General features: G+C 39.1%; 5 protein-coding genes across 10 annotated transcripts in view; 4 read left to right on the top strand and 1 right to left on the bottom strand.

The window, feature by feature from the left end:
• Nucleotides 1–41,057: 41,057 nt before the first annotated feature.
• EI24 (EI24 autophagy associated transmembrane protein) lies at nucleotides 41,058–55,337 on the top strand. The gene is made up of 11 exons (XM_069468704.1): nucleotides 41,058–41,193; nucleotides 43,767–43,879; nucleotides 47,104–47,249; nucleotides 47,795–47,855; nucleotides 49,468–49,534; nucleotides 50,063–50,187; nucleotides 50,474–50,593; nucleotides 50,952–51,063; nucleotides 51,751–51,862; nucleotides 52,284–52,358; nucleotides 54,193–55,337. The coding sequence occupies exons 2-11, from the start codon at nucleotides 43,838–43,840 to the stop codon at nucleotides 54,353–54,355; spliced, it is 1,023 nt and encodes a 340-aa protein (XP_069324805.1). The 5' UTR covers nucleotides 41,058–41,193; nucleotides 43,767–43,837; the 3' UTR covers nucleotides 54,356–55,337.
• A 2,399-nt stretch (nucleotides 55,338–57,736) lies between these two features.
• Nucleotides 57,737–87,437, top strand: STT3A (STT3 oligosaccharyltransferase complex catalytic subunit A). The gene is made up of 18 exons (XM_069470753.1): nucleotides 57,737–57,804; nucleotides 60,535–60,661; nucleotides 61,389–61,449; nucleotides 65,541–65,662; nucleotides 66,379–66,524; nucleotides 67,775–67,865; nucleotides 69,379–69,485; nucleotides 69,984–70,148; nucleotides 72,137–72,317; nucleotides 73,136–73,291; nucleotides 74,518–74,609; nucleotides 75,572–75,727; nucleotides 75,949–76,137; nucleotides 77,075–77,191; nucleotides 77,310–77,412; nucleotides 84,897–85,085; nucleotides 85,888–86,003; nucleotides 86,657–87,437. Exons 2-18 carry the CDS (start codon nucleotides 60,574–60,576, stop codon nucleotides 86,693–86,695), a joined length of 2,118 nt encoding a protein of 705 aa, XP_069326854.1. The 5' UTR covers nucleotides 57,737–57,804; nucleotides 60,535–60,573; the 3' UTR covers nucleotides 86,696–87,437.
• LOC138385080 (large ribosomal subunit protein eL39-like) lies at nucleotides 67,872–68,121 on the top strand. Its single transcript, XM_069470757.1, has one exon. The coding sequence runs from the start codon at nucleotides 67,950–67,952 to the stop codon at nucleotides 68,103–68,105; it is 156 nt and encodes a 51-aa protein (XP_069326858.1). The 5' UTR covers nucleotides 67,872–67,949; the 3' UTR covers nucleotides 68,106–68,121.
• A 2,285-nt stretch (nucleotides 87,438–89,722) lies between the features above and the next one.
• On the top strand, nucleotides 89,723–121,010 carry CHEK1 (checkpoint kinase 1). Of its 3 annotated transcripts, XM_069470754.1 has the most exons (12): nucleotides 92,993–93,082; nucleotides 93,916–94,139; nucleotides 95,396–95,460; nucleotides 95,554–95,623; nucleotides 101,324–101,512; nucleotides 102,952–103,056; nucleotides 105,514–105,609; nucleotides 110,660–110,768; nucleotides 110,947–111,124; nucleotides 111,378–111,506; nucleotides 119,440–119,541; nucleotides 120,895–121,010. In XM_069470754.1, the coding sequence occupies exons 1-12, from the start codon at nucleotides 93,018–93,020 to the stop codon at nucleotides 120,988–120,990; spliced, it is 1,428 nt and encodes a 475-aa protein (XP_069326855.1). In that variant the 5' UTR covers nucleotides 92,993–93,017; the 3' UTR covers nucleotides 120,991–121,010. The 3 variants fall into 3 exon arrangements, with proteins under 3 accessions (XP_069326857.1, XP_069326855.1, XP_069326856.1); XM_069470756.1 differs by lacking the exons at nucleotides 92,993–93,082; nucleotides 93,916–94,139 and adding an exon at nucleotides 89,723–89,729; XM_069470755.1 differs by lacking the exon at nucleotides 119,440–119,541.
• An 8,249-nt stretch (nucleotides 121,011–129,259) lies between these two features.
• ACRV1 (acrosomal vesicle protein 1) overlaps nucleotides 129,260–131,058 on the bottom strand; it is an 8,177-nt gene continuing 6,378 nt past the window's right edge. For all 4 annotated transcript variants that reach the window (XM_069468699.1, XM_069468701.1, XM_069468703.1 and 1 more), the window contains one exon: nucleotides 129,260–129,384. In XM_069468699.1, coding sequence (XP_069324800.1) covers nucleotides 129,260–129,384 — 125 coding nt within the window. The remainder of the gene's footprint in view (nucleotides 129,385–131,058) is intronic.

Below are 131,058 nucleotides of genomic sequence, written 5' to 3'. Positions count from 1 at the left end.
AGACTCTGTCTCAAAAAAAAAAAAAAAAAAAAAAAAAAAAAAAAAAGAAGAGAAAGGACAAAGAATAAGTGGTCAAAAGATCCTGAAATCTCCTTTCCTGGGATCATACCTAGTTCTGTGACCTTGGGCAAGTTAACCTTTCTGTGGCTCATTTCCTTATCTGCAAAATGAGGAAATGGTGCCCACCCAGAGGCCTGTCATGGGATTAAAGACCTGAGTATGTGTAAAGTACTTCCAGGCATGTACGAAGGCACTATAAAAGTCTTGGCTAATCAGAGGCCACCTTTTGTACAGATCTTCAGAGCATGACACACACATGCTCGAGAGGCTGTACTGAGTACTTATGAAGAAGTACTGCGTAGTGGTAAAGAGTTTGGTCTGTGAGGAAACATGAGTTCAAACCCCAGTGTTCCACTTACTAGCTGGTGACCTTGTGCAAGTTACTCACGCTCTCTGAATCTCAGTTTTCTCATCTGTAAAATGGACATTCCAATATCTAACATAAAATTGTTGTTACGCAGATTAAATAATACAATGCATGCAAAATGCTTAGCATAGTGCTTGGCATATAGTAAGCAATCAGTACGTGGATTCTGTTGTTATTATTTTTGTGAAGATAAGAAAGAATGGGAAGATGAGAAATCTAGACACCTGGGATGAGAATGCCCTGAACACGAGCTTATTTATTCTTCCAGCAAACATTTATTTTATTGTAGTTAAATATATGCAACATAAAATTTAACATTTTAACTTTTTTGTTTTGTTTTGTTTTAGGCAGAATCTCACTCTCACCCTGGCTAGAGTACATTGGTGTGATCATAGCTCACTGCAACCTCAAACTCTTGGGCTCACATGATCCTCCTGCCTTGGCCTCCTGAGTAACTGGGTCTACAGGTATGCACCACCACACCCAGCTAATTTTTCTAATTTTGGTAGAAAGAGATAGAGTCTTGCTCTTGCTCAGGCTGGTCTTGAACTCCTGACCTCAAGCAATCTTCCCACCTTGGTCTCCCAGAGTGCTAGGATTACAGGTATGAGTCACCAAGCCCAGTCCATTTTAATCATTTTTAAGTGTACAATTCAGTGGCATTAAATATATTCACACTGTTGTGCAACCATCACCACTATTCACCTACAGAACTTTTTCATCATCTCAAACAGAAATTTTGTGCCCATTAAACACTTAACTCCCCAGTACTCCCTTCTCCCAGCCTCTGGTAACCACTCTTCTCCTTTGTGTCACTATGAATTTGACTACTCTAGGTACCTCATATGAGTGGTATCATACAATATTTGCTCTTGGATATCAGACTTATTTCACTTAACATAATGTTTTCAAGGTTTATCCATGTTGTAATGGTGTCAGAATTTCCTTCCTTTCTAAGGTTGAATAATATTCCATTGTATGTATATACTACATTTTGTTTATCTTTCATCTGTCAATGGACATTTGGATTGTTTTCACCTTTTGGCTATTGTGAAAAATGCTGCTATATACATTGGTGTACAAATTCCAGCAAACATTGTTTGACTGCATCCTATGACCTGGGCTAGAAGCAGGGGAGGTAAACATGCAGGCCTGCCTTCAAGATGTACACTGTTTAGTGCATTGATTTCCAAACTCTGCTGCTAAGGACTTTTAGTGGGTTGAATATTGTTCCCCCAAAATTCATGTTCACTCAGAACCTCAGAATATTATCTTTACAGATGAAATTAGTTAAGATGAGGTCATACTGGATAAGAGTAAGTCCAAATTCCAATGACTGGTGTCCTTATAAGAAGAGGAGAGACAGCCTGGGCAACATAGCAAAGCCCCTTTCTCTACAAAAAATAAAAATATCAGCTAGGCATGGTGGCATGTGCCTGTAGTCCCAGCTACTCGGGAGGCTGAGGCAGGAGGATCACTTGGGCTGCCCATGAGTTAGAGGCTGCAGTGAGCTATGATCATGCCACTGCACTCTGGCCTGGGTGACAGAGCAAGAGCCTGTCTCAAAACAGAAGGAAGAGGAGGAAGGGGAGGGGGAGGAGGAGGAGGAGAAGAAGGAGGAAGAAGGAAGCAGGAAGAGGAAGAAGAGAGGTCACACAGGGATGAAGCCCATGTAACCATGGAGACAGAGATTGGAGTGATAGGTACAAGCCAAAGGACAGCAAGGATTGCCAGGAACCACCTGAAGTTAGGAAGAGGCAAGAGAAGATTCTTCCCTAGAGTCTTCAATAGGAAGCATGGCCTTGATGACATCTTAATTGTGGACTTCTAGCCTCCGGAACCAGGACACTATAAATTTCTGGGTTTTGTGTTTTTTTTTTTTTTTTAAGTATTTTCTTTTTTTCCTTTCTCTTCTTTTTTTTATTTTTTTTGAGACAGAGTCTCACTTTGTTGCCCGGACTAGACTGCCATGGCATCAACCTAGCTCACAGCAACCTCGAACTCCCGCGCTCAAGCAATCCTCCTGCCTCAGCCTCCCAAGTAGCTGGGACAACAGGCATATGCCAACCATGCCTGGCTAAATTTTTTTTCTACATATATTTTTAGTTGTCTATATAATTTTTTTCTATTTTTAGTAGAGACAGGGTCTCGCTCTTGCTCAGGCTGGTCTTAAACACCTGACCTTTAGCGATCCTCCCGCCTCGGCCTCCCAGAGTGCTAGGATTACAGGCGTGAGCCACCACGCCCGGCCTAAATTTCTGTTTTAAGGTCATTTGTTATGGCAGATCAAGGAAATTAATACAAACTTTGGTGCTGCAAAGTGGGGTGCTGGTGTAACAAAGACTTAAAAATGTGAACGTGGCTTTGGAATTGGGTAATGGATAGAAGCTGGAAGAATTTTCAGGCACGTGACAGAAAAACCCTGGATTACCCTGAAAAGACTTTTGTTAGAAATAAGGAAATTAAAGGCAATTCTGGTGAGGGCTCAGAAAGAAGTGAGGAGACTCTAGCGATATCTTCTATCATTATAGAGAATACATACATCATCATAACAGAATGTTGCTAGAAATATGAATGTTAAAGATGCTTCTGGGAAGGTCTCAGATAGAAATGAGTAATATGTTGTTAGAAACTAAACAAAAGGCAGTCCTTGTTATAAAGTGCAGAGAACATGGCTGAACTGTGTTCTGCTGTTGGATGGCAAGTAAAACTTGACAAGGAGATTTCCAAGTAGAGTGTGGAAGATTCAGCCTGGTTCTTCTTTTCTGCTTATAATAAAATGTGATGAGGAATGATGATGTGGGCCTCCTACACTCCTAAGTAGTGAGTTGCACAGGAGACCAACAAGGTTTCTGAAAATTTTATACCAACAGAAACACTGTCAGCCTGGACTGAAAAGGACAGAGATGGGATGAAATGAAGGACAACTCTTAGACTTCTGAAATTCCACAGGCAGAAAATAGGCTGGTATAGGTACATGGCTGCAGATGTGTTATCCTTCAAGAAAAAGAATGACTCTGAGGATGGGGCTCACTGCCCTGGGTCCAGAGGATGGAGCATCAAGCTACAGAGTCTTATTCTCAGGCCTTAAAACCTTATGAAACTTACCCTGATGGTGTTCGAGCTTGCTTTAGACCAATGACCCCTTTTTTCCTTCCATGTTTTCCCTTTTGAAAGAGGGATGTTGGCTTGGTACTGTGGCTCACACCTATAATCCTAGCACTCTGGGAGGCCAAGGCGGGAGGATTGCATGAGCTCAAGAGTTCAAGACCAGCCTAAATAAGAGCAAGACTGCATCTCTACTAAAACTAGAAAAATTAGCCAGGCATTGTGGCATTCACCTGTAGTCCCAGCTACTCAGGAGGCTGAGGCAGGAGGATCACTTGAGCCCAGGATTTTGAAGTTGCAGCGAGCTACGATGCCACTGCACTCTACCCCAGGTGACAGAGTGAGACTCTGTCTGGGGAAAAAAAGGAAATGTCTATCCTATTTCTGTCCTACCATTGTATTTTGGAAACAGATAATTTGTTTTCTCGTTTCACAAGTCCATAGAGGGAGAGGAATTTTGCCCCACAACATATCATACCTACAGTCTCACCCATACCTGATTAAGATGATGAGAGTTGGAACTTTTTGAGTTGATATTTAGATGAGATTTGGATTTAGAGTTAATGCTGAAATGGGTTAAGACTTGGGGATATTGGGAGGAGATGAAAATATTTTGCACAAGGGATGGACATGAATTTTGAGAGACCAGAGGATAACTGCAGCAGGTTAGATAGTGTTCCTCCAAAATTCATATCCAGCCCAAACTTAAGAATGGGGCTTTATTTGGAAATAGGGTCTTTGCAGATGTAGTTAGTTAAGATGAGATCATACTGGATTAGGGTGGGCCTGAAATTTAATGACTTGGTGTCATCGTTAAGGCAGCCCAAGAGACTAATCCAGAACCCTAGAAGGTGTAAATGAAGTAATTTGATATTCAACATATATTAATACCTACTGTGTGCAAAGCACTGGGCCAAAATCAAGGATGCAGCAATGAAGAAGCTAATCCACGAAAAGCACTGGCACATGACCTAGCATCATACATGTTCACTAAATGCTGGGCCCGTGTTGTTAGGAGTTTCAAGAATCCTCCTTAGAGCTGATAGATAGAGCTATTTCCACCTTCCCATTCCTTCAAGCAAGAGTTAGTCCAATTTTATTTTTATACATAGTAAGAGTTTCTAGAGCTTTAAAATGTTTCAAAACAAATGACACTGTGGGTGAAGTGATATGTGGTTTAAAGGAGATACAAAGTGTTTTAAAGAAAGCTTTATGGTCATTATGTGATGGTGGGGAAGACAGCAGGAGTTTTGCCCAAGAGGTTGCCTTCTTGCCGGGTTTCTCAGTTTAGCACTATTGATATTTTGGGCTAGACCATCCTTTGCTGTTGGAGGCTGTCCTGTGCATCCTAAGATGTTTAGCAGCACCCCGGCCATTAGATGCTAGTAGCATCCCTGCAGTTGTATCAACCCAAACTGTCTCTAGATCTCATCAAATGCCCTGCCCCCAAAGGGGGCAGTGGAAATCGAAAAATCACCTTCGTTGAGAACCACTGCCTTAGATTTAGGTTTTTAAGGGGTGGTGAGCATGCTGTTAGGGTGTGGCTGCATTTCCTACAAGAGGGGACTAGCAGGCCCAAAGCGTGGGTATGTGAAAAGGCGTGGTGTGGAGGGAGGCCCATGAAAACAGTTTTGTATGCTCAAGTCTTTATAAGCTGGTGTAGGGAGGTCAGTGAATACAAAATGATGAAAAAATAACTGATAAAGCAAGATCCCCAGGAATAGGGTAGAATGGAATTGAATTTAGCATGGTTAAGAAATAAGCTTGGAAAAAAAGGAAGTATTTCTTTTCCACAAGACAGGTAGGTAGACAATTTCTTAAGAGTTGAAACCTAAAAAAAAAAAAAAAGAAAAGAAAAAGAAAATTATAATAACAAGCCTCGGTGCCTCCATTCTAATAAGCTTAAATACCATCCCCCTGGTTAAGAGAGAATGCACACTAAGGGAAAGTGTACACATGAAGAAAAGGAAGAAAAAAATCATCCACAGAAAAGCCAATTTGATACAATGACTTAGGCATTGAAATAAAAGATAGTGGACACTCAATAAATGTTTATAAAATGAATGAACCAGAACATGCAAATGGAGATTAGGGATCTGGGGGTCTGAATAACCAGGTTTAAACCTTGATTCCACAGGTTATTAGCTATGTTTCTTACTTAACCTCTCTAATATTTTCTCCTTCTGGGGTAATTCTGTTAAAGCTCTTAACTGAGTGACTAGTATCTAGTTAATGCCCAATAATAAAACAAGCTATTGTTCGCTAAGAAAAACTGAGGCTGGGTCATAGGTACAAACTGCTTTTTGTTGGGGATATAGAATAAATAAGTACTCCTGGAATCCCACCAGTACCACTCTAGGGGCTGTTTTCAAGGAATCCTGATTTACTTGATAATAGAATCAAAGAATGCTAGAGTAATAGAGTATTTAAAGCACATCTAGCCTAACTACCCACCTGATGCAGAAATCAATATCCCTTCTAGACTATATATTACACACAGTTTCCTCCTACTTAACACATCTGTAGTCATGAGAAACTTGACCTCACAGGATTGCCCCTTCCCCCTTTTTGAAATGGCTTTCAAAGATAGAAATGCTTTTTTGTTTTTGTTTTTTTTTGAGACAGGATCTTGCTCTGTTACCCAGACTGGAGTGTAATGGCAAGGCTCATGACAACCTTTAACTCCTGGGCTCAAGCAATCCTTGTGCCTCAGCCTCCCAAGTCACTGGGATTACAAGTGTGAACCACCATTCCCAGCTAGAAATGACTTTTTAAGATGAGAAATTCAATGATAGTGTGATTATGTATTGTGCTTATCCTGTTTGATGTTCCTTAGAAAGGTCCTTCTTGAAGAAGTCAGTTTTCAATGACATTCTGGAAATGTGCTGCTGAGTCTTTATTGAAAACCTATGTCAATCACAGTGCAAAAAATAAAGATGAGTTCATACCTCCTAACATTTTAAGATTACTTGATTTTTCCATCACTGGTAGTTCTCAAACTCCAGCATTTAATCCAAGCCTATATTCATCTCCATCCTTAATCTCTAGGGTTGATTAAACCCCCAGATTTGTTTCCACAAGGGAAATAGAATATTCCCCAAGATTCAAAATCTATTCAGAGCCACCTAGGTTGAGGATGCTGTGAGCTATGATCATTATCAGCAAGTAATTACTCTCTACCACAAAGCACATGCACCAAGAGCAAGACTACATTACTTTTAAAAAGAGTAAATATTGTGCTTCTCTTTCTGGAAAAAAAGAAAAGAAAAAAGAATAGACAGTAGTGTAAAAATTGACAATAAATCAACCTCAAGAATCATTATAAATTCCAGAATAGTCACCTCTGTCACCTGATGAAAACACAAAATACATGAACTAGTTGACAAATAGAGTAAAAGTGCAAATGTGATGACAATTTTTTCTCCATCCAAGAAGGGAATTGGATATTTTAAGAAAGGAGAACCACAAATTCTAATAGGAAAAAGAAAATGAGGCCCCCATTGTAGCAAGCTTTTAGGTCTACAGTGGTCAAAAAAAAAAGGTCATTAATCTTCAGTTCTCTGTGGCTACCAAGTGATTTATCAGTAGAGATCAGCCTATGTCCTGGGTGAATGAGGGGCAGCGTAGGCTATTGTTGTCTCCTTCTCTGAATAGGAAACAGAGCCTAGTCAATAGTGTCATGGTGGGGGTGGGGATGGGAATACTCATGAGACGGGTCAGCTCTATGAGCTCTCTTTTAGGTTACATTTTTGTTCTTCTTGAGACTCTAAGATCAATCAGGGACTTTATTTGTATGAACCCCTGAAGACTGACTCCCACTCCTCTCAATCTCAGGCTAGTCTTCTCTGTTTTCTGCTGTCCCCAAGGTGCCCTGGTATTCAGAGATGTGATGATTCAGAAATGAACTTGAAGAAATGGAAATGCCAAAGAACATTAACAATTCACTGCACCAGTCTACCCATATAAAAATCACTTCACGACCAGCAAACCCCTAGAGCCCAGCATGCAATGCAAATGCTGCCCTAGGCCACCGCTGTCCTCCTTAAGGCCTCGACTCTGGCTCGTGACAGCATTTTCAACCCTGAGAAAATGATGAGCAAAGAACCTGCATTTCCCCCAAAGTTTTATTTAGCTAGGATTTAAATAAGCCAGTCTCTTCTAGTTGTCACATTCTACAAGGTGAGAGCTTATCAACGTTGAACACCAAGTCCTGAAGAAGAGGCGTGCCAGGTTGGTGATGAGCAAGGTTGCTCTGACAAAGAGTCTTTGCTTGAGCAATCTTTAGCTCTTGACCCCTTCCCTTGGCCCACCTGTGCACTTCCTGGTAAAATCCAGTTTTAGCATGAACTGCCCCCCAATATCTGATCACCCTTAATATCGGATCAGGTTTCTCATCCTCCACCATCCCCCAGGTGGTGTCTGATCACCCTGGCCTGTCTTCAGCAAGAATCCTGTTAGGTTAGTTTAGCCAGAATCCCCCTTACCCCTGATGTTTCCTCTCAGCAATTTTCTATCCACTGATCCCCCCAACCCTGCTCCTTCACTATAAATTTTTACTTGCTCATGTTGTAACAGAGTTGAGCCCGATCTTTCTCCCTCACTGCAAAATCCCATTGCAGTAGTTCCTATAATGATCACAATGGTCCTGAATACAGTCTGCTGTACCATGCTTTAACAAGTACCATTGAATAATTTTTTCTTTGACAGCTTAAAAATATGTAGAGCAAATGATACCCTACAAAATTCTTGATGTGACATGGCTTTGTGGTTTCTTTTCTTTTCTTTTTATAGCTAGAGCTAGAAAAAAAAAATCTTTATTGTTGAAACTCTTTTTTTTATATCAATAATTTTTTATTTAAGGCAACATTCACCCAAATAAAAGCCAAAATATATTAATTGTGTAAATGGTTATTTATCTATATGCTTATAATGAAGAGAAAAGAGAAAAAATAAAGGTATGAGAGACACAGAGAGAAAAAGACTAACATTTAATTTTTGATAAACATTTAGAAGTTGAAGTATCTTGGTGACGTGGAGATCAACTTTGATGGTACCTTGTACCAGTTCTTTTTTTTTTTTTTTTCCAGAATGAGGGTACAAACATTTTGGTTACATTTGATGTCTTTGCCTCACTCAAGCGAGGATTAGAAGCATGCTCTTCCCCTCTACAATGCTCATCGTGTCCGTAAGTCTCACTCTGTTGCCCAGGCTAGAACTCAGTGGCATGATCATAGCTCACTGCAGCCTCAAACTCCTGAGATGGCTTTTGTAGGGATGAGGGGAAACTTCCCCTTTCCCCCGAAAGTTCACTGAAAGGTCAACTCACAATTATATCAGATTAATAAAAGAAAGGTTTATTTACCATACACATGGGGAGAATCACAGAGTGATTACTCAGTATCTCAGTGAAGTTCAGATATTTTTGTACCTGTCCTTTTGGAGGGGAGGGGGAAATAAGGAGTACAGGTAATTCTGTTTAGGGGTGACAAATGGTGCTAGGGAGGATAAACGGATAGGGGGAACAGATTGACTTGTAAATGATTCTCTTAGCAAATTAATTTAACCTGAGAGACAGATATTATAGTTAAACGATTTGGGTCAGGTCTGGTTGCATTCTTGATCCTTTTTCCTGCAATATACTGAGATAACAGGGAGAGGAAGGGCAGTCAGTTGCCCCTTTGATCTTTTGATGGCTCAGTCCAGTTTTAGCAGATAGAGGGAAAGCCCCTTCCAAAGTTTTTTGATCTCCAAGGGCCTTTAATTCAAAATACTTTTTGTACCAGGGAGTCATATTTTGGGGCGAAATTTCTTGAGCTCCTTCACTTTGAAACTGGGTTTTGGAGAGCCGTGAGCAGAAAAATTCCTTGTTGGATATCGATCAGACGCCTGGGGCATGTGAGAAGTTGATGCCACCCCAGTACTGACTGCTTTCTTAGAAACACACAAAGCACTTGGGCAGAGAATGAATATAAACCAAAAGCTGTGAGAGGGTTGGCATCTATGATCATTCGAAATTGCTGATTTTGTAGATTTGCATATTCAAATAAATCCAGATTCTTTCCAAGGTAAGACATTGTTCATTCGGTATAATGGTTGGACAGGAACACACTGCGAGATGTATAAATCAGAGAAAGCTCACTCATTACCTATTAGAAAAGATTATCCCAAAATCTGATAGTGGCAACTTTCTTTATAGCTAAAAGAAATGAATAGAAATTATTCTTAAATCCTTTTGTAAAACTTGTTTGGAACAGAAAAAAATTAGATACATATCAAGTAATCCAGCTCTTTACTACTTGCAAAACCTGAAAGAATTCCCAGTTTCACTAAACAGCTGGTCTAATATCTAGAACACATTAAAAGAGAGGAGAGCTAAAAGGAAGGGAGGAGAGGAGAAACGTATGTGGCCTTGGAAAATGGGGAAAGCTCCAGAGGCTAGGAGTTGGGAGTTTTGGACTTAAGTGTCAACTTTACCATTAGCTTTACTATAGCTTTGTGACCAAGGGAAAGTTACTTAGATTTCCTAAACCTAAATTTTCTCATGTATAACATAAAGGGCTTAGAATAAATCCCTTTCCTGGTCTTAAATTTCATGACTTCTAAACTCTTTTCTTTTGGTGGGGCAAGCTGTCTCATGCCTATAATCCTAGCACTTTGGAAGGCTGTGGCAGGAGAATTGTTTGAGGCCAGGAGTTTGAGACCAGCCTGAGCAACATATCAAGACCCAAAGACCCTGTCTCTACAAAAAAATAGAAAAATTAGCCGGGCGTGGTGGTGCGTGCCTGTAGTCCCAGCTACCCAGGAGGCTGAGGCAAGAGGATTGCTCGAGCCTGGGGGTTTGAGTCTGCAGTGATCTACGATGACACCACTGCACTCTAGTCTGGTCAATGGATAAGACCCTGTCTCAAAAAATAAAATAAAGTAAAATAAACTCTTCTTTCAAAAACTGATCCCCGAACTGACCCCAAGTTTGTCTAAGTTGACCCTAAATTCACTGAGGGATCATGGAGTGTACTTTAATCACTTTGCCTTTCTTTCTCCATTTATAGACTCCTACATATTTCATAAGGATATTGGGAGAATGCAAGATGAAATAATACTTAGTTATACAAAACCCTAGGCAGAGAGCAAAGAAAATTAAATCTACAAATTAACTTCAAATTCCATTTTATTCAGGAATGTCCTCTAACCAAAACTCAATTGCTACTCAGTCATAAAAAAGGTCATGACTTACACCCATTGGATGCTCTTTAATTTCCCACTCTAGGGTGGCTGGATTTACCTAATAAAAATACTCAACACCCCATTAAATCTGAATTTCAGATAAGTGATGAATAATTTTTTAAGAATAAGTATCATACAAATATTGCATAGGTAGACTTGTTCTAAAAAATGTCTTCATTGCTTATATAAAATTTAAATATAGCTGGGCATACTATATCTCTGTATTATATCTGATGTAAGAGCGAAAGGAATTTTTCCCTCCCCCTCTGAAGGAGTGAGTCTTTAAGTGTACTGAAGTAAACTGACAATAGAAAGATTAACAATTTAAAAAAGGCATACAAATTTATTAACATGCAGTGTGCCTGGGAGCTGCACAAAATATGAGACTCAAAGAAGCCCCGGGTGGTTGAAGCTTAAATACCCTCTTCAGAGAAGAGAGGGAAGTGGGGGATGTAGGCAATTTTAGAGGAAGAATAAATGATTTTTAGGGAAGATGAATGGGCCCAAAGGGCAGACAGTAGCCTGGGACAAAGTTCCTCTGGGCTCTGGGGGAGGCAGAGACAAGCTTTGGAAAGGTGGGGAAAGGAGCAGTACTGTGAACAAAGGTTGTCTTACTATACAGATACAGTCTTTTAGGTAACATCCCTTAGAAATATAGTTGAAAGACTAGATAAAAAGTCTGTCTTGATAAAAAATAAAATGAAATAAAACTTGGATCAGTACATACATACAAAAATGGGCACCCTTGGGCCAGGTAATATGGTGCGCACCTGTAATCCCAGCTACTCAGGAGGCTGAGGCGGGAGGATCGCTTGAGCCCAGGAGTTTGGGACCAGCCTGGGAAAAGTTGTGATACCCTGCCTCTAGAAGAACAGAAAAGAAAAGTGTACCCAAATGTTCATAGCAGCTTTATTCATAATAGCCCAAAAAGTAGAAACAACCTGCTGGGCTCAGAAAATGATATCCCAAAGTATGGGGTGGTTTGATGTGCTGAGTGCTTTGAACTAAAGAAGCAGCCAGGGTCTCTTCGACCTACCCAGCCCCTCTACCTCTTGATCTTCTTTCCCTCTCAAAGCACAGAGAGTAACTTTCTCTGAAGTTTCCCTTATCTAACTTAGGAAAGGTCCTACGGAAGGAATGTGATTGTCATGAATCCCCTCCCTGGAATCTACATTAACCAAGGAGAGGAGACTAAACCCCAGGACACCACACACAGACTTTTCACCTATTCTTCTGAGGGGACGGCTACCTAGCGCCTTTTTCTGTATAATAAGACCACCTTTGTTTGCAGTGCAGCTCCTCCCCTCACTCTCCTATATCTTGTCACCACCACCCTCCAGGAGCCTTTAAGACCCTATTGCTTTCTGTAGCTCAAAATGTTATTTAAGCTTTAACCGTCTGGCCCTCCTTTGAGTCTCGTATTTTGTGGAACTCCCATGCATATGTATGTAATAAATTTGTATGCCTTTTATCCTGTTAATCTGCATACTGCCAAGTTTATTCCAGAGACTATCAAACCTTCAGAGAGTGCAAAAAAAGTTCCTTTTGTCCCTAAAACCAAAATGTCCATCAAGAAATGAATGGATAAACAAATTGTGGTATATCAGTACAATGGAATATTACTTAGCCATAAAAAGAAAAAGTACTGGCTGACCAGGTGGCTCAGGTTTGTAATCCTAGCATTCTGGGAGGCCAAGGCAGGAGGACGGCTTGAGGTCACGAGTTTGAAAACAGCCTGAGCAAGAGCAAGAACCCATCTCTACTAAAAATAGAAAAAAATTAGCCAGGTGTGGTGGCAAAAGGCTGTAGTCCCAACTACTTGGGTGGCTGAGGCAGGACGATCACTTGAAATAGTGGTAGACAGTAAAATTAGGTAGTTATGTGATGGATGGTTGCTCAACTCTGTGACCATGATAAAAGCCACTGAATTGTACATTTTATTTTTTATTTTTATTAATTTTTTTTTTGAGACAACAGGCTTACTGTTGCCCTGGCTAGAGTGCAGTGGCATCATCATAGCTCACTGCAACCTCAAACTCCTGGGCTCAAGCAATCCCCCTGCCTCAGCCTCCCTAGTAGCTGGGTCTATAAGTGCACACCACCACGCAGTTTCAGTTTTTCTATTTTTAGTAGAGACTGGGTCTCACTCTTGCTCAGGCTGATCTCGAACTCTTGACCTCAAGCAATCCTCCCGCCTTGACCTCCCAGAGTGCTAGGATTACAGGCGTGAGCCACCATACCCGCCCTAATAAAGGTTTTTTTTAAAAGACAATGCATTCAAACAAACAAACAAAAACTTGGTCACATCTCAAGTGATGCTACAGAACTGCCAAACAGAGCCATTTCTGAAGAGCCAGCAGAGTTACAAGAGTAGCTATTATTTATCTGCCTATTATTGAAGGAGCTTTACCTAATATTACTGTTTATCAAACTTTTTATCTCATTTAATTTGCACAATGATCTTATACCCTTTGTTTTGGAAGTGTCATCTAAAGAATGATGAGGGTCATCAGTTTGGAAAGGAGAGCTTTATTCCTCACAAGGGGTTGCAGCCTGCAGTCGGCCATTCTAACAGGCTGGGAGACGTAGCCTCTGGCCAGAAGCTGGAAGCTGGCACTTGGAGGGAATGGTAAGCGGAACAGGAATTTATGCTGAGCAGGGTGGCTGAATATACATACATTCAATAAGCTATAGGAGGAGTCATGAATATTTATGACAGGAGAAACATATACATATGTAATTGAGCTTCATGCTCCTTCACGGGACAGAAGTTTAAATAAATGGCTGTGTTAGCTTGATCCATGGAGTTTTTGACCCTCCGAGGTCAAAAGGTGAAGCAGAGGATCCACTGTGTATTCTTCGTAGTAGACTGGCCAGAACCACTCCATGGTTGGTAGTCTCTTATCAGGAGAGATAAGCTGGTCAATTGTTGTGTTGCAACTGCCAAAAGGGAGGAGCAGCATTAGGTGGTTGGTTGAAATCATTGGAGCAAATCTTTCCAAAGGGCTGGTTTCAGATTCATCCCTAAGGAAGAAAGCCTAATGGCAGTTAAAGTTAACAAGGGAGGGAATAAAACAAGGCGTGTCTGATTTCCCATCCCATCAAGGCTGGGAACTCAGTTTTAAGGTTTCTCTGGGGTCCTGTTGGCCCCCTTTAAGGACCTTTCTGTGCCCTCCTAAAAGCCCAGGATGCAGCCCACTGACCTATCCTGTCCCTCAGATGTGGGCCCAGGAGAGCAGAGAGCTGGAAGCCTGGCCTCAGGCACCAGCCCAGTTCCCAGAAGGCCTGACACTCCCTGGAGACTCAGACCCATGGCAGAGGAGACATCACCCTCCAAGTGTGTCCTTTAAGATGGTCCCCTTGGCCAGGAGGGGGTCCATTCAGTCAGTTGGGGGGCTTAGTCCCATGGCATCCATCAGAGAAACCAAGAATGACAAGGATTCTAGCTAAGCCTAGAAAAGGACTGGCAGGGTGCTGCTAACTGCCCTGTTGCTCACTCCTTCCTGTGCAGAAGTTCTTGTTCCCTAGTGGGTTTTTGTTTGTATTGGGAGAAAAACTCTTCTTCCACCAACTAAATTCTAATGATGGGGTCCTGCAAATTAACCAGTACTAGACAGATCAACAGGAGACTGGACAAGGATTAGCATTTGTGTGGGGTAGTTCTCAGTAAAGGATAATTCCTGGCAAAAATACCCAGGGATAAGGCTTATTGTGCCAGTTTAACAAAAGGGGTGGTGGTCAAGACCTCAGTGGGAAAGTATGGAAGGTCCTGTTGGACTTTTTCATTCTGATGTTAAGGGACAGTCTCCTCCCCGGCAGGAGGATCCCTGCTGGATTGGGATTTATGCCAGCTGAATTTGTACCTCTGTGCTGAGAGTCAGTCTTCTCCCAGACAGGTAGCTCCCTTGGAGGGGCGTTAATGGCAGCTGTATTTTAGGGAGCCTCTGCTTTAGTTAGATCAGGTAAGTTTTCCTTCTGCATCTGCTTATAGCTTAAATATTTTCAGTTCAAAGTAATCTTTGTATCATTCTGGTGGGTCCTTGTCCCTTTGTTGGTTTGTTTTTGCTTTTACTGCATTCTCAACCTTATTGCAAAGATTTATTTCTTGTTTTGGTGCTGCTTAGAAATTTCCTTGTCGATACATGTATTTAATAAAAGGTGCTTGGGCTCTCAGAGCCCCCAAAAGCTCTGAGTAGTATTTTGCCTGCAATGAAACTTAATGTCAAAATTTGCTCACATGTTGTAAGGTCTTTTCCTCTGTGTCTCCAACCCCTGCTCCTTTGCTGGTACTGTTGAGCCACACTTCAGAACAGAAAAACATCAACAGGTGTAGGTCTTGGTGCTCAGTTTGGCTTATAGCCCTGCTCCAAGGTCCTCCTGAACTGGATATAGGAGTACAGTTTGAACTCATCAGGGACTTCTCCTTGGCGCCAGCTGGCTGCCTTTCCTCCTCCTTTTCTCTCCTCAGCAGGAAGGAAGGCTGCTTCCCTCTCCCCTCTTCCTCAGGACTACTTCTCAGGGCCCCCCTCCCCTCCACTCCCCTGGCTGCCTTTCCGATGGCTGCCAGGTTGCCATGACAGCAAGGTTCCCATGGTTACTAGGAAGCCCTGCTGCATTCCCACAGGCTTGCCCACCTACCAAAAGAGAAAGGGAGACCACATTGCCCTGAGGGCAAAAAAGGGAATGGGGGTAGACAGACACGGTCTCAGCCCAAGAGACGGTGGAGGAGGGATCTTGCTTAGCTCTATGTCTCCAGGCTGGACCTTGGACCAAATCCTGCTGCCTTTACTCAAGTTTTCTCTCTCCTAAACCTAGGGAGAGAGGCACCTGGCACTAGTTCAAGTCCATTGTTTTGCCTAGTGTGGGATCCAAATAGACACCACATTGTGAGGCTCATGTTAATATGTAAATATATTAATACATCTGTCTTCTTTGTCTAGCAAGGAAACTGGCAAAATGCAAAGCATGCTCTGTTGTCTCCTCAGTTGGGTATCTTGTCAGAGAATCTGCTTTTCTGCTTACCGCGTTCCTCCCTGGATGGACTATCTTAGGTCATGCCATGTTTTGTGGTTTTTTTGAACTAAGTTTGTTTTTCTCAAATATAAATAAATATATTTTAAGATAAAATTTAAAAAATAAAGAAAACAAGAAAAAAATTATTCACAGTTCCAAAATCAAAATATTTATTTCTTCTTTTTAAAATATATAGTTTTCATTGTTACTGTTTTGTCTCACATAGTTGTAGAACATCATTTTTGAAACACAGTTCATTTGCAATTTTGCTATGTTGAATTTTCTCTGGGTTGTTTTTTTTTTTTTTTTTTGAGGCAGAATCCTGCTCTGTCACCCTGGATAGAGTGCCGTGGGGTCAGCCTAGCTCACAGTAACCTCAAACTCCTGGGCTCAAGCAATCCTTCTACCTCAGCCTCCTGAGTAGCTGGGACTACAGGCATGTGCCACCATGCCTAGCTAATTTTTTCTATATATTTTTAGTTGTCCAGCTAATTTCTTTCTATTTTTTAGTAGAGACGGGGTCTCGCTCTTGCTCAGGTTGGTCTCGAACTCCTGAGCTCAAATGATCCACCTGCCTCGGCCTCCCAGAGTGCTAGGATTACAGGGGTGAGCCACCGCACCCGGCCCTTCTCTCTGTTTTTAATACCTATAAAAACAAAAAATAACAATTCCACTGAGCACACTGGCTTGAACCTGTAGTCATAGCTATTGGGAGGATTACTTGAGGCCAGGAGTTCAAGCCAGCCTGGGTGATATAAAAAAAAGAGGTGGCTGGGTCAGGTGGCTCCTGCCTGTAATTCTAGCACTCTGGGAGGCCAGGTGGGAGAATCACTTGAGGTCAGGAGTTCGAGACCAGCCTGAGCAAGAGTGAGACCCCATCTCTACTAAAATGGAAAAAATTAGCGGGGCATGGTGGCCTGAGCCTGTTGTCCCAGCTACTCGGGAGGTTGAGGCAGGAGGATCACTTGAGCCCAGGAGTCTGAGGTTGCTGTGAACTAGGCTGACGCCATGGCATTCTAGCCCCGGCAACAGAGCAAGATGGTGTCTCAAAAAAAATAAATAAATAAAATTAAGTAAAATAAAACAGAGGGAACTTCATTACCATGTCTATTGAAGACCGAAACTGGCCTGTTTGGGAAGTTAGGCTGTTGTCTTTTTCTCCTGATTTCTTGGAAGACCAGATAGCAACTCAGTTTCAATCTGATGAGCATGGGTGACTCCCTTTTGATTTTTAATCTGGTCTGTTGGGGCCTAGTGCAGGAGTTTAGTCCAAGATGATAGCCTTCTATAATTTTTGTTTAACATCCTTTAACACTTATCTTTCTGTTTCTGGTAAAAGAAGAAGGAGAACTTCCAATCCTAGGCTTTTTCAGTGCACTGCAAACCATTTCAGTTAAACTGAGAGGGTAACATTTATTTTACTAAAGGTTTCAACATAGGCTTATTTTATTTTTCAACTATACCTCTGGTAATCACAGCAAAAGAAATATGGCTTTCAAATGTTAGATATGGATAGTAATAAATGAGCTTACATTTACTGAGTAATTAATATGTTTCAGGCATCATTTTAAATACTTTATTTGCATTATTCCTATGAGGTAAGCACACAGAATGGAAACTCTCTCTCTCACACTCGGCCTGAGCACTGAGAACCAAAACCATACCATACTGTCCACAATAAAAAGACTTTGCTATTTTACTGTCTTTATTAGCATTACTTTAGTTTTCCTAACTGTCCTGCCCAAGCAAATGGTTTGATTGTCATTATAGGACTTTCTCAAATGACCCATCAACTCTTCCACAGAAAGCATCAATAGACAGTCTGCATACAATTCCTTGCATCATATTATTTGGCAATAAAAAAGAATAAAGTGCTGCTACATGCTAAATACATGCTATAAAATGGAGAGACCTTGAAAACATTAGGGTAAGTGAGAGAGTCCAGTCACAAAGGACCACATGTTTTATGATTCCCTTTATATGAACTGGAATAGGAAAATGCAATAGACAAATCTATACAGGCAGAAAGCAGACTGGTGGCTGTCTAGTGGAGTGGTGGTAGGAGGGGTTTGGGGTAATGGGGGCAGTGATTGCAAACGGATAGGGGGTTTCTGTTTGGAGTGATGAAAATATTCTAAAATTTATTGTGGTGATGGTTGCACAACTCTGTGAATATACTGAAAACCATTGAATTGTATACTCTAAATGAGGGAATTGTACAGTATGTGAATTACGTCTTAGTCAAGTTATTTTTTAAAAAAGACTCTTTGGCGGCCTGTGCGAGCAGGCGCTTGGGAACCGGTCTCCCGGGCGAGCGGCGCAGCGCAGGAACCTGGAACCGGGGGAGCCCATTCGTGACCTGGATCACAGAAGGCCGCGAAAACCGTGCTGTTTCCCCAGCGGCGGGTGAGTTCACGCCTCTGAACGCGTGTGGAAAGCGGGAGACCGGGCACCTCCGCTGGGGGAGGATGAAAAGCCGGGGCGGCTGCCAAAAGGCCGGGGTGGGGTGGGGGTGGGTGAGGGCAGGAGCCTGGGGGTTTCTTTGCTTCTCTAAGGCCTCGAAAACCAGTGGGCCCAGCCAGAGCTCGTGGGGGCCCAACCTACTGCCCGAGCTTTCCTCTTCGTACTGTCGCCCACTTTCCCTTTTCCTGCCACGTTCCACCCAGGAGTGAATCGTCTCGGCTCTTCTGGGCTCCACGTTTTAGCCAGAAAACGCTTGCCCCGCACCTGGGAGACTCTTCCTAAAGCCGTTTACCTACCCGAGCCCGTGGAGCCCCACGGTAAATTTTGCGGGCCTAGGACACGCTCGTCGCAGGCTCTGCCTTGAAGTCAGCCCGCACCCGCCCTTTTCAGCGAGATGCTGGGCACCAACGGATTTCTTTCCCTTCCTCTTGGTCAGCGACAGGCTGCCAAGAGAACTGCCGCGCCCCTGCCCTTGAATTTAGCTGATGCCTACCTTTTCTAGCACCCTCTTGGCCTGCTTAACATTGTGATGAGCATTGTCGTCTTGCCCCCTTTCCACATCGGAGGCTGCAGTAAACTATATCCCTGTTCCTTCTAGCCGATTACTAAGCTCCATGTCGAAATGTTACTTCTTTCTTCTTTGGTCTTTAATATTACTTTTTAAATACGTTTTTCAAAGTAGATGTAGGAGTATGAAGATGATTTTGAAGTTATGTATAATGGATTTATATTGCCATGGAAATGCCATTTTGATACTGGGCAAAATGGAGTCGGCCAAAAGGAGGGAAGAGATTGGACTTCTCTTGCACCAGACTGCTCTGGTGTGAAGTACTGTGTCTTAGGTAGTTGGCAGTAGTGTATAAACAATTTTGTGTTGTCTTTGGATCTCTAATTTTTTAAAGGTTATTTCTAAAAACATTCAGAGGCCTAGAAAGCCATTCAGTTGGTCATCCGTTCCTCCTGATTCAAGTAGATATTATAATACTCTAATTCATTTAACTTTCTTAATGAGGATTATAATAGTGTCTACTTTATAGGTTGTTGAGGTTGGGGTTAATTGAGAAAAACGTATGTAAAATCCTTCGTATGGTATCCAGGTAACATATAGTAAAGCGTTTAAGTCCATATTAATTGATATTTGTTATTTCAGAATTCTCAGTGAAGTGCAAGAACCTAACCCCACTCATAACATTCCTTCCAATATATTCTGAATAGACTTTTATAAACAAAATTGAAATTCCTTGAGAAGTTCCTTTCATATTGATATGTTATTACTAGAGACAGGCATTGTACAGTGTAGAGGCTGTACAGTGAAAACAGCCTTTGAATTGGTAATTTCAGGGTGGTGGTGAGGACCTTGGAGTCTCCACCCACTTATTGTGGGCCCTTGGACAAGTTAGCTTCTTTTTTTTTTTTTTTTTTTTTGTTGAGACAGAGTCTCACTTTGTTGCCCAGGCTAGAGTGAGTGCCGTGGCGTCAGCTTAGCTCACAGCAACCTCAAACTCCTGGGCTCAAGCGATCCTACTGCCTCAGCCTCCCGAGTAGCTGGGACTACAGGCATGCGCCACTATGCCCGGCTAATTTTTTCTATATAGATTTTTTTAGGTGTCCATATAATGTCTTTCTATTTTTAGTAGAGACGGGGTCTCGCTCAGGCTGGTCTCGAACTCCTGACCTTGAGCAATCCACCCGCCTCGGCCTCCCAGAGTGCTAGGATTACAGGCGTGAGCCACCGCGCCCGGCCAAGTTAGCTTCTTAATTTGTAAAAAGAATAATAAAAATCTACACTAGGTAATTTGGGAGTTTAAATGAGAATGTATGATGAAGACTGTTGTAAACAAAAGTAAACAAAAATGTTGATATTTTTATTAAATCATCTTTTTAGGGTTACCAGATTTTCTCTTCTTTGATTGCAGAATGGGTCCTTCTCCCACCCCCTGTAAAGTACCAAAAGAGTTTTAGGAAAAAAATGTTTTTGTTGTCCCACTGTTGCATATAGGCACCATGTATTATTAATAATGGTTTTGACTAGTTTTTATATTTTGTGGTTTGCTGTCTTTTTATTCTTTTATGTCTTTTATGCTTTCTTTCTTTGCTTGGAGACAGGGTCTCACTCTGTCACCTGGGCTAGATTGCAGTGGCATCATCATCATAGCTCACTGCAACCTCAAACTCCTGGGCTCAAGCAATCCTCCTGCCTCAGCCTCCCCAGTAGCTGAGACTACAGGCGTGCACCACAATGCCTGGCTAATTTTTCTATTTTTTGTAGAGACGGGGGTCTCGCTCTTGCTCAGGCTGGTGGATATATTTTTTTAATAAGATTAGTCCATGTTAACATTGAGTAACTACTTCAGACCTAATAGGAATTTGGAATTTTCAAGTTAAGTTACATTTCTGTCCACAAATTAGCAGTTTACTTTTCTCATTTATACATGATTTGAGGAAAAATTATTTTGATTATTTTGTAGCTTTGGAGGCAAAAGCAATTGATGAATCTTAACATCTTTGCAGAAATATTCTGTGTACTTTTTAAATTTTCTGCTTGTCTTTTCTAATAATACCACTGCCATTCACGCAAGGGGGGGTTGATTCCTTCTTAAAGCTTCTTAAATAGCTTCTCTTCTTTTTTAAAAAATTTGAAATAAGCAGAAAATAAAGGGAAGAATATTTCCACTACCCAGAATTATTGCTTTTTAAAAATTTTTTATTTTGACGTAATTTCAAATTTACAAAAAAGTTGCAAGAATAGTACAAAAAATTCTCAAATATCTTTCAACCAGATTCCTCAAATGTTAACATCTTACCAATTTGCTTTATCCTCCTCTTTCTCTCCAGTTTTCTTCTGAAATATTTTGCTAGAAAATTATAGACATTTTTATATAGGGTGAATGTTGGAAAAAAAAAAAAGAATAGAAAATTATAGACATGATGCCGCTTCACCCACACTTAAGTGTGTTACCTAAAAACTAGCACATCTCTTATTTATGATAGTACAATGATCAAAATCAGGAAATTAACATTGATATAGTATTATCTAATCTACAGGTCTTAACTAGATTTTGCTAGTTGTCCTGAGTTGATATCACATTTTAAAATTTTATTTCTTCATAAAATCCAGCTCCTGCAGGATGATAATCAACTTTTTAAAAAAGCAGCTTTGGCCGGGCGCGGTGGCTCACGCTTGTAATCCTAGCACTCTGGGAGGCCGAGGTGGGCGGATCGTTTGAGCTCAGGAGTTCGAGATCAGCCTGAGCAAGAGCGAGACCCCACCTCTACTAAAAATAGAAAGAAATTATATGGACAGCTAAAAATATATATAGAAAAAATTAGCAGGGCATGGTGGCGCATGCCTGCAGTCCCAGCTACTCGGGAGGCTGAGACAGGAGGATCGCTTGAGCTCAGGAGTTTGAGGTTGCTGTGAGCTAGGCTGACGCCATGGCACTCACTCTAGCCTGGGCAACAGAGTGAGACTCTGTCTAAAAAGCAGCTTTACAAAGGTGTGACAGACATATAAAATTCACTTGTAAATGGACAGAGTTGTGTACCCATTACCCCAAAGGGATCCCTCATGCCTATTTGCAAATCACTGTTCCATGGCGGTTCCAGGCAACCACTAATTTTTCTTTGTAGATAGTGTTGTTTTCTTAATCATTGTGAAAATGGTAAAATAACAAGGTGGAAATCTTTCAGAAAAAGATCAGCTCCCTTTTTGGAGATTCAAAACCTTTGAGTATTTTCATGCTTCTGAAAAGCTTTACGGTAAAAGAAATACTTTTGTTAATCAAACATTTCCTATTCTTCTTTGGGCACGGAACAAAATAATTCTGGAATAATTCTGCAGACCTGGCTCATAGTTGCAAGTAGATGTTTACTGAATGAACGAATGAGTTGTATGTGACTGTTTGCTTAGGGGAATCTATGGGTTCATTTTTACCAGAAATTTGGCACCCAATGTACTGATTATGAAGAACTGGTCTAAAAATCTATCCTCAGTGAAATACTTTGTTTCTATCTGGATAAGTCTGCAATAGAGAAATGCTTGTAAGCAGTATTTTGCTATATTTTGTATACCTATGTTACTCTCAGGAGTTTAAAAAAAACAATGGTTTGAAAGAATATAGAGAAAAAAGTGGAAAAGAGAAAAGCAAAGTGCATGCATATGTTGGATAGTAGAGATAAATGATTTTTTCCCTTTTTTTTGACCAGATTTATTGAGGTAAAATTTACACACAATAAAATGCATCCATTTTAATTTGAATGAATTTTGACAAGTGCATATACCTGCTTGACCACCACCACCCTAGAGATAGGGAACACTTCCATCACAGGTACTTGTTTTGCTTATTTGGGATCATAAAGTTTCATACTTAGCAGATGAAGGTGTATTGAACCTTCTAAAAGTAAAAAACTTTTAATATTTTTAAAAATGCTGTTTAAATCATTTCAGTGCTAATAAAATAACTCTGCCTCTCTCTTTTTCTTAAACTCCACATACATTCCCTCAGCAAATCCTATTGGCTACATTCAAAATACATCAGGAATCCAACAACTTGAAACCACTTTCATCACTACCTCCTGTTCCAGGCCCCCATCTCTTACCTGGATTATGACAGTAGTCTCTTGCTTCCATCCTGTTTCCTTCCAGTCTTAAATCAGTGGCCAGTGATACTACTAAAATGTAAATCAAGTAAAAAAAAAAAAACCACTTTAAAATATTTTCCATCTCATTCAGAGTAAAAACCAAAACCTTCACAGTGTGCTAAAACCCCTACGCTCTCTGAATACCTTCCCCAGATAACAGTCAGTATTTATATTTGACTTTCCTGATTTGTTCTGCTCAAGTCATACTGTTGGCCTTGCTGGTCCTCCTGCAAACACTCCATGCCACCTCACTCAGTCTCTTTGTATTTCTTGTTTCCTTTGCTTGGAAAGTTCTTCTCCCCAGATATGAATAGAGCTTCCTGCCTCAGCCTCTTTCAAATCTTTGAAATCTTCACTTTCATGGTGAGCCCTGATCACCATATTTAAAATAAACCACTCCCTAGCTCTCTTCCCTGGTTCATTTTTCCACAAAGTACCTACAAACTTCAATGTCTATATAAATTATTATTATTATAAGAGTATTACAATTTGTTTTTTGGTTTTTTTTTTAAGTTTTTGTTTTGTATATAGAGATAGGGGTCTTGCTGTTGCTCAGGCTGGTCTCAAACACCTGACCTTAAGCGATCCTCCTGCCTTGGCTTCCCAGAGTGCTAGGGTTACAGGCGTGAGCCACCATGCCTGGCCATGTTTTATTTATCATCCATAGGTAACAACTGATAGGCTTTGTTCATGGTTATAAAAGTTTACTCTCAATCATTTTCACATGGCAAAACATAAAACTGTATGTTGAAATAAGTAGTTCATATACTTTCGTTTTCTAAAACTACTTATTTCAACATACAGTTTTATGTTAAATGAGATTAAAAAAAAAAAAAGATGCTTTAAATTCCCCTTTTCAAAATCCTTGCCTTTTCTACCAATCCTAGACAGTTGTGTTGAGGCTCAGAAAACAATATCCTAAAGTATGGTGCTTTGGCATACTGAGCACTTTTGAATTAAAAGACATTGGAAGACCTTAGCAGCTGCCTCAGAACCAAAGACTTTCTAACCTTCTCTTGTTCCCCCAACCCCAAGTACAGGGAAGAGCTTTCTTTGAAACTTCCTTCTTGGACTGAGGAAACTTGTTTCTAAAAGAAATGCGATTGTTTTAAGACCCCCCCCCCAGGAATCTCATTAAATAATCAAGAAAGATTAACTGCTGGCGAAGAGAAGAGACTAAAAGTCAACACCATGCCCAGACAGACTTTTCCTCTATTCTTCTGAGGGAAGCGCCAAGAGGTCACCTGGGAGACTATTATCTGTGTAATAAGACAACCTTTGTTCATAGTTCAGTTCTGCCCCTCACCTTCCCAAAATTTCTCACCACTTCCCGGAGAGCTCAGAGGAACCTTGCCCAGGCCGTTATCTGTTCTTTGGGCTCATTCGATTCCCTTGAAAATCATTTACTACCCTTCATTTCAATCTCCCCTATGAAGAGGGTCTTTAAGCCTCAACATTCTGGCCCTTCTTTGAGTCTCCTGTTTTGTATGGCTACCATGCTAATGCACGTTAATAAATTTGTATGCCTTTTCTCCTGTTAATACATAGTTAGTTCATTTCAGCAGATTCGAACCTTCATAGGGAGAGCGAAACATTCCCCTCACTCCTACAGTTGTAATTCCTACTCAATCCTAATCAAATTTCCTGTATTAAAAAAATGTCTTAAACCAAACTTCCAATTTTCAATAAATTTTGACCTTATCTTCCCCCTCTGAGAACTGCCAAAGCTCTGTTCAGGTGGTGTTCTCCTTTACCATGGTAAATGATAAACTCAGCTTTGCCCTATCAATAGATTGAGCTGGTAAGGTTTGGAAGGTGTTTTGTTTTTTTTTTTTAACTATGGTAAAAGACATAATATTTTACCATTTTAAAGTGTATAGTTCAATGGCATTAAATACATTCACATTGTTGTACAACCAGGACCACTATCCATCTGTAGAATTTTTTCATGATCCCCAACTGAAAGTCTGTACCTGTTAAACAATAACACCACCCCATTACCCCCTCACCGCAGCCCCAGCACATCACCATGCTACTTTGTGTCTCTATGAATTTGACTGTTCCAGGTACCTCATAGGTGAGAAGTCATACAATATTTGTCCTCTTGTGGCTGCCTTCTTTCACTTAGCATAATGTCTTCAAGGTTTATTCGCATAGTAGCATGGATCAGAATTTCCTTTTCTTTGATTCCTTTGAGATTTTATGTGATATTATGAAATATGCATTTGATCTTCATCCCCATCTCCCCCATTTTACAACTCCTAAAACCCTTAGAATCTCCAAAGTGATATCTTTTTGTACATTAATGAGTTGACTGGTGGCTGGAGGTCCCTAGGGTAGCTTCAGAATGGGGGGCTTGTCACCACAAAAACTAAGGCATAATTAAAGAGTTGGAACTTTTAACCCTCTCCCCCAACCTCAGGGGAGGGGAGAAGGGCTGAAGGTTAAGCTGATCACCAATGGCCAGTGATTTAATCAGTCATGCCTACATAATGAAGCTTCCATTAAAAACCCAAAAGAACTGGGTTCAAGGAGCTTCTGGATAGCTGAACATGTGGAGGTTCCTAGAGGGTGACATGCCCAGAGAAGGCATGGATGCTCCACGCCCCTTCCCACATGCCTTGCCTTGTGTATCTGTTCATCTGTATCCTTTGTATTAATAATATCCTTTATAATAAGCCAGTAAACATATGTAAGTGTTTCCCTGAGTTCTGTGAGCCACTCTAGCAAATTAATCAAACCCAAGGAGAGGGTTGTGGGAACCCCAATTTATAGCCAGTTAGTCAAAAGTACAGGAAAAACAATGTGGGGCTTATGATTGGCACCAGAAGTGGGAGCAGTCTTGTGGGGCTGAGCCCCCAACCTGTGGAATCTGATGCTGTAAACCAGGTAGACAGAATCAGAATTGAATTGGAGGATACCCAGCTGGCATCAGCTGAAGATTCTGCTGCATTGATTGGTCGGTGGTGGGGAGAAATCCCACATACTTCTTGGTGACCAGAGGTCACAGAAGTCTCCCCTGTTGATTGTTGTGATGTGAGAGCAGAGGAAAAACTGTTTTTCCACAGACTTTAATTACTTTAATTATATTCTATTGTATGTATATACCACATTTTGTTTCTCCATTCATCAATGGCCATTTGGGTTGTTTCCACATTTTGGCTATTGTGAATAATGCTGCTACTATAAACATTGGTATACAAATATCTGTTGTTTAAGTTCCTACTTTCACTCCATTTGGGTATATACCTAGAAGTGAAATTGCTGGATCATATGGTAATTCTATGTTTAATTTTTTGAGGAACTGACATTGTTTTCTATAGTTGCTGCTTTATTTTATATTCCCACCAGCAATGTGTGAAGGTTCCAGTTTCTCCATATCCTTACCAATGCTTGTTATTTTCTGTTTTTTTTTTGTTGTTGTTGTTGTTAATAGCCATTTTAATGGGAGTGAAATGGTATCTCATTGTGGTTTTGATTTGCATTTCTCTAATAATTAGTAATGTTGAGCATCTTTTCATGTGTTTATTGGAGAAATGTCTATTCATTATTGGAGAAATGTCTATTCAAGTCCTTTGCCCATTTTTTACTCAGGTTGTTTGTTTTTGTTGTTGAGTTATGAGAATTCTTTATATATTCTGGATATTCACCCCTTATCAGATACATGATTTGCTAATATTTTCTCCCATTCCATAGGTTGCATTTTCACTCCGTTGATACTGTCCTTTGATGCACAAGAAGCTTTTAATTTTGATGTAGTCCAATTTATCTATTTTTTCTTTTTTTTTTGATACAGGGTCTCACTCTGTTGCCTAGATACAGTGGCATCATCATAGCTCACTGCAACCTCAAATTCCTGGACTCAAGCGATCCTCTTGCCTCAGCCTCCCAAAGTGCTAGGATTACAGGCATAAGCCTCTGTGCCTGGCCAATCTATTTTTTCTTTTGTTGCCTGTGCTTTTGGTGTTCTATCCAAGAAATTATTGTAGCATTCAATGTCATGAAGTTTTTTACTTTGTTTTATTCTTAGAGTTTTGTAGTTTTAACTCTTACATTTAGGTCTTTGATTCACTTTGAGTTAATTTTTGAATATGGTATAAAGGTCCAACTTCATTCTTCTGTGTGTGAGTATTCAGTTTTCCCAGCACCATTTATTGAAAATACTGTCCTTTCCCCATTGAATGGTCTTGGCAACCTTGCTAAAAATCATTTGATCTTACATGCAAAGGTTTATTTCCAGACTTTCTATTTTACTCCATTGGTCTATTTATCTATCTTTATGGCATTACCGTGGGGAGTCAGCTTTTGATAGAGCTTTTATTTTACAGATGATAAAACCAGAGCAAAGGTAGGTTAACTAACTTATGCAAGGCCATAGATATAGCCAGTAATTCAGGGGTTTTACCCTAGTTTGACACCAAACCACAGTCTAATCACTATAAAAGAAAATTGCCAAGTGTGTAAGCATAGAACTTCACATGTACAAAATTATAAGAATTTCGCTATGTTTTATTAAATGAAATAACTAATATATAAAATCATATTTTAAATATATTTAAAGTGTTGTCAGCATTGTAACTTATACATTATAACTTGAGTGACAGTATGTCCAAATCTATATCATAATGATTCATATCGTGAAAAAACCCATGCCTCACAACATTTTTAGGAAGACAGGTCTATGTTTCCAATAATCTTTACCTGAATGGTCCATAGGCCCTTCGATTCAACCACATTCAAACCTCTATTCATAATGTTCAATCTCCTCTGTTCTATTGTATTCCATCCTTCACTTATATTCTGCAATGCAAATCTGATCTCATTCCTTCTCTGATTCAAATGTTTTAATGTGAAGGTCAGGAAATGGCTAAATTCAGCCTGCTCAAGTATTGTGTTTGGCCTTCAGTTTTCCCAACATTTAAAAATCAAGCGATTTCATGTAACAATCTTGATTTCTAGCCTCTCTTGAGGGATTTGATCATCTTGCAACATGTCCTACATTGCCGTGTGGCAGAAACCCCTGCATCTAAGTAACAGCCTCCGCCACCCAGTCCATCCTGCTAAGCCAGCTCTACGGCCTGCAGTGGCTCCTCTGGGCCTGCAGGACAGTTGAAACAAGACTGTCCTTAGGCAGCAATGAGAAGTAATGGATTAGATGTCCACCTGGATAGATCTTCAAAACACTGCTGGGTGAAAAAAATGTGGCCGGGCGCGGTGGCTCACGCCTGTAATCCTAGCACTCTGGGAGGCCGAGGTGGGCGGATCGTTTGAGCTCTGGAGTTTGAGACCAGCCTGAGCAAGAGCGAGACCCCATCTCTACTAAAAATAGAAAGAAATTATATGGACAGCTAAAAATATATATAGAAAAAATTAGCCGGGCATGGTGGTGCATGCCTGTAGTCCCAGCTACTCGGGAGGCTGAGACAGGAGGATCGCTTGAGCTCAGGAGTTTGAGGTTGCTGTGAGCTAGGCTGACGCCACGGCACTCACTCTAGCCTGGGCAACAGAGTGAGACTCTGTCTCAAAAAAAAAAAAAAAAAAAAAAAAAAAAACCCACTGCTGGGTGAAAAAAATAAGAAACAGATCTATACCATATCATTTATGTAAATTTTTAAAATGTATGTATGTTATATAATAAAAGAGTTCACATTTCACAAGAACATAGTCTAATAAAATGACACATATCAAACACATTGGAACACTTTGTAGGTAAGGACAGAGAAAGGGAGTGGAGAATTGGTGTTAAAAGAGAATGAATAAATGAAAAACAAACAAACAGGGCCAGATCAATGTGACAGTGCACTATGAACTGAGAGGTGCAATTAACTCAATCAGCCATAGCTGCTATCTAAAAAAAAGTGAAAAAAGTTAAAAACTTTTTAGCATGTTATATACCACCCTTCATCATGTCCCCTGCCCACCTTACCAGCCTCTTCTGTCTACTGTCCTTCTCATTTATTCTGTGCTTGCATTTTCCTGGATGCACCTTACCTCTCTTGGATCCCAGGCTGGAATGGGCCATTCCTCCTTTTGGCTGGCAGAGATTCACTAATCCGTCAAGACTCAACAGCAATGTCACTTCCTTCAGAACCTTCCATGACATCTCCAGCTAGGCTGTACAGCTTCCTTTTGAGTTCTCTCTTATTGATGTCTTTGTTTAAATTCAAATTTGTTAAAAAATCGTTTATTTGGGAGGCCATTAGGCTGAGACAGCTCCAACACCTTGGGTTCCTGCATGAGCAAATGAAAACCCAGGGTAAACAGTAAAACGAACTTAAACTCAACCAATCAGAAACCACCAACTAACCTCTAAATGGAAACTTTCTACTTTAACCAATGAAATATATTTTCTTTGTATTGTTTCTGTGAATACCTTATCAAAATTTTCCTCTTGTCACCCCGACCCCCCTAGTGGAACGCTGACCCACTTGTGGTCTGGAGCTGCCCAATTCATGAATCATTGTTCAAATAAATTCTTTAAAATTTTAATGTGCCTAAACTTATGTTTAAGAAGTTGTGCTTTCATCTTGCTAGTTATTTATTTACAAATGTTTCCTGCAACACTGTATGAACCCTTTGAAAGCATGGATTAGTCACTTATGTATCCTTAGCACTTACATCAGGACTAGGCCCAAGGCAGATGCTTAATAAATAACTTGGGATCAGTGGCCATCTTGAACCAGAAATTTCTCTCTTCAATTTCAGGAGACAGTGTAGAATAATGGTTAAATGTACAAACTTTGGAATAATTATGAATCTGTGTTTGAACAGCTTCTACCATTTACTATTTGTCCATCCTTGGGCAATTACTTAAATCCCTAAATCTCAGTCCCTTATATGTAAATTGAGAGAGTAATGATTGATACATACTATTCTTACAGAGTTGTTTTGAGATTTAAATTAAATAATGTAGGTAAAATATAAGCACAGTTCCTGCCATATAGGAAGCCCTCAATGAACAGTAGTTATTTTAATCAATAATCTATTTGAATATTTTAGTTTGAGTGAATAAAGTCAAGCTTCTGCTGTTTCATTTGTAAATTCCTGTCTGATAGAGTATTATTATTACTTTTTTTTTTTTGAGACAGAGTCTCACTCTGTCACCCAGGCTGGAGTGCAGTGGCATCATCATGCTCACTGCAAGCTCAAACTGCTGAGTTCAAGCGATCCTCCTGCCCAGCCTCCCAAGTAGCTGGGACTACAAGTGCCCACCACCATGCCTGGCTAATTTTTAAAAATTTTTTGTAGAGATGGTGTTTCACTATGTTGCCCAGGCTGGTCTCCAACTCCTGGACTCAAGTGATACTCCCACCTTGGCCTCCCAAAGTGCTGGGATTACAGGCATGAACCATGGTGCCCGGCTGATTATTCTATTTTTTTTGTAGAGATGGGGTCTCACTTTTGCTCAGGCTAGTTTTGAACTCCTGAGCAGGAGTGATCCTTCCACCTCGGCCTCCCAGAGTGCTAGGATTAGAGGTGTGAGCCACCATGCCTGGCCTCATAATCTACTATTTATAATGCCTTTCAATGGCTGAAATATGTTTTTACTGGTTTATTTGTGTAGAGGATCTTTGGCAACTGAGTTGAGGCTTCTAATTATCTATCTACAGACCATGTAGCCAAGACACCTATCTAATTCCAGTGATAGCCAAAGAAGTAGCTAGCAAAACCTTACTGATACACAGTTTATGATGCATTTTTCTTATTAAATACACAGATTTAAATTGGGGTGTTTAATTATTTTGAACATGATTTTTTTTTTTTTTTTTGAGACAGAGTCTCTCATTCCGTTGTCCTGAGTAGAGTGCCGTGGTGTCAGCCTAGCTCATAACAACCTCAAACTCCTAGGCCTCAGCCTCCCGAGTAGCTGGGACTACAGGCATGTGCCACCATGCCCGGCTAATTTTTTCTATATATATTTTTAGTTGGCCAGATAATTTCTTTCTATTTTTAGTAGAGACAGTGTCTCGCTCTTGCTCAGGCTGGTCTCAAACTCCTGACCTCGAGCGATCCACCCGCCTCAGCCTCCCAGAGTGCTAGGATTACAGGCGTGAGCCACCGCGCCCGGCCTTGAATATGATTATTGATATGGCTGCATTTAAATATAACATCTTGTTGATTTCTATTTGTCCCTTCTATTCTTTTTCCCCCTTGTTCTCTGTTTCTGCCTTTTTTGGTTTAACTGATTATCTTATATGCTTTCATCTTATCTCCCATATTGACAAATTCTAACTTTGTTATTTTACATATACATATTACTTTATGTATATTATAATAATCTTAAGACAGTATACTTCCATTACCCTTTTCCTGGCCTTTGTGCTATTTCCTTACATTTTACTTCTACATATGTTACTTAACTCTAATATATTGTTACTATTCTTTTAAACAGTCCACTATCTTTGAGGAGAGCTAGAAAAAATAAGAAAAAAAATTATATTTACTCACATATTTATCATTCTCAATGCTCTTCATTCCTCTATGTAGATCTGGGTTTTCATCTGGTACGATTTTCCTTCTTCCTGAAGAACTTTATTTAACATTTCTTGTGGTGTAAATCTGCTGGTGATGCATTTTCTTAGCTTTTCTATATCTGAAAAAGTCTTTATTTCACTTAAAAAAAAGTTTGAGGTAAAATTCATATAACATAAAATTAATCATTTTTAAGTGAATAATTCAGTGGCATTTAGTCCATTTATGATGTTGTACAATCACCATCTCTAACTAGTTCTAAAACATTCCTGTTACTCCAAAATAAAACCCTGTACCCATTAGGGAGTTTCTCTTTATCCTTTCCCGCCATCTCCCCAGCTCCTGATAATCACCAATCTGCATTCTGTCTTATGATTTTATCTAATATATAACCTTTGTGACTGGTTTCTCTTAGCATGTTTTTGAGGTTCATCCATGTTATAATATGTATCAGAATTTCATTCTTTTTTTGACTGAACAATATCCCATTGTATGTATATGCCACAATTTGTTTATCCATTCATTCATTGATGGACATTTAAGCTGTTTCCACATTTTGGCTATTGCAAATAGTGTTGCTATGAACATTTGTGTACACAAAAGGTATTTGAGTACCCGTTTTCAGTCCTTTTGTGTCACTTTCATTTATGAAAAATGTTTTTGCTGGGTACAGAATTGTAGGTTGACAGTTACTTGATTTCAGTACTTTAAAAATACTTCTCCATTCTCTCATGGCTTGCATGGTCTCCTTTGAGAAGTCTGTTGTCATTTTTATCTTTGTTCCTCTAAACATAATGTTTCTTTGACTTTAATGACTTTATCTTCTTTTTAATCATTGGTTTTAAACAATTTGCTTATAATGTGTGTTGGTGTAGTTTTTTTTTTCTTCATGTTTCTTGTGGTTGAGTTTCTTGGATCTGAAGGTTTATAATTTTCATCAAGTTTAGAAAATTTTCAGCCATTATTTCCTCAAAAATGTTTATTCTTCTCCTCCCCACCACACTCTCCTTTAAGCACTCTAATTGCATGTATATGAGGTCCTTTGAATGTGTTCCATAGCCCACAGATTCTTTTTTCTATTGTTTGTCTTTTAATTCAGTCATATTTTCTTTTGTGGTGCCTAATCTTCTTTAATTTTATATAATGTATTTTTCATCTCAGACATTGAAGTTTAAATCTGCAGAAGTTCAGTTTGGACCTTTTTTATGTCTTCCTGTGTCTTCTGAACTTGCTCAATTTTTTGTCGACCTTACTGAACGTATGGAATGTAGTTATAGTAATTCTTTTTATGTCTTTAGTTATGCTATAATTTGTATCATTTATGGATCTGTTTTATTGATTGATTATTCTCCTAATTATATGTCACATTTTCCTGCTGCTTTCCATGCCTAGTCATTTTTTTCCGCTAGTCATTTGATGACAGATATTGTGAATGTTTCTTTGTTGGGAGTTGGATATTTTTGTATTCAAATACATGTTCTTGAGCTTTTATTCTTGGATATAGTTAACTTACTTGTATACATTTTAGTACTTTCAAAGATGGGTATAACTTTTTTTTTTTTTTTGAGACAGAGTCTCACTCTGTTGCCCAGGCTAGAGTGAGTGCCGTGGCGTCAGCCTAGCTCACAGCAACCTCAAACTCCTGAGCTCAAGGGATCCTCCTGCCTCAGCCTCCCGAGTAGCTGGGACTACAGGCATGCACCACCATGCCCGGCTAATTTTTTCTATATATATTTTTAGCTGTCCATATAATTTCTTTCTATTTTTAGTAGAGATGGGGTCTCACTCTTGCTCAGGCTGGTCTCGAACTCCTGAGCTCAAACGATCCGCCCACCTCGGCCTCCCAGAGTGCTAGGATTACAGGCGTGAGCCACTGCGCCCGGCCAAAGATGGGTATAACTTTTAAACTTTGTTAAGCAGGACCAGGACAGCCTTTAGTAAATGGCTAGTTTTTCCCACTACTCAGGCAATACCCTTCTAGTCATTATTTTACCCCATGTCCTTTAATTATTAATATTATGTCATTCCTCGCCCCTCCCCGACTCTGGGTGGTGGGAATGCAAAGTTTCCTAGCTCTTTGTGAAGTTTAGGGATTATTTCCTTTCATCCTTATGGGCGACTCTTCCTCAAACAAAGGTGGTTTCTCCCATGCATACACTGATGTGTACTCAGTTGAAGACATGATCTTAGAGCTCCCACCCCTATCTCTGCTCTCCAAACTCCAGCTACCTTTCCCTCACAGGATTCCCGACTTCATCTCCAAATTTAGGGAGACTTCTAGGCCCTACCTTGATTTCTACTTTCTGTGCTGCAGCCTCCACACAGTAAGATGGAGCAATAGTAGAGCTCATCTCACTTGTTTTCCCCCCTCTGAAGGATCACTGTCCTGTATCACCTGATGTCCAATATCTCAAAGCTGTTGTTTCATGTACGTTGTCTGTTTTTGCAGTTGTTTCATGTGGGGATGGTAAATCCAGTCCCTGTTATTACATCTTGGCCAGAAGAGGACGTCCCCATCATACACAATTTAATTTGATTCTCAACATTACTCTGGGGAAGATAATATTACTACAGATTATGATTTGAAACTTGGAGAAATGAAATAATTTTGCCTAGAGCTTTGCATACTACATGATGTATGGGCACTAAAACAAAACAAACCAAAACCAAAACCAAACCAAACCAAGAAACACAAAACCTTCCTGATGGAAAGCGAAATGGCAAATTGAGGACTATGACAAAAATCAGCCTTTAGTAAAGGGCTAGTTTTTCCAACTACTGTGACAAAATCAGCCAAGTCCTGTGCCCTTTCTGCATCCATCACCACCTCAGGACACTGTTTCTCAAGGTAAGTCCAGGATTACCCATGTCACAAAGACTTACAGGGCTGATTTAAAGTGTAAATTTCTGTGTTTCATCCCTGATATACTGAATCAAAATCTCTGGTGTCAATCCTTAGAATATGCATTTCTAATAAATTCCTACTCCTTGCTTTAAGAAATAGAAAAGGCTCCACAGAACTTCTGATTTAATCCTCTCTCAAATCTCTAACTTCTTTTTCTTCATAAAGTTTCTTTCTTTCTTTCTTTCTTTTTTTTTTTTTTTGAGACAGGGTCTCACTCTGTCTCCCAGCTGGAGTGCAGTTGAGACAGAGCAGGAACCCATCTCAGGGGCCTGCTGGGCCCCCAAGCATGGAAATAAAGGAAAATATTGAATCCCCTTTGGGGGAAGTTCTATACATCCGCCTAGCCTTGAAAAGTGAATGGGTGACCTGATGAGAACAATGGCCCTCCAAGCAAGCCACAGTCACTGAGGCTAGGTGTTTTGGTTCCCTATGGAAACTAAAAGATGGCATCTTAACATATGTTCTTGAGTTATTTTTCAGAAACCCACACGGGATGGGAAATGTACATAAAGAGGAACTGAGGAATTGAGCTCTGACTATAGTTCTTTGTTCTAAATTTTCCTATGAGGGGCCTGCCATATCCATCTTAACATTGTAAGAATCTCTGAATCCACCTATATGACCCAACCCCCCACTTCTGGATATCATGAAATGGGCCCAGGCCAATGTATAAGTTCCATGTATTGATTTAAAATTTTGGCTGCCTGAAACGTACCTCTGCCTTTAAAAACTCTGCCTTGTAAGCCACCAAGGAGTTCAGGTCTTAAGCATTAGCTGCTCATATTCCTTGCATGGTGACATACGGTAAAAATGCCTCTTTCTCCTGCAACTCTTGGCCTCATCATCTGGCTTTGCTGTGCTGGGTGAGCAGACCCCGGTTTGGTTTGGTAACACAGTGGCACAATCATAGCTCACTGCAGCCTTGAACTCAGGAGTTCAAGCAATCATCTTGTCCCAGCCTCCTGGGTTAGTTCGGACCACAGGTGCATAACGACATGCCCAGCTAACTTTTTCTTTCTTTTCTTTTCTTTCTTTCTTTCTTTCTTTTTTTTTTTTTTAAAGATGAGGTCTCATTATGTTGCCCAGGCTGGGCTTGAACTCCTGGCCTCAAGTAATCCTCCCACATCAGCCTCCTGACTAGCTGAGATTATAGGCACAAGCCACTGCACCTGGCTAAGCTTTTTTAATGATAATTTTTGCACTGAAATATACCACACAGAAAAAAAGCACAAACTGTACAGCTCAACAAATTTTCTAACTGAACCCATCCATGTACCCCTGCATCCATACCAATAAATAGAATAGTACCAGCAACCCAAATATCCTCATGTCCCTTTCCTCCTTCCTTCCCAAATATAACCAGTAATATGTTTTTTTTTCTTAGCTACTAGACTACCAGGGACCAATAATATGATTTCTATTACCTAGATTGGTTTTGCCTACAGTATGTATATTCTTTTGTGTCTGGGTTCTTTTGCCTAATTTAATATTCATGAGATTGATACATTTTTATTTATATAGTATTCTGCTGTATAAAGATTCTACATGTTTTTAAATCCATTTACCGTTGGTAAATGTTTTGGTTGTTTCCAGAATTTGGCAGTTAGGAATAATGCTGCTGCTAGCAGAAAACAAACAAATAAACAAACCCCAAACTCTGTAAAATAATTTAAAGAGGTCTATTTTTTTTTTTTTTTTTTTGAGACAGAGTCTTGCTCTGTTGCCCGGGCTAGGGTGCCATAGGGTCAGCCTAGTTCACAGCAACCTCAAACTTCTGGGCTTAAGGTGATCCTCCTGCTTTGGCCTCCCTAGGAGCTGGGACTACAGGCATGAGCCACCACACCCAACTAATTTTTTCTATTTTCAGTAGTGACAGGGTCTCACTCTCACTCAGGCTAGCCTTGAACTGCTAACCTCAATCGATCCGCCTGCCTTGGCCTCCCAGAGTGCTAGGATTACAGGTGTGAGCTGCCACACCAGGCCCAAAAGAGGTCTATTCTAAGCTGAATATGTATTACCATGGCCCAGGGAGCCATGCCCAAGAAATCTTCAGCAAGTGGTCCCACAGTGGTTGGATTACAGTTTGGTTTTATTTAGAGAGATAGGAATTACAGGAAAAATTATAAATCAATACATGGAAGATATACATTGGTTTGGCCCAAAAAGCCAGTACATATCAAAGCAGGGGCTTACAGGTTATAGGTGGGCTTAAAGATTCTTTGATTTGTAATTGGTTAATGAAATGAAGCTTTGTCTAAAGGCTTAGAATGTTTTAAATTAAGGAAGTCTGTTAATTAGAGACAAGCCACCAGACATATACCCAGACTCAAGTGATCTCTTAAGTAAACTGACAGCCTGCAGGTAATTTAACCTTTCCTCTGTATGGCCTTAGGTCCTGTTAATAATTTAGTATTTTATTGTCACAAAGAGTCTATTTTGTCAGTCTTATGATCTGTGTTTTAATGTTAATGTTGGTCAATTGTTGTATTAATATCTAAACTCCAAAAGGTAAAATTTCATCAGAGAATTTGAAAAAAAAAAAAAAAAAAGAGAAGAAAAGAAACTCCAAAAGGGAGGGGGTATGAAGAACCATATCTGACCTCTCTTCCCTTCATGGCCAGGAACTCAGTTTTAAGGTTTTTCTGGGGTCCCCTTGGCCAATAGGTGGTCCCTTCAGTCAGCAAGGGGGCTGAGGATTTTATTTAGTTTACACTGCTGTGAACATTCTAGTGCATGCTGTTGGGGCTCAGAAATCAATAGCCCAAAATACGGTGCTTTGACATGCTGAGCTGAAGAAGATTCATGTCTCTCTGACCTCCCCTGTGCCAAACAGACTCTCCCAGAGCCAGGATAAAGTTGTTCTCTGAAGTTCCTTTTTCTGACTAAAGTCCAGACGCACCAAAAAGAACAACTGTTTTTTTTTCTTCACCTCCCTGTAAGACTAAGGATGTAACCACATCTGAACTGACCCTTTCACAAAGCAACATCTGTCTCTCAGGCTCATTCAATTTTCAAAGAAAACTATTTATAAAATAAGTTACTCTCTGTTCTCCATCCATTCATTCTCCCTAGTGATACTTTATTGCTCCTGAACAGAATTCCTCTTCTCCCTTCTCCCATACTTGTTTTACCACCATACCCTGTTTTGCCAGAATGGTAAAATAAACTTATGAACTTTGTTGGAGGGCGGGTAGTCACTCTGTGATTCTCCCCATTGTCAACTAAAATATAACCTTAAACCCCCCAGCCTACTGAATGGACCCCCTTTTGGCCAACGGGACCTCAGAAATACCCTAAATCTGAGTTGCTGGCTATGAGAAGGGACGACAGACATGCCTCAACATGCCCCTTTCCCTTCTTTTTTTTTTTTTAAATAATTTAAAGAGACTTATTTTGAGCCAATTTGAGGACCATGATCTGGAGCCACACCCAAGAAGCCTTGAGCAAGTGGACTCCCCCCTTTCCCTTCTTGGGGCTATCCTCTATAACTCATTAACAGACCTAAGGCTACACAAGACAAAGCTTAAACCACACCTGCAGGTCCTCAGTTTACTTACTAGATCACTTGAGTCCTTAACTTAAAACATTCCAAGCCTTTAGACAAAGCTTCATTTCTTTAAGCAATGACAAATCAAAGAATCTTTAAACCCACCTATAACCTGTAATGCCTTTCAGATGTCCCACCTTTTTGGGCCAAAGCAATGTATGCCTTCCAATTGATTTATGGGTTTACATGTAATTCCTGAAATGTATAAAATAAAACTGTAACCCAACCACAGCGAGACCACTTGCTTAAGGCTTCTTAGGCATGGGTCTCCAGGCCATGTTCCCACATATTCAGCTCAGAGTAAACCGCTTTAAATTATTTAACAGAGTTTGGATTCTTTTCCATTCACACTGTGTACACATTAATAAATTTGTATGCCTATCTTCAATTAATCTGCCTTTTGTGAGTTGATTTTTCAGCTAACCTTCAGAGGGCAAAGGGGAAATTTTCCTTTGGCGCCTACAATGCCTTTTGGTGAACTGTGAAATGAGAAGAGCACAGCACAGTCCACAAGACCATTCTTACTGCTGACACCTATTGCAAGCACAGGGGTCCCCAAGATTACCCCTAGTTTTGATAATTTGCTAGAGATACTTACATAACTCATTGAAAGCTGTTATACTCATGATTACAGTTTATTATGGCTAAAAAATACAGATTAAAATTAGCCAAGGGGAGAGTCTCATGGGACAGTCTAGGAAAGCTCCAGAGAGCTTCTAATTGTCCTCTCCCTACAGAGTCATGGTCAATGTTATTTTCCCAGCATTGATGTGTGATTAGACATCGATGCAATATTGCCAGCCAGGGCAGCTTACCTGAGCATTGGTGTTCACTTTTTAACTTTTTATTGGGACTCCATCACAGGCATGGTTGACTTCCCACATGGCTGATCTGTCTCCAGCCTCTCTATAGGTCTAGCTGATACCACATCATGACACAAAGTCCCCACCCTAAATCACACTGCTAACAATCCTGTGTGACCCATGGCCACCAGGTAAACAGAAATACTACCGTCAGGTGTCTTGTCTGCCTTGCTTACCACTAAATCCTATTATTAGAAAAAAGTCTGGCAAATAGAAGACACTCAGTAAATAGGGATTTTATCTTTTCTCATCCTATTCTAAGTTCCAGCCATACTGACCAAATTATGGTGTTCTCCCTACTTGTCTTACGGGTGGCATCTAATCTTACATAAGTATGTGGGAGCTCTTTGAAAATGTAAGGCATAATTATTGTTTTTTAACTTTAAATTCTATTATACGTGTTGGGATTTGTAAGATTTCTTTCCATCAAACAAGTTAGACTCATACAATTACTGAACCAAACTGAGGTCCACTCACCTAGTGCAGCAAAGCGAGACAGTGAAGCCAAGAGTTGCAGTGGGAGAAAGAGGCATTTTTACTGTATGGTGCCATACAAGGAGAACAGGCAGCTAAAAGTTAGGACCCGAACGCCTCAATGGCTTACAAGCGAGGATTTTTAAAGCAGCGGCATGTTTCAGGAAAGCAGAAATTGAAATCAATGCATGGAAGTTATACATAGGCCTAGCCCAAAATGGGGGTGAGGTGGGGTGTGTATGCTAGGGATCATAGGTGGATTCAGAGATTCTTGGATTAGCAGAAAGGAATGTCACGATGGGAGTGACTCTCTCCAGGCCTCTCAGGGAGCAACTTAGAACAAAGAACTCTGGTCAGAGTTCAATTCCTTGGTTCCCCTTTTTCTGAATTTTCTATCAAGTGGGGGTTTCTGAAAAACAACTCAAAAACATATGTTTATAAAGCCCTGTTCATTAAAAAAAAAAAATATGTTAAGATGCCATCTTTTACTTTCCATACGGAACCAAAACACCTAACCCTCGGTGACTCTGGCTTACCTGGAGGGCCATCGTCCTCATCAGGTTGCCCATTCACTTTTCTTTCTTCCTTCTTTCTTTCTTTCTTTTTTTTTTTTTTTTTTTGAAACAGGGTCTTGCTCTGTCTCCTGGGCTAGACTGCAGTGGAGTCATCATAGCTCACTGCAACCTCAAACTCCTGGACTCAAGTGATCCATCTGAGCCTCCCTGAGTGTTAGGATTACAGGCGTGAGCCACTACGCCCTGCCTGCCCACTCACTTTTCAAAGCTAGTTAAATTCCTGGGACTACTCCTGAAGGGACTCTGAATTTTTCTTCGTTTCCATGCTGGGGTGGCTAGCAGGCCCCTCCCAAGAGGAGTGCTTGTGCCATCTCAACACCTGTGAAATTCTTTCTAAAATCTTTTCTAAATTCACACTTCTGATAAAAGATAGTTCGGAGGAAGTGCTATTTTAAGTAATAGTTACAATGACCAGTTTATCATTAAGCCACTTAAATCTCATTATAACAAGATTCTAAGCCTCAGCACTTGGATTGCTTATTTTAATCAAAATTCAATTTCAAAAGAAGTAATCTTTTTTATGTAGTTCTTTTTAATAAATAAAGAGATTTACTCATTTGGGCAAAAGGAAAGTTTAGAAATGTCTCTTTATGACTTTAATGGTGCAGTAAATACAGTAGATTTATGAGAACAGGAGATTTGTGAGAATACTCCTAGATGTGTTTTCAGTGAAAAAGAGATGATTGCCCATGGCTGAAACAAACAAAGGTCTCCTCTCTACTGGAGTTTCCATATATAAGTCCTAGGCTGGACCTCTACTTCAGGGTTTCTACTCTTCTTGACTCTTGTGAATCCTTACATTCCTTTTCCGCGAGAGTCCTCTTCCTTAAGAAGGTTTCATCGTAGGGGTAGGGGGCTAGTTTATTCTAGAATGGGGCTGGGAGTGGAGGTCAACACCTCCCGAGTCCACTGAACTGGAGGAGAGTCATGAGGCCTGGGTATTTGTTCTGCCATTGATCTTGAATCTGGGCTTTAGGTTTCCCCCAAATGAAGGTTGCACTGAAGAGCTTCTATTAATAGATGTAAAACTCTGAGCTAGAGGTGGCGGAAAGGAGAGAAGAAATGGGGAGTGACAGAGAGGGTAGGAACAGAGGAGAAAGACAAGCAACGCTGTGGAGTAAACCGCGGAGGGCAGAGAACAGGAGGGGGCTCGGCAAACAGGAGGTTAGGGAGCAGGTGTGGTGAGCGGTGCGCGGCCGCCAGGCGGAGCCGGGAGTCGCCCATCCGACTACAATTCCCAGGCTGCGTCGCCCCGCGCCGCCCCCCCGCCCGGCCGCCGGGCCCCGCCCCCTGCGCCCCGGCGGCTCCTCCGCGTCTCCCGACTTCCCGGCGGCCCCGTGCGGCCCGGGCATGCCCAGTGCGGGCGCAGCGGCCCCGGCCCTGGGAGCGCCCGGGCGGAGCGGGGAGCCGGGGCGCGGAGGAGCCGAGCGGGCCCCCGGAGGGCGCGGGGCCGGGCGGGAGCCGCGGTGGCGGAGCTGCAGGTAGGTGCGGGCTCGGCCGATCTAGGCCCCCGGTCGCTGCGCAGCCCATGGTGGGCGGCCGGGGCCGGGAGGGCGTGAGAGGGCAGGCAAGGCAGGCCGGGCCCGAGCGTGGGCTTGTGAGGTTCCCGGCCCGGCTGCGGGAGAGGACCCGTGGCGGGAAGGGCCCCGGAGAGCGGGGCAAGGCCGGGGTGCCAGACGCAGCTCCCGGACAGGCGCTGCCCCAGGTGCGGAGCGGCTATCTTTAGCTCTCTGTGTGACCGAGGGAAGCGTCGTCCGCATCTGGTGCACAGATGTGGTTGGGAAGGGAGACCAGTTTTCAGCTGAATTTGCCTAGGAGTTACGGGGGAGACGCGACTGACAGGACCCGTAGCCTCGGAGGCAGTCCGTGGAGCCCGGTGAGAAGTGAGGATGTTTACCTTCCCTGTACCTGGAGTGGGCTATGACAGCTTCCTGCTTTCCGGGGCTTGGGCTTAGTGGTTCAGAAATGAAAGTGCAGGATTGTGCCTCAGCAGATGCTTGGTAGGTTCTAATGACTGTTAGGAATTTAATGGCCAGATGTATTTAAGGTTTAAGAGAGATTATTTGTCCATGGGATGCTCGGGTTAAACAAAAATCTTTGCACGGCTAAAGTAAAAAGAAATCTCGACTGAGGGTTACATCTACGTTCTGAAATTTGCTGTAGTTGCCATTCACTCGCCTTAACTTTGGTCAAGCTATTTGACTTCTGAAACTTCAGTTCCCCACCTGTTAAATGATGGGAACCAGGTGCATCTTAATTCAGTCCAGCTCAGTTGCAGGATTTCTCCTGTGTTATTCAGTCTGTGTGTGGTCTCAGATTGTGGCAAATTTTTCTCTATACCATACCTCAGCTATTTGTGAAACTGGGTAATTCACCAAATATATTCCTGTAGGAAGGAGGTTAGGATCTCGGTATATATTTGAAGTGACTTAACCTTCAAAGACTACTGTTGGTCATTGGGTACCCTGCCACTTGGTACATGCAGAAACCAGGTGTTAACTGGCTGAGGTTCAAATAACACAGCTATTCTGGATTAGGACAGACATTTCAGGTTCCCTGTCAGTGCCCTGTGAAATCCAGACTATGAAATGGGCTTCCTTAAATCTCCAAGTTGGCTCATTCTTTAGTAGGATTATGTCTATATAGAATTCTGAGTTTTTATTTTCATGTTGCACTCTGTATTTAAAAAAGCCTATGAATTTTAGTACCCTTAATTTATATATGAGCAAGTAGCTGCTTAAGAGGGTGGGTCCATGATAGTCTTTACAAACTAGTGTCTTGCATATCATCACTGAGCATTTGCCATTCACCCACCTCTGATCTGCCCACCACAACCCTGAGAATGGTGTCTGTATGGCTATACTTACATGATTGGAACTCTGAGGTGTTTGTTCAGGAGAGAAGGGTGGGAGTATTAACAGAAGTTTCTTACCCTAGAAACTTCTCTATCTGAAGTGAGCCCATCTGTGTAGGATTTGACTCAAGGAGCAAATGGTACATGTGGTATTGTGCAAGTTGCCTTCCTATTGCTGTATTCCCAGCTCTGAGTGGCATTAGTCCATTTGGGTCAATGAGGTGCTGTTTGGTGACCTGGTTAATGGTCAGGGAAAGTGTGCTTATGTTTTGAAATTTGAGGTTTATACAGGCTGCCTGTGAAATTTTGTCATTATGTTGTGGTCATACTTCTTAAGTTGAGAATCTCGAAGCTTGGTTTAGTGGGGGGTTGGGAACTTGAGAATCGCAAGTTCTTAAATTTCTGGAGGTGGGTTTTCTATTCATCTTAAAGAAATTAAATGAAGGAATAATATTTTAAGAATATTTATACACATGAACTCTCAAGTTCTTAAGTTTTGAAACTAGATTTCCCATTCATTTGAGAAATAGAGAAAGCCTTACTGTTTTAAAGAATGTGTGTGTGTGTATGTGTATGTATATGAACTTTTTGGGGGCCTAGTTTAAAATCCAGTGTTGCATGTTTATTAAAGTTATACATACATGTATATATTTAAAGTTAGAAAATATAGGCCTATTTTGACATCTTGGTAGGCAATTTCATGTCATACCTTAAACTTTCCAGTGTGCTGGAGGGTTCTGTGCATGACTAAAGTGCACAGTTAGTAATTTTTGTAAGAACTTTTATCTTGCTCTTGTATTTTCACGCAAGTGTTTGAGTGTATACAGCAAGCATAAAAACTGCTTAAGAGGATATTGAAATGTACTTATCGTCTATCTCCAAATCCTTAAAAGTGCTTGGAATGTATAGGAGGAATATTTAGAGACATCAAGGCTCAGAGGAGACTACCAGTCCAAGAGCACTTTACCCGATGTAAAAGTGAAAGGGTAGAGAGCGATTAAAAAAAAATTTATGGATTTTAGATTTCAGCTGTTACAGGAGTAGCTTCACTTAGTTCACTGTGTTAGTGCTAGTATCTACTGAATTGTTGGAATCTACTGCTCTTCTATTAGAGCTACAAGCATATGCAGTCAGGATGTAGAAATGTATATGAAGTAACTTATGTTTAAGATATTTTTCCCCATCATGCTCTGTTTCCAGGTCCTTCATGATGAGAGATTTTGGGGTGCTTCTTTCTCCTCTGTGTAGTTGATAGTTTGGGTGGTGAAGAGATGGCTGACAGTGTAAAAACCTTTCTCCAGGATCTTGGCAGGGTGAGTACATCTTGTTCCTAGGAATTCATTCTTGACCTTTTTGCTGAATTTATTAGGAAATCTTTTAGCTATTTTTGGAATTTTTATCATATTTGTTGGGTCCTTCACGTATAGGTTTCCATTTTAGTCCACATTACTCAAGAGATATTATCCTATATCTTGCAGGCACTTGGGAGACTTAATCTGGTGAATATCTCTAGTATTAGAACCCTGGTCAGCTTGGCTCCAGAGCTGCTTTTTTTTTTTTTTTTTTTTAACTTTTTATTTGGGAATATTTTTAGACTTACAGAAAAGTTGCAAGATAGTACAGAGAGTTCCTGTGTATCTTTCACCAGCTTCTCCTAATGTTAACATCTTATATAACTATGGTACATTTCTCAAAACTAAGAAATGAACATTAGTAGAGTACTATTACCTAAACTACTTAATTTGTATTTAAATTACAGAACCTATCTTTTTTTCTCCCCATTCTACATGGTATGAGTAAGGATGCTGTAGGAAAATGTCCCATAAAGATCTGTTTAGGACCTAGTCACCCAGATTACCAGTTGCACAAAATTCTACTACTCTTAGTGGATGTCTGACATCTGATGTCCCAGGTGTAACCCCTCTTGCTTTATATCCAGGAGCATAAAAGAGGCCAGTTCCGGGGGTGGGGGTGGGAGTTCTTTCTTAAATGGGAGAGTTTAAAAGGTATTACCTTCGAGTAAAAGAGGGGGAATTGAAGGAGTATCCTAGAAGGGCTAAAAAGACTTTATGCAATATGATCTACCTTTAATACCTTTACCTTCTTGTCTTTCCATTCTTATGCTATAAAATGTCAACCCTGGATGGGTCCTTCAGTGTGCTTTTTACATGTTTGTCTGCCCCAGGAGACTATGTATCTGAGGTGGGGATCCTGTCATCCTAGCACATTCTAGTCCCTTGGCCATTTGAACTTAACTGTCTTAGATATTTGGAATTTTCTGATTAAAAAATTTATTGGTGGAAGCTTTAGAAGATAAAAGCAAAGTTAAGACTAAAAATTACTCAGACAAAAAAAGGTCATGGGTACACTGTGCCAATTTATGCTATCAGCGAGTAGTATATAAACTTGCTCATTTCTCTGTATCCCACTGTTATTTCTAAAATTTGTTTTGTCTAATGATAGTAGGTGAGAATGCCATCCATCCTTAAATCCAGCTTGGCCACTGCTTCCAGAATCCGTTTTTCTGCCTTCATAGGAAATTGAATACCCCAGTTACCTACTACTATGCTATATTTTTTTTTGTTTACTTGTGTCTTCATGCTAAGGTGTAAGTTTCTTCAGCATTTCTCTATGACCAGTGTATATAACTCATTGAAGATGCTCAATAGGTGGGTGGGTGGCTGGGTGGATGAATGAGTGAATATAGTTTTTCGAATTAGGTGATAGGCAATCCTGGTGTTTATAGTACTGACAGTAACCATTCTGCTATCAGAGCTCTTCAAATATGGTTGGCAAATCCCTCTGTCACTGTTTTTTTTTTTTTTTAAATTTCTATTTGTATATATTCATGGGTTACAAGTGCAATTTTGCTACGTTGATATATTGCATTGTGATGAAGTCAGAGATTTAAGTGCATCTGTCACTGGAGCAACACACTGTCCACTATCTTTAGACTCAACAACTTCCTCCTTTGTCATACACTCTTTAAGGACATTCTTTCCTCCAGCCGTACCACCATGTTGCCTATATTTATGTGGAGTGCTCTTATCCTGGGGCTTTCCCACGTTTTAATTATTTCTTTTTTTTCTTTTTTTTTTTTTTTTTTGAGACAGAGTCTCACTCTGTTGCCCAGGCTAGAGTGAGTGCCATGGCGTCAGCCTAGCTCACAGCAACCTCAAACTCCTGGGCTCGAGGGATCCTCCTGTCTCAGCCTCCCGAGTAGCTGGGACTACAGGCGTGCACCACCATGCCCGGCTAATTTTTTCTATATATATTTTTAGCTGTCCATATAATTTCTTTCTATTTTTAGTAGAGATGGGGTCTCGCTCTTGCTCAGGCTGATCTCGAACTCCTGAGCTCAAACGATCCGCCCACCTCGGCCTACCAGAGTGCTAGAATTACAGGCGTGAGCCACCGCGCCCGGCCTAATTATTTCTTTATGTGTCTTTCTACAACCTTGGTCCCACTGTGGTCCCTTCTGGAGATAAGTGTTTTATTTTTCTGTGTATCTCTAGATTTAGTACAGGATATAGGGAATACTGTAGACATTTAATTGATACTGAAAGAGTGTAAGGGAAGGCAATAACTTGGCTTCATAGTGTTAAGTGTGGAGGGACTGGAAAATTTTGCACCCATGGTAATCAAGATTAATTCAGGCAAGAATTCTCAATGGATGTTAAATCTAGGGTGGAGACCTTGATGAGCAGAATATTTGCATGGTCTCAGAAGTGTCTCCCCAGATTGCTTATTAGCTGCAAGAGGAAAAATTTGGAGAAAAATGGAAAAGCAGGATGTTACCTTGATTGGGTATGTAAAATCATCACCAGCAAGGGTAAACGGCTATCATGTGCCTCTTGATATGATACCTTGAAGGGCACACCATCTGTGATATTCCTGCCACAAAGTGCTTACTTTGCATCTAATTGTGAGGAAATAAACTTAAGATGTGGGAATTCCATAAAATAATCGGTCTGTATTCTTCAAAAAGAAAGACAAAGGCTAAGGAACTGTTGCCAATTTAAGGAGACTAAAGAGATGTGACAACTAAATGCAATATGTGACTCTGGACTGAGCTCTTGAGTAAAATGCTGTAGAGGGCATTATTGGGACAAATGGAGAAATTGGAATATGGACTACAGATTAAAGTATTTCAGTATTAAATTTCTTGAATTGATAACTACCCTGTGGTTATATAAAAAAAATATTGTTCTTAGGAAACATACACTGAAGAATTAAAAATAAAGGGACTTGATGTGGCAACTTGCTCTCAAATGATTCGGAAAAAGTGTGCGCGTATATTGATGATTGTGACAAAATATTAAACTAGTGAATCTGGACAAGAGATATGTCAAAGTTCTCCATTATTCTTGCAACTCTTCTGTAAACTGCAGTATTTTAAAAGTTAGAAAAAAAAATCAAAAGGTCCTTTAAGCTGTATAGCAAAATAAATACAGTGGTTTCTACTTTACTATATGTAACTTTGGAAAATCTTCTCTGATCTATAATTTTCCTTTAAAAATAATATCCTTGTCTGTAGGGAATCAAAGACTCCATATGGGGTATTTGTACCATCTCAAAGCTGGATGCTCGAATCCAGCAAAAGAGAGAGGAGCAGCGTCGAAGAAGGGCGACTAGTGTCCTGGCACAGAGGAGAGCCCAGAGTATAGAGCGGAAGCAAGAGAGGTAATAAGGAGTGCAGGCTGATGTCAATGTCCAAGGCAGGGACGACCCTACATAGGTAGTGACTTGAAGTTTCAGTATCCCATTATTTGGTTTTTATGCTTTCTCCAAGAAAAAAGTTATAGGTGATTTCTCCCCTACAGTGACTTAAACTAGGCTCTAACAATCAATAATCCCTGCTCAGAATAGGGTTAAGAAAAAAAAAAAAAAAAATCAGAATGCTGAATAGAGAACCACAAAGTAGTATTTGGTTTGATGGGTACTTCTAGGGGAGCCTATGTGGATTTATTTATTGATAAAAGAGCCCCAGCCTAGACTTTCTCTTAATTTTCTCCAACCTGAGATTTTAGAAAATAATTAAAAAAAAAAATGCTTCTCCAGAAATATTTTTAGCCTTTTCTCATTGACTGACATTATAATACTGGGAGAACATTAAGTGCAGCAAAGTAATATGGTACCAACAAAAGGTATGAAATGGAGAGCTACTGAATGACAATTGGGAAATAACCTATATGCCTCATAAGCTAAATATGTGTGTTCTTTTTCAGTGAGCCACGTATTGTTAGTAGAATATTCCAGTGTTGTGCTTGGAATGGTGGAGTATTCTGGGTAAGTTCTTTTTCCTCATATTCCAGGTGCCTTATAAGCTTCTTCAAATTGTTGCTAGATTGATAGTTCTCAACTGTTTTCTTTTTTTTTTTTTTTTTCTTTTTGAGACAGAGTCTTGCTCTGTTGCCTGGGCTAGAGTGCCGTGGCATCAAGCTCACAGCAACCTCAAACTCCTGGGCTTAGACAATCCTTCTGCCTCAGCCTCCCGAGTAGCTGGGACTACAGGCATGCGCCACCATGCCCGGCTAATTTTTTTTCTAAATATATAATTTTAGCTGTCCAGATCATTTCTTTCTATTTTTAGTAGAGATGGGGTCTCACTCTTGCTCAGGCTGGTCTCGAACTCCTGACCTCGAGCGATCCTCCTGCCTCGGCCTCCCAGAGTGCTAGGATTATAGGCGTGAACCACTGCGCCTGGCCTCAACTGTTTTCTTAAAAGACTGAGACAAATAGCTTTCACCTGATGATATATGCTTGGGAATATAACTCAGGATTCTATATATAGATAGCCCTGAATATATACTCTGTTGCTTGGGCTAGAGTGCAGTGGCGTCGTCATAGCTCACTGCAACCTCAAATTCGTGGGCTCAAGCTATCCTCCTGCCTCAGCCTCTCAAGTAGTTGGGACTACAGGTGCGTACCACCATGCCCAGCTAATTTTTCTATTTTTGGCAGAGATAGGGTCTCCCCATGTTGCTGAGGCTGGTCTCAAATTGCTGGCCTTAAGCAGTCCTCCTGCCTCAGCCTGCCAGAGTGCTAGGATTATAGGCATGAGCCACCATGCCCGGCCTATATACTTTTATTATTTTTTAAAAAAATGACTCATTCATCTCCGCTCCCACTGCTTCACTTCACCAGCCTTTAAAAAAAAAAGAAAGAAAGAAAAAAGACTCATTCACAAGTTTTAGTATTATAGGTAATAATTTCTCTTGACATTGTCTGGACATTTTGGCTAAGAGCAACTATGGGGATCAAATGGGAAGAGCAGAGGCTACTGGACAAGAGCAAATTTCTCCCTCCTTCTGCTCATAATGATTGGCTAGAATTGATTACTATTGAAACCCATAGCATAAAAGGTTGCTTACAATTAACTGAGAACCAACATAGGCTTAAGTGAAATTTGGGTACTTTGAAGAACAGGTAGTTAATATTTCCTTTGACTTAGAATTCAGTGTAATTCAACTCGTCTTTTTTTTTTTTTTTTATTTCAACATATTATGGGGGTACAAAAGTTTAGGTTATGTATATTGCCCATGCCCACCCTTCAACTCATCTTAATCTAAACATTTCACAGATGTTTTCAGATGTTAGTTTTAGGTTGAATTAGTAAGCATTACTTTGTACTTAGTATTCAGGCCAAAATATAGGCATTGCATATACTATTAATGTTTGAAATGTTCTTTGCCTGCAAAAGTTTCACTGTTTTACAGCCAGTATCAGGTTTGTACCTCTCAACTGGAGTATTGGGAAATAGAAACAGGTCCAATTTTAGTGCTTTTTCAGGGTCCTGATTTATAAAAGTTAGTCTCATGTAAAATTATTACACTGAAACTTGAAATGGTTATTTTGAAGAAAGACTTTTGATGTGTACCTTGTTGTTTCTTTTTTTTAGTTTAGTCTCCTCTTATTTTATCGAGTGTTTATTCCTGTGCTTCAGTCAGTAACAGCCCGAATTATCGGTGAGTAAAATATATATCTTGCTTCTTGTTGTCTTCTGGGGATGGAGGTGGGAGATGTTCCTTGGTTTACTGAACATTTCCTATGCACCAGGAGCTTTAGATGTTTTTAACTCAGACTTCCTAACAACCCTTCGAGATGGGTGCTATTCTATCTATTTTGTGAATGAGAAAAATGGAAGTTAGTTACCCAGGTTAAACCACTAGTAAGTGGCAGAGCTGAGATTTAAACCCAGGAGGTTTCCTGCAAATTGTATACTGGTAATCACTGGCATCTCAGTCACCACCATGTATGCAGGTTTGTTTTAAGATAAGTAGCACATCTTTATTGTTACTCTCAATTGGAGTTGTGGCTAGAATGTGGTATGTCTATTATGAATTAGACTCTTTGAGCTAGGTATATATGCTAGCAAGAAAAAAAGATGTGGGGTTGGGGAGGGAAGAATAGTCCAAAAATTAGGAGTTCCATATTTGGTCTTCTGTTTTTCCGTTTCTCCAGTTAATCTAATAACTCGTTTCCCCCTTTCTTAGGTGATCCATCACTACATGGAGATGTTTGGTCATGGCTGGAATTCTTCCTCACATCAATTTTCAGTGCTCTTTGGGTGCTGCCCCTGTTTGTGCTTAGCAAAGTTGTGAATGCCATTTGGTTTCAAGTAGGTCCAGGGCAGAATGGAGTCTGGGTAGTTATAGCATGATGGGTTGACAGATGACAAGTTTCAGTCTGTGAAGTTAGTGGCCATATAGGGACCTATTTTTCAGACTTGACCTTTCTTGGCCAAGAAGCCAGTGGGTGATCTTTGTGTTCATCTCATTGCTAAATGTCTGGGGGCTTTTCTTAGGTAAGAAAAGCAGTTTTTAGTGGCAGAGCAGTGGCCTTATCTTTGGGGATGGATATCAGAGACATTTAATTAATGTTTTGGTGTATGTTCTCTGTTATAGGATATAGCTGACCTGGCATTTGAGGTATCAGGGAGGAAGCCTCACCCATTTCCTAGTGTCAGCAAAATAATTGCTGACATGCTCTTCAACCTTTTGTTGCAGGCTCTTTTCCTTATCCAGGTGAGACTGGCCTTTGGGGCACATGGGCAGGTTTATTTTTTAAAAAACAGTTTCACTAAAAGGAGCTTCACAAAGACAGGGTATGGTATTTATACTGGGGTATATGTGCTTTGTGGAGGTAATGATTTTTAAATCATTTTTTCATGGAAACAGCAAAAGAATTTAAAAATCTTAAAATTAATAAGAAACATGAATTTACCTGCTTTTCCCTGCCACCCTGAGTAGTCTCCACTTTCCTGCTATTCAGAAACATGAGGAGCGTCTAGGAAGCTATCTCAGTGATTATTGGAGGGTGGTGGGTGAATGGTGTTAGGTCTCTGAAGCTTTGCAATTAAGATTTGCCATATTTGTTCTCCAGGGAATGTTTGTGAGTCTCTTTCCCATCCATCTTGTTGGTCAGCTGGTTAGTCTCCTGCATATGTCCCTTCTCTACTCACTATATTGCTTTGAATATCGTTGGTTCAATAAAGGTAAGTCCATCTAAAGAAACCCAGAACATCGAAGCTTACTTTGGAAATGCTACTACTGCTAAGCAGACTTCTTAAGCTATTCAATAGTTAGGCCTATGGCAAACTATCTTCGGAAAGAAATATCCTCGTTGGCAAGAAAGAGCTTACATTTGGCTTAGTGGGTTTAACCCTTAACTTTGAGGCTGGGGGATGTAGTGGAATAGCATTATCTTTTTGGTGGTTAATGTCATAACAGCTCTGACTGGTGGTAAGATGGCATAAATGAGCCTGACTTCTAAATTAGGGAAATGAGATTGACATCAGCATTCAGATTCTTTCAGATCTTTTAAAAAGACCTTGGTATATTTATCCAGGCGTGTGTGGTTGAAAGAGGTTAACTGATTTCTACAGGATGGCATCCTTTTTATTTAATATATTGCTTTGTTCCAAACTAATACTGACAAAGGGTTGCTGGTGCTGAAATTCTTAATTCACTTAGCCTGTCAGCTTGTGATTACTGGATTGTAAAAACTTTGCATAGAAGCTTTATATCAGATTTATTCAATTCTAATTTATATGCTTTAGCTGTGTTCCAAATGATAGATCTGTACCTAAAACTCAAGCCTCTCAAACAGTTTGTCTACCATAGTTACTTAATCACTCTATTAAAAGGAAATATTTCTAATTGTATTGGCTCCCTTCTTTTAGGAATTGAAATGCACCAGCGGTTGTCAAACATAGAAAGGAACTGGCCTTACTACTTTGGGTTTGGATTGCCCTTGGCTTTTCTCACAGCAATGCAGTCCTCTTACATTATCAGGTAATTTGGCTACAGGGATTTGAAGGAAACAAGTAAAAATAAAAATTCATGTAGTGAGCGCCTTTTATGTGCTTGGTTCTATGCTATACATTCTATATTCTTATTTGACTATCAGGAAACTTACAGAATTTTTCTCCTTGACAGAGTCATAGACATTTGTCAATTAGCATTAAAATCTAGTCTGCATATCCCCACATCCCATATTCTTCCTTCTATGTTGCCTCCTGGAGCAGTGTTAAACATGTCCAGTGTGGAAAATCCTTTGTTCTTTCTGAAAGGTGTGTTTTATATATTAAGGTTTTATCAAACCATGATGTTTACAATGGAGGCAAAGGAATTTTGGGTTTCTAATCTCTTCTCCAAAGTCATGGCTTTTATGAAGGTGACTAATTCTTTTCTCTCTCTCTCTTTTTTTAAACAGTGGCTGCCTCTTCTCTATCCTCTTTCCTTTATTCATTATCAGCGCCAATGAAGCAAAGACCCCTGGCAAAGCGTAGTAAGTATTAGTCAGTGAAGTTTTTGCTTCATGAAGGATTGGGGTGGTAACACCACAATTATGTCAATGAGACCTTTTTTTTTTTTAAAAAAAAAAAATATAACAACATGGCAGGAAAACCTTACTATACAAGTTTGAAGAGAGAAAAACATTTCTGGGATATATCTCAAACTTTTCCCCATGATATGTACATGCTTGTATATTTCTAGAGTGATCCTATTATATACTTAATATTTAACAATTCACTGAATATAAGGCCCTTGTGAACATCTATAGTTAGGCTCATTTTTGTAAGAATGGCCAACTTTTTTTTTTTTTCCAAGGCAAGCATGAAAATCAGGTTTATTGAGGAAAGACAGCTAGGATTATAGGGCAAGAGCAAGATACAGGTTTACAGAGCATGATACATACACCACAGATGACAACCAGACCCATTGTCACAGCAAAGGGTGAGCAAAAGGCAGGCAGGAAAAAAAAGAATGGCCAACTTTTAAAGTAGTGGGCTATATGGTTTGGCTACATGAATTTACTGATAATCATAACATTTTTATTTATTTTTTTTGTTGAGACAGAGTCTCATTCTGTTGCCCTTAGTAGAGTGCCGTGGCATCAGCCTAGCTTGTAGTAGCAACCTCAAACTCCTGGGCTCAGGCGATTCTCCTCCCGCGGCCTCCTGAGTAGCTGGGACTACAGGCACATACTACGATGCCCGGCTAATTTTTATATTTTTAGTAGAGATGGAGTCTAGCTCTTGCTCAGGCTGGTCTTGAACTCCTGACCTCAAGCAATCCTCCCACCTCGGCCTCCCAAAGTACTGAGATTACATGCTTGAGCCACTGCACCCGGCCTCATAAAATATTTTAAAATGAGTTTTTTAGCAATAATAGCATCACTCTAAAAATTTTAACACTTCAAAGAAAAGTTCAGTCAATCTTTGATCAATTTTGGTTAAGTCAGTGAGGATACTTATATTAGAAATTTTGGGTCTGCTTTGGGTTTTTGCATGCTCTTGCTATCCAGCAGTGCTCACTGTGTATCTTAGGAAGGTTAATTGACTTTCTCTTAACTCTTCTTTTTGAAACCACAGATAGCCTGTGATATCTTCAGAAATAGCTTGAAGTTTATACCCTGAAACCAGCTCTAGAAAAGTACTTCTAGAATCAGAATTAATTAGAATATGACTTTTTCCTCTAAGAGCCCCAGTATTTCAAAACTGGTGATTTCATTGCATTCACAGCAGCAGTAGGACCCAGTACATTTTTACATTTTTTTCCTACACCAACAATGCAAATGCAAAGGCCCCAGTGCATTTTTTAGCTGCTTTTTCAGTCCGTATGTTTAATATCTGTACTTCCTTGATCAAATTTCAGTTTTCTGCAGTCGGGCATGGTGGCTCACGCCTGTAAATCCTAGCACTCTGGGAGGCCGAGGCGGGTGGATTGTTTGAGCTCAGGAGTTCGAGACCAGCCTGAGCAAGAGCAAGATCCCGTCTCTACTAAAAATAGAAAGAAATTATATGGACAGCTAAAAAATATATATATAGAAAAATTAGCTGGGCACGGTGGCACATGCCTGTAGTCCCAGCTACTCGAGAGGCTGAGGCAGGAGGATTGCTTGAGCCCAGGAGTTTGAGGTTGCTGTGAGCTAGGCTGACGCCACGGCACTCTAGCCTGGGCAACAGAGTGAGACTCTGTCTAAAAAAAAAAAAAAAAATTCAGTTTTCTTATCTTTCCCTGTGTAGTTCTAAAGTCAGTGTAGTAAAATAAACTGTCACAAGTGAAATGATAATTTCGATCAACTCCGAAGCTAACAAGTTGGGTCTCTTGCCTTTTAGCCTCTTCCAGTTGAGACTCTTCTCCTTGGTGGTCTTTTTAAGCAACAGACTCTTCCACAAGACAGTGTATCTGCAGTCTGCCCTGAGCAGCTCAACCTCTGCAGAGAAGTTCCCTTCGCCGCATCCATCTCCTGCCAAACTGAAGGCTGCTGCAGGCCACTGAGTTGCCTGCCACCCAAAAGGGATGGGTGGGATTGGAGGGGAGCTGTGGCAGCTCTGTTCCCTGCTTCACCTCCGTCTGCCAGGGAAGGCAGGACCCACGCTGCCAAGGGCCCTCTGCATATTCACTTCTCTCTGAGGAATTGGAAGATTTGTCTCTGGTGCACATAAGGCAGAATCTTCCTGACACCAGTGTGTGGATTCTTAACACCACCGTGAGTCTGAAAGGACCACAGGTTTTTCTGCAGCTATTTTCTAGCATTTGCCATCCCCTGTGCCTGGACTGATTTGAATACTTTGTTTTTCTCCCTGTGCCATTTTACCCTCCCACCTTTCCTGCCTTCTACCACCCTTGGATGAATGGATTTTGTAATTCTAGCTGTTGTATTTTGTGGATTTGTTATTTTTGTTGTTTTTCTGTGAAGCACATACGTTGGATGTGGGAGGTAAAGGAGTATCTCAGTTGCTCCTGGTCACTCCTTTTATAGCCATCACTGTCTTGTTTCTTGTAACTCAGGTTAGGTTTTGGTCTCCCTTGCTCCACTGCAAAAAAGAAAAAAAAAAAAGCCTGAAGAGATGAAACGATGGGACAGGAGGAAAGACCTCACAGCCAGATCTGCCAGGTTTTAGAGTAATTTTTCTTTTTCTTCCCCTTGAAGGGGAAAAAGCTTTTTTCACTGGTACATTTAAATTCCCCAACTATGGGGAGGTACCAATTCTGGCAAGTGCCACTGCAACACAATACTCAGAGAACCTGAACTTTTCAACTCTGGGGAAGCAGAAATTTACTGTTGGCCACTGCCGGGTCTGTCTGGTATTTCAAAGGAATATTGGGTGCTGCAAATAGGAACTGAAGGGGTAAACTATTAAACCCATTAAATCCTGTGATTGGTTGGTGTTTTCCTGTCATTATAAGAGACTAAATATGGGGGCAATGTCAAAATACTTGTATGATTTTAAAATTTCACAATTAAACGTGAGCTGGTTTCCCACAAAGTGTGTAGTGGTTGAATTTACAAATTATGCACTGGAGAAGTGTATTCATGGGACACAACACTTTGTGTTGGATAATTTGGTTATAGTTTTCAGATTTCAGAGACTGGCCCTGAAAAATGTTCCCTGAGAAAGTTTGGTTTATATGATCATAATCATATTTACACTTTGTGAAAGACTTTGGGATTGTTAGAGTTTTTTGTTTCAGTCTATATGTATGTTTGTACTGTGTATCCATGAGGGAGATAGACCCTTTTAGATTCCAGTGTATTGAACATTCCATTAGTTAAGGGGAGAGATGAGTCATTTAGTTAAAAGAAACCTTTACTATGTGCAAGACAAAATATGGAATTAAAAATTATTGCTGGGAGTTGTAAACCAAGTTTGAAATGCTTATGCAATTGATGGAAGGAGGGTTTTTAAATAGCTTCTTGGAAGTGATCACTGTTTTCTAGCTTGTGCACAAATAATTGTAAGATAGTTTAAGATTTATTTACAGCATTCTCCTATGACGTCTCCGGTCATTTGACAATAATATTGCAGAGAACTACCTCCAGGTTACCATAGGGGTGTTTTAAAGAAGACCTTAGTATTTCATCAGTTTGTAACTGATCAGTGATTTCCTTGTTTAAGCTTAGTTTTTAAAATTAAGTTTTAAAAGTAACCTTAGTTATTTAAGCAGCCACCTCTTTGCTGCCTGAAGTTTGTACCATGTAGAAGCATTTCAGTTTAGAATGGTGAGAGAGGTTGAGTGGATGAAGGTACATGATTTTATACTCAACACTGTGCCTGGCTACAAAAAATGCTTTAACTGACTGGAAGTGAGGAGTCTCCAAAGTTTTATTAGTGTAAGTGAGAGGCCAAGCCTGTATAAAGGCTAGATTAGGTGTATCTGCAATAATAGGAATTTGTAACAACCCTAAATCAGCTATGCACACAAAAGCAGTGTAACTTTTCTTGCTTTTTACTAGGGTATGGACACTGAGAACAGTGATTAGGAAATTGGAATCAAAGATTAGGCTCTGATTTTGCTAAGTTCAGAATGGCAGTTTGAGGCAGACTAACAATTAGTAACCAAAAACAAGGGGGCTCACTCACATCACTAAAAATGAAAATTAGCTTGAGTTTTAATCACAACCAGTAGGATCTGAGGAATTGTTCATACAAGCTTTTTTCAGGGATAGCCACAGCCGGACAGGTATATATAATTCAGAATACTACCCTTTTTATTCTATCTTTATAGCTGAATTGTCTGTTGCAGCAGCTCTTTTTTTTTGTTGTTGTTGTTGAGACAGAGTCTCACTTTGTTGCCCAGGCTAGAGTGAGTGCCGTGGCGTCAGCTTAGCTCACAGCAACCTCAGACTCCTCGGCTTAAGCGATCCTACTGCCTCAGCCTCTTGAGTAGCTGGGACTACAGGCATGCGCCACTATGCCCCGCTAATTTTTTCTATATAGATTTTTAGTTGTCCATATAATGTCTTTCTATTTTTAGTAGAGACGGGGTCTCGCTCTTGCTCAGGCTGGTCTCGAACTCCTGACCTCGAGCGATCCACCCGCCTCGGCCTCCCAGAGTGCTAGGATTACAGGCGTGAGTCACCGCGCCCGGCCTGCAGCAGCTCTTGAATTAGAAAGTGGATGCTTTAGATCTGAGTACATGCAGTTTGCTAGAAACTTCTAAATGGACAGATTCATGCACTGGTGTTAATTGCTCTGCATTTAATAAGGGTTAAGATAAAGTTTAAGAATTGTGACAGGCTGAGCGCGGTGGCTGACGCCTGTAATCCTAGCACTCTGGGAGGCCGAGGTGGGAGGATCCTTTGAGCTCAGGAGTTCGAGACCAGCCTGAGCACGAGCGAGACTGGAAGCGTTTGGGTTTTCATTGAGAATAGGCAGAAAATTCTTCCTTACCCTCCTTTAACCTTATATTAGGTAATGGCCAATTTCTACCTTAAAAAAAAAATTCCTCAATAACGAAGACGAGCGGCTTCACAGACCTGCTTTTTGACATTTGGAGTCTCAGCTTATTCCTCGGCGGCTTACGTTCCGCTTCCGGTCACGTGACCGGGCAACACCACACATTCCCACCGCGACTCTTGCTCGGTCCGCAGACCGACACGTAACTCCTCGGCCCTCAACCAAACTGCTCGGGGCACGTTCTTTCCGCGCTCTTGGCTCTCACGCGCAGGCCTATGACAGCTCGACTGGGGTACACAGTCCCGCCTCCAGCCTGCTAAGTGATGGCTACATTGGCCAGTTAACATGCGGGAGCGTGGTCTGATCCCCGCCTCCGAGCCTGACGGACAGTGACTTAATCCTATCGCTCTTCCGAAGTGTCGTATTGGTCTGGAGCCAGCCAATGGGAAACGGTCCGGGAGGCCAACCCGGCCACTGCCAGGGTTGGGTGCGCTACTGAACGGATGGCTGAGAGAGCCGAGCGGATTGCTTAGGAACGCCGGCTAGGTGAGGAGGCCGTAGGATGAGTCTTGAGAATTAGCGGCAGGTGCAGTCCAGGGCGTTGGTGGGGCTGAGCTAAGTGCGAGAGGCAGGGCTCTAAGAGGAGGGGTGGAGAATAGAGTTTAGGGCCTTGCAGAGGAGGGGGCGTGGGGTGTGGTGTGGGGACATCCTGGATGGAAGAATGTCAAGGTGTGGGGAGGGAACATAGGGTCGGTGGTCAGGGTGGGGCATGTGCTTAGGCCAGGAGGACGGGAGAAAGACTGGGTCCTGGGACTAGCTCTGGAGGGGAAGGCGCGTACGTTGGAAGGTGTTGGGAAGTCCCGCGGTGGGTGGTATCAGAGGTGGGCAGTTCTGTGAGGGTGGGAAAGGGACGGAGGTGGAAACTGCAGGAGAGAGCAGAAGGAGGGAGGGTAGGGGAGTAAAGGAGTGTGAGAGGGTGTCGAAACGTGTGTATGAAAATTGGGCTGGGGAAGTTGCAGTCTTGGAAACTGGAGCTAGAGTGGGACTTGGGGGGCACAGTTGGAGGAGAACAGATGCTAAGTGTTTTAAGTGTCTCTACTCTTATTTACTTTGGTGATGTGCGGTGTGATCAAAGCGCACAGTCCTGCCTTAAATTACCAGCTCCTTTACTCAGTTTTCAGGCAGAGGGCCTAGCATTTTCGCTTCCTCTGCTTACTCTTCTGGGTGTGTGGCTCATATCAACTTAGTGGTGTTAAGTTTGTTTCCATTTCAGACATTCCAGAAAACAGCTACAAACCTGAGAGAGATGGCTGGATTGTTGGCTTCCTAGAGTTAGGTCTTTATTTTTGATTGCGTGATAAGGTTTTCCTTTGGGATTATACTTAAACACACATCTAAAACTGCTCTTCTGGGACAGTTAATTATGGAAAAGATGTTGACTTCTCAGTGTTAGGGCTAGGAATGTATGATTCTTCATGCCTTCCACCTAGTCCAGTGTTACTTTTTCCTCCAGGAATAGTGGGGAAAAGATTAGGGTAGAGGGTAGCCAAAGGTTGGTTAGGAGATACACAAGTACAGCTTGATAGGAGGAATAAGTTCTACTGTTCTGTAGCACTATAGGGTGACTATAATTAACAAGAATTTATTGTGTGTAGCCAGAAGAGTAGATTTTGAATGTTCCCAACATAAAAAAATGATAAATATTTGAGGTGATAGATGTGCTAATTACCCTGATTTGATCATTATACATTGTATATGTGTGTTGAAATGTTACACGGTACCCCATAAATATGTGCAATTATTATGTGTCAATTAAAAATAATAATAAAAGCAAAAAAAAAAAGATCAGGAGGGATGCAAGTTCTTTTTTTTCCCTGCATAGCCTTGTACAATGTTACCTATCCTTTGTTACTATATTTTTTTATCACGTAGCCCTTGATAAGCTTATCGTTTAAGAGGGTAGTAGCTATTTTATACAGACATAGCTAATCTCCTGTGGTTAATGCTATATAAATAATTCTTGTCCATCAAGTGATTACCATTCTGAACTATCTGTGGACTGCTTCCCTCAACATTTTATTTTGTTTTATTATTTATTTACTTACTTATTTTTTAGAGACAGAATCTTGCTCCATCACCCAGGCTGGAGTGCAGTGTTGCACCTGTAGCTCCCTGCAGGCTCGAACCCCTGGGCTTAAGCGATCCTCCTGCCTCAGCTTCCTGAGTAGCTGGGACTACAGGCATGCACCACCATGCCTGGCTAATTTTTGTTTGTTTGTTTGATTGTTTTTTGTGGAGATAGGGTCTCCCTATGTTGCTCAGGCTGGTCTTGAACTCTTGGGTTCAAGCATTCCCTCCTATGTTGGCCTCCCAAAGTGCTGGGATTACAGGCATGAGCTGCTGCATCCAGCCAACATTTTATTTTAATCTAGTTTTTTTTTTCCCTGACCTTTTTCTGCTTCAGTAGGAAAAATTTATTTTCTTTTCCCTCCAGATTATCATCTGCTGCCATGAACTAAATCTCTGTGTTTCATGAAATCAGTTGCTTAAATCAGCAGTGTCAGTTACAGAGATGCCTTGAGACAGATAATTGGAAGCGGGTATAGATCTGAGCAGCAGCTACTGTGTGATATATGGGATTGAAAGTACAGTGATTTGTGTGTCTCCTCCTCTTCTGCATGATCATATCTGTATTAGTGATCAGTCCTGCTCTTTAGTTGACCCTGTAGCCCCATTGGGATTTGAAACAGGAAGAAGCTTATAGCCAGTCAGTTGAAGCTTAAATTTAGGGCTGGAAATTGTGCTGATTCAGTTGCGACTTCTATTTTTCCTCTTTATGTGTTCACTTTTGTACTCAATATTCATTCCCTGCTTTTTCCCCATACATTCCTGCTTTTTCCTGAATGCTCTCTTTCATTTTATTATTTTTTTCTCTTTCTAATCTTTCCTGTTTATGTTTGCATCTTTTCCCTTTTGTAGCATACTATTGCCAATCATGCTTATGTACTTGTTAGGTCTGAGGAAGTGGGAAACAGATTTATGGGTGGTATGTTCTGATCTTTCTATTTTAGTTTTGACACATAGACCTGACTTGTGCCTACTTCCTTGCCAGTAGATCGTACTTTAGGCAAGGCTAGGGTATTGGTATTAGCCTTGATCCTCTCTGGTGTTTTCACTAGCTCTTATGTTCTTTATGGTTCTCTCCCACCGTAAAATATGAAAGTTAGGTAAATTGAAGGTGTTCAATATCCTATGGTCTTGACTTTTCCATTTCAGCTAGTTGAGTGTCGTCTGTTGCCACCCATTGATGTCAAGATGACTAAGCTTGGATTTTTGCGGTTGTCCTATGAGAAGCAGGACACACTTTTGAAGCTTCTCATTCTGTCAATGGCTGCCGTGTTATGTGAGTGTGTACATGGACCTTTCTTTGGGAAAGGAGAAAATCTTGAAAAAAATTGAAAGTGACTTTCTTAAAACGCCATGCTCTTTTTAGAAGATTGTTAGGTTTTTCCTTCTTCTCAGTATAATTTTATGAAGGCAAGATAAAAGAAATATAGGGAATATAAAAATCAGGGCTACAATCATCTGGGAAAGAATGGGAAGCATGCTGTGCTAATTGTGTTTTTTCAAAGGGCTGAAAGATATATTGGGGAACCTTGGACACTGAGTTTTGTAAACGATAATTACCTTCAATTTAGATGCCTTAGTATTTTTGAAAGTTTCTTGAGAACTTACTCTGTTTTTTAGATTTTCTGGCTTTTCATGAATGATAAGTGTAGTCTTGTTTTGCTTGCCATACCTCTTAGTTTGCTCCAAGGTCAAGGTTAGTTCTGTGTGGGTGGGAAGAGTCAACATATATAAAAGATGACCATGTAAGTTGAGTTCAATATTAATAGGTAAATGTAATGTTACAGGATTTATAGTAGTTAACTGTGTCCTACCAAAGTGGAAAATGTAGAAATGTTTCACTTATGTGGGAAGAGATGGATAAAGATTTTATTCAGGGATTATTTTATATTTTTTGTGACCTCTGTGCTAGATAATACTATTTTCTCTATAATACTGCTATATCTGCTATTGTTCTTTCATGGCACATTACAATTAAAATATTAATTCTCTGGTTTTTGCAGCTTTCTCCACTCGTCTCTTTGCTGTCCTGAGATTTGAAAGTGTTATCCACGAGTTTGATCCGTGAGTACATTTGCTTGATCTGGCATTATTTCCTTTGTGAGGCATCCAGGTTCGTGGGTTTCAGATTCAAATTCCAGGCAGCTCTCAGTGATGGGAATGTGCTTTTAGGACATTTAAGAGAAAAAAAACCCTTAAAGTTTTCCAAAGGAGATAGTTATCTCCCTTTGAATCATTTCTGTTGGAAATGACCAAGTAAGTCTCTCAAACTTAAAAAGTGTGAGAGGCATTGTCTGGGTATGGTGGCTTGTGCCTTTAATCCCAGCTATTAAGGATCCTGAGGTGGGAGGATCTCTTGAGCCTAGGAGTTTGAGATCAGCCTGGGCAACATAGTGAGAACCTCATCTCAAAAAAAAAAAAAAAAACCCAAGGAAAAGAAAGAAAGAAAGAAAAAGAAGGGAACCAAGTTGGGTATGATAGCATGTGCCTGTAGTCCCAGCTACTCAGAAGGCTGAGGCAGAAAGATTGCTTGAGCCCAGGAGTTTGCAGCTGTAATGCACCATGATCATGCCTGTGAATAGCCACTGCATTCACAACGTAGCAAGACCCTGTCTCTGAAAAAATAAATAAAATGTGAGAGGCATTGCTAGTATGTCTGCTTATCACTTAAGAGCTGGCTAGACTGACAGAAGTCTGGCTTCTCAGTTTGGTTGTGAGTTAGTGTTGGAGATTGAGGGAGAGGGGTATGTATGTATTCAAGGCTGAAATCATGAACTTGAGATTCATAACTTTTTTTTTCTGTTTAACAATTTATATGATAGGCCAGGCGTGGTGGCTCATGCCTGTAATCCTAGTGCTCTGGGAGGTTGAGGTGGGAGGATCGCTTGAGCTCAGAAGTTCAAGACCAGCCTGAGCAAGAGTGAGACCCCGTCTCTACTAAAAAATAGGAAAAATTAGCCGGGAGTGGTAGCATTTGCTTGTAGTCCCAGCTACTCAGGAGGCTGAGGCAGAGGATCAGTTGAGCCCAGGAGTTTGAGGTTGCTATGAGCTAGGCTGACGCCATGGCACTCTAGCCAGGGTGACAGAGTAAGACTCTGTCTCAAAAAGAAAAAAAAAAAAATTATATGATAGAAATTGAGCTTATTAGTTGAATTCTAAGGCATTGAGGAAAATACAGAACTGTGAGTGTGATTAGGTATTTTGTTCATTATATGAAAAAGATACAGGTGAAAGCTTTCAGTAGTATTACTAACATTTCGTAAGCATTCATTTTGTTCCAAGCATCATTTTACAGATAATCTCTAAATCCTTACCACAACCGTTTGAGATGTAGGTACTATTATCCCTGTTTACACATGAAGAGACTCTGGCTGGGAGAGGCTATCCAAGGTTACACATTTAGTAAATGGAGGAAGATGTAGATTTGCCTGACTCCAGAGGCTAGAGTCACTATGTTATATTGCCCAAAGTTAAGGCTTATAAAAAATTTGGAGAGCCAGAGTCATAGGTTCTTGGTGTATCATTGATATCTTAAAAATAGCATATTCAGGCTTGTGGAGCATTGATTCAAAAGTTTAATGCTTGTAACTGCTTGCAAATTTATCATTTTCTTTTGTGTAGATATTTGAAAGCATTTTGGAGGCATTACAAATATTCTCTTTGGGGCCTCCCAAATCAATTTATATTTTTCTTATGAATGAGGAAACATTTTTCGTTTCTTGATTACAATCTGTTGGGGCTTCTTTCTCAGAGCCTCTAGATGAGCAGATACCAAGGTGAGATGGTTAGGGCTAGCAAGAATATCTGCTCTATAGTCACGAGCTGGAAGGGACCATAAAGATTATATGATTTGGCCCAAGGAGGAAACTGAGGCCCACAGCATGAGCCCAGTCCATACCTATTCCCACTATCTTACACTTTCTCCGTTGCACTCTACCTCTCCTACTGGTAGATAAAGGACACAATTCTGACATGTTGATGCCTGCTATCCTCATCTCTTCTGTCTCTAACAGTTACCAAAATAACATTCATTAGTGACAAACAGAAGGATAGAAATTTCTGCCATCTGCTGCTTCTGCTCACTTCAGCTGTCAGAACTTGACTGACCAAGGAAGAAATAGGGTTAAAGAGGTGGGCAAGGAGGATGGTTAGTAATGATTATCTGTAGCAATTAAACCATCCCTAATTTGAGACCCATTTTATTTATTTATGCCTTTCATTCATACTTTTTTTTTTAAGAGATAGGGTCCCTGTTGCCCAGCCTGGAGTGTGGTAGGACGATCATAGCTCACTATAACCTCAAACTCCTGGGCTTAAGCAATCCTCCTGCCTCAGCCTCCTGAGTAGCTAGGACTACAGGCATGCGCTACCATGCCTGGCTAATTTTTTTTATTTTTAGAGATGGGTCTCTCGCTCTGTTGCCCAGGCTGCTCTTGAACTGTTGGCCTCAAGCAATCTTCTCTCCTGGGCCTCCCAAAGTGTTGGAATTACAGGTGTGAGCCACCACGCCTGGCTTTTTTTTCTTATTTCTTTTTAATGAGAAATTTAAGAGAAGAGTTTACATAGTTTAGACCTAAAGAACTGTCTTTCCATATGTTGGTCCAAGCATTTTATGTAGGGACCGTCCCTGGGCAAAAATTGACTTGAGCCCAGAGTCAGCAAAGCTAGATGTGCTTCTTGGGGCCAAAGGTCAATAGGTCCAAAAAAAAACGCTCCTTGAGGCCAGAAGTCAATAGGTCCGGACATGGCCTATTGACTGCTAAATGCTTCTTGGAGCTAAAGGTCAATGGCCTATTAAACAGACAAACTGTTCCCTATGACAAATAGCCAAGGGCCTTAGGTCTTACACATAAGCCAAGGCGTGTCTCATTGTCCTACACCGGTAATGAGGTCCAAAGGTTAAGATACAAATGTCTGCCTTCCTTGAACAATTTCCATTAGAAATAAAACATGTTGCCTCAGGGCTCTAAAGATAGTCACGTACCAAGAAGTAACTACTGGACAAAAGAAATATAAAAATAAAGCGACTGGTACTTTCGGGACTGCAGTCTTGTGCTGTCTTTGTGTGTCTGTGTGTTTCTTTATGTGTCTATATATTTCTTTCTGTGTTCATCCCCCGTTCTGTAATTGGGCCACAACATTTTATATCAAATATTTTTTATGTAATCTGTATTTTAATGCTACCATATAGGTGACATTAAGAAGTATTTTAAATCACAACATGAGTAGACTCTTTAGAAGTTTAAACACTAAGAAGTTTATGTTCTGGAGTGGGTTAAAATTTTTTTATCCTGTGTATGGTGTTACAACAGCATCTTTATTTTATTTTATTCTATTTTTGAGACAGAGTCTCACTCTGTTGCCCGAGCTAGAGTGCTGTGGCATCAGCCTAGCTCACAGCGACCTCAAACTCCTGGGCTCAAACAATCCTCTTGCCTCAGCCTCCCAAGTAGCTGGGGCTACAGGCATGCGGCACCATGCCCGGCTAATTTTATATATATATTTTTTTTAGTTGTCCATATAATTTCTTTCTATTTTTCCTAGAGATGGGGTCTTGCTCTTGCTCAGGCTAGTCTCAAACTCCTAAGCTCAAATGTTCCGCCCACCTCGGCCTCCCAGAGTGTTAGGATTACAGGCGTGAGCCACTGCGCTCGGCCACACCAGCATCTTTAAAGATGTTCATTACTTGAAGTTATCCATGTGTTCTTGTGTGTGGTATAGAAATAGATTTTTTTTTTTTTTTTTTTTTTTTTTTGGTATTTTCCTGTCACTTGAAAAGGTCTAAAATCTGTTGGTGCCCACATTTAAGTGGCCTTGTCTCCTGGGTGCTTGAATTCTCTGACTGGTCCTAATGCCTCCCAGCTGTCAGCCTGATGCAGTATGCTGCTTGATTGCTCTGTTGCAGTGTTAGGCTCCAGTTTCATTGCCTTATGAGAGAAGTGGTGCTTTAGTTGAGACAAACATGGAGCTAGAAATGAGGAGACTTTCTAGTGTAAAATCATATTCATGGCATAAGTTTTGGTACTAAACTGAGTTTTCTTCAAGTAATGATAAGTTCCTCAATGATGTACCCTGGAGAGCAAAATTCACCACAAATTAGTCCAAGTATTTGAATGTGAAGAGGAGGAGACATAGATCTTTCTTTCTTGCTATAGGTACTTTAATTATCGGACTACACGGTTCCTAGCTGAGGAGGGGTTTTATAAATTCCATAACTGGTTTGATGACCGGGCCTGGTATCCTTTGGGACGAATCATTGGAGGAACAATTTACCCAGGTGAGGAGAATAGGTTTTTTTTTTTCTTTTTTATTTCAGCATATTATGGGGGTACAAATGTTTAGGATATGTATATTGTCCTTGTTGCCCCACCTGAGTCAGAGTTTCAAGCGTGTCTGTCCCCCAGACGGTGTGCACCACACCCATTAGCTGTGTATATTCCCATCCTCTCCTTCCCCTTCCCATCTGCCGACACCCAATGAATGTTATTACTATATGTGCACTTAAGTGTTGATCAGTTAAAACCAATTTCATGGTGAGTACACGTGGTGCTTGTTTTTTCATTCTTGGGATGTTTCACTTAGTAGAATGGGTTCCAGCTCTATCCAGGATGAGAATAGTTTTTTTTTTTTTTTTTAAAAAAGATAGAAATAAGATACTTGTGTGTTATAGGACAGTTTTATTACTAATGGCTTCATTTTGTGCTACTTATAATTTCATCCTGATTACAGATTCCTAACAGTGGATCTTATCTAGATAGGAGAATATGCATGGGGAGAATGTAGATGGGTAGTTTCTTATACTATATTCTGGACTTCTGATTGAATCCTAGGAGAAAAATTTATAGGCTTACTGCAGTTGCTGTCTTACTATTTCTGGTACTTTATCAAGATCTATGTAGTTACTTTACTGATACTTGAATTTGTCCTTTTTCTTTTCCTTAAGTTCTTTGTCTTAGCAGGACAGCCTAATGGAGTTTCTTCTTCCTGTTACAGGCTTAATGATCACCTCTGCTGCAATCTACCATGTACTCCATTTTTTCCACATCACCATCGACATTCGGAATGTCTGTGTGTTCCTGGCCCCTCTCTTCTCCTCCTTCACCACCATCGTCACGTACCACCTTACCAAAGAGCTCAAGGTGAAGGATTTGGGGTGCCAGGAGGCTTGGGAATGAATGTTATTGAACCTCTCTAGTAGATGCTGGAGGGTGGGAGACCAAGAGCCTTAGATGGGCAGGGAGCCAGAGGGTAAAGGGTAAAGATAGCTTTTGCTGGGGGGAATTAATTGGGTTCACTCCAGTGCCTTCCTAGAATATGTGGTTTCTTATCATTAGCAACTGTTTGTCCTTATGAGTGAACATTTGATTAAGAAATAAGAAGAAACTGAAAAAAAAGAATGCGTGAACATTTGAAAGAAATATATCAATAAATTGCTATATAAAGGGAGAAACCATTTAAAATGCAAAACGTCAAGTTTAGATTTTGAAGTCCTTGTAATGTAAGGGAGAGGGAAAAAAAGCTACAGGAAGTTTTCCAAAGTGGTTAGTTCTTCCTACCGGAAATGCATTTAGCAATTATTGTTGATTTTTTAAAAAGCATTTATTTTAAAATTGTTAAGCCATTTGGCTTCTGTAGTTGGCTCCATAATGCTGACTCTGTTTTTCCATAATTGCTGACCGTGGCACCCTGGGTGCTATTCTTAGTTTGTGGTATGGTGTCAGGGAGATACCTGAGAGGTGATACACTACTAGGAGTGCTTGAGAAGTCTGAGTTAAGTTTGGAACACTTTTCATCTTTCTCCTTGCTGCCCTTGTCCCAAATTTGACTTTTATCAACTCTTTACGTTTTTGGAGTATGGGTTATATTTTGTTGTTCCTTTCCCCTGAGCTCAAAGGTTGTCTGATGATGTTCCAACTTTATTACCTAAGCTCCTGGTATCTTCAGTCCAGGTAGATTATCACCTACCTTTGTTGGCTTTTTAACTCAAATAATAATAATTTTCTTCCTTTGTCCTTGCATGGCTTTTAGAGGTGTGACTGGTGTTCCTGTGATGTGGAGGTATTGTTAGGGGTAGGGACTGATAAGCCTGTGGGGACTGGTAGCCAAACAGCCCATTCTGGGGCAGGGTTTGATGTTTGACATCTCACTTGATTTTTATCTGTCCTCAGCATATGTGTTCTCCGTTTCAGACTTGGTGTCATGGGCAATTGGTCATGAAGTTTTTAGCTTTTTTGTAGTATGAGCATTTGTAGCATTTCTAGCATCTCATATTTACCTTGGAAATTGTTGGATGTTTTCTGGGCCCATTATAAACAGAATGGACTAGTGGATCCTCTATTCTGTCTTGTAGGTGTATTAGTATTAACTTATTACCCTCCTTTTCTTACAGGATGCGGGGGCTGGGCTTCTTGCTGCTGCCATGATTGCTGTAGTTCCTGGATATATCTCTCGATCTGTGGCTGGCTCCTATGATAATGAAGGTAAGATTTTTAAACTGCTGAAAGGGCCCCCCTTTCTCCCTTCCTCTGCCATCGTAGTGTGTGCAGTTGACTCTGTCTCTCGCCATGTTTTCTCACAAGACTTTCAGAATCAAGCGATTTCTGACCAAGAAACAGAAGCAAAATCATCCCATTCCCCAATGGATTCGAATGAGAACTGATAATAAAATCAGGTACAACTCCAAGAGGAGACATTGGAGAAGAACCAAGCTGGGTCTATAAGGAATTGCACATGAGATGATGGCACACATATTTATGCTGTATCATCTTACCGTATCAAGCTGAAATTGTTGCTATTATCCAGACAGTCAGGCATATTTCATTGGGAAAATGATTTTTCTCTTTGTTTATATGCTCTGCACTAATAAGCTGGTTCAGCAATAAATATGTGAGACCTTTTGTTTAAAAAATAAAAAGTAAAATACTGAAGGGGATCTGTTCACCTCATCCAAGAGAGCTTTACAAAATGCAGGGGAATCTGGGTTCAGATTTGTTGTTTAGCAATAACAAAAATGGTATCTGAATAAGAAGGACAAGATGGGATGTCGGACAAGTTCATATTCTCTCCCCATCATCCCCTCCGGAAAGGTAGCTTGCAACTTTTCTTACAAGTCTTTGGTTCATCTGTGGACTCACAGCGTGAACTATTGCTTTAACATTATGATCATTTGCGTTATTTTCCTAGATAAGGGGAATAGATGTCCTTAAAATTATAATGACTTTTATTGACTTATTTTCAAGTCAACATATATTTATTGAATGTTATTGGGAAAACATAGTGTTAAATAATATAAAGGTAGATAATGAGTAAAATTATTTTGGTGCATAATTAAGAAATTAAAGAGATAGGTAATGAATAAGATTATATTTGCCCATAATCTATTAAGGAAGATTAAAATGGACCTATAAAAATAATTCCAATGACAGGCAGATAGTACAATGTTCCATGATAGAAATAAGAACAGAATACTTGGAAAATGTAGTGTAAAAAGAGATTAATTGAGATTTGGAATCAAGGAAAGTTTTGGGGAAGTGGTTGAGGTTAAACTGGGTCTTTTGTTAGGCAGATATTAAGGGGAGGGGTAGTTGGAGCATAAAGACCACCTTGGGTTAAGATTTAGAGGCAGGATAATGTGTGATGGTATAGGATGTCTTTAGGACTACACTAGCAGGAATTAATTTAGTGTCTGAGAAGAACAATAATAAGAGTGGCCAACATTTACTGAATGTTTTACTATATGCTAGGTACTGTTCTAAGTGCTTTCTGTGCATTAATTATATTTGTCTTCACAATAGTTTTATAATGTAGATACTATTTACAGACTCCTTTTCACAGGAAACTGAGACAAAGGGAGGTAAGTAATTTGCCTAAAATTACACTATTACTAGGTAGTGGATCTGAGTTATGAATCCAGTTGATCTGTTCCAGAACAATTTTCTTAACCACTATGCTAGCATGGCCTCTTGTTGAAGTTTTGATGTGTCCTTTCTGCAGGGATTGCCATCTTTTGTATGTTACTCACCTACTACATGTGGATCAAGGCAGTAAAGACTGGTTCCATCTATTGGGCGGCCAAGTGTGCCCTTGCATATTTTTACATGGTAACTTTTTCTACATGTTTTTAATTTTTAAAGTTCTCCAAATACTGTATTTCCTATGGGTACATATTGGTTAACCAACTTTCTTTTCTGGTATATTTTCCTTAAATTTTTTTTCCAATATATTTTTTCTGTTCAATCTTGTGTATATACTTAGACTTCCTCCCTTAATTGCTTCTATTTATTCACATATCCCTAAATCCTCTGTATGACCTTACAGTACATTACATGTAGATTAACCCTGAGGCTTGGGTACCTCCTGTTATATGATCATGATGTCAGCAGCCACAAGGGAGCTGGGAATTGAATTACAGTAATGGGTTTGAATTTGATTTTCCTGTTTAAAAAAATTATTTAGGCCCTCTAAGCCTTTTGTCATAAAGTTTATAGTTACTGTAAAGAGATGTTCTTTAAAAAGGCCATAGGTGATATCTTAAGGTATGGTGGTAGTGGTCTGAGGAGGAATGCTCAGAAGAACTGTTCTTTTATATCCTATTACAGGTCTCTTCCTGGGGAGGTTACGTGTTCCTGATCAACTTGATCCCTCTCCATGTCCTGGTGCTGATGCTCACAGGCCGTTTCTCCCACCGGATCTACGTGGCCTATTGTACTGTTTACTGTCTGGGCACCATTCTTTCTATGCAGATCTCCTTCGTGGGTTTTCAGGTCAGCCTTTGACTGAGTGGGTTTTCAGTTTCTTCCATTTTTTCCTAAGCAGCCCCAGCTAGATTGATTTATCTTGGATTCTATTAAGAAGAATAAGACTTATTCACAACTTTGATATTGGACTGCTTGTGTTAACTGAAGCATCAGAATCATTGGTCATTGAAGTTGGCATCCAGGAATATGTTAATATTTGCTCCATGAAGTTTGAATTTAATGGCTGATACTTTGGCTTATGTTTGTGGAAGGGGGAGGGATATTTTGGTTGAGCAGAGTTGATGTGAATTGTCAGAGTTAAAATTTCCAGTCCTTTTTAATGCAAATGACCCCATTTGCAGGGAATCCTTATCTTCTTGATGGTACCTAATTGTAAGTTCTTCAGGAAGTAAAGTAGAAACCTTTAACCACTTTCCTCCATAAGGTTAACAGACAAATGTTAAATCAGTGAATAATGTAGTGTGTTTGATTTCTCCTGTAAAATTCTCATGAAAGTGGAACCCTTATTTAGACTGTCTGCAAATATTTCTTTACTGATCACTTACTACAGATGGTCACTGACTTCCAATGGTGCAACTTATTAATACAGTATTTTGACTTTACAACAGTGTGAAAGTGATATGCATTCAATAGAAACCGTGTACTTCAAGTACCCATATAAGTATTCTGCTTTTCACTTTCAATACAGTAGTCAATAAATTATATGAGATATTCAACACTTTATTAAAATAGGCTTTATGTTAGATGATTTTGCCCAACTGTAGGCTAATATAAGTGTTCTGAGCACATTTAAGGTAGGCTAGGCTAAGCTATGATGTTCAGTAGGCTAGGTGTATTAGATGTATTTTCTACTTATGATATTTATAACTTATAATGGGTTTATTGGGACATAATGCCATCATAAGTCAAGGAGCATTTGTAAATGCAATTGGCTAATCACTGAGAAATATAAAAAGGATAACAATATGGTCCTGGTCCTTAAGGACATTTCAGTCTTGTTGGGGGAAAGAAATACATGTAGCTGTCTATAGCCTATAGTATAGTGGTTCTGCAAGTGTAGTTCGTGGACCAGCAGCATCAGCAGCATCTGGGAACTTGTTAGAAATGCAAATTCTGGAGCCCCATCTCAGACCAGCTGAATCAGAAACTCTGGGGGTGAGGCTCAGCAATCTGTGTTTCCACCCCCACCCTAGAATAAAAACTTCAAAAGCAAAACTTCAAAAGCAAAACTTTGAAAACTTTATTACAAAAATAGAATAAAAACATCGAAAACTTTATTACAAAAATAGAATAAAAACTTCGAAAGCAAAATTATCCTTTCTAATGAACAGTTTGTTATTTTTTATTGCTTTCTGTGTGTGGGTTATATGCAACTTGAAAAATAGTTCACACTGCACCCAAGGTAGAAACATGTGAGTTTCATAGGCTTTTGCCCCAGGGGCAAAACTAGCGTGAGTTAAATACAACTCATATATCAGTTAATGTGCTAGGCAAAGAATGATTAAGTGCTAGAAGAGATCTAAAGTGCTATGGAGGCAGGAGGATCTCTTGAGCCTGGAAGTTCAAATCTTGCCTGGGCAAGATCCTGTCTCTAAAGAAAAAATAAAATAAAGTGCTGTGGAACAAAGAGGGAAGTGATTGGTTTCGGATTGGCAGATTAAGAGGAGATGGTATGTGCGTTGGGCCTTGAATGATGAGAATTTCAGTGAATCGGAATTTGGAGAAAATTGCAGTCCAGGCTAAGGAAGTAGGCTGAGCAAAAGCCAGAGATGTGATGATGATAGTGTATGGTATGCTTTCGGGGACCTCCAGGTGTTCTTTAGAAAATGTGGCAGGTGAATTACACCCTCCCCTAGTTTGGCCCTGATTCCTTTGGGGACCTCAGAACTCGTTTGACCCTTTGGTCTGAACTAGATCAGGACAATACAGGTCTCGGCTGGACTCACTCATTTTTTTCACTAATATTATTACCATACATGTGCTTTTACCTACAGCCGGTCCTTTCATCAGAGCACATGGCAGCCTTTGGGGTCTTTGGTCTCTGCCAGATTCATGCCTTTGTGGATTACCTGCGTAGCAAGTTGAATCCTCAGCAATTTGAAGTTCTTTTCCGGAGTGTCATATCCCTGGTAGGCTTTGTCCTTCTCACCGTGGGAGCTCTCCTCATGCTAACAGGTATGGAAAGCTCAACAGATTTCAGTATTAAATGCAGATGGGTACAGACATAGAATAAACTTCAAAAAGACAGGGTATTTCCTGACCACATAAGATTCTTTTCCTCTTATTTCTCTTTTCCTTTCAAGCATATAAAGTCCAACTTTTTAAATTCAGTCCACCTGTCAGCCCAGTGTTTGGATTCAGCATAGTATGGCATTCCTTATTAGAGCAGCCCTTAATCCCACCTGGTGGAAGGACTGTATCTTACCTTGCAAATCTTTCTCTTTTTTTCCCTTTTCTTTTCTATTGATTAGGTAGGAGAAATTTTTATATTGCTTGCCATACCCTACAACGTGGCACTCGTCTAATCCCATGGGAACTGAAACATGGCTGTGTAGTTTAGTTGGCATGCCACATTTCCTCTTTCTCCATTTCCTCACTTCCTCTTCTCAAAGGCTAATTTGATTTTGCCCAAGTCTCTGGATATTGGCCAATTCAGAGCAGGACTGGAGGATATAGTTGATTTAGACTTGAGAGTTGGCCTTGGTTTGACCAGATTTGGCCTAAAACCCTTCCAGGAAGCATTTCTGCTTCTTTTCTTCTGAGTTTATTATATAAAGCCTAATTTTATTCTCCTGGCTATGCTAAGAAAGGACTCTGAAGTTTGAAAGAAAAGGAGGAGTAAAACTCTCTTAAGTATTAGTAGCATGTAAGGAAAACAATCTAGTCCTTCTATATCTCTGAGAATCTTATTAAAATGGGAAATTATGACTAGTTAGGATCAGATAATTTGTTTCAGGGGTGTTTGTGAAATATTTATTGCCTCTTGTTGCTAGGAAAAATATCTCCCTGGACGGGGCGTTTCTACTCACTGCTGGATCCTTCTTATGCTAAGAACAACATCCCCATCATAGCTTCTGTGTCTGAGCATCAGCCAACGACCTGGTCCTCGTACTATTTTGACCTGCAGCTCCTCGTCTTCATGTTTCCAGGTCTGTCTGCCTTGTGTTCTCAAGTGGCCTTCTTCCTAGGAGTCACCATTTAATTCCAAATATGTAAACTACCCTCATCCATGTTTTTGTTGTTTTTGTTTTCTTGTTTAGCTTGTGTAGTACAGCGTGGCTCAGCACATTTTGCTAATAATGGAAGCTTAGTAGAAGTCAGAAGTTGAATAGTTATAGATATTGGCAAGTTCAGAGCCTCATGGTTTTCTGTTCATTTGTGTTATAAGTTAAAATTCAACTCTAATTTCTATTTAGTGTTTTTTGTTTGTTTGTTTGTTTTGTTTTGTTTTGTTTTGTTTTTGAGTACTTCTAGTGTACTGTTTCCCTTCTATCCACATTTCTCCTTTTGACAGTATTGAAGTTCCATAATGGGCACTGCTGATTATAAAGCCTCTTTAATCTAAGTTATATTTTGGCCATTCCAGATATGTTTTAGAATTTACCAGTGTTAGTGGTCTTTTTCTTTGATAAAATAACCCTTACTTTCTTTTTTCTTATTCTGAAGCTATTTGTGTATTGTAAAAAATAGAGAGAGAGAGAAGTAAAAAAGGAAAAGGTAAAAATTGTAAGAGTTCTCACCACCCATCTCTAGCTATAAAAGAAATTTCCAAATTGAATGGAGGTTGACCTTTAATGCTCATTCAAGTCTAGGGTTCCAAATCTCCAATTTCACCAAGCTTTCTACCTATCTAAAAGCTTATGTTACACTATAACATCAAATGTCAAATGTTAACATTTTGATATACATTCATGTAGTTATTTATTGAATAAGAAGGAGATCATATAGTTTTTTCTGGATCTCTTCATAAAGCATCAATTTCTCTGTTATTTAGTATTATTTTGTAGAAATATTTAAGATAATATTATTTGTTTTTTTAAAGTACAGAGATTTGTCAAGGTGTATAAGAAGGCAAATGGTCCATAATCTCATGCAGCAATGATTTAATTAATATATTCCATTTTATGAGTGTACTATAATTAACTAGATCCTTATTGTAGGACATTTAGGTAGTTTCTGTTTTTTTGCTACTTTAAGGAGTGCTGTAGTAAACATCTTTGAACATTTCTATGATTGTTTTTTCAGGATAAATTCCTGGAAGTGGAATTGCTGGGTTAAATGTGTGGAATCATCCAGTCATATCATGAAGATACTTTCCCTTGTAGGTTTCTACCTACGGCACTCAACTGCTTACTTCTCCTTCCCTCTTTTGTAGTTGGCCTCTATTACTGCTTTAGCAACCTGTCTGATGCCCGGATTTTTATCATCATGTATGGTGTGACCAGCATGTACTTTTCAGCTGTAATGGTGAGGAATGCCCTGAGTCCTAGCAAACTTTTTCACTCCTAACTCAGATGCTTTGTTTTTTATGCCTGGCAGGATTCAGAAAGTACGGATAATTGTGCGGATGCTTCCCTCTGAGCATTTGAGGGGCTGAGTTGTAAAGCTGCTTGTTGTTGATCCTTCCCAGGAATGTATGAGACACTCATACATTCTGCTTGTAGGGTCCAACTTTCTTGGATTTGTAATCTTAGTTCTAAGAGACACTTTTGCACTTTGTTGAAGAATGTGACCCTGGGTGTCTTAAAAATGGAGATAATGGGCTGGATGTGGTGGCTTATGCTGTAGTCCCAGTACTTGGGGAGGCCCAGCTGGGAGGATTGCTAGAACCCAGGAGTTTGAGACCAGCCTGGGCAATGTGAGACCCTGTCTCTACAAAAAAGTAAAAAAATTAGCCAGGTGTGGTGGTGTGTGCCTGTAGTCCTGGCTACTTGGGAGGCTGAGGTAGGAGGATTGCTTGAGCCCAGGATTTTGAGGTTACAGTGAGCTATGATCACACCACCGCACTACAAGCTAGGCGACAGAGTATGGTTTTATCTCTTAAAAAAATAAAATAGGAGATTTTTTTTGTTGTTTTCTTCTTGAAGGCATGGGAGGATTACCCAGTGCTAGATTGTTAAAAGAGAGGAGGGACTTTTGTATATTGTAGTAAACCAGTATTTCTTACATTGTTTTGATCCCAAACCACAGTTAAGAAATATATTTTATATCATATCATTACTTAATGTACACATACATATGTACATATATATAGCTGAAACAAAGTTTAAGAAATATACACTTCTATCAAGTATTAAGTATTTTCTCTTCTACTTTCATGGAAAAATCATCTTTGATGAAAACCTTTAAACTGATGTTTTACCTAATAGGTTGAAATCTGTAATTTATAAAATACCGATTAGACTGATCACGCTTCCTATCTCTGTTAGGTGCGTCTAATGCTAGTGTTGGCGCCTGTTATGTGCATTCTTTCCGGCATTGGAGTCTCCCAGGTGCTGTCCACATACATGAAGAATCTGGACATAAGTCGTCCTGACAAGAAGAGCAAGAAGCAACAGGATTCTACCTACCCTATTAAGAATGAAGTGAGAATTAAGCAACACTACGAAAAGGCTTGGGAAACTGTGTGCATGTGTGTGCGTTTGAGTGGGAGAGTAGAACACTGTCGTAGGTAGTCACAATTAACTCATATAGCCCCTGACTTATTTTGATTCATATCATCTACATTATTGACTGTGTATAAGAAACTGTCCTGTGTTGTGTAAATTTAGTTTGGCTTACTACAAAATTCTTCTTCGTTATTTAGGTGGCAAGTGGAATGATACTGGTCATGGCTTTCTTTCTCATCACCTATACCTTTCATTCAACCTGGGTGACCAGTGAGGCTTACTCTTCTCCCTCCATCGTGCTGTCTGCCCGAGGTGGGGATGGCAGTAGGATCATTTTTGATGACTTCCGAGAAGCATATTATTGGCTTCGTCACAATACACCCGAGGTGAAGATTTAAGCGGAGTGGTATTGTGGGCTAGGGGTGAAGGGGGAGACATTTGATCTTATAGTGAATCATACAGCTTTTGGATGTATGGAAAGCTTGATGAAATTGGAACTTTGGAACCCTACTCTTGAATGAGCCTTAAAGGTCAACCTCCATTCAATTTGGGGATTTGTTTTACAGTGACACTTACTGATAATTATCTAGACTTTGCTTGGATACTTTTATTGACATGGTGATTTTAACATGAGGTAGACCATCCCAATTATAAAAGAAGAAAAACATTATACACTTTTCACTATAGAAAAATCAGAAGATAAAAGCAAGAAAAAAGATATAAATCTTATATAAAGTGATCACCTAATGATAACTACTTTTAACATTTTAGTTTGTACCTTTTGAGGATCTGAAGTGATTTCCTTTGTAGTAATACCCATAGGGAATAGCATTTCTGAATCAAATTCATTAGGAGTGAAAACTTTAAGAATCTCTTAATACTTGTCCATTATATCCCTTGATTTGTGTTTCTACCTCATCTTTATGATAACTAATTTTTTATCATAGCTAATTTTTGTGATATTGTTAAAAGGTTTATTTAATAAAGTCATCTAATGATGATAGGCTATTTATTTGGTTATGTTGTACAGTCTTCCACACCTCCCACCCCATTATGCTTGTTTGTATAAAGTGATCTGGGATTCAAGTGTTGGGAATGTTAGATTGTATGTAGTTTGTGCTGAGATTTCATGATTGCATATGAATGGAGGACTAGGTGCCAAGATTTATATTCTGGTTAGGCATTTGAGAAATTGCATGGAGAAAGTGATTAATTAGCCAGGCTTCACTTCTGTCAGACCAAAGATGCCCTTCTACTCCTTCTCTTGCATTTGATTTTTAGAGACAGTGAGAAACCTGTTATTTCAATTTCCCATTCTTTCAGGATGCAAAGGTCATGTCATGGTGGGATTATGGCTACCAGATTACCGCTATGGCAAATCGGACAATTTTAGTGGACAATAACACATGGAATAATACCCATATTTCTCGAGTAGGGCAGGTAAGGTGAAGGGATCATTTCAGTGTTTGGTGTGCAGAGTATAGTGGGAAATATGTCTCCATGAGGTGATCATATGACTTGGGATTTTGCTCTGAGAATTGTACATTTATTTTTCTAGGCAATGGCATCCACAGAGGAAAAAGCGTATGAGATCATGAGAGAGCTCGATGTCAGCTATGTGCTGGTCATTTTTGGAGGCCTCACTGGGTATTCCTCTGATGGTAATGTACTTAATTCTATTTCTAGCTGCAGGGCATAGATTCTAAGAAAACTAGATGAATCTCCAATTTTTCTGTTCTTTTATGAATATCTTACTAAGAGACTTTTCTTACATGGGAAGTTCCTAAGTTTTTGCAACTTGGGGTTTGGGTATTTTGATTTTTAAATTTTTTTTTTTTTTTGCAACAAGTAGGAAGTAAATGTAAATAATTCTCATATAGGTACAGCATGCTATGATTGTCTAAAGACACAGGAATTGTTTCACAACCATTAAAACAACATGAGGCTTGTGAAAATGAACTCAAGAATTAGCATTTTTGGCTGGGCATGGTGGCTTATGCCTATAATCCTAGCACTCTGGGAGGCTGAGGCAGGTGGATTGTTTGAGCTCAGGAGTTCGAAACCAGCCTGGGCAAGAGCGAGACCCTGTCTCTACTAAAAATAGAAAGAAATTATATGGACAACTAAAAACATATACAGAAAAAATTATCCGGGCATGGTGATGTATGCCTGTAGTCCCAGCTACTCGGGAGGCTGAGGCAGGAGGATCGCTTGAGCCCAGGAGTTTGAGGTTGCTGTGAGGTAGGCTGATGCCACGGCACTCTAGCCCGGGCAACAGAGTGAGACTCTGTCTCAAAAAAAAAAAAAAAAAAAGACATTTTTTTTTTAGTGAGTTTAAGCTATATAATCATTGGCCAGCTTAAAAAGTTTTTTAAAATATATGTATAAAATGCGTATCTATGTCTAAAATGTGTATATATGTCTAAAATGGTACATATTACCATGTTCTGGGCAAACTACAATTCTAAGAAGAAATATCCAAATAAAAATTTGTACCTTAAAAATTAAAGTAATACCTATTTATACTTTAAAAAGTTAAACAGTTCTGAAGGTTTTGTTTTTTTTTTTTTTTTTTTTTTTGAGACGGACTCTTGCTCTGTCACCTGGGCTAGAGTGCCGTGGCATCAGCCCAGCTCACAGCAACCTCAAACTCTTGGGCTTAAGCGATTCTCCTGCCTCAGCCTCTTGAGTTGCTGGGACTACAGGCGCTTGCCACCACGCCCGGCTAATTTTTCTGTTTTTAGCGGAGATGAGGTCTCACTCTTGCTCAGGCTGGTCTCAAACTCCAGAGCTCAAGTGATCCTGCCACCTCGGCCTCCCAGATTGCTAGTATTACAGGCATGAACCACTGCATCAGGCCCAGTTCTGAAGGTTTTTAATAAAAAATGGTAGTCCCTTGTCCCTAAACCTAAGCCCCCTTAACATTAGTTCCCAGAGGCAATTATTCCTTCAGCTGTTTTTTCTATTACTTATGTTCATGTTGCTAAATAACGTGTATACAGTTAGCCCTTTGTATCCATGGGTTTTGTACCCATGGGTTTTGCATCCATGGATTCAACCAACTATGGATCAAAAGTACTTGAATTAAAAAAAATACAACAATAAAAATAATACAAATTAAAAAAAATACAGCCTAACAAGTGTTTACATTGCATTTATACGGTATTAGTTATTATAAGTAATCTGGAGATGATTTAAAGTATATGGGAGAATATTTGTAGGTTATATGTAAATGCTATACCATTTTATATTAAGGACTTGAGCATCCATGAAATTGTTATCCTGGGGGGAAAGGGTCCTAGAACCAATCACACATGGATACTGAGGAACAATTATATTGTGCTATCCAGTGATGGATAAGTTTTAGTTACACTTAACATTCTCTCTCATCTTCTCAGTGTAGTTAATTTATAATTTTTGGTTAAATCCAGATAGAGTATTTACAAAAGCATGCCTATGTAAATATTATTCACTGTTGAGTCAACCAGTACACTATGGTTACAGTTTTAACCTGGAATAACTTTTGTTTTCCTGGAGTTAATAATTACCTCATATTTTCATCTTTGTTTTCTTTGAATATGTGGCTGCTTCTTAAAGATGTTCATATTTTAGATTATCTCTGGCTTCTCATATAGACAGACTTGACAAGTCCACCCAGTTAGTATATATAAAGTGTAAGTATAAAGTAGGGGGACTGGTTTTCTTGTGTGTCTTGTACAAGCAAAGGAAGAATGACGATAGCAGGGACATGTGTCAGCAGACTTCAGCTTTCAACATAACTGCGCCAGCCCTATTTGGCTGTATGTGATAATAGGTTTTCTTTTTATAATAATAAAATCTAAATACTATAGAAATATATTTGATTGCATATGTATATATGTGTGTGTATGTATATATGTACATATATATGTATGTTCGCTTATGTGTGATGTGTGGTAGAAAGGACAGTCCCCCGAAGCCTAACCACTGTTTATCCATTGTTAACATCAATCTTTTGTTGCCTGCTTAGGTAAATAGAGGAATATTTTTAATGTTGGAATAAAAATGAGTGCCCTTATTTAGAATATAGTATAATTTTTTTGTGTGAAATTAAGGAAATTAGCAATTAGCATATGAAACACTTGACAAAATAACATGAAAAGAAATAGTGCTAAAGTCAAGAAGTCTCGATTAGATTTAGATTTTAAAGTAAACTTTTCGTTGAAGTATAATGTTTAAAAAGATGCAGATATTGTCTGCATATAGCTTGATGAATTTTCACCAAAAAACACAACCATGTAACCAGCACCAGAACGAGAAACAACATTAATAGTGTCCTAGAATTCCTCTTCACACTCTCTTGTAATATCTATCTCTGTCTCCTGAGGATAACCACTATCCTGGCTTCTAATGCCATTTGTTTTTTAAACAGACTTATTGAAGTATAATTGACATATTGCACACTGCACATATTTAAAATGCATAATTTGGGCCGGGCGTGGTGGCTCACGCCTGTAATCCTAGCACTCTGGGAGGCCGAGGCGGGTGGATCGCTCGAGGTCAGGAGTTCGAGACTAGCCTGAGCAAGAGTGAGACCTCGTCTCTACTAAAAATAGAAAGAAATTATATGGACAACTAAAATATATATATAGGAAAAATTAGCCGGGCATGGTGGCGCATGCCTGTAGTCCCAGCTACTCGGGAGGCTGAGGCAGTAGGATCGCTTAAGTCCAGGAGTTTGAGGTTGCTGTGAGCTAGACTGACGCCACGGCACTCACTCTAGCCTGGGCAACAAAGCAAGACTCTGTCTCAAAAAAAATAAATAAATAAAAAAAAATAAAATGCATAATTTGGTAAATTTTGACATATACATACATCTGTGAAGTTTTGCCTGTTTTTGAACTTTATAAATAAGAATACAGTATGTACCCCTGTTTCTGGCTTTTATTTTTTTATTTATTTTTTTTTTTTGAGACAGAGTCTCACTCTGTTGCCCAGGCTAGAGTGAGTGCCGTGGCGTCAGCCTAGCTCACAGCAACCTCAAACTCCTGGGCTCAAGCAATCCTCCTGTCTCAGCCTCCCGAGTAGCTGGGACTACAGGCATGCACCACCATGCCCGGCTAATTTTTTTTCTCTATATATTTTTAGCTGTCCATATAATTTCTTTCTATTTTTAGTAGAGATGGGGTCTCGCTCTTGCTCAGGCTGGTCTCGAACTCCTGAGCTCAAACGATCCGCCCGCCTCGGCCTCCCAGAGTGCTAGGATTACAGGCGTGAGCCACCGCGCCCGGCCTGGCTTTTATTTTTTTAATTAAAATTTTTTTTCTTTTTTTGTTGTGCTTCTGGCTTTTTTGAGTTAGAATTATGTATACAAGATTCATTCATGTTGCAGGTAGTTAAAATTTGTTCATTCTTATTCCTGTATAATATTCTGTTGTGTGATTATAGCACAGTGTATCCATTTTAGTGTTGATGGATATTTGTGCTGTGTCCAATTTAGGGCTATTATGAATAATGCTGTTATGAACATTCTTGTACATGTTTTTGATGAATATATATGCCAAAGAGTAGAATTACTAGTTTAGAGGGATTGTATATTATTCAGCTTTAAGAGAACAAAGAAATACTATTAAAGAGATTCTCAGAGTGGTGGTCCCAATTTACATTCCTACCAGCTGTATCTGTAATTCTCTGTTGCTGTACATCCTTGCCTACACGGGTATTATTTGTCTTTTCATTTGGGCCTGTATGTAGTGGTGAAATAGATGTCTTAATGAGAATGAAGAAGCTATTCCTTCAAAATAAATTGGTCATATAGGACTATAAATATGTAAAAATTAGAGATTTAGTGAGGTCAAATTGATGCTTAATTTTGAGAATAATAGTCAAGTGTACATACATAAAGATTCATTCAGAAAGAAAGACCTTAACAGGAAAAAAATTTTTTGGAGATTATGCCATACTCTTGAATTGTTGAATGATAATTTGACAATTACTCTGATCTAATTATGTAAGTTTTTATTTTTTTGAAGAAGATAATAAGATAACCATTAAATAACAATGCAGAACACTATCATTAGCTAGATCCATGAAAGCATGTATGTGAAAATCACAAAAGAAGACAGTACAGTTGTTCCTCTGTATCCATGGGGGAATGTTTCCAGGACCCCTCGAGGATACCAAAATCTGCAGATGCTCAAGTCCCTTATACAAAATGGTGTAGTATTTACATATAACCTACACATATCCTTCTGTATACTTTAAATCATCTCTAGATTACTTATAATACTTAATACAATGTAAATGCTATGCAAATAGTTAATACTATATTGTTTGGGAATAATGACCAAAAAAAAATCCATGTACAGACACAACGATCCATTTTATTTTTATGAATATTTTCCATCCAAGGTTGGTTGGATCTAGAGATGTGGACTGTATTGATTTATTTCTCAAAGTCAAATTATTAGTTAGGCTTTATTAATAGGAGTTCTGAAAAATTTGAGAGGTATTATATAATGAGAAGGAGTGAACCTACCCAAAGTTTCGAGATTATTATTAATGTTATTATTATTTAATCATGATAATATTCCAGCTGGGGCCTTCTATGAATACTTTTAGAATTTTAAAATAGCATCTCTCTCTCTCACACACACACACACGTAGACACACACATAGAAACATGTTCCAAAACACAAACTTCACTGGTATTTGGTATTGCCTCCACTGCTCAGCCCCTCAATCCTCGCAGCTCATCTTCAGTCATTATTCTTCTGAGTTTATTAAAGAAAAAAACAAAAAACACATGTCTTGATCTCTGAAGGCAATTCTAATTTTTTTTTTTTTTCTTCGAGACAGGGTCTTGCTCTGTCGCCAGGGCTGGAGTGCAGTGGCGGTCTTCATAGCTCACTGCAACCTCAAACTCCTGGGCTCGAACAATCCTGCCTCAGCCTCCCGAGTAGCTGGGACTACAGGTGCACGTGCCACCATGCCTGGCTAATTTTTTTGTTTTTTGTAGAGATGGGGTCTCGCTCTTGCTCAGGCTGGTCTTGAACTCCTGGCCTCAAGTGATCCTCTCACCTTGGCCTCCAAATTGCTGGGATTACAAGCTTGGGCCACCAGGCCATAAAAATGACATTTTAAAAAGAGTTTAGCAGGCATTTGGGTTTAAAAATTCTATTATGTTTTTTAAAAGTTTTATTATTTAATGGTCACATCTAACTATGATTCTTAAATGTTCTTAATTTAAACTTCCTTTGAATGTTAGTGTATGGACAAGATTTTTCCCTTTTGTAAGTCATGTTTATTTTATGTTACTTATTTTCTATTCCAGGCTTATGCAGGTTTAAAAGAAACTATTTAGATCTGCTTGTAGTCCAGATTCTCTCATACGAGAGTCTGATACGATACTACCCTTCTTTAACTTCTTTTTTTGTAGACAACCATATATTAATATTTTGAGCAGTGGGTTGTCCTTCATGTAATTTCTGTTATTTTCACTCTTCCATTCATAAAGCTTGCCAGGATTTTCCCTTCAGCCATACCTGCCAGAAAGCTGTAATACCAGTGCTCTATAATAGCTGAGTTGATGTTCTAGGGTTTTGTTTTTGCTTCTGTTTCTGGCTATCTGATCTAGGCACGTCTCTGTGCCTCATTTTTTCCATTTGTGAGATGAAGGTAAGAATGCAGACACTGCACGAAGATAGTAATATTATTTGGATGTTTACAGTGTGACAAAAAATGTATTAAAATGCTTTACATGCTCTTACTCACAATACCATAACAGCCCTATTGTTGTAGATGCCGTTATTTTTCTAACTGACAGATGAGGAAACTGAAGCACAGAGAGGTTAACTAACTTTCTTAAGGTCACCCAGCTAGATTTGGCAGTGTTGGAACTCAGGCTATTTTGGATCCAGAGTCAGTTCTTAACCACTGTGATATCCCTTGGAACCCTTTGCAGTAGTGCAGTAGGAATCTTACTTTCTTACGGATCAGTAATACTTTTTAGACTAACCATCCAGTGAAACACCTAGCAACTGATTTCCCTAAAACCCGGGTGGAAGCAATACAGAGAATGACAAAATCTGACAGATATCCTAAGTCAGTGGTAGTGTCAGTATTTTTGGAGACTTGGAGTGTGTTTGACATAGAAATGCTGATTTTTTATATATATGCTTTGGAGGTCTGTAACTTTGCAGTTATAAGCCAAGAGGAATCACACTTGTATCTTCTCTACTTTTTTGGTAATTTAGTTAGTGCTTTCCACTGTCCAGTAGAAATAAAATGGTAGCTATGTGTCATTTTAACCTTTCTATTAGCCACATCAAAATAATATAAAGAAACAGGTGAAATTAATTTTAATAATGTTATTTAACTGAATATGGTCATATCAAAACATTGCTATTTAATTAAACATGCAACCAATGTATTTTATCCCCTTTGTGGTTTTGGGTTGTTTTTTTTTTTCTAAGTCTTAGAAATCTAGTGCATATTTTAAACTTACAGCACATCTTACTTTGGACTAGCCACTTTTCAAGTGCTCAGTGGCTACTATATTTGATAGCTTAGCTCCAGCTAATACATAGGACCAATTTTAGTTGTGGCTTCAGCGTGGACTAATAGCATGGGATTTCTACAGCCTAATAATTTCTAGGAAGAGTTGTACATTTTGAGGAAAAATGTTTGCGCACACATTGTTTTTCCTATTTTTACAAATTAGAGTTAAATGGTACCATTCTCCATTAGAAAAATATGTTGGGGAATTTTCTTAGAAATACTCATCTGGCTGGGTGCGATGGCTTACTCCTGTAATCTCTGCACTTTGGGAGGCCAAGGCAGGAGGATCACTTGAGGCCAGGAGTTCAAGACCAACGGAGGCAACATAACAAGACCTCATCTCTACAAAAAATTTTTTAAAAAATTAGCCAGGCATGGTGGTGCATGCCTGTAGTCCTAGCTATTCGGGAAGCTGAGGAAGGAACATTGCTTCAGCCCAGGAGTTCAAGGTTACAGTGCTATGAGGTTACAGCGAGTTATGATCCATGCTACTGCACTCCAGCCTGGGCAACAGAGCAAGACCCTGTGTCTAAAAAAAAAAGAAATTGGCCTGATTTAGCTCTAGCAACCTTTGTGCTGTAGCAGTTCTTTCTTTTCTTCCCCCTAGATATCAACAAGTTTCTTTGGATGGTCCGGATTGGAGGGAGCACAGACACAGGCAAACATATCAAGGAAAATGACTATTATACTCCAACTGGGGAATTCCGTGTGGACCGTGAGGGTTCTCCAGTGTTGCTCAACTGCCTCATGTATAAGATGTGTTACTACCGCTTTGGACAGGTCTACACAGAAGCCAGTGAGTGATTCATAATAATGTTAATAACAATAGTAGTATAATAGTGATAGCTAATACACAGTGGTTTTTTGTATGCCAGGCGCTGCTGTAAGTGCTTTATATCTAGTAACTCGTTTAATCCTCACAAAACCCCAAAAGGTAGATACTAATATTATTGTCATTTTATATGTGAGAAAATTGAGGTGCAAAGAGGTTACTCAGCTGCCCAACCTTACATGACTAGTAGCAGAGTGAAGATTCAGACTCAGGCAGTCTGGCTCCAGATTCTTTTAACCATCGCTTTTTATTGTGTCTCAGCGAAGGGTATTACAGTGAGAAAAGGAAGGAGGATAGAATGAGACAAAGGACTTTTCATTTCTTTAGATGAATACCTTGAGAGTTATTTATCAGTTAACTCTTTCCTTCTGACGTCAATTTCTTGGTTTTGCACTAGGGAGAATTTCTGAAGTGAATGCAGGCCTTTGGCTTCTAATGGGTTCTTCTTTGATTCGTGTAAGGGTTACTAGTGTGTTATAGAGGCCTCTGGATGACAATGCTCAGTAATAGAGGAGCTTGGAAGTCAGCTTCCTATCTCTTAGCAGAGATAAGCTCCATTGACTGCCAGGCATCATCTTGGACAGGACTTGAGTTAGGGTTAAACTTGATTTGCCCTTACTACCTGATGCCCTTTTCTGCAGACCCCTAACTATCTGCAGGCGAAGGAATAACCATTCAATTAGTAGATGATGTACTGAATCCATTTACTGTCTCTTTAGGAAATAGCATTGTAGAAGGAAGTGTGTTCTTTTTTGTCCTTTTCTAGAGCGTCCACCAGGCTTTGACCGTGTCCGAAATGCTGAGATTGGGAATAAAGACTTTGAGCTTGATGTCCTTGAGGAAGCATATACCACAGAACACTGGCTGGTCAGGATATACAAGGTGAGATGCTATACTATCTCAGAAAGCAACTTTCATGTTTGCACATTGGTTCTAGTGCTTAAAAAATGGGCCACATATTTCTCAAATAGGGAAATTTCTAATGACACCTGTGTCTGAAAAGTAGCTTGCAACTCACTCAAAATTTTACTTTTTATTTTAGATTGTTCTTAGAGAGTAGACATCCCAGTCTTCTGTCATTTTGGCAGTTGTTGCAGTGATATTTTTCCAGTTTGGACTTGACTCAACATGCTTCAGTGATTATTAGGCTTGGGGGGAAAAAGAGGAAAAAAGTTCATGTTTATGTTTTTTGAGCTACATTTTCTTCTCTTCCACTGAAGAATTTATGTCATATAAAGTCACATAGAGTCACATGGGAGTGTGTTGTATGTCTTACATAAGAAAAGATTGAGAACTCTTGATTTATGTAGAGGGTGGATCATTTACATTGCTCTTCACAGAGGTATGAAGGATTCGACAAAGCTAAATAGAGAGTGGCTAGTCTCTCACCAGTGTTTGTTTATCCACAGCCCCAAACCAGGCAGCAGAGCCCAACATAATCCCTCTTGCTCTGGGTGAAGCTTTTCCATTTCAGTAGAAAAGCTCTCTAAAGTTGATCTGATTGTATATATTAAACTGACATCTTTATGTTGCAGGTAAAGGACCTGGATAATCGAGGCTTGTCAAGGACATAAATATCACATCCAGCTCTGACATGCTTCACACTGAGCGCATCATATTTTAGGACGTTGAAGACCTTTTTTTTTTTTTTTTTAAATATGAAGTTTATAAGAAACAGAGCCGGATGGGATTAGAATTGTCTGGAAGTTTTGTCCTGGGCACTATGGGTTGGGCCAAATGAAACGATTTTTATAATTCTGAGCAGGTTACCAAATGAAATGTCATGGCTTTACTTTGGTCAATTAAAGGGGGGAATTTTTTAAAAATGTGCCTTATTTGTTTTGACTTAAAACTGATTTGAGGAAGACAAAAGTTTATACTGGGCTGATAGAAGAACAGATAGCAGACCTCATCCATGCTCTTAGCTCCCTAAATGAGCTAAGGTAGGAACATCTTTCTCAAATCAGGAAAATTATTAAGGACTTGTTCAGATCCTTGATATACAAACCATTTTGTCATACTTTCTTCATTGCAGCACTTAGTAAAATTCCTTGTACACAGTGTGACTCAATAAATTTTTATTGAATGAATAAATGTTTGTGGGACCAGAGGAATGCCATTTCTTGGCAGGAAAGGCAGCTTTGTTGCTATTGTGTCTCCATTCTCAATGTCTCTTGTCCTTAGAGGCTCTTTGACTTTATAAGGGACAGATGGTGGCTAGCCAGACCTTATCTCACCAGTACTCTTCGAGACTAGCCAGGCTTTTTTGTTTTGTTTTGTTTTGTTTTAATTTTGAGCAGGAATAAATCAAGTGTGACTAAATCAGCAGTTTTGAAGACTGAAAGAGTGAAATTGTTTTGTTAATGGAGTCGAAGAAACTTTTCCAACATTACATATGGAGTTGATGATCAGTAGATGCTTTTGAATCAGCTTAAATATAATCATAAATATTTATTTGAAATTTAGCTTTTTAGTACTCTTACTTGTCCATGACACAGTAAATGGCTCTTTGCTCATTTCCTTTAGACTATGCACTAAAACTCTTGTGCTTATTGAAAGGTGAGCTTCTTTCTCCCTTAGTCGTAGCCTATTTGTTGCTATTACCTGGTTTTGAACCCCTTGCCAAATAATCAACAAATTAGAAGGAGAAAGCATTGCTAGTAGCAGGTACCTAGAGAGCACTGCCAATTGACTGCAAGAAAAGAGAAACTTGTTAAAAATATTTAACTCAAAAGCACAGTGGTCCCCATGTTTTTGGGGTTTTTTTTGTTTTGTTTTTGAGACAGAGTCTTTCACGCTGTCTCCCAGGCTAGAGTACAGTGGCATCATCATAGCTCACTGCAACCTCAAGCTCCTGGGCTGAAGCGATCCTCGTGCCTCAGCCTCTGAAATACCTGGGATTACAGGTGCGTACCACCACCATGCCCGGCTAATTTTCCCATTTTATGTAGAGACAGGGTCTCGCTCTAACTCAGGCTGGTGTTGAACTCCTGGCCTCAAGTGATCATCCCGCCTTGGCCTTCCAGAGTGCTAGGATTATCCGGCTCCCCCATGGATATTTCATGTCAGGACAAAGAGCCTTATGTTCAGCATAGTAAGACATTGCATGTATTTTACTACATATGACCTATCACTGATATATATAAACCCTAAGTCATTAACAAAAGGTAATTGTTTAGTATTATCTGTTTAAGAAAATAGGAGGAATTATATGACTTAGATTAAGTCAAAATGGTGCTCATAAAGGATAGGCTCGGGCATACTGGTATACCCAGGGAACTTAGCCTTCCAAACCAATATATATACGATGTTCTTCAACTGTGGGTGAGATTTAGATTTGATATAAGGTTTGATTTACAATATGTAAATAAATTACTTGATTTAGATACTGAATTCCTCCCTAGTGGAAGAGGTTATTCTGAATTTTATTTATCAATATGATTAATACCAGTTAGAGATCATTAATGATCTTCCTCTATAGTATTAATGGGATATAACCCTTTAACTTGTCACTATAAGTGGTGCTCTTAAGATTTTAATTTGGTACTTTCTAGGCTACAGGAAGCTATCTTTTTAAAAAAATGTACTTTTCATTTTCACTGTTATTGTGCACTTAGTGTAAAAAACTCAAATTTAGTTCTAAAAAGGAGCAACACTATGTCTTCCACTCCCCAGAGGCAACCACTTTCAACTCTTATTCTCACATTGCTTACCTTTATATCATTAAATAATTTTATTTTGCTACATTTTTCAATTTTAGGCATCATATGTTGACTTTCTGTTGTGGAAACTGAAGATTTAGCTTTTTCACCATCCTTTTACTCCCAAGGACACACACATTCTTCTCTTATGGTTCTAATTATAGTTATTTCTATATATTATAGTTCTATTTTAATAATTCTATTTATTCTACTTAGAAATATTTAGTTCTATTGGCTAGATCAGTATTTAGTTTTTACCTTATGGCTACTCACAACTAGGCAATGTAGTATAATGTTACTACTTTTCTTTTCCTGCATAACTTTTTTTAGGGAGTTTTTCATTTGTTTTTTGTACTTGTCACTAATTTCTCCCCCAGTTCTCCTTCATTTGTGTCAACTTCCTTTTTCTATGTTCAGAAACATTAGGTATTCATTCTTAGGGCTATCTGGTATTTATGTTCCAATTTGGATGGGTTTATTCTGTAGGTTTGCTGCACACCTCTTGCGTTGGTGTATCCTTTCACTGTTGTATTATTGTATGTGTGTGTTAATCCCCTGACTTCTTTCTTGATTTATCACTTCTAAGTGCCTTCCTGAGAAAGTATGTGTGGGAGATAAATTTCTCGAGAACCTTCCATGTCTCTTGTCACACTTGATTGATAGGTTGGCTGGGTGTAGAATTCCAGATTAGGAATAATTTTTCTTTAGGATTATTATGAAAGCATTGCCCCATTGTTTTCTATCTTCCAATTTTTTTTTTTTTTTTGTATGTATCCATTCCCTATCACCCTCAACCCAGACCTCTTGGGATCGTCTCATTGTCTATAATGTAATGAAATTTTCCCAATAATATGTCTTGAGTAGGTCATCCATTGTGCTGGGTACTTTAGATTTTTATGTATGGAAAGTCAATTTCTTCCATTCTGGGAAATATTCTTACATTATATGTAGATTCCCCCAACCCTCTTTCTCTTTCTGAAAAGTAGTTATTTGGATGTTGAACTTCCTGAATTAATCTCCTAATATTCTTACATTTACTCTATTTTTTATTGTCTTCCTTCTTAGAGATTTCTTCAACTTTTTTTCTAATCTATTTAAAATAGTTTTCTTTTTTCTGGTATCGTATTTACATGTCCAAGAGGTTGTGTTTTTTATTTTGGCTGTTTGAATATTCCTTTGGACATTTTTAAAATTAAAGACTTTCTTAAATTCTTGGTTGTCTGCTCCTTTGCTCTTCTTCAAGAGTGGGACCCCAAAAAGCTGATTGAAAGGTCTGTTTTGGGGGGTAGATGGGGCTTATTGATGTGGGTTTCAGTGTACTGTGATCTGGCTGGGCTATTACGTTGTGAAATCTCTCATATTGGTATTATCTTTAGATTTTTTTTCTCTTACATAGGGAAGATTCCCTCAAGAAGGCTTGTATATTCTCTTACTGAAGGATATAAGCCAGACTGTCAGCTTTCTGAGAGTAAAGTAGGGAAAGAAGTTTTACAGGTTCAACCTTCAGGGAATAAACTTAGACTTAATGCCTCTGTTTTCAGTGAAGTACTCAAGGTTTTAACTGTGCCTAATGCTCTCCAGTTACATACCATGCATCAACCCTCTCAAGTCTTGTACCAGCTCTGAGGAGGGGCAGTTCCTTGGTTATATGGAGGAGGGAGGGAATGCAGGGGTCTATTTGTTTCTTACATAGTCTTTCAACCTACGCTGTTTTTAGCCCACTTACCTCCACCTTCAGTTACTTGGTGTCACCAGTTCAACTTGAGCCGTTAGGGATTTCGGTGATGTAGATCAAGTTGGCTTTTTTACTTTCCCAGTGTTAGTTCTGGGATTCATCTTTATTTCATTTGTTAATTACCTTTCACCTAAAGCCTTTCCACTTTCCAAAAGTTTGGGTCTCATACTCTATTCTGATGAGTTATTGTCTTTTAAAAATTGGTATGTTTCATAAGAACTTCTGAGTTTCATAGAAACCAAAAAACAAAACAAAAAACCACAAACAAAAAAATTGTATTTTTTACTATTTTAGTAATGTTACAGAAAGGAAGAGGCTGTTCTCATATATTCTGTCTTTAACTGGTATTCTGCTTGAATCTGTACATCTTATTTTTTCAAGCTAAAAGGATATATTAATTAAGACACATAGGAACTGTGCAGGTCCTCCTGTTTTCTTCACAGTCTTGTTTTCAGCAGTGAAGAAGCTAGACAAAAAGGGATAAATGACAAAAGGATAAAAACTTGTCTTTTACTACATGAAGCCTAAATTGTGATGTCACGGTTCAAAACTTCACACTTAAGGATTTGAAGAGTTTTGCTCTTGATTTTTGTCCCTGACTTTGCTTCTTTAAAACAGATGTATGTGTTTTTGGATATTTTACTGTTACTAGTATTACAATACCTAGTTATGCTGAGTATATGTGGCCCAGTTTTAAGGACTGGAGAATTGAATGGAGATGATCTTGCCTCTGCCTTGAGTTTCCAGTCTAGTTTACGGGAAGAATACTGATTTTAGTTTTTCCTAACGTTTGTTCTCACGTCCCTTTCCTCAGAATTTACTTTCCCATTCAAATGAGTTTCTCTACCTTTTTATTTGCATTATGAAATTTATTCTGGCTTCTGCCTGCCTGTTTCTTACACATTAAGTATAACTAAGCGAGGGAGAGGGTCTTCGTTCAAAACGGTTAGACTGAACTAAAGCATTGTTTCGAAGCCTGTTCACAGACAAGGCAACATTGGTTATGCTGACACTACCTCAAGTGCCAAAAAAATTGCTTTCTTTCTCTGCACCCCTCCTCTCACACTTAATGTGTGGCTATTTTTGATGCCTCGCTCCCACTTCAAAGTTCCTCTCATTCGCCACAGGATAATTTCTTAACAGCTGTTGCTAATTTCTCGGCCCTGGTAGTATGCGTACGGCACGTTATTGACTGTAATCCTCACAATCCTGTCCGGCAGCAGCGTCAGGTGCTCAGAGGTCACGGGCTGGTGGGTCTACGTAGGTATCCGAGCAGCCTTTCAGGACCGCAGCGTCCAGGAGCAAAGCGGACGGTCGGTCCTGCGCTAACTCGCGATAGAGCCTTCGGCTCCGCCCAGGAGCGCCCGAGCACGACCCAGCTGAGCTTCCCACACCGGATATCATTTCCCATTTGGGCCCAGACGTCAATTCGAACCTATGCGGTCGGCAGTCCTTAAATCTCTCCAGCCGGGTCTCCCCTGGACTGCAAAGGAACCCTGAGCGAGAGCAGCAACCTCTCAACGCTGGTGTTCTGGAGTTGCCAATCTTTAGTACCGCAGGATCCGGGGGCGCGCGCGGTCCTGCTTTATGGCAAGGGCGCGCGCGTTTGCGACAGCGTGACGCCAGGAGGTTTTGGCGGGAAAAGCGCTGCATTTGGATTCCTGTGGTGGCGGGCAAAGGACATCCCGGTGAGGAAGGGCGGCTTGTAGGGTGGGAAAGGATTCTGGAGAAGGAGTTCGGGGTCTGGATTAGTGAGGAAGGGCACGGTGAGAGGAAGTTAGCAGTGACGGGCGAAGGAGGGCGAAGAGACTCCAGCGGAGGGGCGGTTTTCGGAGGGTGGAGGTATGTGGTACCAGGAGGTCCTTGTTGTAAAGGCAGGACCGGCTACACTACTCCGCTGTCTAGGAACCCCAAAAGTTTGGGCGCCGTCCCGGGTCCCGAGCCCTTCCTTCCGCTGTGGGGGCAGTTTGGCCCCGCCCCGGGCTCCTCCCGGCCTTTGGGACCGATGAGGGTGGGGTGGAATTGGAACGGAGCAAGTGGGGAGGAGGCGCTGCAGCGGGCGTATTCTTCCGTGCCCCACCAGCCTATACTCCCTTACCCTCTTTCCCAGACCCTCACTCTCCCACCCCTCCCCCAGCCGTTCCCGAGAAACCATTTGTCCCCCAACTGCACCACACTGTTAATTTCTTCTGAGGCTTGAGGAGGGCAGAGTTTCAGCCTTCGGTGTGCGTGGGAATGGGGATTGTGATTTACGCGAGAAAATGCCTAAGTTTTGAATACTTGCTTATGCTTTAAAGACTTGTATAAATATGGATGAGATGTAAGGGGAAACCAGGAGCTGTTATTTATAGTGGGAGTCATGGCAAGTGGCAGGGTTCACTGGCTTTACAGGTGATCTTGCACTCATCCTCCATCTTTTCTGGATTCCTGTCTTTTATAGCCGCGGTGCCCAGTGGAGTCATGGCAGTGCCTTTTGTGGAAGACTGGGACTTGGTGCAAACCCTGGGAGAAGGTGCCTACGGAGAGTGAGTTTGAGTCTCTTCACGCTTGCTTTAGTTTTCTGTCTGTTGTCTGAGTACATATTCGTTGTTCTGGAGTTGTTAATTGTAGTAGAGTGGTGCCTTAGAGGATAGGTTTCTGCGTTTGAAATCCAAGACTCTTGGCAACTGAAGTTACGCGATTTTTTTTTCTTCTTCTTCTTCTTTTTTTTTTTTTTTTTTTTTAACGTTTTCTTTGTAAAGAGCTGGAAGAGATAGTGAAGTCATTGTTTCCCTTCCCACATATTTCTTTTCAGGGGGTTTAAGCGGAGTGGTAATAGACTCTGGACACTGCCTACCTGACCTGGTTTCAAATCCTCACTGTATCTCCTACTGGCCACTGTTTTGTGATCTTAGGCAAGCTTCCTAATGTCATTGTGTACCTCTGTTTCCTCATCTGTAAGATGGCAACATTAGTATCGATAGGTGTTAGACAGTTAGTTACTACAGGCATATATAGAATGGGATGAATGTTAGGTAATACTGTTAAAATGACATGAGTAGAACATGTATATTTGTGATGTGGCCTAGAATTGCTGTTACCCTAATTTAGTTTATCAAGCCTTTACTAAATGACTTTTGTGTGTACAGCGTAATGACTTTGGAGTGTTAGCTATCGTACTTCACCTTTCAGAAAGGAGTAGTATCTGTTGAGAAGAAATGTTGAGGAAATGGCAGAAACCATTTCCTTGGTTTCTCCTTGGTGGAGAAAGTAATAAAGGTAAAATAGTTTTGGGTGAGTCATATTTACTCTTGAAATTTTAAAAGAAATGGAATTCAAATGTCTGTAATGTCACAACACTTTTCCTTTTCCTTTGTAGAGTTCAACTTGCTGTGAATAGAATAACTGAAGAAGCAGTTGCAGTGAAGATTGTAGATATGAAGCGTGCCATAGACTGTCCAGAAAATATTAAAAAAGAGATCTGTATCAATAAAATGCTAAATCATGAGAATGTAGTGAAATTCTATGGTCATAGGAGAGAAGGCACTATCCAGTATCTATTTCTGGAGTACTGTAGTGGGGGAGAACTTTTTGACAGAATAGGTATGGAACAGATTCAAGATAATTATTCTTTCAAACAAGTTTTTAAACTTTTGTTTTTAATCTTTGATATGCTGTTTGGTCATTGTCTTTTCAGAATTGCTTGTGCGATAGTGAAATTGTAGTAAATTGTCTTTTTTCTTTTTGCAATTTGTATTAACACCTGACAGCATATATAGAGTCACTGAAAGAAAACTTTTTTCCGAAGTTATATATGTGATTTTTATTGGAATTGCTGTTTTATAGAATTTAAGAACGATAAACTATAGTTTCATATTATACGAACCTGTACAATTTTTTTCTCTATAGACATTCTAGTTATGTGAAGTCATTGTATACATTTGTAGATCCAAAATAGTAGCATGTTTTATTTCCTTATTTGTTTAAATGAAATAATTGAGAATTTTTTCGGATTGCTTTATATGTATTAAGTAAATTCTGTTTGCTATTTAAATGTTCTATATAGATTCAAAGGATTGGTATTACAGAACACTGAGAAGTACATAAAAATATTCTGTGAATCTAAATTTATAATTATTATATTTAACTACTAGACCCCAGGGACTAAATTTATTATTTAAAGTTATTGTATTAACAATTAAAAACTGATTACAGGTGCTACAATTTCTGATATGAATATCAGGAGAGAATTAGAGGTAAAAGAAATCAGGAGTTAATGAGAGAGATCAAAATATACAAAGATAAGAGATAAAAGAACATTTCTTAATAAGACTGTGTTTCCTGAAGGAACTTCACAAGCATTCATGGCTCGTTATTGTGAAACTATATGAAGTTTTGTCAATTTTTTTTTCCACTGTCTCTTTCAGTGGAGTGTATGAAGTTTAAATCTGTTAAATACTTAGTGAAATTGGCTTAGATTTGTCCAGAATTGTTCTTTGCCAATTATAGTTCAGGAATAGGAAAAATATTGGCAAAATGTTTAGAAGAAATAGGGGAGAATTTGAAAGATAGCAAGTAAATCAGAGTTAGTTGAAGAGTAAACAGGGGCTTTCAAGACATGGATTACATTCTTAATTTGGGTGATAGTTTGTTATTTCTCTATAATTTTCCTGTGATGTTCATTTTTGCCATTTAACAGATGTGAATATGTGAGTTAAGTCTTGTATGTGTCAGTGGACTACTGACTCTTTTGTTGGCATTTGATTCTGTTTACTAATGTACAGTCATAAATGTTTAAATTAAGCAGCTATGTGGTTGATGCCTGATTATCCAATATACTTTTATGATTAATTTTATAGAGCCAGACATAGGCATGCCTGAACAAGATGCTCAGAGGTTCTTCCATCAACTCATGGCAGGGGTGGTAGGTAGAATTGTCTCTTTTCTTATTACTTAAAATTAGTACAAATGAAATAAATTGCCAAATTCTGGTGTGTTTCCTCTGCCTCTCCCTTAGGTTTATCTGCATGGTATTGGAATAACTCACAGGGATATTAAACCAGAAAATCTCCTGTTGGATGAAAGAGGTAAGTTTAGCATTTTGTCACTGCTACCTAAATAATTTAGGATATTTAAATAGTGGTTGGCTAATTAGACCAAAGTGCTTTGAAGATTTTGTCCAACCCTGAAGTTTAGTTATTTAGCCTTCTGCAAGTTTTTCATAAGGCACATAGCAAAATTTTAGATTTTCATAAAATTTGGGATATGAGGGAAAAAGGAGCCATGAGATGCTTTGTTGATAAATCCTGAGAAATGAGAGTGCAGCGCAAACTGTGAGAATTCCTTTTGCTGCTTCTTTTCATGCTGTTCCCATTACTTTGTGAATGCTAATAGCTTTGGTGTTACACCCAGTTTCTCCTCTTCCTCATCTACAAAGCAAGTCCTTTTTTTGATTAAATGCAGATTTCAAGCTACATAAACCCTCTGGAGAAGGAGTACATGTCTCTAAATATGAGGGGCAGTATAGCCTAGTGTTGACTTTGGAGTCATTTGAACTTAGGTTTGGTCTAGGCCACCACATACAAGGTGTGTGGCCTTGGGTAAGTTGCTTTCTCTCTGCTTCATTTTCTTTGTCTATAAAATGGGCATAATAAGAGAATCTGTTTGGGTTGTGAGGATAAAGGATACACACATGTACATATATATTTGAAAGCAGCGGTCCCCAACATTTTTGGCATCAGGGACCAGTTTCATGGAAGACAATTTTTCCCGGGTAAGGGGGTGCAGGATGATTCAAGAAAATTAAATTTGTTATACACTTTATTTCTATTATTATTATATTATAATATACAATGAAATAATTATACAACTCACCATAATCCAGAATCAGTGGGAGCCCTGAGCTTGTTTTCTTGCAACTATCTGGGGGTGATGGGAGACAGTGATACCTGAAATGTGTTGCTTATGTCCAGTCCACTCCGTAATCTCTTTTTGGTGGTTGTCACTGCAGAAAACCCTGCTTCACAAAGATAGGATGTTGGAAATGGAAGTAGGCTTTTCAGTGCTTTTGTGGCAATCTCAGGATATTGTCTTGACTTTAATCCAGAATGTATAGAGATTTGAAGTTGTCAACATAGTTTTAAGGCCACCATCATTTGTGATCTTAAGCAGTTGATTTTCTTCTAGCATGGACAAAGTCGATTCACCTGGCTTATTCACAAATGGGTCTTGGTTCTGTTCCTTTCCAGTTTGGGGATCTTTTGTGGTTAGGATGTGATGCTCAAACTTTTTTGAAAGCTGAGATAGGTGATCGTGGTACCCGCTGGGAGAAAAAAGGCCCTGGCTTAGTCTCTTTCAAAATCTCTGCTAATGTTTGAAACATGTCAAAAATCCCAGTGTTCATTTGTCACCCCTGTAATTCCAGTTTGGTTTTGAATATAGAGACTTTATCTGCCAACTTGAACACAGTTGTCATTCTCCCCTGAAGTGACAGATTGAGTTCATTGAGGAGGTTCATTATGTCACACAAGTAAGCAAGTTTTGCGACCCATTCTATGTCACTGAAATGTGCTGCCAGTGGTGACTGTTTTTCTAAAAGAAATCTCTGGAATGGCTCTCATAACTCAAAAACTCTGGCCAGTGATCTACCTTTAGAAAGCCATCTCACTTCTGTGTATAAGAGAAGATATGTGCTCTGCATCTATCTCCTCACAGAGCTGCATGAACAGACGTGAGTTTAGGACATGTACTTTATTTATTTATCTATTTTTTAAATACATATAGAGACGGAGGTCTCGCTCTTGCTCAGGCTGGTCTTGAACTCCTGACCTCAAGCAATCCTCTCGCCTCAGCCTCCCAGAGGGCTTGGATTACAGGTGTGAGCCACCGTGCCCAGCCAAGGGCATGTACTTTAATGTGGTTGATAATTTTAATCACATCTGCAAAACGTTTAGTTTAGGTGACATTTTTCGGCTAGCCAGCATTTGTCTATGGATGACACAGTGTGTAGACTCACATTCAGAAGCGACCTTCTTGACCTGAGTAGTGAAACCAGAAAGCTGTCCAGTCATGGCGGCTGCTCTGTCTGTACATATACCGACACAAAATGACCAATTCAGTTTTCCTGATACGTAATAATTCAAAGACTTGAATAGTTCTATAGCTGTGGTGGTATTGGTTGCCAACAAAAGTGCACACAACATATCCACATGCACATCCTCCTGAAAAATACATCGCACAAAAACAAGCATTGTTGCCTTGTCGTCAACATTGGTAGACTCGTCAGCCTGGATTGCATACCAATATGTCTCACTAATTTTCTCCAGCAATTGTGCCTCAGTATCCTCTGCTATTTCATCAATTCGTCTAGTTATGGTGCTAGTTATGGTGTAAATTAGATCAGAGGATATATGCATTTATGTGTATGTGGATTTTATTTTTTATCCTTTTAAATATATTTACATAGCATAAAAGTCTTTATTTAAAATTCAGGTTTACAAACTTTTTATAAAATATCTAATATGCGTTATGATAAACGTCTATCTAGTCATCTGGCTTAAAATATAAAACATTATTCATTTATAAGAATGCTGTCAATGATGGTGTTTATAATATAGCGGAAAACTGGAAACAGTTTGGGAAACAGCCCAAATGTCTACCAACAATAAAACAGATAAGTTACGGGAATGGATGATTTATATCTACAAGCAATAACATGGCTGAATCTCAGGAATATAATGATGTAGAGCCAAAAAGAATAGTTGCAAAAGAATTCATATGGTCTGATTCTGTATGAAGTTCAAAAATATGTAAAACCAAATATATTGTTCAGGGATACAAATGTGGGGAAAAAAAAAATCACACAGAAAAGCAAGGGTGCCAGGCATGCGGTGGTACGCACCTGTAATCCCAGCCACTTGGGAGGCTGAGGTAGGAGGATAACTTGAGTCCAGGAGTTTGAGACTAGCCTGGGCAACCTAGTGAGACCCCCATCTCAATTTTAACACATTGACTACCATACTAGAAAAAAAATTTTTTCCTTGGGGCCACGGTGTTTTATTACAAAAATAGGATAAAAACTTCAAAACCAAAATGATCCTTTCTACTTTAATGAAAAATTTATGATTTTTTGTCATTTTATGTGCATGAGTTATATGCAACTTGAAAAATAGTTCTTGGGGCTTCCACAGTGAAGAGATGTGAGTTACATATGCTTCACGAGGCCCTGGGCTGAAAACTAGTGTGAGTTAAACAACTCACATGGCAGTTAATGTGTTAAAAAATAAATAAATAGGTTAGTCTGAGTGCAGTGGTGTTTACAACTAATTAATTGATCACAACCCATTACAGATTCCTTTTTTCCTTCTCTACTCCCACTGCTTCACTTGACCAGCCTAAATAAATAAATAAATAATAAGGGCATAATAAAACAATTCAGAACGGTGGTTACCTCTGAGAAGGTAGGGGAGGGAATGTATTTAAGGAAGTATTTACAGGGGATTTCAAAGGAAATAGAAAATTCTTAAAGTGAGTGGATGTTTATTATATTGTTATTTATATCATGTATGTTAAATATTCTTTTGTTTCTATTCAATATTTAGTAATAGTCTTTTTAAAAAAGTTGTAAAACATTACCAGTATTTGAACTCTTCCCATGTATTCCTCCACCAGTGTACTCCCCCTTTTTCTCAGAGGTAACAATATTCCTAAATTTTGAATTTATTATGTGCAGTTCTCTAACCTGAGTATTATGTTGCAGATATAATGAAAGAACAAAATCCAAGGAGTGTTTTAATAATGGCTTAGTATTTTAAGTGATTATTATTTGTAAGTAACTTGGAACTCTTAATCTCAGTGATTTGTCCAAATTGTGTCATATTTAGCTACTAAAAGGATAATCACAGTAGCCGCCTCCAAAGTCACATACTGGTAAACATCATCAGTGGTTTACATATCATATTGTATGCATGTATTTGATTTTTTAAAGAATCAGTTTCCTACTTTGGGACATTTGTTTCTAACTTAAAATAGAACAGTGATGACTGTTCTATAAATTTGTGCACAGGCCAAATATAAGAACTGGGTCATGTTATAATATTTGTTATGCCGCTAGCATTTTTTCCCCCACTTATACTCTATTCCATGTTTGTGCGTACAAATATACCCCTTTTTTTTTTTTTTCCAACTACCTCCATAGTCTTCATTGTATGCATATTAGATTTAATGATTTCTTTATTGGTGGACATTTAAGTTATTTTCAAATAATATCGCCATGAATATCTTTATGTTTGTGAATTTGTGGGATTATTCTGTGGATGTGGTCCTAGGAGTGAGAATTGTTAGTTCACAAAGTGAATATTTCAAAATTTAGCATCTTTTGCCAGATTGCCTTCTGAAAAGATTTTTACCAGTTGACACCTCTGATAAAGATGGCCTTCCCTAACTCCTAAGACCAAGTTAGATCCCATTGCTCTAAAATCCTTTAATGTTCTATATTTTCATAACCTTCACAACAGTTTTCTATTGTCCATCTTTACTGATTTATCTGCTGCCTGTATTGGCTAGCCCAGTACCAGTCACTCCGATACTCACCAAGTGTATGGGAAGTTGAAAGTCCTGCCTATAGTTTGTGTGTGTTGAAGATGGTAAGCTAGGGTGAAAGTTCATTCTTCAGGTTTTTTTGTACAGTTCCTCCTTGTTTTCTCAGCTTAGCCACATTGACAAGAAGTTCTTGCAATTTGTGGATCTTTAGTTTTGTGTGTCTTCATATATTTTCTTTTTGCCAACTGAGTTTGTTTGCTGCTGAGAAAGTTGTGCCCAGTGTATTACTGATGTCTCCTTCCTGCACTCCACACTATCTGATGAAGGGCTTTGCTCTGCTTTCAGCCAAAGTTTGGAGTGCTCTTTTCCAGAAGAGTGGCCCCTTTTTGACTCCAGCATCTTTCTTTAATCTGGTCTAAACTATTTTCTGTGTTGAAGATATTTCTCTTAAGTTAATAGACAAGATGAGGGTTTTTTCTGGTTTTAGCATAGATGATGATGATGATATCCTTTTTTTTTTTTTTTGAGACAGAGTCTCTCTCCGTTGCCCAGACTAGAGTGCTGTGGTGTCAGCCTAGCTCATGGAAACCTCAAACTCCTGGGCTCAAGTAAGCCGCCTGGCTTAGCCTCCCGAGTAACTGGGACTACAGGCACACACCATGATGGCTTGCTAATTTTTATATTTTTAGTAGAGACAGGATCTCACTTTTGCTCAGGCTGGTCTCAAACTCTTTTTTTTTTTTTTTTTTCCGAGACAGAGTCTCAGTCTGTTGCCCGGGCTAGAGTGCCATGGCATCAGCCTAGCTCACAGCAACCTCAAACTTTTGGGCTCAAGCAATTCTCCTGCCTCGGCCTCCCGTGTAGCTGGGACTACAGGCATGCACCACCATCCCCGGCTAATTTTTTCTATATATATTTTTAGTTGTCCATATAATTTCTTTATATTTTTAGTAGAGACGGGGTCTTGCTCTTGCTCAGGCTGGTCTCGAACTCCTGAGCTCAAACGATTCAAACTCTTGAGCTCAAGTAATCCTCCCTGAGTGCTAGGATTACAGGTGTGATTACACTGTACCTGGCCTATTCTTTCTTTTTTCAAATTTCTCTTTTATTTTGGTTATTTTAAGGTAGAGAGTTTTTATAAACCTTAAGTAACACGAGTGATTTTTTCCAATAAAACTTAATTCCTTTAAGTATATCTATTTGTAAAACATTTTTATTCAGTGCCATCCTTTTTTCTTTTGGTTTAGATAATCTCAAAATCTCAGACTTTGGCTTGGCGACAGTGTTTCGACATAATAATCGAGAGCGTTTGTTGAACAAGATGTGTGGTACTTTACCTTATGTTGCTCCAGAACTTCTGAAGAGAAAAGAATTTCATGCAGAACCAGTTGATGTTTGGTCCTGTGGAATAGTACTTACTGCAATGTTGGCTGGAGGTAAGAGCTATTTAATCATGATAAAACACCTGTCCTATGAAAAGCCTGATTTGTTATACCAAAATAAATGAAATAAATGAAGAGAATCCATATTTATATAATAGTATTTTAATAGCATCTTAATCAGTTTGGGCTGCTATAACAAAGTGTCATAGACTGGGTGGCTTATGAGTAATAGAAATTTACTTTGAGTGGAGGCTGTAAGTCTGAGATTAGGGTGACAGCATGGTTGGTAAGGGCCCTCTTCTTGATTCACAGGTGGCCACCTTCCTGTGTCTTCTCATGGTGGAGAATAGAGAGAGCAGAAGCAAGCTCTGTTGTGTCTTTTTATTATTATTTTAAAATCTTTATTTTAAAGATTTTATTTTGTTAGAGACAGGGTCTCACTTTGTCACCCAGGCTGGAGTGCAGTGGTATTATCATAGTTCACTGTAACCTCAATGTCCTGGGTTCAAGCAATCCTCCTGCCTCAGACTCCTGAGTAGCTAGGACTATAGGTGCATGCCACCACACCTGGCTAATTTTTTTTTTTTTTTTTTTTTAGAGAGATGAAGTCTTGCTATTAATATGTTTCCCAGGCTTGTCTTGAACTCCCGGCCTCAAGTGATCCTTCTGCCTTGGCCTCCTAAAGTGCTGAGATTATAAGCATTGGTCACTGCAATCTGGCCTATAGTATCTTTTTATAAGAGCACTAATCCTGTTTATGAAAGCTCCCACCCTCATGGCCTTATCACCTCTCAAAAGCCCCACCTCCAAATACCATTATATTATAGGTTAGAATTTCAACTATGACTTTTGGGGGAACACATACATTTAGTCCATTGCAAAGAGTTATTTATTTATAAATAGCTTGGAACTTTTAACCCCAACGGTTTTTTTAAATGAGGTATATATGGTTATTAAATGAAAAATCACAACAGCTATCTCCTTTAAGATTCATGTAAACACTTTTAAAAAGACTAGGGCAAGAAGTGGTTTATCGGCCACTTGCAGTGGCTCACACCTGTAATCCTTAGCACTCTGGAAGGCCCAGGCGGGAGGATTGCTTGAGGTGAGGAGTCAAGTCCAGCCTGAGCAAGAGCGAGATGCCGCCTCTACTAAAAATAGAAAAATTATCCAGGCATCTGTAGCATGCACCTGTAGTCCCAGCTTTTCAGGAGGCTGAGGCAGGAGGATCTCTTGAGCCCAGGAGTTTGAGGTTGCAGTGAGCTATGATGATGCCACTGTACTCCAGCGACGGAGTGAGAGACTATTTAAAAAAAAAAAAAAAATGGGTTCATCTGTCTTTCAAGTGCCTCTGAAGTTTCTGAGTTGGCATTATTAGATTGAAAAACATATTGAATTAATTTGTAGGCAACTTTTCATGGATTTGTATTAATTTTTTTTAATTCTTATAATGATATAAACACTTAGAAAACTGGGACTTTTTTTACTTTTAGAATTGCCGTGGGACCAGCCCAGTGACAGTTGTCAAGAATATTCTGATTGGAAAGAAAAAAAAACGTACCTCAACCCTTGGAAAAAAATCGATTCTGCTCCTCTAGGTAACTGTGCTATCTTGATTAAAAATACTGATTTCTTGACTAATGAAGTCTTGTGCTGTTTGAATTTTTTTCATCGTTTTTTTTTCCTTTTAACTTATAAATGATCACAAATAATCCATGATCCTTGTACACAGATTAGAAAATGGAAATAAAAATGGAGGAAAAATAACCCTGTAATCCCAGAATTCAGAAATAGCTTTTTAAAAATATTTTGGGGAATGTATATTTAGGACAACTTGAATCTATGCACCTGGATGGCCTTTTATTTAACAAAGAAAAAAGAAAAATTCAAAAAATTTTATACTTTATTGTAAGTACAGTCATGTGTCACTTAGTGACAGGGATACATCCTAAGAAATGCATTGTTAGGCAATTTCATCATTGTATGAACATCGTAGAGTGCACTAACACAAACCTAGGTGATATAGCCTACTACATACCTAGGCTATATGGTATAGCCTATTGCTCCTAAGCTACAAACCTGTACAGGATGTTACTGCACTGAATACTGTAAGCAATACTGTAACACATTGGTAAGTATTTGTGTATCAAAACATATCTGTACATAGAAGCAGTAAAAATACAGTATTGTAATCTTATGGGATCATTGTCCTATATGTGGTCTGTTGTTGACTGAAACATTGTTATGCGGTACATGACTATATATGTAATAAATATATGTTAAAGTATATATGTTTTTACACAAATGGGATCATACTACATAAGCTATTTCATAGCCAGTTTTTTTGGTTTTAATGCTCTGTGAACATTGTTCCATAACTATAATTGTAGGTCTACATCATTGTTTTTAAAGGCCGGGATGGTATTCTGCTATGTGGATATGCCTTACTATACTCATCCAATTCACTTTGTTGGAGATTTAGATTTTTTCCTAAATTTTCACTGTTATAAAAGAGAGATGATCAGCATCCATGTAACTTAATCTTTGCATATATCCTTAAATTATCTACTTAAAGCCTCAGAAACAAAATTACAGGTTTGAGGATATATGTAGTTTTTAATGATTATGGCATATTTTGCCAAATTGCTTTCCAGAAAGTTTGTACCATTTCATTGGTTTACATTTTTTTTTTTTTTTGAAACAGAGTCTCACTTTGTTGCCTGGGCTAGAGTGCTGTGGCATCAGCCTAGTTCACAGCAACCTCAAACTCCTGGGCTCAAGCGATCCTTCTGCCTCAGCCTCCCGAGTAGCTGGGACTACAGACATGTGCTACCATGCCCGGCTAATTTTTCTATATATATTTTTAGTTGTCCATATAATTTCTTTCTATTTTTTAGTAGAGATGGGGTCTCGCTCTTGCTCAGGCTGGTCTCAAACTCCTGAGCTCAAACGATCCACCCGCTTCGGCCTCCCAGAGTCCTAGGATTACAGGCGTGAGCCACCGTGCCCGGCCTGGTTTACATTTTTTAAAAAAAATTTAACCTAACAGGCCTATAAATGATACTGTTTTTAATTTTTAGTGTAAATAGAACCAATGAAGTTGTATACTATTTATGTATTTATTAGCTTTTTGTCTATTTTGTTAATTTTTTTTTTTTTTTTTTTTTTTTTTTTTTTTGAGACAGAGTCTCACTCTGTTGCCCGGGCTAGAGTGAGTGCTGTGGCATCAGCCTAGCTCACAGCAACCTCAAACTTCTGGGCTCAAGCGATCCTACTGCCTCAGCCTCCCGAGTAGCTGGGACTACAGGCATGCACCACCATGCCCGGCTAATTTTTTCTATATATATATTTTAGTTGGCCATATAATTTCTTTCTATTTTTAGTAGAGACGGGGTCTCACTCTTGCTCAGGCTGGTCTCGAACTCCTGAGCTCGAGCGATCCACCCGCCTCGGCCTCCCAGAGTGCTAGGATTACAGGCGTGAGCCACCGTGCCCGGCCTATTTTGTTAATTTTTGACAAGATTTTCTTACCACTTTGAAGTGTTTTCTAACATATTAATGTTCAATATTTAAATATTTCCATTTGTTATGAATATTTTTTATAATTTGTCATTTATTTCCATTTTGTTTATACTATGTTGACATGTAGCAGTTTTATATTTTTCAAATCTATTGTCTTATCCTTTGTAGTTTTTGACTATATTGTCATGTTTGGAAAAGTCTTTTCTACCCCCAATATTATTTATAAAAAGCTTCCCTGTGTTTTCAGTTAATGTTGTCACACGGGGAGAAATATTTTCACTCTGTTCTTGTTCTCCTTATTTGCAGACAATTGAGAATCAGATGTAGGAAGAATATTATAAGATACAGACAGCAGCAAAGAACAACTTCATGAAATTTAAGCAATAATTTAGTAGCTTTATTTTTTTCTCTTCCCCAGAAATAATATTTAGAAATAAGTAGGCCAACAGATAATGTGTTCCCTACCACAAGCCACAGGTTTTTCTAATCCGCATGACTCTTTTGTAAATGTTCTCTTAATATTTTGTTTTCAGCTCTGCTACATAAAATCCTAGTTGAGAATCCATCAGTAAGAATTACCATCCCAGATATCAAAAAAGATAGATGGTACAACAAACCACTCAAGAAAGGTAATACCCTTAAAATGCAAGGAATTTTTTTTCTGTGAAAGAAAAAGTACTTGCAAAGTCAGAATCACAAGTCAACAACACAGAAGAGCTATGATCTCTGTCCTTGTGGAGATTATAATGTCTAGTAGGAAAAACAGAAATATAAAAAATAATTTTATTAATAATTGTAAAGGGGAAAGTCAGGGTACCATAGTTAAGTGTTTGACCAAGTCTTAAGGGACTTAAGGGACAGGGGAGAATTTTCTTCTTGAAGAAATGACATTAAATCTAAGATTTGAAAAATTAAAGGGGAGCTAGCCAAGCAAGGTGAGTGGCAGATTTGATTCTGAGTAGAGGCAGTATTTGGATTTTCATTTTAGATTTTAGAAAGTCTGGTACATTTGAGGAACTTGAAAGAAGATCAGTATGTCATGGACCGTGTCTGTCTTTTTCATCATTTTATCACCAATGATTAACACAGGATATGGTGCATCATAAGTAATTAGTAAATATTTGTCAAGTAAATGGGTGAACAGAGAAGTGGGAGAGGAAGAGAAGTTTCAGATGAGGCCACAGAGGTAGCTAGCAGCCAGGTTGTAGGGGAGAACCTTGTAAGTCACTGGGCTTGTAAGGATTTTGGGTTTTAACTTAAGGCCATTGGGAAACTTAAGAGATTTTAGGCAAGAAAATAATAGAATAATATATTTGATTTTGGAAGATCTTTCTGTTTTCTACTTTTATTGTTTTTGATGGATAGGATAGGGTTAAGAGTGGTGCAGGCTTTTTATGCCAGTAGTCTAGATGTAGGCTTAGAGCAGGTTAATGGCAATGGGATTGGAGAAAAGAGATGATTCTAAAGAAATTTAAGAACTAGAACCAAAAGCACTGGTGATTATTTATATGTGGAAAATGAAGGGGAATAAAGAATCAAAGGTGACTTCTAGGTTCTAGTTCTGACAACTCAAGAGGACAAACAAATTTTGGGGGAGATTGATTTGGGAACATGTTGAATTTGAGGAACTAAGTAAAAATTATCCAGTGGTGGTGTATTTAAGTGGAACTCAGGAGACAAGACTAGGCTTGAGAAGTCAATTTTGGTGTTTCCTTCAAATACTTGGTAATTTAAACCATGGTAGTAGATGAAATTGAATATATGGAATCTTGAAGAAAGCTAATATTTAAGTGGAGGGTGGAGGCCAGGGAAACAGAGAAAGAATAGCCAGCGAGGTGGGAGGAACATCTGAAGAATGTGGAGTAATTGAGGCTAAGAGAAGAAAATACATGATGATGGTAGATACTGTTAAGTGGAGTAATAACACGAAGCCTAAAATCTGTCCATTGGATTCCATGATATGCAGTTATTCATGATGTTGGCAAGAGCAGTTTTGGTGAAGTGTTGGGAGTAAATTCTAGAATGTGGTGATTGTAGCATAGAAGAGGTAAGGAAGCAGAAAGAATAATTATAGACAACTCATTCAAGAAGTTTGGCTGTGAATGGGAGGAAAGGGTACAATAGCTACAGATGAATGAAGAATTCTTCTTTAATTCCTCTCTGAATGTTTCTTTCACCTACTTTTTTTTTTTTTTTTTTTTTTTTTTGAGACAGAGTCTCACTCTGTTGCCCAGGCTAGAGTGAGTGCCGTGGCGTTAGCCTAGCTCACAGCAACCTCAAACTCCTGAGCTCAAGCGATCTTCCTGTCTCAGCCTCCCGAGTAGCTGGGACTACAGGCATGCACCACCATGCCCAGCTAATTTTTTTTTTTTTATATATATATTTTTAGCTGTCCATATAATTTCTTTCTATTTTTAGTAGAGATGGGGTCTCGCTCTTGCTCAGGCTGGTCTCGAACTTCTGAGCTCAAACGATCCGCCCACCTCGGCCTCCCAGAGTGCTAGGATTACAGGCGTGAGCCTCCGCGCCGGGCCTCTTTCACCTACTTGTTCTAATTGAAGTCCTACTCTCCCCTGAGGACACTGCTCTGAAGTGGTGGGTGTTTTTTTTCTCATGTCTTTAGATCTGGAAGTGGGGCATATGTCTTTCTTGTTCTTCATTGTCACTTTGTCCCTTCTTCCTATATTCCTCCCCCTTCTAACTTCTGACCCCCAAATTAAAATTTCTGCCATGCTGTCACTCTCTCCAACATGACTCTTTTTTTTTTTTTTGAGACAGAGTCTCGCTCTGTTGCCCAGGCTAGAGTGCTGTGGCGTCAGCCTAGCTCACAGCAACCTCAAACTCCTGGGTTCAAGCAATTCTCCTGCCTCAGCCTACCGAGTAGCTGGGACTACAGGCATGCGCCACCATGCCTGGCTAATTTTTTCTGTATATTTTTAGTTGTCCATATAATTTCCTTCTATTTTTAGTAGAGACGGGGTCTTGTTCTTGCTTAGGCTGGTCTCGAACTCCTGAGCTCAAACAATTCACCCGCCTCGGCCTCCCAGAGTGCTAGGATTACAAGCGTGAGCCACCGTGCCTGGCCTCCAACATGACTCTTAATGTAATTTTTGTTATGGTTCTTGATGATTTAAATGTTCCTTTGGATGATCCTTCCAATATCTTGAGTCACTGTTCTTTGACCTTCTCTCCTCTATGATCTTATCTTCAAACATTCTCCTCTGATCACCAGTGTAATTTTTTCTGTTTTCCTCCCTCTCTTACCGTGACTTCAGCAATCCTTTGACTCTACCTAGACTTGCAATCTATTAATTCTACCTTTTCACTTTCTCTCACTTGCCCCCTCCCTAGGTCCTCATTTCCATTTTTACCTTTTTTAAATCATAAATTTCCATTCATCATCTTCAACTTCCTTGCCCAAAATCCAACCTAAGTTTAATCCAGTTTTCTACCTACTCCACACTTGTACCTGCACTGCTGATTGTAGCTGGAGAAAAATACCCAACAATGTTCATTTTAAATTCAGTATTACCAATATCAAGTGGGCACACACCATCATACTCAGCTAATTTTTTTTTATTTTTAGAGATGGGGGCTCCTTCTGTTGCCCATGCTGGTCTCAAACTCTTGGCCTCAAGCTATCTTCCTGCCTCTGCCTTGCAAAGTGCCAGGATTATAGACGTGAGCCACCGCACCTGGCCAGTCCTTTCTTTTCTTAATCCACATTCCATTAGTAATCTTATTCAGTCTCAGCCTTTAAATAAATCTATATGTTTGTGACTTATCACCTTTATATCAACCTGGACTTTTCCTCTGAATGCCTAACTTATATGTCTAATTGCCTTCTCAAATTTCACTTGAATGTTAGGAGGCATCTCAAACTTGATGTGTCCCAAACTGAGTTGCTGATCTTTCTCCTTGAGACCTACTCTTTGCATAGTCTGTTCTCTCTTGGCCACTGCCTTCTTGTTATGCAGATCAGAAATCTTGGAGTCATCCTTTATTCCTCTCTTTCACCTCACATTCAGTATACCAGGAAATTCTGTTAACCTCTGTCTTTAAACATTCCAAAGTCTGATCACCTTTTATCACCTCCACTGCTACCCTATCAGTCTAAACTACCATGGTATCTTGCCAGTGTTCTGGTTAAAAAGTAAGTTAAAATATGTCACTGTTCTGTTCAACTCTCCAATGCTTTACTTCTTACTTAGAGTATAAACTAAAATCAGTTCATGGCCTGTGAGGTCTTTCATAATTTGTCCCTTTCATCATCTCTCAGACCGTAATTCTGCTTTTCTCCCCTTTGGTCATGGCTGTTTTGGTCTCCACATTATCTACCCAATACTCCAGGGACATTTTTACCTCATTGTTTTTGTCATGACTTCCTTATGCCTGGAAGTGTTTTTTCTTGTCTGACTTATTCATATGCTTTATCCTCTCACCTTCTGTGTGTATTGGCTTTTATGTCATCTTATCAATAAGCCTTTCCTGGCCCATCGTGTTTACAACTATACCCCTTTTCCACCCTCAACACATTTCTTCACTTTATTTTCCTCCATTGTACTTATTACCATTTAACTTGTTTAATTTTAACTTTACTTGAACTTTGACTTCTTATACTTTATTTTGTCTCTCCTCAGTGGAATGTAGGATTTAAGAGGTCAAAGGTTTCTGTTGATTTTGTTCCCTGCTTAATACCTAGAATAATGCCTCACACATGGTAGACCTAATAAAAAAATATTTGAATGCATGGATTAGTAAATAAAAAGGTTGGCTAAAATTAAGCACGTTTCAGGACAGATCTAGTAGAAAAGGAAGAGGCTTAGAGTCTAAGAGAAAGGGAATGAGTTAACAGAGCATCAAGATCCCTACGGAGGGAGGAGGGTATGAGCTCCACAGCACAAGCAGAGAGATGAACATTTGATAGGAGGATGGAAGGGAAGAAAGGATGCGTACAAATGCAAGTAAACTAGCAGATTTGGTAGTGACAAGTTGATGTAGTATCTGTCTAATGGCTTTATTTTCTCTGTGAAATAGGAGATGGTATTATATGCTAAGTAATGAGGTGATGAAGGGTAGTCTTGGGAATTTCAGAAAAGTGTAGAAGTTTTGGATAATCCTTGTGGAGAAAGAGAGAGGAAACTAACTAGAGAAACAAATAGGATTGTTTGGCAGTGTTGAGCGTACAGCTGAGGATTGTAAGCGTGAATTTATAATGGCATCGTTTTCCATATGGTGATTATTCTTGGTAAAGCTTTTCTGGGAAGGCAAAGAAGGTTGGATAGAGCAGATTCATAATGTTTATTGCCATTATCATTAATTATTTTTTAGTTTAAAAACTTCTGGTCCTTGAGCCAGGTCTTTCTGTCTTCATAGAACATTGTGCTGTTAACCATAGAAGGTGCCATTAAAACTGTGGCCTTAGCATGATACCCCACACTTGGAACATGTTTACAGGTCACAATTTATGAAATACCTAATTTGACAAATGAGTGTTACTAAGTTTATAACTTGACCATATTTCTTATAAAATTATACAAGAAGAGTCACTATTTGTCTTATGAGTATTTTGGGTTAAAGGATTTAGATATGTTTTTACTACTTCAAGTTGCCAGTTCGGTTAATTAAAAATATCTACATAGAAGACTTGAAAGCATTTGTATTTGTCTTCTTTTTTAGGGGCAAAGAGGCCCCGAGTCACTTCAGGTGGTGTGTCAGAGTCTCCCAGTGGATTCTCTAAGCACATTCAGTCCAATTTGGACTTCTCTCCAGTAAACAGTGCTTCTAGGTAAGACTAATAAAAGTCATTGTTGAATGTAATATCCCACATGAAGAAATGATACACATATATATTTTTTCTTAATAATGAACATAATTTTGTCAATGTGAGAATGGTTGTATGATATGAGAAAGGCCTGATGGATTTTGTTTAAAGACATATTTTCTTCTTTGTCTTAATGCTTCAGTGAAGAAAATGTGAAGTACTCCAGTTCCCAGCCAGAACCACGGACAAGTCTGTCCTTATGGGATACCAGTCCCTCATACATTGATAAACTGGTGCAGGGAATCAGTTTTTCCCAACCCACATGTCCTGATCATATGCTTCTGAATAGTCAGTTACTTGGCACCCCAGGATCCTCACAGGTAAGGGAATTTAATTTTTCGTATAAACAATAGCAGCCCTTTATTTTTTATTGTCTCGAAGCTTTTTTTTTAACATGTTAATCTTAGATAAATAACTTTTGTACATATTTTTCGGCCAAGGAAGAAAGAATTAGAGGAGCCCTTTATGCAAAAGAATTCCAAGTCATAGAAAAGAATTTTCAGACTAAATAGCTGTGATATGACTACCTTCAGTCTTAATGGATTTATTCAGATTTTTTTGTTTGACATGCAGAATCCCTGGCAACGCTTGGTCAAAAGAATGACACGATTCTTTACCAAATTGGATGCAGACAAATCTTATCAATGCCTGAAAGAGACTTGTGAGAAGTTGGGCTATCAATGGAAGAGTTGTATGAATCAGGTATTTGTCATTAATTTTCATTATATCTTTTCCTCAAGAAAAATTTAAATATTTGAGTAAAAACTATCAGTATGTTTCAAAAATACAAAGTAATTGGTTTAATTTGAAAAAGAAACTATTTAAATTTAAGGAATTTAAAATGTTCTTTACATTAAGAAATATTTCTTAAAAGACCTCTCTAAGGTTATTAAAAATATTAAGCAGTTAGAGCCGTTATTTTCTCAAAAACTATATAAAGACCTCTTTAAGGTTATTAAAAATATTAAGCAGTTAGAGCCGTTATTTTCTCAAAAACTATATAAAGACCTCTTTAAGGTTATTAAAAATATTAAGCAGGCAGAGCCATTATTTTTTCAAAAACTATATACGCTTAAATTGTAGATAGTAACGATTGACTTCCTTCTATGAAAGAGGACTATATTAGCAATCCCACATTTCCTCCCATCTCCCCTGATTCCACCTACTAATTTTCGTTTTTTATATTATTATGTTATAGTTATAAGATTGATGTTCTAATCTGTCTTTAAGGCTTTTCAAAAAAAAAAAGTTAACATCCTGAAAGTTAAATAGGGGGCTATTCTGTATTGAAGGAGACTAAAGAGGCCTGACAACTAAATTCAATGCATGATCTTTCACTAGATCATGGATTTAAAAAAAATTAGAAAGGATGTTACTGGAACAGTTGGGGATATTTGAATATGGGCTGTATATTAGATAATGTTTTTGTATCAGTGTCAAAGTTCTTGGGTGTGATGGTAATATTGTGGTTTGTAGGAAAATGTCCTTGTTTGTTGGAGAAATACGTTGAAGTGTAGTGATATCTGTAACTTAGTTTAAAAACTTTAAAAAGGGAAAATGACTACATAAAGACAAGTAAACACACATATCTAGGTGGATAAGGCAAATGAATTGTACTCTTCTTTCAGTTTTTCTTTGGATTTGTGAGTTTTTAAAATTAAAAGTTGGGATGATTCGGGAAGATTAGATTCCCCTCCCCCCGACCCCAAAAAAGTTAAAGGGAAATGTTACTGTGTAGACATCTGAGGCCAGCCTGATTTCCCTCTCACTCTTATAGGTGATTCACTTTTTTTTTTAAATTTATTTCAAGATATTATGAGGGTACAAACATTTTGGTTACATTTTATGTCTTTGTCTCACCCAAGTGAGGTTTAAAGGCTTGCCATTCCCCTCTACAATGCATACCATGTCTATTAGTTGTGAGTTTACCCCTTCAACTCCCTAATCCCTAGAGAATATTACTACCATGTGAAGGTGATTCACTTTTTTAAAGGTAGATTTATAGAGATAAAATTCTTATAACTTTAAGGATTTTAAAGTGTACAGTTCATTCACTGGTTTTTAATATATTCATGAAATTGTACAACCATCACCCTTGTCTAAATCCACAAGATTGCATCATTACAGAAAAAAACCTCTACTACCCTGCAGTCACTCCTCATTCTTTCCTCTCTCATACCCTGGCAACCACCAATTTACTTTCTGTCTCTATGGATTGCCTTTTTTGGACATTTTGTATAAATGGAATCATACAATATGTGGTCCTTTGTGTCTGCTTTCACTTAGCATAATGTTTTCAAGGTTCATCCATGTTGTAGCATGTATCAGTACGTTAATTCTTTTTGGGGGCTAAATAATATTCCATCACATGGATATATCCATTCATCTTTTGTACATTTGAGTTGTTTCTGCATTTTGGCTATTATGAATAATCCTGCTATGAACATTCTTGTACAAGTTTTTGTTTGACCATGTTTTTTCAATTTCTTAGATATACATGTAGAAGTGGAATTGCTAGGGCATATGGTAACTCTATGTTTAACTTTTTGAGAAACTGCCAAATGTTTTTCCAAAACTCCTGCACCATTTATATTCCCACTAGAAATGTATAAGGGTTCCAATTTCTCTACATCCTTGCCAATTGTCTGCTTTTTTAATTATAGCCACTCTAGTGTGTGTGAGGTATTATCTCATTTTGTTTTGATTTGCATTTCCCTAATCACTAATGGTGTAGAGCATGTTTTCATGTGCTTACCGGCTGTTTCTTTACAAACATACCTATTCAAATCCTTTCTTAATATTTTAACTGGTTTGTTTTTCTTATTGTTGAGCTGTAAGAGTTCTTTATACCTTATGAGAACTAGAACCTTGCCAGATACCTGATTTGAAAATATTTTCTCCCATTTCGTGGGGGAAAATTCATACATTCTTTTGCTTTCTTGTTAGTGTCCTTTGATATACAAACGTTTTTAATTTTGATGAATTCCAATTTATTTTTTTCTTATGCTTTTGGTGTCAAATTTAAGAAACTTAGCTAATACAAGATCATGAAGATTTATACTTAATGTTTCCATCTAACATAATAGATTTAGCTCTTACATTTAGTTCTTTGATCCATTTTGAGTTAATATTTGTAGCCAGGCTCAGTGGCACATGCCTGTAATTCTAGCTACTCAGGAGGCTGAGGCAGGAGGATCACTTGAGCTCTAGGAATTTGAAACTAGCCTTGGCAACATAGGGAGACCTCTATCTCAAAAAAAAATTTGTGTATGGTCAGAGGTAGGGGTTCAAATCCAACCTTTTGCATATGGATATCCAGTTTTTCCAGCACCATTTGTTGAAAAGACAATATTTCCCACCGGAAAGTCTTGATACCTTGTTGAAAATAAATTGGTTATAGATGTATGGGTTTATTTCTACACTGTCAATTTTATTCCATTAATCTATATGTCCATGCTTATGCCACTACCATACTATTTAGATTTCTATAGCTTTGTGCTAAGTTTTTAAACTGGAAAGTATGAGACCAAGTTTGGCTTTGGTTTTTTTTTTTCCCCCCAAGATTGCTTTGGTTATTTGTGGTCCTTTGCATTTATATCTGAATTTTGGGACCATCTTATCCATTTCTGTAAATAAGAAATTTTAATTTCAATAGGAATTTCATTGAATCTGTAGATTAATTTGGGGAGTATTCCCATTTTAATACTCCCCATTTTAATACAGGTTGAGTATTCTGTATCTGAAATACTTGGAACCAGAAGTGTTTTAGGAGTTTGGACTTTTTTGGATTTTGGAATTTTTTTTTTTTTTTTACGTTAAGCCTAGAAATGTAGATTTTGGAATATTTGTGTACATATGAAATGAGATATATTGGGGATGAGACCCAAGTCTAAACGTGAAGTTCATTTATGTTTCATATATACCTTATATTCATAGCCGGAAGGTAATTTTATATAATATTTTTAATTTTGTGCATGAAACAAAGTTTGTGTACATTGAACTATTAGAAAGCAAAGTTGGATGTGTAATTTTCTACTTTTGGCATCACGTTGATGTTCAGTGTTTTAGATTATGTTGATCCTCAAAAAATTTTGGATTTTGGAACATTTTGGATTTCAGATTTTTGGATTAAGAATGGTCAACCTGTAATATTAGCCCTTCCAATCCCATAACATGGGGTCTCTTTCTGTCTTTTAAAATTAAGTTGTCTTTAAATTCTTTCAAGAATATTTTGTAGTTTTCAGTTTTCAGGTCTTGCACTTTCTTGGTTAAATTTAATCCTGTGTTTATTCTTTTTGATTTTAGTGTAAATGGAATTGTTTTTCAAATTTCATTTTCAAATTGTTCATTGGTAGTTTACATGCAACTGAATTTTATATATTTATCTTGGATCCTGCAAATTTGCTGAACTCATTTATTAGCTTTAGTAGTTTTTTTGCAGATTTTTTTAGGGTTTTCCATATATAAGATCATGTTATTTGCTAATAGAGATACAGTAAATATTTTTTTTTTTTCAATCTGGATCTCTTTTACTTTTTTTTTTTTTTTTTTTTAATCTTTAATTTTGCTGGTTAGGACTTCCCTGGTTATGTTTAACAAACATGGTGAGAGTGGACATCTTTGTCTTCTTCCTTATCTTAGGGAAAAGCTTTGAGTCTTTCAGCATTAATAACAATAGTAGCTGTGGGTTTGTCATAGATGCCCTTTATCAGGTAGAGGAAGGTATTCCTAGTTTGTTGAGTGTTTTTATCATGAGTGGGTATTCAATTTTGTCAAATGCGTTTTCTGTATCTACATGATCATGTATTTTCCCTCTTTATTATTGTAATATTATTAATATGGTATATTACAGTAAATGATTTTAATGTTTTGAACAACCTTGCATTATTGAGATAAATCCCACTTGGTCGTATGTATAATCCTTTCAGTGTGTTACTGGATTTGATTTGCTGGTATTTGTTGATGTTTATTTTATATTCATAAGGCATATTCATCTGTAGTTTTCTTGTGATGTCTTTATCTGGCTTTGGCTTCATAGAATAAGTTAGGAAGTGTTTTCTCCTCCTGGCTTTTGGAAGAGTTTAAGAAGGATTAATTGTTAATTTTTCCTTAAACATTTGGTTGAATGGGGCCATATGGCTTTTTTTTTTAGTTAGAAATATTTTGATTACTGACTTTGTCTTGTTGTAGTTGCATTTAGATTTTCTATTCTTGAGTCAGTTCTAGTAATATGTGTATCCATTTCTTTTTGTTCATCCAATTTGTTGGCATGTAGTTATTCATAATATTCTTTTATAATCCCTTTTAATTCTATAAGGTTGGCAGTAACATCCTCACTTTCATTCTTGATTTTGGTAATTTGAATTTTCTTTTTCTCTTGGTCAGTCTGGCTAAAGTTTAGTTACTTTGTTGATCTTTTAAAACTAACTTATTTCCTTCTTTTTGAGTTTAGCTTTTTCTTTTCTATTTTATCAAGTAATTGCTCTTATTGGTTATTGATTGGAGATCATTCGTTTTTTTTAAAAAAATTATATTTTACACCAGTTTTATAATAGGTTCACAGCAAAGTTGAGCAGAAGGTACAGATTTCCCATGTACTCCTTCCACCCACGAGTACATCTTCTCGCCATTATCATTATCCCCCACCAGAGTGGGACATTTGTCACAATTGATGAACTTACATTGACATATCATTATTTACCCCAAGTCCATGTGTGTTTTTTTTTTGTTTTGTTTTGTTTTTGAGACAGTCTCGCTCTGTTGCCCTGAGTGGCGTGGCATCAGCCTAGCTCACAGCAACCTCAAACTCTTGGGCTTAAGTGATCCTCCTGCCTCAGCCTCCTGAGTAGCTAGGACTACAGGTGCACACCACTACTTCCAGCTAATTTTTCTATTTTTAGTAGAGACGAGGTCTCACTCTTGCTCAGGTTGATCTCAAACAACTGAGCTCAAGTGATCCTCCCGCCTCGGCCTCCCAGAGTGCTAGGATTACAGGTGTGAGCCACCATGCCTGGCCCCAAGTCTGTGGTTCACTCTTGGTGTTATATATTCTATGAGTTTGGACAAATTTTAATGACATCATATTATCCACCATTGGGGTATCACATAGAGTAGTTTCACTGCCCTAAAAATCCTCTGCCTATTTCTCCCTCCCTAGCCTCTAACGTATGACAACCACTGGACATTTTGAATATTACTGTGTGACAGTTCTAGAAATCAGATTTTCTCTTGCCAGGGTTTGTTAGAGTTGCTGCTTGATGTTTTTTTTCTTTAGTGACTTTTCTTATGTAATTTTTTAAAGTCAATATTCCTTGTCATAGTTGGCCATAAAGTTTCTGTCCTGCTAGCTTGGTGGTAAGCTAATGATTGGACAGAGAATTCCTTAAGTTCAGAGAACCAAAAAAGTCTCCTGGTATTTGCAAAGGGGTTCTGTGTGTGTGTTGGGGCACACCTGCAGTACTCAGCCAGGAAGTTTACAACTCTGTCTTAGCCCTCACCATCTTGCGTGAAACCTCAAACAAAGTTAGATAGAGCTTAGGGCTTTCTCAAACCTTTCTTGAGCATATGCACTGCCTGGTCATGGGTATGGCCTTTAGATTCCCAGGTATACGCAGGAGCTTTTCAAAGTTCTTATTCCTCAAAAACATCTCACTCCCTAGCCTTTCCTTCAGAGCTTTTTGGGTAGTCTGTTGTTTGTCCCAGTTGCTATCCATTGCTTCAGGCAATAAAGACTAAAGCATTTTCCTGTAAATGTTTTCAACAAATGCTCCCTGTAGTAGCTTTAGCACAGGGTGAGTTACAGTTACAAAGGGAAAATAAAGACAGTTCGTAAATGAGGTTTAGGTTTATCCTGCTCCCACCTAGACTTATACCTGAAATGCAGACTGTTATTTTTAAGGCTACTACAGAGTGAGGAGCAGGAAATGGGAACAGGGTAGGTTGTTAATACAATTGCCAGAAAGCTCTCTGTTCTGAGATTCACTAGTTTTATTGAATGAGTGTTTCTGTGTTGCTACAAGCTTTTAGTTAGGTTTGACAATGACTGACAAAGTTGATTATGACAGTTTTTGCCAATTTTTCTTACTGTTTTTTGTGGAGTAATGGGCTTTTGGAGTTCCTTACTCTGCTATTTTCACTCCTTGCTTCACTCTTTCTGTCTAAATTCTTGAACTATTTTCTTTGTCTTTGAAGTTTAAGAACTTAATTCAGATGAGTTGAATATCTTGTATTAATTTTTCTAGAACATAATGTGTTGTTTCAGTGTTGCACAATTGTGATACCGTTATATGTTTTCATAGTTGTTTATTGAAGTGAGAATTACTACACATTTGTAATTTGGGCTGGGCTTAGCTGGGCAAATCTGCTGACCTTGCTTGGGTTCATTTATCTAGCTGTAGTAACTTGATGTCTTTATTGTTGCTGGTGGCATCCTTACCCACAAGTTTGGTACTAGTTATTGTTAGGGTGGAAAACTTAGTAAGTTCTCATGGCGCAGGTGGAGAAAAGTTTCTCACATAGAGATTAGGATACAAAAGTATAAAATTTATTTTATCTTTTTAGAAGGAGGAGAGGAAGAGAATGAGAGAATGTGAGAGAGAAAAGGGAAATAAAGGGAAAAAGAGGGGAGGTGCCTGTGCAGAGGCCAAGAGGCTAGTCAGTTTTTATGGGGACAAAGAGAAAGGAAAAAAAAAAAGAGTGATTGTTGTCAGTTGATAACAGAAGCTGCTGTGGAGCAATTAGCAGGAGGCAGCTGTGAGAGGTCAGGTTGTTCATCTTTCCTGTTTCCTCTGCTCCTGGAGACTTGGTTATCTCTGAAATGCAGTCAGGCTTATCACAGGGATGTGATCTCGCCCCTGAGATGTGGTGTTGGGCAGGAAACTGAGGTCTGGAGTTTGTGCACACCCCACCCTCCTTCCAGGACCTTTTCAGGAACAAATCCAAAAAGGCAGTGAGCTGGTGAATGTAAAGAAAAAGATTTACATCTCCTTTCTGTCTGTTCTGCTCTTTTCAGAAGTTGTGAAAATGGAGCTCTGCAGGGTGTCTGTCAGCTGGGAAAAGAAAGAACAGAGAGAGCTTTTAGGATTGATCTTTAGCTGTTACTAGGAAATTGTGGGATTAGATATTTTCCTGTTAGTTTTGCAAGGCCGTCCCTTTCAGTCATTGTCTGGGCCTTCTTTTCCACATCACTCACGCAGCCCGAGCTTCTTTATAGGCCATAGGAACAGTGTAGAAATGGAAGTTGCAAGGCCTCTCAAGACCTTCGCAATCTTCTGATTGTTGTTGTAGCTTTTCAGCCACAAATCTCTTTTTCTTTGTCATGTTTTAATAATCCTGTTTTTCCTCTCATGTTTTTATTCTCTTTGATTGTTTCTTCTTTCAGTGGTATTTTGATAAAATACAAAATTTCTCTTGTTGCTAAGAGTTCACAAAGACTCAATCCCTGCTAAAGTATCTATATCCTGTTGACAGGTTGGTTTGGGTTGGGGACACATATGCCTATTGGGAGGAAGAGAAACCCTGCAATGAGTGAGATTTTCAGCATACTGGATACTACTCCTGTTGTGGAAGTAGCTTGAAAATTTTTAGAATGTTCTCTACTCACATATATGGCTTAACCTTATTTTTGTTGCCCTAGGTTACCGTATCAACAACTGATAGGAGAAACAATAAACTCATTTTCAAAGTGAATTTGGTAGAAATGGATGAGAAGATATTGGTTGACTTCCGGCTTTCTAAGGTATTTTTGATTTATTTCATTATATTGTATTCTTTCTATTGAAATATTTCTGTATGAATTTTTTTAAATGGAATATTTATATATGTGGCATTTGTAATTATATGGTAACTTTTTTCATTTAATTTTATAAACATTTGTTCTTGTCATTATCTATTTTTCTAAAACATTGCTTTTTAAAAATGCCATTTTCTTTATTATGTAATAATTTTTGTTTTTTGTAGAAAATGTGGATCAGTAAAAAATACAAAAATAAAAATACTACTAAATTATTCTCACAGCAGTAATCACCTTTAATATTTTGAAGCATTTTAATCTTTTTCTTAATTCACACATCTTTAATAAAAATTATGATTTGTAAAAATGTTTGCACATTATAATTTAATAAACCTTTTTTTTTTTTCCGAGAGACAGAGTTCCACTCTGTTGCTTGGGCTAGACTGGGCTGGAGTGCCATGGCGTCATCAGCCTAGCTCACAGCAACCTCAAACTTCTGGGCTCAAGCAATCCTCCTGCCTCAGCCTCCCAAGTAGCTGGGACTATAGGCACGCACCACCATGCCTGGCTAATTTCTTTCTATTTTTTTTAGTAGAGATGGGGTCTTGCTCTTGCTGAGGCTGGTCTCAAGCTCCTGAGCCCAAATGATCCTCCCGCCTTGGCCTCCCAGAGTGCTGGGATTATAGGCGTGAGCCACCATGCCCGGCTCCAGTGTTCTTATACATAGATTTTTGTTCACATTTCTGATTATTTCTTTAGAAATTATTGGTTATAAGATCATAGTTTTAAAGCCCTTGATATATAAGACCAAAAGAGCATATTCTCTATTTCCTGAGAGATTGTATGTGGCTCTTAGGAAGTTTGGAAAGGTAGTTCACATTTGTTATATTGGAGATTTGCTGCAATACTGTTTCCAAATGGTTGCTATGGAATTAAATTATTAAGATCCTAGTGTAATGAAGTTCTTCTCAAAACTAAATCTATTGGCTTTGTTGCCATAGTATTATGACAAGACTTCATTGTAGTTGTTTAGCTTATTTTTAGTTTCCAAACCCCTCACTGCCTATAGAAAATGATGACTTAGGTCCAGATATACCAACACTTGAAACACAAGGTGTCATTTTTTCCCCCCCTCTGAGCTCAGTATGGTAGGAACAGTGATGGGCATGAAATAAAGTCAGAATTATTTATGTAGCTGTTTCCTCTACCAGGATATTTGGTCTTCATAAGATAACCTAAAGGGAATTGTAGCTAGACATATCTAAGGAGGTTTGTTTCTACTTACCACTAAAGAGAGTTTGATTTTATGCATGATTTTTTTGTCTTTGACATTATTTTTGGATATTATTCCTAATATAGGGTGATGGATTGGAGTTCAAGAGACACTTCCTGAAGATTAAAGGGAAGCTGAGTGATGTTGTGAGCAGCCAGAAGGTGTGGCTTCCTGGCACATGATTGATCCATTGGGGGATTGATTCCTGGTGAATATAGTGCTGCTATGTTGACATTATTCTTCCTAGAGAAGATTATCTTATTCTGCAAACTGCAAACAATAGTTCCTGAAGAGTTCACTTCCCTCTTTATCCAAACATCTTCCAGTTCTTTTTGTATGTTCTGCATACAAATACCTATATCTTAATTGTAAGTAAAACTTTGGGGAGGAGATGGATAGAATTCGTTACCTATTGCTTCATCTGTGTTTAGTGTCTAAATTTAAAACCCATCTGGTGGAATCCAAGTTTCGGGGTACTTTACTAGCTTTTATACCAACATATATCTCATTTTGTTTTATCTAAAAAGTACATATTTCCTCCATGTTGATTTAATTATAAGGGTGAATTAGTAAGGGCTTAATCCTTGTGACTTTTGGATGATAGATTTATCAGTCTGTGAAGTGAGGCCAACTTCAAAGAATGTATCCCCAAGATTTGTACTTACGTTTTCAAAAGGGCCTGACGAGTTATATAAACCTGTTTGAGTGAAAACAATTAATTGAAATTGCAGGTGGGTGTTTTTTCTGGTGTAGTTAGTAATATATAAAATACTGGTTGGCCTTTCAAGTAGAAGTTGAGCATACACTCTAGTGCTTAACTAACTTTAAGAATTACTGTTGCACATTTTAAATATTTTTCTATATTATCTTCTACCTTCACAGCCATATTTTAATTCTTTACTACAGAAATAAATTCTATTTTGAAAATGAATATCTTTGTGGCCTTATTGGTGACTAAGCGTCTAGGTGATAAAGAATAAAAGGGGGAGGGAGGAGTAAGGCAGCTATAATGTAAATAGGTCTGATTCCTGAATCCTTTACCTATTAGGCTTACTAAAACTTTGTTTTTCTAATAAAATTTATATTAACATTTGAATGTATTAGATTTAGGCCTTATATTCCTATTTCTATATAAATTATAAAATTGATCAGTTATCTTAGTCTGAAACTAAGAACATATAAATGTTATGGTTAGAGTTTATCACATATTAGATGTATACTAGCCAATTGTGTTACTGCAGTAAACCCAGAGGAGGAATAAATTTGAACTGTTTTATTTATTTGAACCTATTTTGGGGGTTCGTACGAATTGAACCAGTAAATTCTCAAATGTGGGAGAAATTTTGTTCTTGAGAATTATCTGCCAACCTTTAGTATCTGTCAAAAGCAAAGTTGTTTCTTGACTTCAGCCTCTTCCCTGAGTTCCAGCCTTTTTAAGCCATAACCTGCTTGACGTTTTCACTTGGAAGTCTAAGGCATCTCGTGACCAAAAACAGCTTTTGATTCCTACCCTCCAACCTGTTCCTCTCCTAGTTTCCCCCATCTCAAAATCCTAGAAATCATCCTTGACAATCATCCTTTCCATATTCTACATTCAATTCAGCTGATACTATTTAATTTAGCAAATATATTCAAAACATGTTTCACTTCACACCTCTGCTGATACCACTCTAGAGTCTAATCTAAAGAGACATTGTTGTCTCTTTTTTTATATTATTTATGCTCAGCAGTTTATTTTCCAGAAAAGCAGTCAGAATGGTCCTTTTAAAATGTGAATCAGATATCCCTGCCCCACTCTAGGTTCTCATGGCTTTTTATCACACCTAAAACAAAATTCAAAATTCTGTGTATGAACTATATACAGCTTTATGTGATGTCTCCTCTGGCCACCTCTGTGGCTTCATCTGCCACTTCTTCATTCTGCTCTAGCCATGTTGGCTTTGCTCTTCTCACAAGATAAGCACATTCCCTCCTCAGGGTCTTTTCACTTGATGTTCTGTGTCCCTGAAGGACACCAAATACTTGTGTTGCTTGTGCTTCCCTTTAGGTCTCTGCTTAAATGTCCCTTCTACAAAGCCTTTCCCTGGCTTATCTAAAATAGTACTCTCCTCTGACACTCTCTTTCTTTTAATTTTTCAACATAATGCTTATTTTCTGAAATTATAGGATATTTTTATTTGGCTATTAAATGTCTGTTTCACCCATGAGAATATAAGCTTCTTGATATCAGGGACCCTATCGATCCTATTTAGATCTGTATCACCAGCACTCAGAATAGTGCCTGATAACATTATAGCATATAATAAATGGCTGTTTAACAAAGAAATCAGCACTCAGTTGATCTGATCTAGCCTCAAAATATATCCAGAAGCTGTCCACTTCTCTACATTTCCTTTGCTGCCACCCTAGTTCAAACTCTTTCATCCCCCCCACCCCCGATTTCTATAGTAAAAACTAGTCTTCCTCCTTCGAGATTTGCCATTGCCCAACTCCCTTCCTCTCAAACAACCTTTCCTTTACATAATCCCTGAATTATTTTTTTTTAAATATAAATTGTACTGTGACCCTCCCTTGCTTAAAAACCTCCAGTGGCTTCCTATTGCATCAAGACTGGGATCTGAACTCTGACCCTACATGATTAACCCTCTGTCCTCTTTGCTCATGGGACTCCAGGCAGACTTGCCTTTCTGTTCACGAAAGCCCGTTCCCCTTTCAGGGTCTTGCTGTTTGGAATCCCTTCCTGTAGTTTGCATGGCTAACTGAGCATTCAAATCTCAGCCCTTGCAAGAGCAAGACCCCATCTCTACTTAAAATAGAAAGAAATTAGCTGGACAACTAAAAATACATAGAAGAAAATTAGCCGGGCATGGTGGTGCATGCCTGTAGTCCTAGCTACTCAGGAGGCTTAGGCAGAAGGATTGCTTGAGCCCAGGAGTTTGAGGTTGCTGTGAGCTAGGTGATGCCACGGCACTCTAGCCTGGACAACAGAGTGAGACTCTGTCTCAAAAAAAAAAAAAAAAAAGAATAAAGGCCTTCTCATGGATAACTTAGTTTAGTTAATCAGGAATTTTTTTTTTTTTTTAGACAAGGTCTCTGTCACCTGGGCTAGAGTGCAGTGGTGGCCGGGCGTGGTGGCTCACGCCTGTAATCCTAGCACTCTGGGAGGCCGAGGCGGGTGGATCGTTTGAGCTCAGGAGTTCGAGACCAGCCTGAGCAAGAGCGAGACCCCGTCTCTACTAAAAAATAGAAAGAAATTATATGGACAGCTAAAAATATATATAGAAAAAATTAGCCGGGCATAGTGGCACATGCCTGTAGTCCCAGCTACTCGGGAGGCTGAGGCAGAAGGATCGCTTGAGCCCAGGAGTTTGAGGTTGCTGTGAGCTAGGCTGACGCCACGGCACTCTAGCCTGGGCAACAGAGTGAGACTCTGTCTCAAAAAAATTTTTTATAAAAAAATAAATAAATAAATAAATAAAATAGAGTGCAGTGGTGTGATCATAGCTCACTGCAGCCTCAAATCCCTGGTCTCAAGCCATCCTCCTGCCTAAGCCTCCTGAGTAGCTGGTTCTACAGGCATGTACCACCATGCCTGGCTAATTTTTCTATTTTTTGTAGAGACAGGGGTCTCGTTCTTGCTCAGGCTGGTCTCAAACTCCTGACTTCAAGCAATCCTTCCACTTCGGCCTCCCAAAATGCTAGGATTACATGTGTGAGCCACCTCACTCGGCCTACAAATCAGGAAGTTTAACGTTGATACACCATTGTCTAATTCACAGTCTGTGTTCAAATTTTGTCAATCATTCTAATGTCTAACAAATTTTTTTCCCCTTGCCTATATTCAGACCTAGATCATACATTGGTTTTCATGTCTCCTTAATTTCCTTTCCCTTGGAATAGTTCTTTGGTGTTTATTTCCTGATCTTGACATTTTTGAAGAATACACACTGATTATTTTGTATAATTTTCCTAAGTTTTGTTTTGTCTGATGTTTTTGCATGATTAGGTTCAGGTTTTACATTTTTGACAGGAAGACCACAGTAGTGATGACGTGGCCTTCTCATTTATTGATGTTTAGATTTTTGCTTATTATTTTTGTACTTTTTGTTTATATGATTTTTCTATTTGGCCCAACTATTAATAATTGTTCTTTTGTTCTTTTCTGTTTTTATTTAGGTTACACAAATATTTTTTAGTATCTATTTTAATTTCTCTATTGGCTTTTTAGCTATACCATTCTATATTTTAAAAAATTGTTTTCTCTAGAAAAATTTTTCTCTAAAAAAATTATTATATCGTATCACAGTTGAATTAAAGTTAATATTGTATTATATCATTTAAAAATAAGAACCTTTGGCCAAGCACAGTGGCTCATGCCTATAATCCTAGCACTTTGGGAAGCTGAGGCGGGAGGATTGCTTGAGGCTGGGAGTTCAAAACCAGCCTGAACAAGAAGCGAGACCCTGTCTTCATAAAAATGAACCCGGTGTGGTGGCGTGCGCCTGTAGTCCCAGCTACTTAGGAGACTGAGGCTTAAGAATCGCTCAAGCTCAGGAATTTGAGGTTGCAGTGAGCTACAATGACACTACTGCACTCTAACCTAGGCAACAGAGTGAGACTCTGCCTCGAAAAAAAGAACCTTTCAAAAGTATAGTTCTATTTACCTCCCTGTCCTTTTTGCTGTTATTGTCACATATATCTACTCATATTAAAAATAATTTTTGCTTTAAGCAGACATGGCTTTTAAAATTAAGAAAAGACATAGCATACATGTCTTATATTTACCATATCTGGTGCTGTTCATTTCTTCCTATAGATCACAGAGTTTTTATCTAGTATCATTTCCCCTTTGCCTGAAGTTCTTTTAGCTTTTCTTATAGTAAAGGTCTGTTTATTGTGAATTATTTTAGTCTTTATTTATATGAAATGTCTTTGTTACCTTCATTTTTGAAGGGTAACTGTCTTGGAGGTAACATAGCTGACAGGTTTTTGTCTTTCATTACTTTAGATGAGTCATCCTCTTGTTTTCTGTTCTCTGTTGTTTGTGATGAGAATTTGGCCAAAATTTGTATCATTTTTCCCCTATATGCATCTTTTCTTTGGACTGGTTTTGAATTTTTCTCTTTATCTTTGAATTTCAGTAATTTGCCTAGGTGTTTGTATTTGTCCTGCCAAGGACAAATACAAATTTACTGAGCTTCTTAGGTCTATGAGTTTGTTTTTCACTCAATTTGGGAAATTTTGTCTATTTATTTAAATGCTTTTCTGACTCATTATCTCTCCCCTATTCTTCTGGGACTGCAATTACTTATAAATTATTTGATATGTATTTCCTCTAATCCCTTTTTTATTATGCGATATCCAATGTGCTGTTAAAACCATGTACTGAGGCTGGGCACGGTGGCTCACGCCTGTAATCCTAGCACTCTGGGAGGCCGATGTGGGCGGATCGTTTGAGCTCAGGAGTTTGAGACCAGCCTGAGCAAGAGCGAGACCCCATCTCTACTAAAAATAGAAAGAAATTATATGGACAGCTAAAAATATATATAGAAAAAATTAGCCGGGCATGGTGGTGCATGCCTGTGTCCCAGCTACTCGGGAGGCTGAGACAGGAGGATCCCTTGAGCTCAGGAGTTTGAGGTTGCTGTGAGCTAGGCTGACGCCACGGCACTCACTCTAGCCTGGGCAACAGAGTGAGACTCTGTCTCAAAAAAAAAAAAACCATGTACTGATTTTATTTTCAATTATTGTACTTTCTGTAATTCTCAGTTCTAAAATTTCCATTTGTTCTTTTTGGTGGTGGTGGTTTTTTGGGGGTTGTTTGTTTGTTTGTTTGCTTGGGGTTTTTTTTTGAGACAGGGTCTTACTCTGTTGCTCAGCCTGGAATGTAATGGTGTGATCATAGCTCACTGCAACCTCTAACTCCTGGGCTCAAGTGATCCTACCTCCTGAGCCTCCTGAGTAGCTAGGACTACAGACATGGACCATCATGCCTGGCTAATTTTTGTTTGTTTGTTTTTGTAGAGATGGGGTCTCATTTTGTTGCCCAGGCTGGTCTCAAACTCCTGGCCTCAAGTGATCCTCCCACTTTGGCCTCCCAAAGTGCTAGGATTATAAGCATGAGCCACCATGCCTGGCCATTTGTTCTTTTAATTATCTAAGTTAAGATCTGTTGTCTGTTTATTCATTTGGCACTGTTTTCCTTTATGTTCTTGTATATATCTCTAATAGCTGCTTGTTGCCTTTATTCATTAATTCCAATATTTGGTTCATTTTGTAGTGAAGGTCTATTGACTGCTTTTTTTCCCCTTGGCTATGGGTCACAATTCCTTGCTTCTTCTGTGTCTAATAATTTTTTATTACATAGTAGACATAGTAAATGGTGAATTGTAGAGGTTCACCGCAAAAATCTGTGCCTAGTTCTTTCCTCTTTTAGATGCTATTGTTGTCAAGCCTTCTGGAGTCAGTGGTCAGCCAAGAATTTGGTCAGAGTTTATCCTCAAATTTGGATGTTTTGTCCTCTGTGGCTCTCTTCTTTCTGGGATTTACTCCTAATTTTACAGCTGCTCTGCCAGCTGCAGTCTATGTTCTCTGAAACCTCAAACCAGTAAGACTGTGGCTTTTTGCCATCCTGTGATTCATGGATTGAGAAGTACCCTCAGGCACAAACAAATCTCATCCAGTGCTGTTCTTGTCATTTTAGGGGTGATTTCTCTTCATTTGCTTTAGAGGAACTTTCCAATAGTTGTTTCTTATTTTTTGTCCAAATTATTAATATATAATTGTTATCTCTAGGAAGGTTAGTTCAACCAAACTACTCCACCAAAAATGGAAACCAGAACTCTGCTACCCTTCAGTTTGAACAACGTATTTGAACTTGTATTTTTTCCTCAACACTTACAGCTGACAGGTATTTATACCCTACCTCAAAATAAGTGTCAACAATGTTGGCAAGCTTTCATTTCTCTCCCTGCTCCCATGTAAACTGTATCTCAAGTTGAGAATTCACTTGGGATTTTTAGTTCTAGGTTTTTGGCCTTTATTTTGGAATACTATTTTGTCTACAAATAGGATTATATGTTCAAAATAATTTTCATTCAGAAGTTTGACTATATTCCATTTCCTTCCAGCCTACAGTTATTGCTAGTGGAAAGCCTGTTACCAATATATTTTGGGGGGAGAGGCCATAATGTGTATGTATTAAAATTTTTAATTTTACATACAGAAACAATGTCTTTGTTTCTTGGTATACTGTTCTAAGAGTTCTTAGGCATGATACCAAAAGCTCTATCCATAAAAGAAAAAAAAGATAAATTGGACTTAATCAAAATTAAAGGTTTTTGCTTTGCAAAATACATTGGTAAGACCACCCAGCTGATCTCAGGAGCCCTTAAACAGAGCTATGTGGAAGCAGTGGCTGAAAGGAGATGGGCTTGTGTAAGAGAAGAGGATTGATTTTGGTCTTGAAAGAACCATTCTGGCTAACATTCATAATGTGGTAGAAACAGCTCAGATTGAGATCATGCAGATTTCGTTTTAAAATCTGGCCCTCACTCTCACTAGCTTTGTAACCTTGGTAAATTGGAACAACATAGAGTATGAATAAATGAACCATCTCTATGTCATATTTCCTTATTTATAAAATAAAGATGATCTTATCTTTCCTATCTACACTCTGGGTGGTTTTCTGAGGGTATGTCAAAACACCTTAAAGAACATAATACTAATATGAGGGACTGTTTAGTATTTCCACTTGCCCCTCTATGCTGAGTAGATGATCCATTAACATTGTGTGGAAAGATGATTTAAGCATTATCAGCTGCATATTTATACAACAAATAAATAAGGAATCGTTTTATTATGTTAATAGTGGACTGCTGAAAACTGTCAAGAGCCAAAGAAGGGTTGAGTTTTGTATACTTGTAATAAATGGAAGGATGTCGGGAAAATAGGGATGGAAAGGTGGGGGGTCAGAGAGAAGTATCTCCAATATTGTTTAAGCCCTCTAAAAGATTAATACTTACTTGACATTCCTTTTTTTGTTTCTACCCTGAGAGACCCCTTCACTTTCATAAATATGGAATAGTTATAAAATGCATTTACTTTAGTGTGGGGGGTAGGAAAAAGCTCAGGCTGACCCTGCTGCAACTGAACTGATGGGAAAAGAAGTCTATATGGAGCCTATGTTCTTTGATCATGTGGAATTTATTGGGGAAAAAAATCAGGGATTTTGAGAAATGGATTTGAAGCAGGGAAGACAGAGGACAGAGAAGAATGGATAGTAGGGCATGAATAGGAGAGAAAAGATAAGATGTTTGAATATCCTGTCTGATGCTTAGGCAGATGTGATTAGTTGTTGACTGAAGAAGAAACTAAATATAAATTGAGCCATGTAGGGTGATGGAGCCTTTTTGCTGCCTAAGTCAGACCAAGAAGCAAGGGCACAGGCTTCTAAATCTTGTTGCAGAAAGCTTGATTCCGGCAGCATATAATTTGCATCCTGGTTCCATGGGAGTAGAGGTTCATAGATGGGCACATGTTCTCACACCCCTGAACCATGAATTGGAGTTTTCCACCTGAAAGGAGCAGAGACAAACTGTATAAGCAGAAAGCTTCCTAGCTTTTATCCATGGTCTGCAATGTCCCCAGGCAGGGATGGCCAAGACCTCCACTTGCATATCCTTTCTCCACCCCTTCTCTTCTATGTGCCTCCTCTGGGACCTTGGCCCCCATCAGTTGCCCACTCCTGTCATATCTTTAATCTCTTCCTCTCTACTGGCTCCTTTTTTGGTTTACAAACATGCTCAAGACTTTCTCTTGACCATTGCTATTCTGTCCCTCCCTTTCCAAAGATCTGGCTATCCTCATCACCTTAACTTCCTTCCCATTCACATCTTGGCTCCTGGCACTCTGAATCATGACCCTACTGTGCTGAAACTTCCCTCTTACAGGTTATAGAGGTCTACTCATCAAATTCTGCAGCCTTTTCTCAGGACTCTTTGACTTCTTTGCATGCACGTGATACTGTTGACTACACCCTCTTTTTTGATACTCTTTTTCTCCTGACAAGGTTTTATCTACTGCTTGTCTACTCTGGGCCAATTATGTCTGCTCTCCCAAGTTGAATTCTCACATTTCCAACTAACTGATTGTCATCTCCATGCAGGTGTGCTAAGGACATCTAAAACTTACTATGCCCCAAATGAAATTCATCACCTTCCCCCCCCAAACCTGCTTGTTTGCCTGAGTTTCCCTTACATATTTTCTGTACCACCTCCTCAAAACCTCTTTGATTCCTCCTTTTGCCCTTTCTGTTCTATTTGTTGTGAAGGTCTGTCAATTCTACTCATGTAATGTATGTTTTTTTCTGTCATTCCATTTCCATTCATCAGACATTTAAGGGACACTTACTGTGTGTTAGGAACAATGCTAGACACTGGAGAATACAAAGATTAATAACATCAAGTTCTTTGATGTCAGGAACTGAGATTATTATTAACATGAGATGAGATGGAAATGCCATGTTATATGCTATGTAAACAATAGATAAGTGATTAATTTTGATATTTCGATTGTGGGGGCATAGAATCAAGGAAGATCTGAGGAAGGAAGTTATACTGAACTAAGCTATAAAGAATTGGTAGAATTTGGCTAAGTGCAGAGGGGAAGGAGGATCATTTCAGGCTGAAGCATAGCTGGAAAAAAAGCATGAAAACATGAAACTTTGTTTAGGAAATGGTGCCTTGTATAGCTGGAGTAAGTGTAGAATGTCAGCAGGGATACAGAATGAGTGAAAAAACATGGGAGAGAGATTAAAAGTCTTTTTCTTTGCTGGGCGCGGTGACTCACGCCTGTAATTCTAGCACTCTGGGAGGCTGAGGCGGGTGGATCGCTCAAGGTCAGGAGTTCGAGACCAGCCTGAGCAAGAGCAAGACCCCGTCTCTACTAAAAATAGAAAGAAATTATCTGGCCAACTAAAATATATATAGAAAAAAAAATTAGCCGGGCATGGTGGCGCATGCCTGTAGTCCCAGCTACTCGGGAGGCTGAGGCGGTAGGATCACTTAAGCTCAGGAGTTTGAGGTTGCTGTGAGCTAGGCTGACGCCACGGCATTCACTCTAGCCCGGGCAACAAAGCGAGACTCTGTCTCAAAAAAAAAAAAAAAAAGTCTTTTTCTCATCCGTTACCCTGTTATTAAGTTCCCATTACGTTTTGATTAAAATATTGCAATAGCCCTTTAGTCCACTCT

This window comes from Eulemur rufifrons, chromosome 6, assembly GCF_041146395.1.
Source record: "Eulemur rufifrons isolate Redbay chromosome 6, OSU_ERuf_1, whole genome shotgun sequence".
NCBI lineage: Eukaryota > Metazoa > Chordata > Mammalia > Primates > Lemuridae > Eulemur > Eulemur rufifrons.
Note: the sequence above shows the minus strand (reverse complement) of the source record. Positions and strands in the feature narration are given on the sequence as shown.

Coding starts and splice junctions, on each gene's coding strand:
- LOC138385080 (XM_069470757.1), top strand. CDS start 67,950: ATGTTTTCTCACAAGACTTTCAGAATCAAGCGATTTCTGACCAAGAAA.
- CHEK1 (XM_069470754.1), top strand. CDS start 93,018: ATGGCAGTGCCTTTTGTGGAAGACTGGGACTTGGTGCAAACCCTGGGA. Junction 95,461..95,553: donor ATCAACTCATGGCAGGGGTG/GTAGGTAGAATT, acceptor CCTCTCCCTTAG/GTTTATCTGCATGGTATTGG. Junction 111,507..119,439: donor GGAAGAGTTGTATGAATCAG/GTATTTGTCATT, acceptor TTGTTGCCCTAG/GTTACCGTATCAACAACTGA.
- STT3A (XM_069470753.1), top strand. CDS start 60,574: ATGACTAAGCTTGGATTTTTGCGGTTGTCCTATGAGAAGCAGGACACA. Junction 66,525..67,774: donor ACCTTACCAAAGAGCTCAAG/GTGAAGGATTTG, acceptor CTTTTCTTACAG/GATGCGGGGGCTGGGCTTCT. Junction 75,728..75,948: donor CCTACCCTATTAAGAATGAA/GTGAGAATTAAG, acceptor TTCGTTATTTAG/GTGGCAAGTGGAATGATACT.
- EI24 (XM_069468704.1), top strand. CDS start 43,838: ATGGCTGACAGTGTAAAAACCTTTCTCCAGGATCTTGGCAGG. Junction 47,250..47,794: donor ATAGAGCGGAAGCAAGAGAG/GTAATAAGGAGT, acceptor GTTCTTTTTCAG/TGAGCCACGTATTGTTAGTA. Junction 50,188..50,473: donor TGAATGCCATTTGGTTTCAA/GTAGGTCCAGGG, acceptor TCTCTGTTATAG/GATATAGCTGACCTGGCATT.